Source organism: Chiroxiphia lanceolata, chromosome 6 (assembly GCF_009829145.1).
Source record: "Chiroxiphia lanceolata isolate bChiLan1 chromosome 6, bChiLan1.pri, whole genome shotgun sequence".
In the NCBI taxonomy this organism is placed as follows: Eukaryota; Metazoa; Chordata; class Aves; order Passeriformes; family Pipridae; genus Chiroxiphia; species Chiroxiphia lanceolata.
In genome coordinates this window covers 7,062,149-7,206,327 of record NC_045642.1, presented here as the reverse complement: position 1 = coordinate 7,206,327, position 144,179 = coordinate 7,062,149, and the positions used below count along the sequence as shown (strand labels likewise).

Genomic DNA, 144,179 nt, shown 5'->3' with positions numbered 1-144,179 from the left:
TTTTAGGAATGCATTACAGAATCTGACTCCCCCTGATGGGAAAATAATCCCTTATGCTGCTTGGGAAGGGAGAGGGCAGCAAAGCATTTTAACAGAATATTTTGGCAAAGCAGCAACCTTATTTCTTCAGAAATTTTTTTTTTTTGCTGCAGTCTTGCAGTGGCAGTTTCACTTCACGGCACCTTGGTGCTAATGTGAGATATGACATTAAATGCAAAATAGGTAGGAAGACTTGCAATTGCCTGTGGGTGGGATATGTCTCCATGTGTAGTCACACTAAGTCAGTATTACCAGGGTAATTCCAGCATTTTAGACCCTTTGCTGGTTTGACTTTTTTTTTTTCTCTTTGCAAGGTGATTTCTACTCTGTAATTGCACTTACATGTACTGTGTTCAAGCAGACAGCTGCTACTGATGGTCAGGATTGAGTCTATTTTTCACTGCAGTGCAAAGGGAATGATTTTACACTGGGGTAAAATGATTAAAAAAATCTTATTCATTGCCTATGAATAAGGTTTAAAGCTGACTGGATCTTTAAGTCCAGAGCTGTGTTCTTTCTGTGCTGCTTAATTTCATTTTTGGGCAACTAAGTAGTTTTTCATTTCTCTCTGCAGTTTCAAAGAGTTGTTTTTAAAACTGTTCCTCTTCTTAGCTGCAGTAAATCTGAGCAGGGGATGAAATCATATCTGTATGATTTTGAAAGTGTATATAGTAATGAATAGAGATTTAATTACACTCAATTATTTTATTTTAATTACTTGTTGAATGTTACCTTAATTTTTGTCAGCTAGCTTTTGTGATATCTGTTTGGGTCAGGCAGAAATACAGAGGTGTCAGAACAGAACAAAGCAGGAAGCTGGCTGTGTCTCTTCCCATCCTTTTCTTGTGTGTAGGTTTTGTTCACAAGGGTGAACACCTGTCACATGGCAGAACTGTAAATACTGCAGAATTTTGTCTCTTAAAGCTGGGTGGCTTCAAATACACTATTTTGTTTGAGACCTTCAGTGATAAGAAGACTATGTCCTTCCTAATGAGACTTCCTTTTAACACCTTTTGCTCATCTCCAGAAACACTAGTCCCAAAGTATCAGACTTTTCTTTTCTTAATCCAGAGATATAAAGGCTTTCTGAAAGGCATGCAGCCTGCAATTAACTTTTTTCTTTACTTTTATACTTTTGTGGAAGAATCAAACTTTCTAACACACTCTTGACAGCCTGAGTCATTTGATGGGGTCCTTCAAGGTAAAAGGGTCACGAAGCATCACAGAAAAAGAGACTTCTTCAAAAACCCCAGATCTTAACCTTTGCTAGAACTACACTTCTTTTACTTCCTAAGAAGAAACATGTGCTTCAAAATGAAATATTTCTGTCATATAGTAATAAAGTAGTGTCAAGTAGGGACTGGGTATAAAATTCCTCATAATTTCTGTTCCTTTTTAAAGTCTGCATTGGGGAATATGATTAGTATAAGGTCCATAACAAAAATGCTTTGATTTTTTTTTTTGGTACCCTCTTCTTTGGTCTGTTTTCTTCTTCCCAAATCTCTTTCACGAGACACTACTTGGGACTTTTGTTTAAGTAATACCCATAACCTCGAGAGAATTTGCAAAGGGGGGCTTAATGGCACAGTTATTAAGGTCCACCAGATGCCAACTAAACTCATAATAATGTGTCTGATTCCAAGCATCAAACCTTGCAGTCGGTCTAATGCTCCACTGTACCTCCAGTAGGAATGAAACGTCGATCCCATCGAGTAGGGATTGGCTGCATTGCTGTCACTGCTCAGACTCTGAGCTGATCATTATCAGCCATACTGTCTGCTGGCTTTTCAAGCAGGAGAGTGACAATTATAGAAGTTCTTTTATTGAAAGGGAAATGATAGAAAGAAAATCTCTATGACAACTATGGCAGCTTACCTGAGTGTGTTAATATACATATAAAGAACTATTGATAATTGTGTGAAATAATTTTACCCTTTAAATGGAAACTAAGGAGATGAAAAGTGTACTAATCTATCATTAAAAGAAAATGAAACTTCGGGAGAATATGTGACAGTTCCCCTAGCTCACTGTAGCCTTGTGGCACTTGTTAGGAACATTAATCAGGAGAGGCATAAGGATGTTGGTAACAATAGTCAGGTATGTGATAAGGTAATTGAGAGAACTGTCTAATGTGATTAGAAAACTGGCAGGTGACATGATGTTTATGGGCTAAGCAATGCCAAGGACCTCCACAGTAAGGTGAATAGACACACCCAGCACGAACTGGCCACCAGCCTATAGTCTATAGTCAGGGTGGGTGAGTGGTGGGGTCTGAAACGTGGCTGTCAAAGGGTGTGCTTCATTTAAAAAATACAGAAATTAAGGTGATAGGTGACTTTCTGTGCTAAGCAATCTGTAAAGGAATACAAAATGACTGAAACAAGGGGTTTGGAACTAAAATACTTCACTGTTAGTTCAACAGTGACCTAATGGAAAAGGATCAGCAGTGAGCTGTGTCCTACCAGGCTGAGTTCTGATTGTGAGGAGAAAACCTTGTTACACAGTTTGACAGAGCACCACGAGAATTGTGTCGGGGTGAAGAGATTTAATGTTTCACATTCCACATTCCATAACACTCACCCACAAAAATGGGTGAAAAACTGAGAAACTGGTGGTAAGACACAACTTCAATTCAGTATGACAATGACAATTTTCCTTATCAAGTTGTTACAGAAGAAATAAAAGGCTCTGGTAAGAAGTGAGTACATAATAAGAAGCTGTTCACAAAGAAAACCCTTGCTTGGTTCATCCTTTGATTAATTTCAAATTAAATAGAAATATATCTCAGACTGTTTTTGAAGAAATTATTCAAAGACATCAAAGTAAAGAGCTATTCATTGGAGTCACTTGGACTGTGGAACTCAGAACCTGGAATTGCTCTCTACTTTTGGTTTAAAAATGTGTGAAATTTGCATCTTAAGCAAGAGGGTATAAATTTGTAAGGAAGGTTTTGAAGTCCAGTCTTGTGATGTTAGGATGGATAACCATCTGGAGGATTATGAAGAATAAAACTAGAACTTAGGAAAGAAGCCCATGGATGGAGGAAGAGATCTCATGTGGGCAGGAAAACTGTCTGGTGAGTGTGACATGACAAGTGCCAAAGTCAAGATGTTTTAGACTTGAGAAAGAAATTCAGTGTCAATCAATGGTAAATAGTTCCTTTTCTATATTTTTAAAGAGGAGAAGTTGGTGAGTGAAAGTGAGACTTGCATTTAATGTAAATGATACCCAGACTGAGGATAATCTAGTTTTGGCCAAACCAGTTGCGAGTTGGGTGGTGGTGAGGTTGTCGAGGAAGCAACACAGTTCTTAATGAGAATAGAAAGTATGAAAATACAATCTTAGTGAAGCTAAAATAAAATGAAAACTTGGAAAGCATAATATACAAAGTTGGCAGGAACAAAAGAAGGAGAGAAAAAACCCTGAATATCTCTTAGAAAGGCTGTGAAACTATGGTTCCTGTAGTTCCTTTTTGTTTTTAAAAGATCAGTAAAATTGTATATGGTGCCAAAAGCCAGCAGAATAAAAGTTTTAAGAAGTGTATGCATGGAGGTGAGGATAGACTTAGGTAACTGTCTGTTGTTCAAGCTTTAGTAGAATTCAGAACTGTAGAGAAGAAGTTAAATGAAGATATTTAAGATAAACAAAAAGTTTTGGAGGTTGATTTAAAATGGGATGGCACACACATTGAATTTACCAAAGATAAATTATACTACATCTCTCTGGAAAATTAAATTCTTCATATAAAGGATTTTTTTTTTATTTAAGCCTGGCTTCAATAAAAGAAGGAATAGAAGTAAATAAGAGAAAGCCTGTAAGATAACTGAAGGATTCAAGAGAAATCTGCAAGTTCTAAAGTAGAAACTTTTGACTGGAAGTAGATTGGTTGGAGTTTTCTTTAAAGGCCATGTTTTAATCATTGTCATATAATAACACTGGAATAAAAAGCAGGTACAGCATAATTAAATTATTTCAAAGCCACCAATTATGAAGTCATTGTTTTTAAGATATTAGCTTCATAAAGAACAATTTGGTGACTGTGGATACTGGAAATGGGAAGTCATTTAATGGTACAAAGCACGACGCTATGCTTTTAAAAACTAGTCATAAGGATTTCTTTTGGAAGATCTGACCTAATCAATTGGAAGTGACAACAAAAAGAATACATTAGCAGATCACAGGATGAGGGTGAAATACCACTGTGATGTGGATTGTTGAAAAAAGCAATAGTTTGATGCCCCTGGAGAAGTATTCCCAAAAGGGACAGCAAACTGCTAAGGTCATGTATGTGACAGTGCTACATGTCATCTAAATTATTGCATGCTGTTCTTGCCCCTGCTTCAGCAATGTGGTTCCCAATGAAAGAGATGTAGGAAAAGGCTGCAAGGATTATTGATGGGATGGAGAACCTCTCTGCTGAAAGGAGACTCAGGCAACTTGGTGTGTTTAGCCTAGCAAAGGGAAGCTGTAAGAGAGCTCACTTGCTCTTTACAAGTTAAAGAAGTGAACACCAGACAAAACAGCTGCTTAAAAGAAGAAAAAATACTGGCACAAGGACAAATTGTGTATCACCTGGCCTGAGATGCATACATGTGGGCTGGAAATGAGGAGATCTCCAAGGGCTGGAGAAGGGAGATGCCAGAAATGCTGTCTGGTGATAGAAGCAGGAGAGAGATGCCAAGGTACTGTTAAGATGAAGTATGATTAATTTATAAACCAGATTGTATGATGATGTGGCTTGTGATAGCAGGCAATTAATTTTGATTTAGGAGGTTCCTTCCCACCCTGTGTTTGGGATTCATTAAATGGTCTTTCCACCTGTCTCAGACTGCGTGTGGAACGTGCTGGCATGGCACTGAGAGAGCACCAGCAATGTAATTTTCAACTGTCATAAAATCAGGGGATACACAAGTTGACATTGTTCAAGATCCTATGACTGTTTCCTTGAGTTCTTTCTTACTTCAAAGCTTGTGGCTTTGCTAGCCTGCTGGTTTTATATCTACCTTCTGGCTCTTGCAGTTTTGCTGTGCCAATACAGGTCTAAGTATTTGGCCCATCCTGGCCTTCCTCACAGGGCACTGGGGAGCAGGTCTGGAATCCCTCACTCTGTTCAGGCTATGGGGTTGTATCATACAACTTTCCCAATGGCTCTGGCACTGCAGGAGTGGATGTGGGAGTCAGAGGGAAAGGAATAAAGGGCTCTCGAGCTTCACCAGTCAGTGCAAGGTGGGGCATCCCTTTTGGGAACCATGGGCAGGCAGTTCTGTGGCTCCTTCTGAGGCGTGCTTAGACTCAAGTCTGGCATGAAAAGTGGTCCCAGAATGTGTTGCTGATTCATTTTTGCAGCTTTCTTCTGGTAAGCTTTCGTTTTTTCTGCAGCTGCAGCATGATAGGAACCTGGGTAAGCATTAATTCACCCTGCTGCTGTGCATTAGTAAGCAGGGGCTGCATCCCCATTCTGAAATATATATGCTTTAATGAATGAAGTTACATTTATACATAAACTGAAAAAAGTATAAGTGAGTATATCTTACACAAATGACAACTAACTTTTGGTAAATTAAAAATGTGTGTGCTGCTGGTAGGGTATTAACACAGATGCTCCAGCCTCAAAGGGGAAAAAAAAACCCACCAAAAAACCCCAAAACATGCAGAAATGAGTATGAAGGATAATCTGGGGTGTTTTTGGGTTTTTTTTAGAAGGTTGAATATTTATCATGAGAATTGTATCTATAGTGGGATTTGTATGGTAGAGTTAGATACTGCCTGCAAAAACCCATGCAGCTGGATTGTTTGTCGATGTATCTTTGTAAGAAATCTTTAAAATAAGGAACCTATCTACCAGAAAGTCTTTTCATGTTTCTTTGTATGGAATTGTCATGAAGCTTTGACTCTAGATAAGGGAATTATAATGAAATAAAGGAAACATTGTTTAGTTGTCAAAACGAATTTGAAGTGTGACATGTGTGGGAAGAAAGAAACCACAGAAAATTGGATATTGGCTCCTTGAAATTTACGTATGTAATGTGATGATTGTGAATTGTCTAAAAGAATCTAACCCTTTATGGTTGGTGGAATCAACTCTTTTATTGACCTTTCCGTTTTTAAGTTTTAAAGACTATTAATATTAATGACACATAAACAAATACTGCAGAAAAAAAAAGCTTAAGAGGCATTTCTTTGTAATTAACTTGATATTCTGCTTTTGTCAAGGTTTATTATCGTTCTTGCTCAAATTTACTAGTAAGTGAAACCATCTTTTTCATTCTAAACAAAATATTGGGTTTACTTAGATGACTAAGATTCCCTTTTATACAAACAAGAACCAGTCACACACCCTGTCTGTGAATGAGCAATCAAGTATTTTGGTGTGACAATATCTAATGACATTCTGCTAATTACTAATCAATAACCTTCATAAGTATGTAATGTTCAAGTATAAAGGAACATACAGAAATATATTCTCTGTCGCTTAGACACAGATTTATATATAAAAAGAGTCAAATGATGAATGAGCGTGATTTAAAATACAGGTACAAATTTAAGGCATCGTGCTTATCTTCTAATAGCCAAGAATTTGCATAATCAGGATCATATCAGCTTCACAAGAAATTAATTAGAATGGTATCAACTTCAGAGGAAATGTATGGAATCCTGATGTCAGCTTTGACAGCTGTAGAAGGGGGAACCACCTCAGTCTTTTGGTTTTGATGTGCCTTTACAGAGAATACGAGAGTATGCAATAATGACGGTGAAAATGAGCTTCTGCAAGACAACTTGTTCTCTCAGTAATCTTGTTCAGTTCTGTATAAGACATCAGTAAATTTTTAAGTTTCTTTTGAATTCTCTAAGGCCTTTATAAAATGGTTCAGGAATATGCACATATGTTTATGTTGACAAGGCTGAGAATCTGAAGTGAGGTGGATGAAGGTCTGTGCGGTGATAGACATAGCACTGTATGGCCAAAGCAAATATAATTTGATGATTCTTTTGCTGTTTTATGCTCAAAAATTACACTTGAAAACTAGGATCAGCATTATGTTCCTTCACAGATGGTAGTCTGTGATAGTAAAATTTTCCTTTTCCAAATGGGTTCACAGGGAAAATTTACTAATGATCACTATGTGGGGGGGGAGGCCTGACTAGTTGGCAGTAGGCAACGTGTCACCAGTCAGGTGCTGCTGGAAGCTGGTGGTGACTGAAGTAGTCATTCTCTGAGAGCTGACAGTCGTGTAAACCAAGTTCATGCTTCGTTCAACTCTTACTTGACAAATGCCTCGAATTCCAGACTCTGCTGTGGTGGTTGTCACCGGCCGAAATGCCTCTCTCAGTAATCTTGTGCTGAAATTCAAGACTGAGCGAATTACAGGGACTTAAATGTTCCTTTGCTGCTATACTTGTGGTGTCCCTCCTCTCTACAACTGAAAGCACCCATATGGATTTATAAAGACTCGTGGAATTCGAGCTTTAGTTCTACTACACTTGTGATAGAGTCTCTCCCTTTATGCTTCTCTGTGTAATTTTCTTTCTTGTGCTTTCTTAATGTAGGCTTACTGGAGATGTTCATGAGACTCCACGGGTTTGCAGGAGCAGGACTCCAAGTGAGCTGTGGGCCAGGCTGACAGAAGGATCTGCCTCCAGGCATGGTCTGAGGGAAAAAGGTCTTTCCCTCTGCTGTGCTTGCTCATGAGGGGAAATAATCTGCTGCCTCCTTAGTGATTACAGAACCCACCACACACACAGACACCCCTTCTTCCTATACTAGGAGGTGACTGAAATGTTAAAGAAAAGCTTAAATTCATTTCTTTCAGCCAGCCCTATGCCTTATCTGCATGAGGAAATGTGAAACAGCAGCTATAATCCCCTCTCTCCAGGTGTGCATTCACATGAAATGAAATGATGCCATGCAAGTGCATGGCCTCTGTGGGGCTACAGGGAAATCCAGGGGATGGGCCAGAAAAAAACCCCAGGGCCCTTGCAGAAATAACGAAGAACTTACCTTAATACTGTGGGAAATGTTTCATCAGCAGCAATGATTGTATTTAAACAGCAGTTTACAAAGTCAGTTCGAAGCCTAGCCATGAGACAAAGTCAGTTCAGCAAATCAAAACTCTAGTGAAAGGAAGGGTTTAGTAAACATTCCTTTTTTTGTCGGATGTCTGATACTTTGAGATAATTAAAAATAATTTGGAAGAGAATGTGTTACCAGTGAGCGAAGCCTGTTCAGGAAGACCTACGGTCGGCAGTGAGTCTGAGGGTGTGATTCCTAAAAAGCCCTTTCACACCCCCCAGCTCTTTCCCCCTTCCTCTCCCTGTGCCTGGATGCAGCAGTGATTGCAGCACAGCCGAGGCAGGCAGGGCCCCGCTTCTGCTCTCTGTAAAAGCTAAAGTAGTTCCACGTACTTTAATTATGTCAATCCTGATTTACGGTGTCACAACTGAGCTTGTAATCTGGCTCTGAAATAATAAATTGATGCAGACTTGAGTGAAAAAAGGTCTTGTGTAAAATCGGGAAAACGCTTTTGTTAAAGGAGAACGGCGAGATTTTTGGTTTTCATTTCGCTTTGGTTTTTTTGATCTCTGATAAGAAATTGGGTTTTTTTGTTAGATCTATTTGTCACATCAGAGTCAAATGAGAAGAATATACAGTAAATAATATTTTGGGCTTTGTGGAACCAAGTGTGCTGTTTGTACCAGTGAAATGCTTGCCTTTTTCAACATGTCAGGCCACTTCTGATCCACTTGTGTTGGCATCATTATACTGGGGTAGGAAGTAGTCATTTATTTATTCCCTTTTGGCATCCATAGGATTTAGAGATGAGCCATTGCCCTTCTGGATACATAATCCAATTCTGATGCCTTTGTTTTTTCCAGTAAAACATCAATAATTTGATATGCTTCTATTGTCTAAAGCGGTTTTGTCTTGATGAAAGACATTTTAAGTGGGCAGTGTTTCAGAACAAAATTTCTCTTATGTATCTTGTCATTACGTGTATAATACGTAGGTAAATCTTATCTGTTAAATTAATGAGAATGTGGGGAGAAGGAAATATTTTTGATCAGCGGTAACCAAACTCTGAGAACAGGGAGGAAAAAAGATGTGCAAAGAGCTTCAAAATACAGCACGGCATTGTTTGCAAAAAGCCTGCTGTTTCCTTTATGTCTGACTGATCCGTGCCAGAAGCCCTCTTGAATTTCTACAAGAATAGAGCTTCAGATCATCTGCATTCAGTGCCAGAGTCATGGCCCTGGAACCGATAATTGCCTCTGACAGGATTTAATTACCTTCTCCAGGACCTTTTCTCTGTTTGATTGGAGACCACCCCCTGCCTCCGATCAAATCAGACAGTAATAACACGCCGTGGCGCCGGAGCCAATCCCGCGCGCGGCCGGCGCGGTGACCTTGCCGATCCGGCGGCGATTGGCGGCGTTGGGCCTTGGCGGTGGCCGTGGGCAGCCGTCACCGGCCACCGGAGAGCGGGGAGCGGCGTCAGTGCTAATGGAGTCTGTCAGCGTGCAAGGCCCCGGCTGTGCTCGGAGCGTGGTGGAGCAGCCGGGAGCCAGGGCTGCGGAGCTGCCACAAGGCCCCGAGGATGCCCAGGCCCGAGGCCCTCGCGGTGGCCGGTGGCCACTTGGCACCGGCCGACCAGGCCTTACCTGGGCGATTTCAGAAGAGGTCTTCCCGCGCTCTCCCTCGGAAGTAAGCGGGCTGAATTTCCCGTGCTGAAGCCCACCAGTGTCTTGTTAGGTGGATGGAGAGTGTTGCTGCTTGGTATGCATCGCACTGCCCCTCTTCATAATATTAATTTGATACGTGCAATTACTATATCCTCATATATCCTCAGCATACCCTCATTTTTTTAAGAAAGCAAACTGCATTCCTGTGGCAGTGGGCTTTTGGAGACCTAATGCTTTTGAGGTGAAATAGCAGCAGGACTTAAAGAGTGTTGTAGTTTTAAGCAAATTATTTTTTCATTCACAGCAATTAAGCAAAATCTTCTGCCTGCACCTCATTTACCAGCTGGATGACTCGGTGGCGTTACTGCTCTTAGAGTTTAACTGGCCGGGGCTCAACCATAATGTGTGTGGAGCAGCCAGGAGTCTGTAACAGATAGTCTTTGTTTTGAACAAAACAGGTTGTTTTGGTTCGAAGTTATACGGTCTTGGTGCAGGTAAAGGGCTTGTCCCTGCTCCAGTAAAGCCAATGGCCACACTCCACGTGGAGCAGGGATAGGTCCAAGCTTATTTAGCGCTGTAACTCTTGCTTTATCTATTTTCACCTCGAAGGGAGATGCAAATGCCAGGTAGCGAAGCGGAGGGTGGGGGTGATTTGATGTCATGGTAACTTCTCCGACTCTCTGTACAGCTGTACACACAGCCCAGCGCTGCTGCAGGCAGTGCCTCTCCCTCCCAGCACCTCCGGCCGCAGCGGGGGTGCCGACGCCGTTCTTTCCACTGAGACGAGCAGCAGGTACCCTGGTGAGTGCCTTGTCACAGTGTTGCCCATTCCAGCTTGAAAGGCCTACCAGGACAAACAGGAAAAAAAGCTCACAAGCAGTGCTGCAGGAGCAGTGGTACTCAGAGAAGCAGAAGCACAGGAGTATGGGGGAGCTTGTTCACTTCTGTATTCCATGATCTACCCCTCTGTGCAAACGCCCTGTCTTCATTTTGCCAGTTACCCCGTTGTACCCCTTTCCTAAACTGCCATATAACTGAGCATCCAAGATGTTTCCATATGCTCTAAGCAGGAATAACTGAGATGTAAGGCTCTCCTATCTGGAGGCTAATAACCTTCAATAGGATAGCACTGTTCGGTGAAAATCAGTAAATAAGTTGTGTTTCTACAAGGCAGCAGATAACGATGTGTGTGTGACCGGTCTAACCAAAGGCCAGGTTAGTTGAGAGTTATTTCAGCCTTCTGTGGATGGTGTAGCAACACAGCAGTCTCTGAGGTGAAAGACATTAGAAAGAAAAAGGTGGATGTGTGATTTTTTTTCAAATTTTCTTTCAAACCTCTGCTAGCATCCAGCAAAGCATGCAGACTGCTTCTATAGCCTGAGACACTGCACAAATGCTCCTAACTGTGGTGCCAAAGCTCTTCCCTCTTCTCCAAGCAAAGTACTGAAAGGATCAAATACACAGTGAACTGTTCTGAGCTCAGGTCCCCACAGAAACATGAAGGGAAAATCCACTAACCCTGACTCTGTAAAAGTTTTAATTTCCAGAATGGACAAAAACACTCAATTTTTTCTTATTTCTACTGGTAACTGGATAAAACAGAGTGAGAGTGTGTGTGGGTGTTGGGGGAGGGCGGCTGGAATCTGAGGCAAGTAGCATTTTATTTTTTTTCATTTGCCCAGACAGATTCCACTGTGAACATGTAATGGTTTTCACTGAGGCACTGTGTTATTTTAAGGTAAATCTGCTGACTTCAGAATGCATAATCAGCTTCATGATCGTAATAAATTATATCACAGTCATCTCTGGTGGGAAAATGGAAGGAAACGCACAAAGCAAAGAGTGCCAGGACAGCTTGCTGGTTAGGATGCTAGCCTAGAAACCATTTCTTTCTTGCTTTTTTTTAAGGTAATAATTTCAAAAGCATCTAGGTCAATTAAAAGCTCGTTCTGAAAGCATTGTAGGCACTCAGAATTTAAGTCTCTCCGAAAGATATTTTTGAAAACGTTGCTGCAGTTCGGTTCCACAGCTGTAAATTGGGAATTGCGGCACTTCTTGCAAAGGTGATGTGTGAATAAAATATATTCGAAAGAAACTGGAACAAAATAGAAGCTCTCTAAGGAACCTAGGCTAGGCAGACAGCCTGCACAGGCTGTGGTATTGAGAACATTTATTCACTAGCAGTCATGGCTCAGGCAGCTCGGGCATCTATTCCCCCCTCCTGGCGGGTTGTTCCCAGCCCCTGCATTTGCTGCCACAACTGTTTGCACAGCAGTACAGTGAACTTGATCAAGGAACAGATCCAGCTGGTAAAAGATAAAATATATGCTGACTACATGGCAACACAAGTGACTGTGCCAGCCAAAACACTGGTTGGCACGTGGGGCAGAAAGAAGCCTGGGAGAACGGAGGATGGGAGCTACTTAAGCAACCTGCTACCAAATGCAAAATCCCAGTCTATTTTTATTTATTCAGATACCTTAAATGTTAATCTAGAACAGTGAAGCTTTTGCTCCAGTGTGCAAAAAGGGTTGACCGTGGTCTGGTGTGACAACTTGAAGATTTTTGTCATTGGTTTCTATACAATCAAAACTGGGTCTCTGATTTATATATTAAAAAACAGAAGTAAAATGAAACCAAATTTGTAGCCTTGAAATAGATGATTTAGGAGTCATACTGTCAAGTGTATATTTTATTTTTCTGAAGACTATAATAGAAAACATACAAATGGAATGCTGCCTTTAAAAAAAGAAGACGGCTATAATTTTTTATAACTTTTCCTAGAAGCTTGTATTCTGTGTCTTTTCTAGCGTTATTTTTTAATGATCACTGCCTAATTCTGAGATAAATCATTGTTGCATTACTTTTTTATATTTGAGATAAAGATACTCATACTTTAGGTTTGTCTTTCCAGGCTTCAGTGGCAGTATACTAAAGATGAATTTCATCTATTCCATGTGACACAGGTTGTTTAACAGGAAAATGTTTTTATTAGAAGAACTGGGTTAAGGGTCCATCTGGAACCAATTGAATTCTCTAATGGCCTAACCCTCTATTTCTAGAGGGAGAGAGGAGAAAAAAGCAGAGAGGAAATTCAGGCTAACAGTGTACTTCTACAGTGTGAATTTAAGAACTTTCCCCTCTGCTTCCCCCAGCCTCGTGTTCCTGTTCTCTTGCTGTAATTTGCCACGTCTTCAGCTTTGTACATACAGCTATTTCCATGACTTGCTGTAAATTATACTGTTCAAATAACTGCTGTTAAAAGTCATCATCAAAAAAGGATGGGGGAGCACTTAAATAGGGCAAATGAGGGAAGAGTAAATTGTGCTCTGAGAAAGGAAATGAATGTGGGTCTGAGGGAAGCCCAGGGCCTCCTCAAGCCATTGTCACTCGAGGCAGTCATCACTTGAGCCCATATGCCATATAATTACAGGCTCAGTCATAGACTTCGGTGATCACAGCCCTCTTTAGACTACCCAAAGTATCACTGCACCTCCCAGGACTGCATGCAAAGGCTTTATCAATATATGGAGTGCTATAAAAATGGAATACTGCAGCCTGATTCAAAGTCCAGTGATGATCCCAGATATCTTTCTGTTATTCCAAGTGGCTTTTGCTGAGCTGAAAAAGAAAAGAAAACAAAACAAAATAACAGAAACCAAAACATTTGCAATAACATATCTTTAGAAAGGACTTCATGTCAAAAAGCCATTGAGGCAGCAATTTTCCTGATGTTGTGTTGTTTATAAACCCAGAATTTAGCCTATTCTCATGTTCAGGCACAATGTTAAGCAATTTCTTTCTCAAATGCAGACAGCCTGTAAAACAGCAAATGCTTGCTACTTGTCCAGAACAAAAAGGGCTACAGTACATACATTAATATATGCCCTGGGATTCTCGATTTTTTTGGTTGCTCTGCTTCTTATCACTGTTTTTATCTCTGCTGTTTTAGCAGCATAAAATGTCATTGTCCAAACCGCCTTAAAATTTTGTTAGTAAGTGATACAGAAAAAAAGTCTCCCAAAAGAAAATACTTCTCCTCTTTCAAGTTGACCATGGCAAACATTTTATTTCTAAGTCACGTTGCATTATTAACTCATATCAGGGGGGACTGATAGCAAAATACAGTAAAAGAACATAATGTTGTTAATAGAAATAAACAACTGTGAAGTCTGAAGCTGTGAATTTTTTGTAGCTTGTGCTTCTTATCACCACATCTCTGGCAGAAACAGTATATATAGGGTATAGCACAGTTAGAGGGAATGAACATAAAAAGTGTTGACTGTAAAATATTGGTGAATGTATTCATGTATGTGTATGGGGAGGAGATAACTGTGCAGTTCACTCCTAACCCCATCTGCCTAAGTGTGCTGCACAGTTATTTGAAAAACCTTACAAAAAAGATAAAATCCTAAGTGCAAGGAGCCTAAAAATGCATCCATATTGAGAAACTGTAGCCAATTGATTATTCAACTGGCAAAATGGAAATTTCAAGTTGCATAGACAGCTAATTGTGGCCTGCCTATGGAATGACAGGTCTATAATTTTTAGTTTTGTGCACATTCAAAGCCAGTCACCTTGACACTTAACAGTCCATTATCTGCCGGCCACCGACCATATGATGATATTCAAAGAGTGACAGGTCTTTTCCATTACAGAAAGATGAAATGCACTATGCTTTATTTGGATAAAGCTGTCTTCACAGACAGCACAAACCAAGTGCTTATCTGATCCTTGCACACAAAAATGACACTGGGACACCTTTTACTCTACAGGTTAACCTGGGTGTTTTTTCTGTCATTGTTCTTTAGGGATAAAGGTGAGTGAAATGAGTGAAATTGGTATCCCCAGTATTGTTTTCTAAAACGACAGACAAGCTGGCATTCATATCTATGATTTCTTTCAGTATTAAATAAGACAGATTGCAGGAAGCATTGGGACACAGGTCATGCAACTACATGATTCATAATCTAGGGAGAAATGTTTGGTTTTTTATAGAAGAGATTGTTGTGTTTTCAGCATGAATACAGAGCGAGGTCAAGAAACATGTCCCAGGATACTTTCTATCAAATAACAAAAAAACAACAAGCCACCACAAATCAGACTGAGACTGGCATTTGATTCAAACTCAGACAAGGAGCTGGATGTAGCCAGGGACTCTGCTGCACCTTCCCTGGACGTGGTAAATGTGTCTGTGGCTCTGTCCCTGGCCTGCAGAAAGAGGCTGAGACTTGGGGACTGTTTCTCTCCACAGGAAAAACACAGCTTGAGGAGCAGACAGTGCTTGGAGGCTGTTCTTCTGGTTAGGGTGTTTCCAGCCCCAGAATCTCTTCCCTGTATAATCCAGGGAGGGCAGGGAAGCGGTGCTTCTGAACAAAACCTCCAGCCACAGTGGACAGAGGGAGTCTCTTCCTTCTCCCTTGCTGTGCAGGGAAAGCCATACCTTCAACCACTACAAATAATTTAAGTACAGGAGCTTGTAGTTTTCTGGAACCTAATGGGAGATGAGCCCCCTTGAAAGTCATGAACTCTGTTCTGGCCTCAGCACCAGTTTCTGTGCCAAACCGTTCCCAGTGAATTTTATTTCTTTATTTCTAAATGTCAGTTTTTTACTTAGGAATTTTGAATGTGCCTTTTGAATAACTATTTTTAAACTATTCTTGAAGTTTTAACAAGAGTCAGTGTTGTTTGTCTTTGCCAGCAGGGCCTGTTCCAGCTGCCAGGGACATTAGTGGAAAGATGCTCACTGATTCCTTGTGTGCTGGAGAAAGGGCTGTAGGAGTAACCAGGCAGGGATAAGTTTTTGCAACACATCAACAGTCAATTCTGAAGCGATCTTAAAATGATAAAAATCCTGTGAATCTCAAGTTTGCAAAGCAATTTTCTTGAGGACCTAAAGTGAGCAACAGCGACTTCTAACACCAGAAAAAATGATTTGTGGATTTTCCAAATGATACAAAGCTACCATTTCGGTGTTAAGTGCTATTCTTTTAGGTCCTTGCTCACTCAGTAATGAGTGATGATAAAACTACAAATTTTTGGGGCTTTTTTTTTTTGCCTATAAGAAATGTACTTTGTACACAAACCTTCTATCTTCTCGTATGTACAGTATACTACAAGTATTTATAGGTCTGTAGAAAAGGCTAATGAACAGAGCATACTCTGAAGAGAACAGTCATGAGACTTCATTTGTTCCCTACATGCTGCAATAATACTAATACACCTTTTACTCCACAGAATGGCTTGTACTTGGGGAATTGTGTTTCATCCAATTTTCTTGCAAATAATGAACAAGTTCCCCCAGGTTTATTGGCACTGTCTTGTGCACACTTTTTTGGTGTAAATTATTTATTCTACTAATTTAACAGCAAACAGTCCTGGGTAGTGAGCTTAGTGAGGCAATTTCATACATATTGGTTGTAGGTTAATTATTTAGGGATTGAGATATCTCTGGTAATGCCAAATAAGTACAGACCTAATCAGAGAAAGCAATTGAATGTGTCTAGGTTTTCCAAATCTCAGATCATGCAACCACTACTTGATGGTCATTCAGTTTGGTGTTTTGTTGCAAAAAAACCACAAATGTGTTTTGAGATAACACACAAGTTAACCCTTAGAGTTCCCACCATTTCCCAGGAGATGGACTCTTTGGTCCCTATGAGCCACGTAATCAGAATGTTCAGATCCACATATTCTTGTTATTCTGGAAATGGAGATGGTTAAGGATGTTTTTGGATATGTGGCTTGTGGGATAGCTTAAATATTTGGAGGCTGTAGAAATGTGAATGCTGAAGAATCAACAGATAAACTATATTTAGTTTATAATACCTCTTCTGCTGATTTTTTTTTTTATAAAGGTGGCGTGCAGACACACAACGGAGATAGCTTAACTGCTCTAAATGTCCCTGCTTTATTTTTATAGAGAGGTTTTGATGCTAATCATTTGAAAAACATGAAACATCTCAAGTCCTGTCTAGCATCACTATCCAGTGTCAGTTTAATGGGTACTGTGTAATTTTTTTTAAATCAATGAGGAAAACATTTTATCAATGTGAGGGTTTTTTTTCAGCTGACATGCAGTAAATTGGGTGATTCATTCAAGTGAAGCATAAGCTCTGAGTAGAGCCTGGGAAGACAAAGTATGAAAAGCAGAGTGAAGAGAAATCTGTGAGCAGTTCTTGGTGTGGATAACATGTTGATGCAGAGTTGTTTCCATTCTACCATCTTTATTTCTACAGTAAAATTACTGCTCCAAGCTCTGCTGTGCCTGACTCCTTAAACAGCACTCAAAGCAGCCCTGTGAAAGGGCAAGAAACTCTTTATCTTATGACCATGTTCTAGCACCTCTTCAGTAGCAGTTTGGAGGTGTTTTATTTTTTAAGATCCCCAATGGAATCTTCAAATGCTATGCAGGCCTTTTGTTTTGATAGGCTTTGTTTTTATTTTCGCTTTGTGTTTGTTTGGGGGTGTTTTGGTTTTGTTTGTGTTTAATCCACATGTGGGTTCTTTTTTAATGTTAAATTTAAAACAAGCTGCAGATGGTGGGGAAGATCTGAGATGATCTCTTTTTTTTTTTTCTTTTCCCGAGGCAGTTAATTTCTCAGTTTTAGGTCAGCCTTCGTAGAAGTGCTTGTTCCCTTACAGATGAGCTCTACCTCCTGTTTTGCTGGAGGAATAAGTAGTTCAGTGCAAAGCTTTAGGATTCCTAGGTTTTCCAGTGTAGAGAGGAGAGGATATGATGGTAAAAGCATGCTTGTTTGCATTGGTGAAGGGATGTACTGAAGTGCTCTGCACTAATTGCATTTTCTTCAGCACGAAAGCCTTTGTGCCAGATGTGTTGCACTGGTAAGAGAGGTGAGTGACTGAAGCCAGATCATTAACAAAAGCTGGATAGGATGGAGTCACTTAACAGCAGAATGAGGGAAGCCCCATCCATTGCCATCCTGCTTGCCAGAATTTCAAGAGTGCAACTAAACATGTTTCCCAATTCACGTTCAGTCCATCTGAGATGCATCCCAACAATGTATTATTATCTCTATTTCACTATGCAAAAATAAATGTAGTCTTCAAGGGGGAATGAAAAGCTGAGGTGCATCAGCTCCTCTCTGGCAGGAAGACATGCTAATTCCTAAACTGTCCAGGTGCTGTGGGATTTTCGTGTTCATAAGGGGAGAGCTAACATAATTCAGGATTAGTGGAAGAATATAAGAGAACCTTGGATGGTGTTTTAATGATGGAATGTGTCAGGAAAGCAAGGAGGAGACCTGGGGCTAGACTCTAATGGACTGCTTTTGAAAAGATACTCAAAAAGGTGGGTGTTCAGGTCCATCCAAAGTTCTAGGGAGCTGTGGGGTGGAATAAGGAGATACTTCCAGCCATCAGCTTAGAGATCATACAGCGACTTCTATTTGGTGGAACCATGGAAACTAAAAATCAAAAACATGAAAGGAAGACTGCAACAGTTGGAACAGTACATGAGAAATCTTGGCAAAACTATGAAATAAAGCATATACAGCTGTGTTAAGAAAAATATTTAACTCAATTTTAAATGCCATGAGTCATTAGGATGTGTTAAGAGGCAAAATACAGCATAGTATGTTTTTCCAGCAAAAATGAAGAGGGAAAGTTGAATCTCATTTTATTGTAAAAAGTTTTAATTACAGGAGTATGCTGCACTTTTTCTTAGGTGCTGCCCCTCTGCTCTTAAGTCCATCAGCTTAGAATTCTGCGATTACATATGGAAATTCAGATAACCAAAGGCTTCAGAATAGGGTGAATATGGGAAGGGCTGGAAGGGTTAAGTGGAGGATTTGGAGCAATTGGCCATGTGCTAGTTCTTATCTTAGAACCTTATTTTGTTAAGGTGCCCGTGACAAGTATGAAAAATTACTTTTTCCATGGTTCCAGAATTATATGACCTGGTAGTCTGGAAGAAAAGAAAGAATCTCATAATATTTGGCTTCTGTGGACTATTCATGCAGTGAAGCTATTTTTTTTCCTGAAGAGTTGAGAATGTGTAGGAAGCTGAGCCATGCAGTGTAGTTAGAACTGAGGAACAGTGCATCTAGTTTTGTGATAGCAGTCTGGCCAGTGAGTGACCACAACAAAAGAAAGACTCAACTTTGTAAAATGAATGATTCTCTGACTGTGACAAACCACTTGCACATTCAGCACGAGGAAGAAAAATAGATATGGTCTTAGAGAGCAGTGATTGATTGGTCTTTAAAAGAGTGCTAGTTTTGGGGGAAAAAAATAAATATTTCTTTTACTAACTTAGATGGGGACACTTTAGCTAGTCCAGTGTTTAAGGTTGTACCTGTAACACACATCTTAGAGCTCTGTAAAGAGCTACCTGAAACAGAGGTAAACAAGCAATCCAGGTACTGAAGACAATCAGGTTTCTAATAGCAAGGAACTTATTTATCCTGTTTAAGAAAACAGTGGGTTTGAATTCCTTGGCTTTTCTTTCCCACTTATACATTTTAAATCGTCCGTGCAGCCTGCAGTGAAATTAATGGATTACAGAGGTGTCATTTTGTTGGTTGTGATGCTGCTTCTGGGTAAGTATTGAGTAAGAAAATCCCAGATCCCTCTCTGCCAGGTTCCTTGCTTTTGCTTTGCTGATCTGAGCTGAGATGCACTTGCTGTAATATGACATGAGATCCAGCACTGTATTTCTGCCGACAGACTTCAAGTTCTCCCTTCTCTTACTGGCATTGACTTGAATTTCTGCAGAGAGAATACTGTGGACAGCACAGCAGTAAGGATTTCATTCCTTTTCATTATAAAACTCAACGAAAATCTTCAGAAACTCAACATACCTCGTCTGCCAGGCTTTGTGTGCAGTAATTGCTTTTGTATTTCTGCCGAGACACAGTTCTTCAACAGAGTGCAAACCAGGAGGAATGACTGTAGAGGAAGTGTGATGCTTTTCATTGTAGTTCCAAGCTGTTTCCCAGTTTACTTCCTGGCATATCTAATGGCGTGGAGACAAAGCTCACAGCCCATCTCCATGAAAAGGAGGTTACAGGGCTGATTTGGATGCACTCAAACTGATCAGGGAAACTTGAAATAAGGGCACCTGACAGATTCAGGGGGTTCTGGGTAGAACAAAACCTTTAGAAGTCTCAAGAGAATAACACCTGCTCTTTCAGTGACATGTCTTTCAATGAGTTCTCTCATTTTCACATTGTTCTTTAGTATGAAATGGTTAACAGAGATTCCACCTGCCTGTTCCACAAGTAGGTCAGCATTTGATAACTGCATTAAAATTGGCCTTTCCTAAATCCTCTCTCTCACTGTAATCCTTCCTGTCCCTCTCAATTTCCCCATGTTCTAATGCCCCATTATGGAGAAAATATTGAGTCTTTTTTCAGATTGTTTCCAAATTCTCACTCACAATGGAGTTGTTTTGTTTGGATCACATTTCTTCCCCAAAAGCTCTTGAAGATAGACATCACAGATATGATGTCATATGAGAAAGAAGGTTTTGTTATGCTCATGCAAAATGCCATGTCTTTTTCTATTGCTCTGAAAAAAAAAAAAACAAACCAAACCAAAACCAAAAAAGCCCAAAGTGTTTTGGGCTTGTGAAAATATCTCACAGAATATATTCAGAATATTTAAATATCTTTAGTAATTTAACTCTCAAGCCTAACATTCAGCTCATTTTCATTGTGGCCTATCACTTCTGGTGTGACATTACTGAAAACCTTCTGATTAAAGCCAGCTCTCTTATGCATACTTTACCTCTGTGACCTATGAGTAGCTTGAAACCATTTGAACTCTGTCTAAATTGGATCCCCCTGGTTGTAAGTGTTACTGCATGTCAGTTCTATGTCAGTTGGATGGAAATCTTGCTGCAGAGGATGAAAGTTCACAGCTCAGTATTAATCTACTGGGCAAACTACATCTAATGCCTTCAGTTTTCTTGAAATACAGCTTCTGATGACCTCTGACAGGCAAAATACAATATAGGATTTTCTAATATTCATTTTTAGTGTAACTATTTAAAATCTAGCGTGTATCATCCTTCTGTACCAAATAAATGCTGTGAGAGACAAAATTAAGAATAGTGACAAGCGGATTATTGGACATGGAGACTTTTGTTAATCAAATATGTCTGGGTCCATTACTTCACAATTGTCTTGAAACAGAAAATGCAAATCCAGGCTTCAGTAAAGGAGGCTGTGTACAGATGAACTGCTGCCTGGGATTCCCTTGATATCTGTGGGATGAGACTTTCAAACTGCTGTGTGAGGTCAACAAAAAAAAATCCTGAAGCCACATGGCTTCTGGAGCAGACAGCATAAATCACTGAGTGCTGGTGGAGTCTACCTTTAACTCACAAATAAGAACTTTGAATTTAGCACCAGCTACTGTTTAAAAGAGAATCTGTATAGATTTGTGCAGCTTAAATGACACCATTATCAACATCCTGTGTTACACAGTGACACCTTTGCTCTTGTCAGTTTTAGGGAGTCCTGCAAGTACATTACATTGCTTTTGAAGTGACTTTTTTTGGACATAAAATCCAAGCCTAAAAAGGAAAAATGTCCGATAGGTATAGGTTTGTAAGTCTGCAACTTATCTCACTTCTGTTTAAACTAACAGCAGAACTCATACCTCTTTCAGAGGAGCAAGATTGACTTTTAAATATTTAGTTAGAATCTGAAAGGAAATGGATCCTGCATTCCTTGCAAATCCTAAATTGTCTGTGAAAACAGTGGGATTTGGTAGGAGGAAAGAAATCTAAGGTTAAGCTCTGTTTTGCAGTGGGATGATGCTAGTTCTGGGAGGGTTGATTTTTAGGCACAAGACATGAATTAAATTCATCTTTCTCAAAGCCCTAGTTCAGTCCTACTGAGGAGAACTGGCAAAGTGTTCTTGTGCTAGGCCTGAACGAAGCCCTTGGTTCTTCAAGAAGCCTGTGCTTCAGCCCTGTGTTTAAAAGAGAACTTTTAGCCTGCAGAGGGTGTACCTAATCAACAGTGGGCTTTTGAGCCCTTCCAGCTCCTCTTATTCTGTAGCTACAGTTTGTCATTACATTGCCATTTGATAAGACAGACAAAGTGTCTCATCCGATGACTCTCATCCTGTCATTCCTCTTAGGGAAATACAAAACAATAGTAATAAATCAGTACCGGTATGGCCAGAAGTATTTTAAGACAGTGGCAATTGGATCAGTTCTTGGATGGTTTAGGAGCATATTTTCCTGTTGTTTCCATTTTTAAACCCAGACTTCTAAAATCCTGACAGCCTGACTCTTTTTTCCTGTGAGTCACACAAAGGAATAAATTTTTGATTACAAGATGTGCAGAGCCCAGGGTTCGAAACCTTGGAGTCCTCTTCTGTCAGAGGTTCTAAAACCTGCTATGGAAAGACCCATCTCAGACATTGGAGTAGCTCCCTGTGGTTTCAGTGTTTGGGTCACACTCATCTCTGGGAGACCAGAGCTCACTCAGCAGTAGCACCACAGAAGTTTCCTGTAAGTACATCTGCTGTACATACACACATTCTGATATAAATATGGAATCACAGCATAGGGACTCTTACAACAATGCAGCGAGGACAAAGTATTAAAAAAAAAAATCTCTTCCTTCACTGCTCGTTGGCTCACCCTATGCACTTTGATGGAGACCCTCAGATATGGAGAAGTAACTTACCCATTGTACAGCTCCCATATCTGGTACATTTTCTTTTGAAGCTTGCAGAGTGCTTTATGACAGGCTAAACTTGAAAGAATAGAAAGAAACCAACAACAGTGGATGAAATAGTATGATTTAATAGTTTTTGCCTATGAAATAGCTGGCTAAAAGATCACGTATACTTAAATAAGAGGGTTTTTATATCAACAGCTAATGTCTAATCTCAAAAATTAGGGTCTGATCTCAAGGCAAAGCAGAATGTCTACTTTTTTCAATTATATCCATTTAACTAGAAGTAAAGCCATGGATTTTAGTGGGATGAAGGTGATTCTGTATCTTTTGCTCTCTGATCCAAAAACATGTAGTATAGTCTCTAGTCTGAAGTTTGGGCAGAACCTTAAAGATGTATTTGTCCAGGTTTATTCTAGATTTTGACCTTCTTAAGGTTAATGGTTTGTTTTAGATTGGAAAAAATCATTGTCAGACTATTAGTTTATCTTGCACGTGGGTAGAGACAGAGGCTAATCTGGGAAAGTTTTGTGTCTGGATTTGTTTTAGAGGATTTTGTAGACTTGGCCCCATACTGGCTACACCACTGGGCTTGTGGAAAGTTGGAACTGAACCCCTACTTTTTCCTTTGTCTCTTGCATTGCCATTTTTGTATTTTTTAATTTCTTCCCTTTTGGCTTCTCCTTTCCGGAGGTGAGACACCTCAGTGGATGGGTCACTGTGACAATGAGGTTGCTACAAACAGACACTGTGACTCTGCTTCTCTCAGCGACCGTCAAATCTGTGTGCAAATCTGAATGCACAACAGGAATCCACAGGAACCCCGGGGGCACAGAAAGGTACCCTGCTTAAATTCTAACTGAGACTTATAATTGATTTTATAAACTGGTTTTCTTTTAGAAGGCTCTTTTTACAACAAGATCACAGTTTGGAATGTGCAGTAATAACATCACAAAAGATGGAATTGTGATCAATAGGTCTGGGGGAGGCGGGGGGAAACACTGATAGAAGGCTCCTCAAGTGCATGGTTTGGGTTAACAGTAACCGGCAGAGAAAATGGCTTTTTAACACATAGGATTTGAGACCACCTCATGGGAAGAGATGATATCAAACCCCATGGAACTCACACCTAGATTAGTTTAGAGACTTGGATGTGTTACCAGAAAGTCCTCTTAAGATTCTATTTACCCTTTTTCTACGAAGCCTCCTATCTGTATATTCCCTAACAGAAAGGAGTCTTCTAGATATCTGTTTGCACAACTTTCTAGCTAGGCTTGTTGATAATTAATCTGGATAAATCCATGTGCAGAAACTTCTCATTATCCTTCTTTCAAAGCGTGATATAGGACCTTCAAGAGATGTTTGTTTATAGATATTTTCCATTTCGTGGTTTCTGCCATGTGTATGTCATGACGAGATTGAAGGTATAGTTTAGCTAAACTTTCAAATTTTAAAAACTAGTGCTTGGCATTCCACTGCTTCATCTTGAAAATTGTCTTTTGTACATAAAAACGTTGATGCGAAATGTAATAAATGTCCTGAAATAAATACTTTAATTGATAGTAGCACAGTTTCCATAATTTCTTTGTCTTGTTTTATTGTTTGTTCATGTGGTTTTTGTTTGCCTTTTTTTCTCTTATTCCCAGTCCTTGTTCAGCTCTACAAGCACACTGCAAAGTGTCAGGAGGAATAACATATAGCTTGCAGTCCATCATCTGCATTCCCTTTGCATTAGGTGTAACACTGGCATGAAAATCGGAGCCCCTGCTCCAATTTTTCCAGCTGTCTCTGTCTCCCTGTGATCTTTTTGTACAAATTTTCTGGCAAGTCTACAAATATGCATGCTTATATCCCTTTCTTGGGCATGCATATGCATTTTGCTATCTCAAAACATGGGTACAACTGAATGGAATCATTAGAGGGTTTTTCTCAGCAATTTGAGTGTGTTTGCTGGTGTAGGCAAACATCAGTAAACAGAACATACACACAGTATCAAAAAATACAATATCTTCTTCCTTTGTCCTCTTGCTCTCAGATTTCTATGTAAGTTTGTTTTGTTTTCATTCAAAATGTATGAATAAAGCAATATCAGGATCTTTTCACTGCCATCTTCAGGTCTTATTTATAGAGTGCTTTCACAGCTTCAAGAATTGTTAACTTTTTAGGCAATAAATGTCATCTTGCTTCTGAGGTTACGTTTGTTTTATTTTCCTTAGTAATATTATTGCTTTAAAACTGTAATATGTTTTCTATTTTGGTATTTTTCTGTTGCCCCAAGGGACTTGAGCTGTAACAAGGATTTGCATTGGCTACAGTGCTGTTCTTATTCTGCACATGGTTATGGGTAGACAGGAGAGAGTGCCAGGGCTGAACATGATATTCTATTGGAACAGCTTGTGCCAAGATTTGGGCTTGAACAATTTGGAGGAGACATGATGTCACTGTCTCCGTAAAGTGAATTTGAACAGGACAGTTGTACTGTATTTTGGGCATGTGTTTCAAAAATAACAATTAAAATAATATCTTGTGCATTTCCTTATTTTTTTTTTGTCTTTGCTCTCTGGTTTCACAGCCTTTACACTGCATTTCTCGTGTCCTGGTGGTATTTCTGTTTCATTATTTTTCAAGCGGAGTTTGATGACACTGATTTAGCAGTTTCTCACAGTTCACTGCTCCAGTTTTCATCAAATTATACTTGTAGTTATACTAGACACTTTCATCATCAATTTCCATATGCCTCAAAGACATGCAGGGACCAGTTTGCCAGCACTGAACTCAAATGCCAGACAATAACTGGAATACAGGATTTCTTTTCCTAGGGTGTCTGAGACAAAGAGCATAGAATCCTTCAGTTTTTAGCAAGTGTTTTCAGCCTGAACGCATTAAAAATGTAGACAATAACTGCTATGAAATATTGGTTTTGAAATGTCAAATCAAGGGATAAAAATTAACATTGGTTAAACTGTAAGACCTTAGCCATTTCTTTCCAGAAACCCACCTTACATTAGAGAGCACTGCTTTTAAATTTAAGGTTCTCTCTTTCCCCACAGAATCAGAGGATTCATAAGCAACCTGAACTATATTTTCTGTACAGCTAAGTTTGATAATTATGATAATTAACACACAATAAACATTTCACCTTCAGGCTCTAGGTTTACCTGTACCTTTAGATCAGCAACGTTACTGGGGACATTTAAAGTGACAAGACTCCTGGGAATGACTGTGAAAATCTTCTCCTTCATTTAGGGGGTCTTGGTTGCTCAGATTTGAAAGATGTCCATGTTGGAACCCCTGACACCTTTAAAGGTTTTCTGTTACATTCATCCTCCAATTTTCTGCCGAGGGACCACAGTTCCGACACAAAAGATAATCAGGATTCTGTAAACTGGAACTAGATGTAGATGTGCTGGAGACCATGGTTCTTAATGTCTGTCAAAAGCATAAAGTTAATTATGCAAGGCATGAAGTGAAGCTCTATTTGTTTAGATGTAAAGAGGTTACCTCTGAGTAACTGTTGACAATAGTCATCATCATCAGATGAATTTGCCATTAAATCTGTAGTCCTCAAAATATGTCTTCAAGATAGCACAGGAGTAATCTTCTCACTTTTGCACTACCATGTAAATTGCTTTACTTGCACTGAGAGCCAAATCTATCTCAGTTTTGGAGTGTGCTTTCCACATGGAATTTTGACCGATGTTGAGAATTTTGCACATAACTTTCAGTGCAATAGGGACCTTCTCTCAGGATTAGAGAGAAGAATTTTTCTCTGTCTGCAGGAATTTCAGTTTGTGGAGTCTGCCATTTGTAGAAAGCACCCAGTGTGACAGAAAACCACTTCACTAGATCTCCTCTCTGAAGTCAGAAGGACACGGGTAGAGTGAGAGTGTGACTTCTCAAAAGTCGTGAGGACACAGTTTGTATTACATCCAGGAACAGAAACATAGTGTGGCCAGGGCCTGCCACAGGGGGAGATAATCTATGTGATGAAGAGGGAAGGGAGTTGTTGAACAAGTTAAAGGTCAAGGAGAGGAGAAATTTGTAATACACTCTACTGTAATACTAATGCCTGTTTCCTGACACACCACCAAGTTTTGGAATTATTTGGTACAGTGGGCTCTGAGTGCCTGAACTGCAGGCAAATTAAACTGAGGGTTTTCTCATGCTTTGGCTTTGACCCAATGCGTTATAGACCAATTAAATCATAAAATGATCATTTGTGGAAAAAGGCATCCACCTTCTTCTAAACAGGTAAATTGTTATGCATTACACAGAATGTTTAAACACCTCACATTACTCCCACAGTTGTGTATTGCCTGTCACAGCTCATTTACCAGAAGGTGACCCCCAAAAACCTTTACTTGTAGTGTGCCCTGAGCCTTCAGTGTTTGGGAGTTCCTGTAGTAATGTCTTTGCAGTAACTGCTCTCCATCAAACAACACTTGGATCTTTATGTACATACAAAACTGAAGTCACTGCCTGCTCTATTATGAAGGAATAAATCACCCATATATCCGTCTCAGTTTTGAAAAAAGAATGTTCAGTGGAATGTTCCAGAAAAAAAAATAAAAGGAGTGGTTTCTTCTCTAGGTAACTTGACTGTCATTTACACTGGGATTTTTTAGAAGGGCGAATGACTCACCTACAACCTTTTTTTGCATAATTTTTTATTTCTAGAGAGGACGAATAGGAAAGCTCCAATCAAATATTTAATTTATTTTAAAGGGGCAAGGCAGCAGACAAAGTTCTGGTCCATCAAATATAAAAAGACTGCCCAGAGAGCAACTAGTGATATCTCCTTCATTAGTCTTCCCTGATGCTCTTTCAGCATTACAATGCCGTGCTCCTCTGTGTCTGCAGGTTCTGACAGAAGGTGCAAATTTCACTTCCTTTGGAGAATGATCATTTCCCTCCAAAAGCTGGTGGGCTTCTCTGGAGGGGTCATGGAGTCTTCTTGAAGATGTAGTGTTTGCTGGGGTGTTGAACAGGTTAGTGTATGGGCCCTTGTTTGTGAGAGAAAAAGTGGGATAAAAATTCATAATGGGACAGAATACAAAAACCAAAAGCCGAGAGACAATATTTTTTATTTTTTATTTTTTTTTAATTCAGCTTCTAGGATTCAATTAACTCCCAGTTCCAGTCTGTGATTTTGTTCAGGAGCTCTAAGAGCTAAAAAACTCCAATTTGTATCTTCAAAATTGGAATCCTGGAGGGGTTTCTTTTTCTATTTGTTTGTTCTTCATAGATTATACTATGATCTTCCATTGTTTTCATGTTGTTGTCCAGCATGCATGCCAAATGCTCTGTGACTTATGGACTACAAGCAAAGAGGGAGAGCAGTAGAGAACTTCAAATCTATCCAACTATATCCAGCAAATTTGGAATGTTGTGGGACTCAGTGGGGCATTAAGCCTAAACTAATGCAGTTTTCTCCTGTTGTCTTCTGTTCCACAGTTAGTGAAGAATTTCTGCTGTAATGAGGGGAATGAGCCTGTTAAGTTACAGGTTTTGGCAGAACTGAAGTGATCTGTATTAACATGGTGAGTCCAGTGACTTTTGGTGTAAACTGCTACCAGTGCCTGTCCACTGGATCAAACTCTACTTTCTTAAAATGTTACCCAACCAAAATACACATTGTTTGGTACTCCACCCTCATACCCCACTCTCTGCAGGCCAAAAGTGAACTCTGTCTGCAATGCAAATGAGAGCCCTTGATGCTCTGGTCTTAAAATGGCTAAAAAGTCCATGTACTGAAACAAACCAATGGAACTCCTCTGACACTGTGTCCAAAAGAAAAGATAGTGTGAAACACTGGCCTAACTTCTTGTGAAACTGTAGCACACCCTGTGCTGGTGTTGGTCTCACACTGCAGACAGGGGCAGTCTCCCATGTGCCAGTGTAGGCATTCCAGGGACTGTGCTGTGGACTAGACTGGGGAACTGACCTGCCTTGAAACCCTTTTTGGAAGGAGGCTTTTTTGAAAAAATTAATTTGTTCCTCTTGTGTGGTTTGCAAGTGTTTGAAAATCGGGGAGTTGTTTGGTTGTTTGGTTGAAAATTGTTTGGTTGGTTTTGTTTTGTGGTTTTCGTTTGTTTGTTTGTTGTTTTGTTTTTAACTCCTTTCTGTGTAAAAGATCACTCAAAAAATTCTGTTATTTAAGGAATGAGTTCTCAGAGGTGGACTTTAAATTATTCTTTTTTCTATTGCTTCACAGATACTTAGGGAAGCTTTTTCCTGAACAGCAAAATGAGATGGGTGTCTGTGGTTCACTCCGGATTACCCTGTGTGTGTCTCAAAAGCTCTGTCTTGTGCTTGGCAGAAACTGGAGACAGTGGTTCCTATGAACTGTATTAGAGATGACATAATAGATTTTGAAGAATGGGTATGCTTTTTGGGATAGTATAGTGTTTTATAATATTTAACATGCATCTCTTGCAACTGTACATTTGATGACACTCTGGATTCATAGAAGTGAAAAAATAAAATCCAGTGCAAACTCTGAATATGGCTAAGGTTTCATGTGTAACATACACCTTTAATATTACAAATAGGAAGTACTAAAGTAAACAAAAGCTGTTTGTTCACTGTTTTGAATTTCACCCAGCTAGAAAAATCAGTCCTATGAAACTCACAATAAACAGCTCACTTGCTTTTTCGCTTTCTGAATTTATCTCTGAGATCCTCTTGTCAAGTGTGTATCAATAAGTACACATTTCAGCCAAAACATAGATGTTTTATTTTTCTGTATTTGCATTTTGATGCTGCTCCTGTGAATTAGAGAAAGCAACTCCTTTCCTCAGAAAATCCTTTAATCAATTTAAATAAAATATTTTTTTCCTTCTTTTAGCAACTCCAGGGCCAGCACATTTCTAAAGTGGGTGCATCTTCAGAAAGCATACTGTTCTTGGGGAAACAGAAAACAAGTAGTTTGAAAAAAGGGAAAAAGTTTCGTTGTATGCTCTTAACAGAAAATGTTCCAGAGTTTGTCAAGTCATATATTAAAAATAGTGCTCCTGGTGACTGTGTTGCAGCTTGGTGGTGGTGAGGAACACTCAGTATTGTGATAGAAATGTCAACCTAGAGTCAGGTCCCACTCTGGATTCACACAAGTACCCACGTACCTCTAACTTTCAGGTCCCAGAGCTTGCTTTGTATAAGGACCAGTGGATCAGGTAAGTGCTCACTTTAGTACCAGGACACTGAAACACTGGGGTAATGTCCAGTCTGTCTCTTGCCACACAGAGCATCAGAGAGAAGGTCTTTGAGCTTTCTAACTCCCAGTTCAGCCACCTACCCAGGCGTCCACCTTGTTTCTCCCTCTGTGCTAGAAGCTCCTTTTTGTAGTGCTGGAGGCTCCAGATGTATAAGGACACAACTACAGGAAAAGTCCTTCTGCTGCAGCTGAGGAGAAGGGATGCAGCAGGTTCAGGGTCAAGCTCGCTGCTTGTCCTCACCTCACCCCCCCTGCCCCTCCATGTTCCTATGCTGAAGTTGGCAGTGGTACCAATGAAGCTGTCCTGCTCTCTCTCTGTCCTCAGTTGCTCATCTCACTCCCTGTCTTGTTCCAGAAGTGTTTGTGCAGTTGTGAAGTGGATTGAGTGAGGATACGGACTCACACCGAACCAGAATGTTTTTCCCTGGTGCTGAATGGATCAGTGTCCCAGGTGGGGTTCCCAGCTCTCACAGGAGGGTGAGTGCAGGGACAGAAGTGGGGGGAGTGGGCTGAATGCTGGACTGCTTTTTTTACAGCTGCGTCAGAGTAAGTCAGCTAAAAATTCTTGTGAAACTATGGCTTCAGACTTCATTCCAGGCAAAGTTTCCCTGGAAATGTTACTTTGATTTGATTAGGAGGACGACTCATCTGTGGGCCATTTTGTCTGAAACAGGAATTTTCCTTTGGTGGTTCACAGTGTTTGCTTCTGTTAAAAGGGATAAAGACAAGAGTAAAAAAAAAAAGAGGGACTGAAAGGGCAAATTTGGAAAAAACCTTTCGCCATTTAGTCTTTTTTTAGGTTGATTTTTTCTTAGTTTGCCATTATTCTAAACAGAACAATCCGTCCCAGTGGATTTCTGCCTGGCAATACAAGGGACCCTTCTCACGGTTTTCAGTAACAAAGAAAAACCTGCCTGCTTGCCATCTATATCTGAAGGTTGGCCAGAGTAAAAATTACTTATTTAAGATATATAGGACACTATTTACTCTTAGAGACCTGTTATCAATTTTCTATCTGCTCGACTATTCAAAATTGTTTGGATTTTTTCTTTTTCTTTTCTTCCTTATTTCTTTTTTTGCCTCTCCATTGTAAGTGTACCTTTGTGGAAGTCTCCCCTTCCATTTGCTGTCTTGAAAGTAACAGAGCAAACACCTATAATCTTTACTTTGTTACTGTTGTGGCTGTTGACACAATTGCTGTGGATGGGGAGAGGGGGGAGGAAGACAAAAAAAAGAAAAAAGACAACAGCAACCTCCGTGATTCCCTGATTCTATCTTTCCATAGAAAAGCCCCAGTCACCCTAAGACAATGTTCGGCCTCAAAGGCGAACCCTGCAGTGGTGTTTCTGTGTGGTTTTTCTGGCCGCTGAGGTGAGCTTACCTACAAAGGAGCAGAGCACCGCATTAACACCCAGTGACGAAAGGTGCGGCGGAAGATGCGAAAACCCGTTCCGAGGATTTTTTTTTTTAATTGTTGCTGTTGTTACTTATTTATTTTGCTATTCGCGTGGGCAGGGACAGAGCCGATCGGCGGTGCGCGGAGCGGGGCCGGCCGTGTCCGGGGGTGCGAGGCGGGCGCTGCCCCTCGCTGGCGGGGAAGGGGGTCCCGGTGGGCTCCGGCGCTGCCCTCCCCGCTCCCCCGGGGCAGCCCTGCGTGACCCCAATGGGCGGCACAGCCACCGCTCCAGCCGGCCCGGCGAGGGGAAAGCCGTGCCGCACTTGGGAAATGCAGCAGCGACTGCTCCCTCCCTCCCTCTCTGCCCGGGGGGGTGAAGTGCGAGGCAGCGGGAGGAGCTGTGCGTGTGTGTGTGTGTGTGTGTCTCTGTGTGTGTGCGAGCAGCGCGCCGTGGCCGCCGTGTTTCCTGGTGCCTGCTCCCTGACCCCAGTGGCAGTCCCGATCACTGCACCGCGCCCGCCCCCGCCGCCGCCCCGCTCCCGCAGCCGGACCCGGACCCGGACGCGGAGCCAGGGCCCCGCCGGGCACCGCCGCGGGGTCGGGCGCAGGCTCTGCCCCGGCCGCGCCCCCGCAGCCCCATGGAGCGGCCCCGCTGAAGGCATCCCCGACCCGCCCGCAGCGGCAGCCGGCGGAGGGAAGGTGAGCGGCCCCGGGCCGGTGTCGGTGCAGGGCGGGCACGGCGGGGGCAGCGCCGCACAAAGCGGCGGGTTAGAGGTGCCGTGTCATGGGCGAGAGAGCGGGAGGGGGGGGGCGGGCAGGAGCTCCAGCGGCGGCGGCGGCGGGTCCAGCCTCCCGCGAACAATAATGAGGATAAACCCGGCCGCCCGCGCTCCTGCCGCCCCCCGGCGTGACCGCCCGAGCCCGCCGGGTCGGGTCGGGTCGGTGGGGTCGGTGCGGCGGCGGCAGCAGCGGCGGCGGCGGCGGCGCTTCCCCGCAGCCGCGGCGCGTTCCCGGCGGCGCTGAGCGCGGCTGCCCTGCCCCGCTGCCCAGGCCGTGCCCCCGCTGCCCTCGGCCGCCGCCGCGCCCCCCGCCCGGGCCGGGGGGCGGCGAGGGGTCGGCGGCGCTGGAAGCGACGCGGGGGCGGCAGGGGGTGTGTGCGGGGCTGCCGGCGCGGGGTCGGGGCGGGGGGCGGCGCGGCGGGGCCGGGAGGGTAGGCCGGGGAGCATTGTGCTGGCTGGGGCCAGCGGGCGGGCGGGCGGGCGGCAGCGCCGAGCGGCCGGCGGGGACGGGGCTGCCGGCGCGGAGGGACCCGGGGATGGGGTGTGCGTGTGTGCGTGTGTGTAGGGGGGGAACACGCCGCAAAAGTAAAGGAGGGAAAGGCGGGTTGGTTCGCCGTTCCCCGGCGGAGTTGCCCCTCGCCCTTTCGCCGGCGTAGAACCCGCTCTGAAACGCTGATCCCGGAGGCCTCAGACACTTGGAAGCTTTCAAGGGGTTGGGGGCGAGGTGCGGGGGACGGCGCGCTTGGCACCGCCGGGATAAAAAGCAGCGGGCATCCCGCCCCCGCCCCCCCTCCCACCCCCCCCGGCCCCGCCGCGCTCGCCCGCGGCTGCCGTGGAGTTCATCGCATCCCTCCCCCGAGCATCCTCCCCCCGCGGATCATCCCGGCCCGTGGCAGCCGGGGGACACGGGGGCGACGCGAACTTTGTGCGGCGCGGCACGTACGGCGCAGACAGGGCAGCGATGCCCCCCGGAGCCGCGGGGCGGGGGCAGGGCAGGGCAGGGGGCGCGGGGCGGGGGCTGCGGCACACGCCGGGACGGGGCCGCGCCGGAGCCATTGGCCACCCGGAGCCATCAATCACCGGGGGGCGAGCCCGGCGCCCCGCGGGGCCGCGGCCGGGGCGGCCCGGGAGCGGCGGCGGGCGGCGGTGGGGAGCGGCCGGGAGCGCAGGTACCGGGGGTCGGTGGGGTGGGGGGGGAAGCGGGGCGGGGAAGTGTCGGGGTCCGGCCCCCCCTGCGCCTCCGCCGGACTCGATGGGCTGTCTGGAGCCCGGAGTTGTCCGCAAACTGCAGCGCAGCATCTCGGGGGTTGCGGGGCCGCTGCCAAACCCCCGCGGGTTGAGGGGCAGCGCAGCGTGAGTGCGGGGGGATGCGGGGGCGGCGGGGCCGGTGCCCGCGCCCCGGGCGGGCGGAACGTGTGGTGTCGGTGTAACAGCGCCGGGATAGTGGATGTATCAACAGAAGGTGTTGACACGGGATTAACCCTTCCCGTCTCCTGCCTTTCAGCATTTTCTCTTACGGCCCGAGCTCAGCCAGAGGCGAATGTTTGAAATTCAGATGAGGAAGGCGTAAATATTTTATTTGGGGAAATGGGTTTTTCGCGTGCCTGTGTGTGTGCGTGTACATACGCAGGGCTCGTGTGTGTAGCTCTCCGTGAAATGTAATGTTACATTTCAAATGATTTACCTGTGCTTATTTCGTGGTAGTTTTTGTGACAGGGCAGCAGTGTACAGATTTACAATTAGCTGAGCCTAAGTTTGGGCCAGCCCTGCTCTGAAAAAGTGCCGGATTTTACCTGTAACACTGAGCAGATGTGTACAATGGCACATCTCCTGTCTCACTGCCGGTACAAATACACGCTGGAAAAGGATAACTGCCTGTATTTGGGAAAAGTAACACGCCAAAAAAATCATTATTTAGGTTTTTAATGCGGTCATTCTTACTTAAAACTGCCTCATAAGGCGTGGAAGATATTACACATTGTTATACTTGATAGATGGGAAAATAATGCAACTTTTATTCTTTTGTACTCATCTCCTGCATGTAACCTTCAAACAGTGCTCACAGTTAGAGAAAGAAGAACAGGAGCGATTCAAAGTAGTCTTTTTAATTTATTCTGTTTTAATCTTGGGCCTAAAATAATTTTTTTTAAAAGTTTTGAAGGGTTCAGCTTCTTTTTCTATTTTCTTCAGAGACATTCACAGTAAGGAAGGTAATAATTAGATACTTCTGATAGGTGAGCTGTAGTACTCTATGGAATACTAAATGGAAATTAAGAGAATTGACACGGAAGCCAGCTTCAAATTTTACTTTTTTTTTTAACCCCCAGTCTGGCATTTGTTGTGAATTTCAGCTTAAAAGGATATTTTGTTCAGCTTTGTCTTAATTTAAGTCTAGAGATTTATTTTCAAGATTGAAGATTAGAACAATGGGAAGGAATTGCAGCTTATATACTTGTAATCTTACTGAGAGTCAACTTAAAAGTATTTAATACAGCTATTCAAGTATCCTCTTGTCATTTGTTTTATGCCAGTTAGTTGTAATTTCTTTCTGTAACATGGATTGTTATAAACCTTGAAAAAATGCTTATTATCTGTATGTATAATTCACTCTCATGAACAAATTAGATTTTTCTTCCATGAGTGAACTATAATATGAAATTTAATGTTCTGACCTTTCTTATGCTGGATTACTGAAAACAGTGTCATTTAGCTTTTCTGAAAGCCCAAGCATATTTTTGTTGTTGGTTTAATGTGTTGTTTTATATTGTTTTTAATTGTGGAAAAAAGTAACATTACACATGTAATTTTCACATCACTTCTTAATATATGGAGACGCTGAAGTTCTTGCTGTGTAAAAGAAAAAGTCTAGTTGTTGGGTTTTTTCCTGGGAGCTCTGATGGCCAGCATTCTTGCTAATGACAGTCATTTCTCTGGCAGGAAGATGTTTTCATTTGTATTTACTTTTCAGTACAGGGCAATTATGCTGCTCTGTGTTGTGCACTCTTCGCAGCTCCTATCTCAAAAGAATTACAGTACTTGGAACAGGACTGCGGTTTGAAGCAGGTGTTGTGTTTTACTGTTATGCAAAATAACACTGAAATATAATGGTAAAGGAAATTAAGGAAACAGCTGCAAACTTGGTGTGGTAACCGCTACATTAAGATTTGTGAGCAGTTGTTGCAGCATCTTACATCACATCCAAGGCAGCAAAGATTTATTTCAGTAAAGCTCACCTTGCTCCTGAAACTAGTGCACTTGTTCTTGCTAAGGGGATTAGTGTGGAGGCCAGACCATAATCTGAGTTACAAAGATGTACCATCTCACTAGTGACAGTTTGTTAAGCTGGGACTTTGTGCTTTAGTTTCATCTTCTTTTATATTTTTTTCCCTCCATCTAAAGAAGACGTAGGATAGAACCGAGTTACTGGAATGAAGGTTGCAGAATGTCTTAACCCAACTAACATATGGAAGCCTACATAGGCCTGAGGTGGTAAAATAGTAAAATAAATGGCCTATAGCAGGCCATCTGCCATTTGCAGGGCATTTTCATCATGCTTCATGCCAAACTGGAAATTAGTCTTTGTATTAAAAATATATTTTGAATACAAATCAAAGATTTCAAGTATTTCATGTTACACATGGCAAACACATTTCTGTTTGGGAGCTAGAGAGGTCCAGGAAAATCACACTGAAAGAAACAGTGTTGATGCTCAGGGCTCAAATCATTCTCTTCTCTTTCCCATCTCTTTGTTCCTCCCAGTAAGCACTGATTTACTTTTGTAAATTGCACACCAGACATGGAAAAAACACTATTGCGAGGGGCAGCTAAAGGGAGGGATATCAGCTGATGCCAGGTGTCATGATTTCATGTAAGTCCTTGCTGGGATAGTGTGTCCCAGCTGAGCATCTGCCTGGTGAGCAGGGCTCTTAAAGAGTTGCTCATCTTGAAAGTATTCTTCGAACATCAGCTGATCAATTTTCACAGAGTCCCTCTGAAAGGAAGGCAGCTGAGGGATCCTCAGTTTATTGGCGGCAGAAATCGAAGCTCAGATTTTGTGCAAGAAGCTCAGCAGAGCAGGTTTGGGAGGTTTCTGGCTATTTGGGTTTTGCTTATATTACAGTGCACACCCAGTCTCGACACAAAATGTGTTTAAGAGCACTTTGGAGAAGTGAAAGATAGGGATGCATACAGAGGGAAGAGCCTGTTTCTTTCATCTTATTCAGAAATATTTGTGCATAAAATCGCACTTAAGTCTGTCAGATAAATCATTACTGTCTGGTGGTGAATCCAAACCAGTTTCATTGCTAGTGCACTATAACATGGATATTTTGCTAACGTTGTCTGGATAATCGCCTTTCTCTGGACAAATAAATGCTTTGATTTAAGGGCATTTGGGTGTAACTTTAGCTATGCAATTTTAAAATGTTCTTTACATCAGTTTCTTATAAGTCTCTAGATTGTCATTCATGTGGTAAAGCTGCAATAGGGCCTAGAAAACAAGTGTGTATGTTTGTGGAAAGTCGTTTTTATCTTTCAGCAAACTGGGTCCACTTGTTAGTTTTCGTGGTCGCAGTTAGCACAAGATATTATTTCAAATGAATATGAAATGTGGGGTATTTAACAGAAGCTTTAAACTCATATGATTTATTCCCCCCACCCCAAGGTAAACAAACAAACAAAAAAGTGAATAGTAATGCTTAGAGAGTGGGGTGATGGGTACATAAAAAATATAGAAAAAGGTGTTCGAATAGAAATCAGGAGAGGATAATCTGTCTGTGTATGTTTACATCTCCTCATAGCTTATAGCAGTGTGTGCTGTCTTTCTCTCCTGGCAGAGGTCACGGAGTTGATGAGGAGCTGCTGGGAATCGGGAGTTGCCTGGACCACAATGCCCTACCCTGCTCCTGGCCTTGGGAAGTTGTGAGCTGCTCATGTCCATAAGGAGGAAGGATGGCTCATGGAATTCCTTCACAAGGCAAAGTTACCATAACAGTGGATGAATACAGCTCCAACCCAACGCAGGCGTTTACACACTACAACATCAACCAGAGCAGGTTCCAGCCTCCACACGTGCATATGTGAGTATTCCCGGCCTTCCTGCCCGAGTGTCTGTGCGTGTGTCTGCCTGTGCCTGAGACGGAGAACTGCTGCTGAAGGAGTGGGTTGAAAACTGGGAAATTTGGTTAGTCACATGAGCTGAGAGGCAAAACGGTTGTCAGATTTCTTACCTGGCGTGTCTGAGGTTTGAGAAGCCCTGCTCCATCCTCTCCTGGAGGTGACTGCCCGAGGCTCGCTGCCATCGCCTCTGTGGAACTCCCCTGTGCCGACTGGTGGGGCGCATGTTCTCAAGCTTGTCACTCTACTGATCTTTCTTTTAACTCGCCTGAGGGACCCATTGCTTTAAAAATTAAGCTCCCTTCCCCCAGCCCTTACACTCAGCTGCGAAATAGGCCTAATTGGGACTAATTGTCCCCCCTGATCAGTGAATCCTTTGTCCTCCTGGTTGCGAGTGGAACGTGTGCCGCATGACGCATTCCATTCCACCCGCAACCTGCCGCACAAAGGAGTCGGGGTCTGCCCAGTAGTTCCTCCCAAGAAATACAAATACTCTCTTAAAACAACAGCTCTGGCCCGAACCAACAAGAGCACGGGAAGTGGAGAGCTGAAGGCTCCTTCCCTCACCTTGTTATTCCTGGGTATTGTGTGACCCAGGATCCTTGTGCCGCCCAGCACCTTTGGCACAATGGGCTGCTTGCTTAGCAAAGAGCTAAGTACCAGTTTTAACTCTGAATTTCCTTCCCATTGTTTAGTTGGGTTTGATCTTTATCGGTTATTTCTGTGAAGGTTCTTTTTCTTTTAGCATTAATAGACTGAAAAGCACGTGAAACTAAAACAAAGCCGACATCTCTTGACCTCCTGCGAGCCATTGTTAGGCAGGATTTTGAACGATGTCACACTATTGAATTTGATAAGGATTTAGCATAATAAGGGGGGGAAAGTTGTATGGTACTTCATTGCATTTTTGTTATGTAGAAGGCTGCCGGAAGAGTCACAATGTAGGAGTTCAGCACCTTCTAATAGGATTTCATGTGGTTACAATGTTCCTAAAGGCAACTTTGGGAAGGATGCTGAAGAGTGTCTGTCGTGCATGTGGCTGACTTTTGAAGGTGAAAAAAGTTTTCATTAATTACATTTGATTGAAAGCGTTTAGACAGCCATACCTCTAATAGATAGTGTATCTTTTAAATGATATTGATTCGATGAATATCTTAAAAGGGACTTTTCTTGTCTGGAAAAACTGTAATTGAAATAAATACTGAAACTACAAAGTTCAGTACAGTGACAGTATTTTAAGTGACAGTATTTTAAATGATTTTTAACTTTAATACTGCAACTTTCTTAAAATCAGTAATGTGATTTCAAGGGAGGGTGTGGCAAACTAAAGGGAGATCAAAATTGAGAAAAATTGGAAATGTTTCACAGTGAAAGCAGAGAGAGCAATGTCATAGTGCAGGAGGCGAGTCTGGATTCAGGTGTGGGTCTGGATAACAAATGATGGATTTTAGAAAACCTATTGAGGGGGAAAAAAAAAGACAGGATCCTACCAGGAGGGTAGAGGAAAACATGGAAGTGAAGATGACTATGGCTGAGGGTTTGTGTGATGGTAACAACAGCTGAATTATTTCTGGGGAGGAGAACCTGGGTTCTGTGGTAGCTTCAGACAGGGTCTTTATTTGTCTTCTCAGCGTTTTGTAGTGGAAACACTGTGTGTATTTTTGAAAGAGGATGTCATCAAGTGAGAAACCTGAACAGAAAATTGGTAAAAGCAGTATTAACAAAGAAACCATGATCTGTTTACCCTGTTGTATCTCTGTTAGTGCCACGTTGCTGCAGCCACTGGGGTTGATTTGATTTGGTTTTACAGTCTGCTTTTTTTTATTGTTGCTGTCTTTAAAGTAATGCATGCGTTTGGTTGGTTTTTTTTTCTTTTCTAAGAGGGAGTTTGAGGAAGCTTTATTCTCTAGTGAAAAATTTATTTTAAAAATCATGGGATGATGAGAAATGAGTAAAGCAACATGGGAACTGAGTGTTGTGACAGGTATGTGAATAGCAGGGCAATATATTGCTGCAGGGCCCTGCTGCATACCATAAATCAGGAGCTGGGTGCAGCTTAAGGACAGTGTTCTTTGCTAAGGGAATTTTTTTTTAGAAGTAATTCCTTTATGGATATGCATCTCCATGTGCAAAGGTGAGAACTGGGTTCATGGCACATCCTGAGCCATTTCTGGTTCTGGTATCCTTTGGGCTCAGCTCTCGTTTTACACAGAGTAGAGGGGAGTCCATGGAGTATCACCAGCTCAAACCTGGTGGGTGAGGCACTCCAGGCATCAGTCTGCCTGTTCATGGGACACATCCTGTGTTTTTTCTCCCACTTTCAGTTTGTGCCTTTCATGTGACTGTGTCAGCTGGGATACAGTTCTCTTATCTTTGTGTATTTCCACCAGCACTTCTTGGTGAATCTGTTTGAATGTACAGCCAGGTAAACTACAGGGGATTTGTTACAGCTCCCTTTGCTTGGGCTGGCTGGGACAGCAGTTTTGTCACTTACTTAAGCTCTGGTGGTATAGCTTTTGAATCAGTTTGTCCATTCTTTTTATTTCATTTCTCTACCAATTAACATTTTAACAGGTATTCTAAAGGCAAATTTTACAATTATTTTGCATAAAGGGATGTAATTTGAAATATTATTTTGTCATCTTAAGCAATGCTCCCACCTACAGGTTTCACTTATTTTCTGAAGATGTCATAAAGTGTTTGTGTTTGAATGTTTTGTACAAGTCATGTTTACTTTCTGTTAGTTTTAATTAAATGCATCACCTTAGTTCCCTGCTTTCAAGGGCAGCTGCAAAATAATAAATAACAATTGTAATATGCTTCCCTTTGCTTCATATTGATGATTATTCTTCTGAAAGTTTTCATACTTTGTATTTTTTTGCCAAGAGTTGTGACTTAGAGGCAAGTGCTTCTTGCTCCTCTGGTGTGGTGCTGCCACATATAAGAAGTTTTTGTTTGTTTTGGGTTTTGTTTGTTTTTACATTTAGTTTGGGGTTTTTGGGGGTGTTTTGTTTTGTTTTTTAACGGGTTTTAAACCATTTAGACTTTTGAGGTGTTCTGTATGAGGCTGGGATCAGTGGTACCAATACCAGTGAGCAGCAGTAGAATGCAGCCAGGGGACAAATCCAAATGTAAAACTGCTTACTTAGGCTTTAACCATAGAGAAAACCCTCCCGATTTAGGTATAACACCCCATTTACTTGCGGGGGGGGGGGGGGGGGAAGGAAGAGTGAAATAAACTTTGTGTATCTGTTTGGACAGGCCCATCTGGTGAGGATGGGGGAGTTTTGTGAAGATAAAAATAGCTGTAGCCCAAGCTGCTGCAGGCTGAGCCTTTTAGAGGAGTTCATTATCTTCTGGTCTCACCAGCATGGCTTGGTGGCTTGTTTTTGGGAGTATGTACATGTTAAAACTCCTGTGGTTTAAATTCAGTAGTAGGGGAGTAAGAAAGATAGAGGTTTCTGTGCCAGAGCACAAGTCTTCTAAATAAGTTTATTCATACCGAGAGATACCTTGAACAATCTGTAACCATATAATTTTATTGCCTTTTCTGTACTGGAGTAAACCCCCAGGTGAATATTCTCATTTTAAAACAAAGAGCATAAGCAGAGTTTTATATTAGTAGAAATATATATATATATATATATATATATATATATATATATGGTTGAATAAAGTATTTAAAGGTGTATATATATATGGTTGAATAAAATATTTAAAGGTATGAGTGTGTGTAAATGTGTATATATAATAATAATAGTAAAACAAAAACAGAGCTGTGTGATCATAGAAGAAAAACTTTCAACTGTGACAAAGCCTTACATTGTTTTAAAACCCAGAGATCTTATTAGACTACTAACCTGGAGAAATAGGATCTTGCCTTTTTTTTTTTTTTTCTTCTTTGGGAAACGGTCCTGCTTTTAATGTGCTTTATAAACGCCCCCTGAGATTAGTGGGAAATCGTGCATTTGATTTGTAGTAGTCTCAACTTTTGTTTTATATAGGGTGTGTGATATTTAGGGGGAGAGGAAAGAGTTGGCATTAATAAAATATGAACTCATTTGACATTTAGAGAATAGTGGAGTTGGTACATGTAATATTATTGGTTGAGAGAATACAGAGATTCAGTCTTAAACTAGTCAACTGTATTTAGTGTGACTGGGCAGGCTGTTTCAGCTGATAGTGATGTGACAGAGGTTTTGGTGGAAATTGTTGCTCTGGCCTTTAATAAGACTTTTTACAAAACCATACGCAGCTCATGACCACCCAAGTTCCTTTTCACAACTTATTTTTCGAAATAAATAAATAAAAACCCCAGTGCCCTCTGAAACAATCAAGTTACATTTAAATTCTGGTAGTGAAAACATTGAATGAGTGCACTTATATACAAGCTGAGCCTTGCTTTTGGATGTGGGGATTGTTTTCTGGGATCAAGGCTCACAACCATCTTACCTTTGTGGAGGTTTAGACTCCTTTTATCTTGCTGGTCCCTCACTGACCTGGGTGCTGCTGAAATGCAGCAGGCTCACAGCCCGGTGTGTTAAGGAAAACAAACCTGTTTTTCTTTAGCCAAGAGCAGTAGCCTTTCAGCAGCTGCCCTGGAGCAGCTGAGCTCTCCCTGCAGTGGCCTGGTGGGGATTCCAGCAGAATACAGGGAGGACAGCTGGAGGTAAGAACCCTTACAACTGTCCCCAAATAAACAGTGCTGCACTCAAGAAGAGGGCCATTAGCTGATTGTGTTTTCTGGTTCTCCTGCCATAGAGCAGTGGAAGCTGAGTGGCAAAGATGCTAATTTTAATCATGGTTATGAAAACTCTTTTACTGGTGCCTGTGCATGTGTCTATATGTCTGTGTGAGTGAAGATCTCTACGATCTTCCTGATTTTTTCGTTATTTGAAATTACTTGTGCAAAAATCTAAGCATCACATAAGTTTTAAACTTAAATTTTACGTGTAAGATGACAATAAATACTTTTTAGAGCCTTTTGAGGTACTGGAGTGGAACGTGATGAAAGTTAACGCAGTGGTGATATAAGGATCAGGAATTGCAGTTTTGTAAATGAAACTGAAATTTAGGCGCCTTGTACTGTGTTTATACAGTGCAGTTATGATATGCTAAACACTCTTGAAACACTGATTAAGTTTCTGACCTTTCTTTTTGTCATTGTAAAAAGGAATATTACCAACCTACCTTTAAAAAAAATGGCCTGACATCCCTGGAAGGCTGATGCTGTAAAAGTGCCAATATTATTACTATAAATGTAGGACAGGTTTAAAATAATTTTTTGTCACCACTGCCCTATTATTACTCTCTTTCCACATTGCCCTGTCCTAAGACAGAAGCCGGGTCTGGTTTAAATTGTCGATAAACCCTTTACCTCTGGTACTTTGTGGGGACAGGCTGCCAGAGCAGCCTCTGTGCCCATCAAAATCAATCCGTCAGTCCCTCAGTGTGAGGTATCAGCCCTTCTGCAGCTCCCACGTGTTGGCTGAGTGAGAAAAGCTGTGCCTGGAGGTTCCTTGCAGGGCTGGAAGCCGGGAAGATCCCTGAAATACAGGGCTGGAAGCCGGGAAGATCCCTGAAATGCAGGGCTTCAGCACCGACCCTGCCCAGCTGCTCCTTCCTGCCCCTTCGCCACACGCTCTGCCCCCTCCCCTGGAGTGTTGGCAGAGCCTTTTTGGGGCTGTTGTAGAGACTGAGACACTGAAAGGGTCTAAGTTAAAAATGTCATTTTAGTGGGGTGGGGGTTTTGGTGGTTTGTTTGGGGTTTTTGTTTGTTTTGTTTTCCAATGAGCTATTTTCAGTGATCTCTCTCCTGGTGTAGCCTCACCAGTAGTGGGTTACGGGGGTGGCCAGCACAGGTGAGAGGGAGGTGTGCTTATGGATCAGCTGGTGGGCAAGGATAGAAGGAGAGGGATATTTGTTCATGTTACCTGAAGAAGTAAGATTGATGAAGATTTTCATTGGTGAAACTGTTCTGTCAACCCCTTGTAGAGCCAGTCTGACCACTGTCGGTAAAACCCGAAAGGGAGGAAGAAAAATAGATTTTTATGTCCATATGTGTTCATGTTCTTTTATGCTTTATTAATCATGTAAAGAAGCCTTCAGATAGCAAGCACTTTAATTGTAAGGCCCTCTTTCAGTAGCTGAGCACTATAAAAATGGAAATTTTCATTGCATGATCTGATTCTATGCTATGGTGTTACCCGTGTAGTTCATTTAGTGGTCAGTCATACTGAGAGACAGTTGACTTACAGTTTCATGTCTGTGTACAACACACAGTGTGTCCTTACCTTTTGGGAGATATGTGATGGGATTTGACCCAGGAACACTTTTTGCAGCAGTGGTTCCTATCACAGTACCCTGTGCTGGAGGGAGACTGCTCGCCAGGGCAGTTCTTTGCAGTGAAGTAATTGGACAGAAAAAGTGAATATATGTTGCAATCAGGGTGTTGTACTGTCACTGGAAGCTTGTAATTTCTTTTGTTAACATACTGGGGCAGTAGGGATGTTGTTGTGGAAGCAGCACATTCTTGCTTTTATTTAATGCTTGAAGGGTGAGAACGCAATCTGTCCTGTGAAACAACATCTAGAGCATGGGTTTCCAAACAGAGAGTTAGTACCTAACTAAAATTTGCAGGCCCCACACTGCACATCCCATTGTAGAATTTTTGGCTCATGGTTTTCTCCTACTGGCAGAATGAGGCTTCCCTGACAGCAGTGATGAGGGAGTGTGTTCCCTGTGACACATGGCTATTCCAAGCCCAAGGAAAGTGCTGCACCTTCCTATCACACATCTCGTTCTTTTCTTTTGCAAACCCTTGCTTGAATATTTTGTGGGACAAATAAGCCAGAGGAAAGCCCTGTAAATAATGTGGTTTTAGATGTCTGTTGTATGTTAAATTACTATATGCAGCTTGCTTATGATTGATGCAAGACTGTTTCAGAAGTGATCAAGTGTTGGTCATGGACATTGGGTTTTGTACTGAACGTTGGCATGGTAATTTTTTGAGTTTGCATTTCTGATCTTGAGCTACCAGAGGTGGCTTGATTTCAGAGTCAGTTGCCTAACACTGGTATCCATGGAAAAATTCAGGAATGGGAATTCCTGAATTCAGGAATGTGTCTCCCTTCCTAAAGGAAATCTTGAAGAGTTTGGATTGGAATTCTCTAAAATGCCACGGCATAACTTGAGAAAATAAATGCTCTTAGGCATGGCAGAGGTACAGTGAGGCAGGGAGATGTCTTTAAAACATGCATCTCTTAACAGTGAGGTTGTGAAGTTACTGCTTTGAAGACACAGTCAAGTTTGGTTTTGGGGTTACCTGCACTGCCTCAAGTGATATGTGCTGGCAGGGAGAGGGGAGTGCCAGTGCTGGGTAGGAAGTCCCCTCAGTTTTGCATGGGAAAATCATTCACCTCTTAATTCACACCAGGTTTTTCCAAGTCCCTACAGAGGATTCCGGCAAGTTGTGAGTTTTGGTCCTTGAAGCAATGACTCCTTGTTTCCAGTGGTTTGAATCATACTTGGCACATGCAGTTGTAGTTTTATGGAGTTCATTGTGATTGTTTCTGCTTGCAGAAGGCCTGATATTGGCTTTCAGGTCCTTTCTGTAGTGTGCACATGCAGAGCAGTGCAAAATAGAGCAAGGAGGTAAGGCTATGTGCATATATACGTGCACATATTTAGTAGAAGATATTTCAGAAGATAGAAAGAGGTCTGTGGGATTTGGAAATTCAGATCTTATCCATTCACTTTCAGTTTTGATGTGGGCCATTAAGATTGCAATGTTGAGATTATGTATTGTAGAGAGCAAGTTTTCTGTTAGAGTGTGGTTGGTTTTAATTATGAGGAAGCTGTGGCTGAATTATGGATTTGTTTAGGTTGGATTATCAACTCCAACCATTAACCTAGCGTTGCCAAGTCTGCCACAGTATAATTCAATATATTAACTGCTAAAGATGTTTGAAAAAAAAAATCTGCAAATTAAGATCACATAAAATGAAACAGCAAACGTGTGCATTTAAAACACTGAAGTCCAACCAATTCTGTCCTGTAGTAAATGTGACTAGGCTTTATTTAATGGTTTTTATTTTGCTACCTGTTTCAAACAAAATGTTAGGGTGTGATAATCTTGTACACAGTAACATTCTTGGAGCAGGACCAAGTGGTTAGAGCAGAAAACTTCCAAGTCTGGATTTCAAACAATAAAATTTAGGTACCTGGCGTTGCAGTCGTTTTATTCCTTCTGAAGAGTTGACCATAAAGCTTGGTCATAACCTCCATAAACCTGGAGATTTCTTCCAGCACATCAGCTGGATATATCCTGCAGGATCTATGGTTGTAACAAAATGCTGGTGGGATGAGCTCTGGTGTTGCTGCTGCTGAAGCTTTTGGAGTGGGGGCAGAGGATGGTTAAGAGAGCTAGTGGACTCATAATCCCCAAATACAGTTGTCCTCTTCATAACTGATGGATCAGACCCATTTTATTTCTGGTGTCAAGAGAGTTCACCTGTGTACTCTCCCCTGACAGGGAAATGCCCACCCCTATTTTGAGATGCACTGTTTTATAATGGGCATATTTTCTAAATGTAAATCATTGTCTTGAGGGAAAAGACAAATAAGAAAATCCCAACTGTCTCCTGGTTTTACCAAAAGATCATTTAAATTATTGTGCCATGTAGGGTCTTCAAAGATTTGTTTTTGTCACAGGTTGTGAATTTGGTATTCCCAGACCCTCTCTTCCTTGCGTGCTGCTTCACATTTGGGGCTACAGAGATTCCACTGGATGTTAGCAGGGGAAAAACAGCACCAGAAGCTTCCTTGCAGCACGGTCCCCACTTACTGTACTGGGCATTAACTTATATCCAGCACATTAGACTTAAAAGCACACAGCCATTAAGTGTAGCACTCCCTTCCCAGGAGGGCAGCAGATGGAGAGAGAATGGGGGAGGGAAGGAGAGAGGAGTGTGATAGAAGGGCCTTGATGTGATGTATTTGTAAGCCAGGAAACTTGCTATTTACCACGTTTACAATTTCTCTGGTATAAGGAATTGAGCGTAGTGACTGTGAGCATCAGGGTCAGCACATTACTCCTAAATGTTTAGCTATTGTTGTATCTGTTTATGGGAAGGAAAAGGTGCTAGTCCAGTATATCTTCCCTCCTGTTCCTTTTATATAGGGAGCACAAAGAAAAAAGTCATTACTTTTTAATTACTCTGGGCTTCTTTGTTTCTTAAAACGCATTCACTTTTGGCCAGCAGCGAGCATTAACAATGGCTTATTTTCTTTCCTGTGAATGGTGAAGTAGTAGTTTTGGGGAAAATAATGTTCAGAATTAAAATTTCATGTGGTCCAGCATATTTAATAAATAGGAGTCTTGTCCTATACTTGTTTAATGCAGTGATTAGTGACATCATTATTGCTTCCAGTGGGACAGGACCCATCACTGAGAAATGCCACATTAAGTGACTCCCTCAATTTTTAGCAATGATTCTTTCAGGGACTTCTGTTCTCTGGCTGTTAACAATCTGCATATAAAATTATGATAATAGACACATATTAAGGAAGAGGGAAGTTTCATCCTTATTGTTTGTTTATTTTGTAAAGTTAAAGTCAACCAGGCATTCACTTTTTCTCTTGGTGGAAAGAAGCGAATAAATTAAAACTGAATAAATACACAATTATATATTAAAAAAATTATATATAACCTGAGTGTAATCTTTGAAATGACTTGAAAGTTTTTTATATAATTGTTTAATTTTGATTATATCTCTCTTGGCATTAGTTTGATGTGTTTCATAATTTTTTCTTTGTTAAACAGTGATGTTTGCAGCCTTGACAGGAAGGCAAGTTTGTAGGAAGAATTAATTTTGTTCTGCTCTTGTTACTATTCTATACCTTGGAAGTTTCCACTTAGGTACCCTCTTTGTGTTACTGAGGGAGAATTATGATTAATATTGCAACCTGTTAGATGGTTTGGAGGTTATTTCAGTTGTTTGTACAAAGTTCTTAAGACAGTTTTTCTTCTAGAAATGTTGTCAGTGTAATGAGACTGCACAGAACAAATACTGTAATGCGAGTTTCAAACACCCTCTGAGAATTAAAATGCTGATGGTAATCTTAGGGGTGGTCTATGATTTTTTTCCCCCCTTTTTTCCTTCTCCACTGTGACCTTTGGTGGTGTTCTGCTCAGCTACTCTGCATGGCTGCTCTCTGAGAGTGCTGCTGTGTTAATGGAAGGATCACACACACTGCTCCTCTCAGAACCTGATACATCATCTTGGCAACAAAATGGAGACCTTTAACTCATGGAGTTTTCATCATTTGTTGTTAGTTATCTATTGCCATGAGTTCTATGCCTTCAAGAAGACTGGTTGGTTTAAAAATGTATGTATGTAGAGCAGAGATTTCATTTTATCTGAGTGAGAATAGAAAAAAAAAAATCCCTGGTATTGGTTTCAAGGAATTTAAATGGTCTGTGTTTAGGGGGATTTTGTTTTGTGTTCAGGCTCATTCATTTTAGATATCATTATTACAGAACTTAGTGTCCTGAAATGAACCCTTGCATTCAGTCTAAATTGAGAAAAAAAAGAGAAATATTAATTTTAAGTTGAAAATTAATTTTGGGTCACCAGGCTTCCTTGATAGTCAGTTCATACCATCATTTTATACTGTGATGTACCAGAGTCACTATTTTCAGTTTTGCTTAGAAGGTTTTTAAGATGTCATTCTACAGAATAAGAAAGACCTTTTGTGAATTATTTTATTCAGTGCAGAGTTAAAAGGTATAATCTGAAACACGTAGAGCCAGGAAGTTGGTAGAGGGTTTTATTTATTAATTAGTTCAAATTAAATGGGGGATCTGTAGAAGATCTGGAACAAGACAGGCAGTTTTCTGTATATATATTCATAAAGAGGCAACACCATTTCTTTAGGGTCCAGACACACAAAAAAACGCAGGAGAAATGTGCTGGAGGTGGCTGATACGGAATAAATGGAAGATGAGAAATGGATAAACGATCCTGAGTATCCAGAAATAACCAGAGATAAGATGCTGGCCTGATGTATAGCTCCTAGCACACCTGCAGCCGTATTTAATGTGTTACAATGTCACTGCCTGCATATGTGTCTAAAGGGTTCTCACTCTGGCGTGAAGCACAGCGCTGTGATATACGGCACAGCACTGCTGCACTGGTAGTTTTGGAACCTGGCCTTTCATGTTTGTGTTTTATTATTTTCCTAGCCAAAAAAAAAGGGTTTTTTTTTAGATTTTTGAACTTCCAGACTCGTGCCTTGTAGTCGTTCTCCCGGGAGCGTGGCCACGCTGACCGTGGTCATCGGAACCTTCCAGTGCCGTGCCCAGAACCGAGCAAGGCTTTAAAGGCACGCGGGTTTTTGGTTGTTTTTTTTTTTTTTTTTATTCTTTACAGTTTTTTCTTCTGTCGGGCTTAGTGTACCTTAGTGTGAGCAGTGTCAGGCAGTGAGCTGGGAACAAATTCTCTGTCTCCACGGAGAGAGCTATTGTAGTTCCTGTTAGAACTTCCCTCGTAAGTTCCCCGCAAATGACTCTCGCCTCTTACCTGTCGGGAGCGCTCGTGGAACCAGGAGAACGAATTAGTCTCTGCCTCCATTCAAACCAGAGTTTCTTCAGAGAGCAGCAGTCGCTGTGGTGGTCTTAGTTATGTGAATAACTTTATAGGAAATCAAGCACGATCCTTTGTGGACCTTTTTCTTTTTTTTTAAGGCACCAAACAGCTGTCAGTGGGGTAGAATTTCTGTTTGTTTAGAGTTAGGTTAGACAGTGAGCTCTAAATGAAAAATCAGTCATCCTGCTATCTATCCCCTAAGTCATTTAATCTTAACCAATATGCACTGCATTTGTAGGGTATGGACAGTGCTGACAGATATGTTCAAAGAATTTATGGATTGCCCCCCCTCCCATTGTCCAAACAGAAAAAGACAGAGACCTAAGAGTTAAAATGTTGATTCCCTGATGGTATAACTTAAATATATTATGTATCAGCTGCACAGGGAGCTGCTGGAGTTGCCATCTTTCTGATTTTAGCACCCTCCCAAAGGCTGTTACGATGCAGAAGGAACAGTTGAATGGAGCATGAAAAAGTTTCTTGAACTACTTTAGTTTGCATTTAGTTTACTTGAATACTTTGACCTGAAACAGCAATAAGCAAGAACCATGACACTTGGGTGGAGAAGTATGGAAGAGAAAGTAAAATCTAGGTGTCCTTATTTAATTTGTTGCCAGCCATGGGTCAGTACCCTGGCTCAGAGTGGGCAAATGCCCTTGTTAGCAGCACTGTTCCAAAGGTACCAAAGGTACTACGTCAGGCAACATTTAAACAAATGTTTTCAATTGTCTATCCAACTTTTGCAGTCATTTTTGGTCAAGTGGTAGAGAAGGGTTGTGTTACTACAGATGTGATGATATTAATGTGTGTTCTCTGTGAACATTATGTGTTTCACCCACTGGCTCAATGGGTTCTTAACTGAAAGGGTTTTTAAAAACAGGTGGGTGTAGTATTAAAGCAATGACCACACAGGGCATAGCAAAACCCATTTTCTATTTGCCTTACTTATGCTGTTGCCTGGGCTTTAGAAATAGTCCATTGCACAGCTACACTTGTGTTTTCTCTGAGGAGCCCTGTGACTGTGGTTTGGATGTGTCCTCTGCAATGTGTGATACAGCTGCTGGTGACCTGGCAGCTTAAATCGAGTTAGGAGTTCAACTGTACAAAGAAAAAAAGAGACTATACTCATTAACCCCTGTGTATCTTTTGGTAATTAGTAAAGGTGGTATGGGTAATTACAGAAAAGACTTGAAGCTAAATTGAGTAGGTATTTTAGTTGGTATTTCCCCCACTGTGAGAATCTGACTTTGCAATGGCACAGGGGGGGACACACGAGTCCACATGTGCAATTTAAATAGGTCTGGATTCTGCATCATAAATATGCACCGGATGCAGGGGAGAAAACCAGCACATTCTCTCAGGATGCTGTTAGGGCCAAGCAGAATCTCATTAGGGACAACTTCAAAGATCAGTTCCTCATGTCCATAAAAATAAGTGTAAATTATCTTCTGTGAGCCTGCTGTTAGCAGTTGCACTGTTACATTATGCATGTAGACTAGACTGCACATGGTATGAACAAACTGCACTATGTTTCATTAGTGTTTCATTTTTATGCTAAGCATGGCAACTTTGCTATTTATTGTTGTACTTTCGGCTAATATAATATTTGACTTAAAATTTCCTGTTATATTAGCTCTTAGTAGAGACACAATGTCTGAAAAGGACTTTTAAGGTTCTGCAGTGCTTGTGTTTTTATAGAGGAGTAGCATATAGACAATTCCCTGCACTGACAGCTTTACTTGCTTTCTTCTGCTTCCTGCACTTAGCGAGAAGGTGTCTGATCTTGACTCTCTTGGAATGAATCTTGAAGGAGCTTTCTGTCATGCTGCTCTGCAGCACTTGACCTAAATGTTTATGAAAATAGTAAAGAGTGTAGAACTTCCATAATGTGTGTTTTCACTGGGCCACATGCCCCATCATATACATTTGAAAGGCCAGTTCGTAGTTGTTGCTGGGGAGATGTTTTGGAATGGTGAAGTGCAACCTCTGTGCGTGGAAGTTTTGCCACAGGTTTCTGTGGGATCAAGATTTTTAAGATTGCCTTCATTGTCCTTGTAGAAATAGTAAGATGCTGTGGAATATTTTCCTGAACTGACTCATATTGCTAAAAAGGGAGAAATATATTTTAATCTTTTTTGCCTTTTGTCATGGATTAATCATTGATGAAGGAAAGCATTCACTTGCACACCTAGTCAAGGCTTGCCACTGCCTTCAGATTTGATATTAAACTCTTGAATGGGTCAGCAATCTGATTTGCACTGTGGTTTCACAAAGACCTGCAACCTGGGGCTCCTTTAAGCTGCTCGAACTTACATCCTTTGTAACATCCGCTGTGGTTTGAGAGCTGGTTCAAGCCACTGCCTGTTAAATCCGTGATGCCAAGGAGCGTGTGAAGCAATGGTTTTACGAGAGCTATTTTGCCCTGCTTTTTTGAGGGTGGTGCTTCTGCTACCTGGAGTGGCCCTCACTCCCTCCCAGCGCCGCTCTGTTCTCCCACGTCTGTGTTGCGCGTGTAACGTGACTGGGAATTCACGATAACCCCTGGAGCGAGTGCGTTGCCCGGTTCAGTTCTCCGGTCGTGTTCACCATCTGTCCCTGTACAGTTGTACTGGCACCACAGGGACGCTGCTGAAGCAGGAACCAGCCACAGGGAGAGGGCCCTGGGAGCTGCAGAGGTTGGCAGTGCTGCCGGAAGGCGAGGTTATCGATCCGTATCCCTGCTCGGATTAGTGATGGGCCTGTGTTTAATGTATGGCCGACTGCAGTTCACTTACAGAGGGACTTCACGAGACACAGCTATGAAATTGTTGGTTTATGTGTCTTGTGGTGCCAGATGGTTCAGAGTTCGCTGTGCAGGTGAATTGCAAAGCTGGAGTGAACCCACATGAGACCTTTGGGTAATTTCCAAAGAAGATGTAAAGAATCTCCCAATGTTGTTCAAGGTTACAAGAATAATCTGAGATAATTCCTGCATCCTGAAGAGCCTGAGTGCATCTATGGAGATCAGTGGGAGTTTGACTTTCTGCAGGGCCAGAGTAGTGATTTAAAGTGTGGAGAATGCTGAGCTGCCAGCTCACCAGTATGGTGATGATGCAAAGCACTGGTTGGTGCAAGGATGTGAAAGTACCACCCTGTTTTGAACTGTAGAGTAGTGCCTGTAGGAGCCCAGAAGGGGCTAATGTGTATGTGTCAAACACCCAGAGCTGGATGGCTGTGGAGTCAACCAGGGATTAGTGATAAAAACAGTTAAGGGTTGTTGGTAATAGCACACTGTGAGGAAGAGCAGGATGTGGCTGGAGAAGGGGGCCCTACAGAGGCAGGGCATCACTTTTCTGGGACAAACGTTCCTGGAGGTAAGCACAACACAGTGCAAGGGCAGGAATGAGATTGAGAAGCGGGCATGGACTGCAGGGGGGAACCAAGACCACCAAAGACCCCCAAAACCTCCAACCCATTTCTAGAAAGGTCTGGAAGAACAGACTGCTTATGATAACTGATTTGCATAGAAAGTGAGAAACCTGTCTTCAGGATGGAGAAAACTTGTCTATAAAAAGGAACCCCCACAAAGGTGGGCACTCGCTCTGCATGTGCACCCCAGGACCCTGGACACCACAGCTGGATTGACAGTGGAGCCAGGACTGGTGATTTCCTCCCTTCCTCCCTCTTTCTCTTCCCCTCTTTAACTCATCCTCACTCTCTCTCTTCCCCTCCCACCCCTTCAGCCTACCCCTTTCTTCAAAACCCAGTGCCATGTGCTTATATGGGAGGTCAGGGACTAACATACCAATTCCCATGCCAAATGTGTGTAATTTCCTCATAAACATTTCTATGTCTTTTGTCGTTCCTTTCAACCACAGGCATCTACAAATCTTCTCCTTAAGGGTGGGACACTGCAGTGTCTCTGGACCTCCCGTGGCACTGAGGCCTTGGGGGAGCTGTGGGCAGTCGGCACGATCCCACTGTGCAGGTGCAATGAATGAAGAATGGTCTTTGTTGTGTGGGGACTTGGACAGGACAGAATCTCTTCCATCCTTGAAAACTGTAAATCCTCATTTAGGGCTTCTGCCTGTGGCCCCCCTGGTAGAAAGGGCAGTTAACCTGAACAGAGGCCAAATGTGCACGTTAGTGCAGTTTGCTAGTACACTCCTAATGTTAATCAGGTTAACAGACCACCTAAGGAGGGCACGGGTAATGATGGTAAAAAAGCTTTTATTCTTGACAGGAAGTAGCCTGATGGAGGAAAAAGTATGGAAGTCTTGCTACTTCCAGGTTTTTTGTTTTGTTTCATATATATATGTATATGCCAGATTTTTTCACTGTTATGAAAACATTGCAAAACTAATTTTCTTTAACTGGCATCACTTTCTAGTGCAGAGTTGTCTGAATTTTCATGGGATTAAAAAACGTTGAGTTCTTTGCTCTGGAAAACTCTCTGCCACTTTAGCTGTGTTTTAAAATCTAATGAGCCAAAAAGCCTCCTTTCATTTTTTGTTTTATTTTTTTTTTCTGTTCACCAGGTGTAACAGAAAAGAATTTGACCGAGCTTTTTTTTTCCCCCCTGTGATTACAAAACAAAGCAATCAAAAAAACTCCCACACAGTGTATATTTGTTTCTACATGTGTGTATGTATGTACATATAGCTGGTGGGTTTCCTGATGTCCGGGGAGGAATGTTTGCACGCAGTGATAGCCTTGCTGTTTTCTGGAGGCCTGCTTCCTATTTACAGTCTCTTGACCTGGATTTCAAAGCCCCGTAAAACCCCCTCGACTTGGTTTGTTGTCTTGCTTGAGGAGCTATCGTTTTCATTAGAAGTTCAAGACTGTTGGGAGGAAGTCTTCATTTAACATCATTGTTTAGGTCTGGCTCGTTGTCTGCCCACAGCAGACAGCGTTTGAAGGGGCGATAAGATAAGAAGTGGCAGCGATAGCCACGCTGCAGGGTTACTGGGAGGGCACCAAACAGCGTCTGGCCATTGGAATTTAGAAGTCTGATTCTTAGTTATAATGGGTGATTGAAATGTTCTTCTCGTAGAGTTGGCAGTTAATGTGGCATTCGTGTCAGCGTGTCCCTCAGGAAAAAAAATGAAGTGGTTGTAGGAAAACAAAATGAAAAAAAAAAGGCGAAGTCTGTAAAACTGGGCAGAGCATAGCTCAGTTTTTCATATACATGGTCACTTGCTGCTTTTAATACTTAAATATATACATGAGGCCCTGTAAGGATACAGTTTTATTCAAGGAAAATATAAAAAAAGTGGAATAGCGAAAAAGCATGGATGGTTAGGACTGAGATGCTGGGAACGAAAGGTATGAAGATTGTAAAATACAGCCCCTTAGCACAATAAAGGAACTGCAGCCAGGGTGCTTATTATCTCACTATATTAAAGATATTTCCTTTTCTTTTTTTCTTTCTTCATTTATTTTGTTTGTTTGCTTTTACTTTGTCTGTTTTGGAAGTCTGTTTCCCATCCAAACCTAATACCATCTCTAACAGAAGGAGTCATCTGGAAGTCAAACGGGGAGTGAAAGATCAAACTGGGTCTGCAAATAGAGAAAACTCTCATTAGACCAAGGAGGTTCTTATTTTTGCCTTATGAGGAAAAAATCCCATCCCACTTAACACTTTGGAAAAGGGCTGTGTTGATCCAACATGTAACTTCTGCAGAAAGGAGCAGCCCACTACCTGCCTTCCTGCCGTACCCCAGTGCTCCTGTTGCTTCATTTGTGCTCACCTGCCCATCTGGTGAGCTGATTCCACTCACAGAGGGGCTGCACAGCTTCCAGGACTAGTCCAGCTCAGCAGTCATGCCATGAGATGGCAAGTTGAACATGGGAGAACAGACAGACCTAGGCCTGGATCTGGGGGGCTGTCGTGTCAATACTCCTTTCTAGGCTGTGATGCCTGAAGTCTTGACTTGCAATACTGGCTCCAGACAGTTGTTAGAGCAGGTGCTCTGTGGATGGGACTGGGAGATTTGACTGGCCACATACCTGGTAATGAGGAGTGGTTGAGAGGATGTGAGCAGCCACCTGTCTATAGGCTCCTGATACAGATTCTGGGTTAGTGGGAAAGGAAGAAGACCTTTTTCCCTTTTACCTGGCAAGTGTCCATGAAATGTTCATGGCTCACCTTTTTACACTGTGACTTTTAAGGGCTGCCAAGTCTGTATTTGTGTATTTTACACTCCAAGCCTTCACATAGTGGCCTTTACCAGATCTGTGAATGGGATGGATGGTAAAGGCAGTCACCTTGATAAGCTTCCTGATACAAGTTGTTATTTCCCATGAGTGAGAGCTTGGTGGGACACTTGTGAAAGAGAGAATCACAGGCTGGGAATCATCAGGGAAAATCCAGGGCACAACAGGTCTTCATGGTTAACACTTTCGTCTGTTTTGCTTAGCGGTGTGAAAAATGACAGCGTAGTTTATGCTGTCAGCAGCACTTCCCGTGCTTACTTCAAACTGTAAAAGTGGCTGTGCATTGTATTAACCTCAGTGTGCAGCCCTGACATCTGTTAAACTGGTGGCAGGCCATATGTGACGTCCCAGGGCTGAATTCCCTCTGTACCATACTGCAGTTGTCCCTCCACATATAAGCGTGTTCCCATCACGCTTGGACTGGAATTGCATTTTTGCCATCAGGCTGGGAGCTGAAAAGTGAGTGGCACATGCCAGAGTCAGAGACCTTGTTAAATTCCTGTGAGGTTAGATTCCCTTTGGAGAGCTGGCTTGCCTGTGTTGAGCACAGCCAGGCAAACCCCTGCTTACTGACGTCTTGGGGCTGGTGGTGCATACACCTGGCAGGTCGCCTCATACTGAGAAATAGTTCAATGGCAAGTCTGTAATTCAGGCAATTCCCTGAGCATGGGTTTTTAGCAAAGGTCAAGGGCAGAGTGACTTACTGGATCATGTTCCGTGGGGGTGTGCGTGTGTGCACAGAGGGAGCTTGGCTTATAAGGACAGGTATTGTGGCACAGGGGATGTCAGTGATCTACACGAAGTGATTTTGCTGTTTTGCAAGAAATATACACCTGTGCTTGTTAAACTAAGCTGTATTTGCTGCTGTCTTGGTGACACGCTCCAAAGGGTATGCAGGTATCAAGTCACAGTAACAGCAAAGTATTATGTTGGTGAGAAATGGTCTTTGGGGAGGTTGTGATGTTTCAGATGAGAAAATGTCATTTGTGTGGGCGAGATGAGCACAGCTCTTTGGAACTTCGTGATGTTCTCTTCATCAGTGAAAAATGATAATTTTTTTAAAAAAATCTATCATGTTATTTGACAAGGAGAGAAATAGATGTGGTCCTTGTTACTGTAGGTAATACCAATAGGGGAAAAAAGTGCTAGAGATGCTTTCTTATGCAAAAGTAGTCTCTACTGGAAAGACCGTGTGCACTGTTACCATTTGGTTTCTGCAGCAGCCTGCAGACAAAGCCATTGTTGAGAAAAGGTTTAGAGCAGTTGATTTTCCAGAAGGCAGATAGGCCAGAGCCTTTTAATTCTAGAAAGGGATGGGTTTGCCCTTTTGGAGTATAGTTAGCCTTCACAGTCTGCAGAAGATGAAGGAGCCCAAGATTTTATAGGCTAGAGTAAAACACTAGAGTAGAACTAGATGGAATAATGAATTGCAGAAGGGATTTCTGGAACAGACTTGAGTATCTTGCCAGTTTTGCCCTTAAGGGCTGTATTCGTTATGAAACAGTCTGTAAGTCTGTTCCTGATTGCCAAAACGTTTGGAGGGAGGAAGGAGGAGAAAGGTTGCAGGAAATTAGTCACTCCAGTCAAAGAACTAAGAATCTTAACTGCTGATTTTTTGTTTAGTGTAGGTGACTGTAACAGTACTGATGTGAATGAAGTAGTCTCTCTTAGCTCACGTTCCTGTGCTGTTGTGGTCACTGTGAACTTTGACTTTACTGACTTCAGTAAGCACGAGCACAAGCCCTCATGCCGTGCAACTGGAAATCTCAGTGGCACTGCCAGAATGAAGAAATGTAAAGAAAAAATAAAAGCCCAATGGATCCAGATGTAAAGGAAGAAATGATTAAGGCAGCTGTTCCCAGGTTTTAACAGTTGCATGTTTTTTGCAGTGTTTTTTTTTTTTTTCCATCTCCTTAAGCAACAGCTTGTTTCCTTACTTATAAACTACCCTAATAGTTGTAAGCCTGTCAAAGGTGCTCTAATATCTTTTACAGAATGTTTAGTAATGATTTTTTTTGCTGAAAACTCATGGAAATGGTTTTTTTTTAAACTGCACTTCCCCATAGCCTTGCAAAGCTGTTGTGGAATTCTGTTCTAGTCTGTCCCTGGAATGTATCTTTTCCTGCTCCATAATGGGTAAAGGGAAAAGAACTGGCATTTCATTTACGTGCTGAGGAATATTACGGAGGATGGGTAGGTGGGTGCAGTTTTACATGTATTCTTAGTCAAAGCAAAAATGGTTTTGATGGTTTAACAAAAAGCAACCCACCCAAGTTACTGTAACTGACAATGAGTGCCCTGATATTCCCTCTATTTATTTTTTTTGATAATAAAACTTTCAGTTTTATTTCTAATTTTCAAGTAGCTGAAGCTTTTCTGAAGTTATTGTTATCAGAATACCTATTAAAAAGATTTTATTTTCCTTTCTAGTACTAAGAGGAGTATGAAGATGAAAATCAAGACTGTGTATCCATACAGGGAAACTGATTCTAGAGAGTTCCTACAGAAAAAGGCTGTTCTGCAGCTGTTATTCAGAAATTCCTCTTGGTGTGGACATTCATATTCTCTAGGAAAAGTGCTTAAGTTAGATCAGAAAACAGGACTGTGCCTAATAAATAGACTCCCTGGGGATCCATATAGAATAAGCAATGGTACTCCTAATTCACACAGCTTGACTTGCTTCAGAGTAACCTCCTATTCTCAAATTTCAAGAAACCAGAGGATAAATAAAAGCTGAAACAGATTCTTTTGCATAAAAAAGGTGTTCAGTTTTGATTTTGGTGGAGTTTTTTTTGTTTGTTAGTTTAGTTTTGTTGTTGTTTGGGGGTCTTTTACCTCCTGGCGTGGGGGATCTGAGGTGTCTTCTAGCTCATTTATGACAAGTTTGGTGGAATTAATCTCTGTGCATGAGGCCTTATGTACCACTGACTGCATGAGCTTAAATGCTGCAAGACTCAGTTTATGCCTTACCAGCACCCACCACAACAGAATGAATTTCACCCACCTTGGTTATTCCCATCCGAATGTGAAATGACGGTTTCTATTTGTTCTGCTGCAGATAGGATGTTTTGATTTTTGCATGTCTAATTGCTCTGGCTGAGGTAATGAAATTCCCTCTTTTGTTTTGGAGGGTAATCAGCGAGATTGCATTTGCATTGCTTATAAAATGAATCACGTCAGTGGAAATTACATTGCCCGCGTCTCGTTTGCTATCGTAAAATGTTATGTGGTGCAGCTCGTTTTCCTCCTTCCTGGGGCTTCTTGTTGCGATGTTCTTTCTCTAAATTTCCAACTACAAGTGTTTGCTTTTTGAATCTGCCATAGAAATTACTTTCTGCAGTGCGCTTCTGCATCTGTCACATGAACCAAAATTTTGATGGCGCACAACGCAAGGGTTTGGAAGCAGCAAGTTTTCAAAGTCTTGTATTCTGTTGCATATTAAGTATTATTAAGCAGGTTTGTACAATTAGCAGCAACCTCTGAGTTGTATGTGATAATACCTGCCTACTTTTCAGGGATAGAAGCTGTATATTGAGGGGTTTCAGCTCATTTGGCTTTGGAATTGACTTGTAGATGACATTGAAAGCAAAATGATTCTGTTGTTCTTCCCTCTTTCCTCCTGCCTTTGTTACCGGCACAGAGGCAGAAGTAAATGTGTTTTTAAATTGAGTTTTCTAAAAGTATCCCCGAGGTAAATTTCTATCTTGACTATAATTCATTTTTGGATTTATTTGATTTTTGGGGATACATCTTTGGAAATAATCGGTTTAATGCAGTAAGAATAATTGCCTACTGCAGAAGCCAGTAACAGTTCTGATAAATATGAATGTCCTAGATACTCCCACTGAGGACTTTTAAGTCATTAATTTTTATGATAGAAGTATAAGCAAAACAGAAATGTTCTTAGATAACCTGTAACACTGTGGCTGCCCACAAACCCTCTGCCTATTAACTACATTATTGATAAAACCTCCTGATTGTATATGCAGCACTGCTTCTCATAATACTGTCTAAATGTGATGTGTGTCAAATAAATGCCACAGACAAGTTAAAGGGATGATGCAACAAAAAAAGTCAGTGCTGGTTTCTATCCATAAGATATTTTTTATTTTCTATATGAAGACGTTGGTCCCGAGTTCAGCAGCCTCTGTCACACAATACTTGTGGTTTAGGAGAAAGTGAATAAGAACACCAAATAATGAGTGAGATTTGAAAAAGAAAATGGAAAGGGGAAGAAAGTAAGTCAGACTGAATTGTGCATTTCTGGGGAGTATCTCCAGCTGGAGTTACCTTTGTGCAGCTTTCTGCTGGTGCAGACATGGGATTTTTTTTTTTCTCCCCCACCTGCTATAGCTTTATCTACCAAGCCTTTTCTCACTCGAACGAGTGTTTGTGTCTTGAAATATCATGGAATGTGTACTATTTGACCTGTGGTTTCCTTGTCATGAGTTATTTAATGCTGGAGAGAGAGAAAAGAGGGATAGAGCTATGTGGTAGAATACCTCTTTAGCTGGGACTGTATTTGGCACAGTGTTTTACAAACACAGAACCTGCTTTCAGTATCTGCAGCACTACAGCCCTCTCCAGCCCAGTCACCAAGGAATTGCAGCAGTTTGCTGATTGAATCCAGTTCTGTCTGTGACTGGATTTTATGTTAGCTGCGTGTGTCAGGGAGACCCTGTTAGCTGCAATGAAGACAATTGCACTAGAAAGATAAAGGATAGAACGATTAAAGTGCTAAATTCTCTCCAGGAGAGTTTTATGCCCAAAGTTGTCTTTTATGTTTCTGTGTCTCCAGCAAAGTTTCTGTGAAAGGTTGAGAGCATATCTAAGGGCAGAAATTGGTTTTTGGTTGTTGAGGTTTTTTTACTGATTTTATTTTGTTGGTTTGCTTTTTTTGTTTGTTTGTTTTCCCCTCTTACAACAAAGAAAATTTTATGAGGTAACTGTTTATTTTTTCTATACACGCTGAGACTGATTCCGAACTCTCACCAGTCTAGATCTAGAGCTGAGCTTAAGGTAACTACTGTCAAAATTTGGGGCAATGGAATTTCTAGGAGTACAGAGATATTAAGCCAGCCGTGTAACTATATAACATGAGAGTTTACCTAATTCCAATTAACCATTTTAATATAGAACTGAACCTTTTGGTAACCTGGATGCTGAGCAGGAACCTGTATTTTTGTGTTGGTAGAAGTTAGTTTAATAATCTCTTCTCTATTCCTATTAAAAACTAGGACTTAACTTTAGAAGGAGAGCTAAATTGCTGTCTGTGTATTATCCTCTTCCCTGCAGAAAGCTTCTTAAACCTTAGGAGGTAGACAAATGAAAAGAAACCTTTGACAAGGACTGAAATAGTTCATATACATGAGACTTAGTGGCAGAAGGCCTTTTAAGACAGCATGGCTATTATGAAGAGTTTCATTTAGTAGTAAAGCAGTGTTAGATGCTCGGATTTTGATGGGGAAGCATTTTGTGACTAATATCTTCAAGAAGTTTGTTAGAGCTCAGATGCAGGAGAGAATGTACCTCCTAACAGCGACAGATTTTTGTACTGGTTCAGATACACAGATTCATTTTGCAGATGACATATGATGTCTGCCAATTTACTTTCTTAAAATAGTGTATCATGCTGCATGAATACCAGCAAATCTCTTTTCCGAGTTGCGTGTTCCAGTCTGTTTTTTTCCCCGATCTCCTACTAACACCAGTCACAACTTCACAGGCGTGCTGATGGATGGCACTCAATGCCTCTAGTAACTTAAAAATGGGAACTGGGAGTGTTCACCTAGCATGAATTGTCTTTCCTTTGAACAGGTTGGTTTTTTTTTTGACTCAGTTCCATCACCCCTGTGGAAGTCAAATCATAAGGCAGAGCAGGGGAGAGACTGTTTAGGAGAGGGCCAACACTTTGCTTGTGTGGAGATTGAATTGCATCTCATCCCTGGAGAGGGTGATACCTTCAGGTCACAAAGGAAAATGATTGAGAAGACTAAGGGCAGAACTTCTTACTTGCACTGTGTACTTAACTTGTGGCTTAAAGAAGAGCACTTGTGTTTCTAGAGCTGAAATTTCAAGTAGTTGCTATAATTTAGACCAAATATCTATTGGGGTAAAAAAAATCAGAACCAACCTCAAGTGATTCTCTGCAAACACTCTGTGCTTAATCCTGTGGGTATCTAAACACTGCATATTTGTGTCTGAAACATGACAAGATTTTAGATTTGATAGCAAATTCAGTTCTCAAAATTTCATCTTCAGATCCAGTTTCCCAGTTTCCCTATTACTTAATAATACTCAATAACTTAAGAGTTATTGTCTACTTGCTGAATTTGTCATCTCCAAGAAAAAGTAATGAATTATGCTTATGAATTCTGTACATTTTAGGACATTCCAGATTTGATTCTTAATTTAAATGAGCATAAAAAATGGAATACATACTGCAAAACACGCTTATACAATTCTTTTTTGACAGAACCTTGTGACCTTTGGTCCCTCTGACCAGAATTGTCCTAATTTCTGACAAAGATGGCATGTCGAACAAAAACAATGAAATTTATTGTGTCCTGGAGATCTACTTCTGTTTGTTTAGGGATGAATTTGCATGACATTTTGGGAAAAGCTGTTTTACTGTTGAAGCAAGGGCTAAAGCCTTCTCTGTGGTTTCCATCCTAGAAATAAATCCACCCTATTTTATGATTCCTGCAGTTGAAATGATTGGAGGGATACCACACGTTAATTGAGCCTCACTCTTCCCAAGATATCAAAATGTGTATTTTTCAAACCTCGTTGTCCTTAAATTAAAACTAGATCTAAATTTGGGATGACAGATTGTACTTTTTGAGTATATTTAATGAGTTGGTGTTTGTAGAGCTTATAGTAGGGAAATAAGTCTGCTTTCAGTGTAGAGAGCTTATTGACTTCCCTTCCTAGTAGGTGTAGTTTTATCAGCAAATGAGTTCTGTCAGGGTGGGGGGAAGATATAATTTATAGCAGTTCCCCAACAACAACAACAAAAGAATGTGAGAAAAGTGCTTATTAATGAATTTAAATTGAAACCATGCCAGCATAAAAATGGCAGTTTACTATTTTATTTAAAGGAAACTTTTGTCTGTGCCTTAGGGTGATGCTGATACTGGTATTGATACTTTTTCCAGTTCTGTTTGCCTTCTCTCACCTTTGGAAAGCCACTGATACGCAAATTTTAGAAGATATTTCGCTGACTAAAAAGAAATTTTGTCTGCAAAGGGATGATTAACAGGATTTTCAAAAGCACTCAAGCAATTCAGTTTCTGAATTCCCATTAATATCAAAGGAGGAGGTTAGGTACTTCAGAAAATACCAGCTGACTATTTGCCCCCAAAGAATGCCATAGAAAATCTGGATTTTAGCTCTTTTGGGTTTTATTACTGACCAGAATCTGGGATTAACAGAGTTTGGACTCCTAATTAGTTGAGGTTTAAATCGGGCTGAGAAGATGTATTATTATAAATTCCTTATAAAAGCGAATTTTCTTAAGTTTGCTCAGATGATGACGGTGGATAATGTAGGTCTTTGCTGTTTAATCTCATAAATCTCACTGGAAGTAAAACAGCTCCAGAACCTGTAATAAAAAGATCCATCATTTCCCTGCAGCTGTAATTGTTGGAAGTGTTAGCAGTAAGCTGCTGAGCAGTGCATTGAATCCTCCTGTGGGTTTGTAAATGTAATTTATTTTTTTTTTTTCTCCCCACATTGCACCGAGACACAATTAATGCCATTTCTGAAATAAATATCAGGCCTCTGTTTTACAGTTTCCAGAACCCTCTAAGGTTTTGGTGGGTGACACATGCACATGGAGGTTTCCAGAAGAGGTGTGGCTTTCTAGCGAATTTGGGGTAGTCTATTCTTAGATACCAGTACTTGTACATATAAAGCCTACCAGTGAGAGTGTTGAAAGGTATTTGCATCACTTTGTTTTCAGTCAGAGACAAAAACAGATGTTATCTTGATGTTTGGCCATACTGGAAGATGGAGTCAAGTTAACAAAAGCGTTAATATGTATGATTTAAACAATTAAAGGCTGACAGTGGCCAGCTAAAGCAATGCTATATTTTGGCATTCATTGTGTTTACCGAGAGGAAATTAGTGTTTGGCTTTGTGTCTTCAGCATGTGCTTTGTCAAAAAATCAGCTCTGTGTATGGGCATGTATATGTTTTTCTGACGGGGTATCTCTGTGGTGCACAAGGATTTGCAGACTGTCCACCTTTCATCGGAGGGTACAAGGTTCATATGATTGGGCCCTCATCATGTAGGGCCTCATTTAGGACTGCATTTACCCTGCAGCTGAGATACACAGGGGAGCTGAAGTGTTGGGTGTTGAGATGGGTGCTGTCATGGTGATAACTGTAAGGAATAAGAGTGCTTCAGTAGAAGAAAAATGTCTGGGTCTTTCAAAATGCCTTCCAGATTTAGGGAACTGTGTCCAGAGCAGCTGGGATGTGCAATGCTGAGCACACAGGCACAGGAAACTTGCTCTTTGGGACACGGAAGCAGCTCAAATGATTTTGAGGAAGTTCTAAAGAAGAACAGGGCACTCTTTTCTGCCCCACACATGGTGCTGGAGTTGCAGTTTTTAATCTGCTGCTGTATGAAGTCTTCAGTAATGTGTCCCATTATTCTGCTCTAATAAACCTAAATGACACTACATTTTAAATGACAGTACATTTATGTTAATGTTTGGAAGATTTTTAAATTAAGATTTTAAATTTTTGCTTCAAAATGTTGACACATTTATAGCTTAGTTTCAATACAGTCCTTCTAGTTTGTGGCATTAAAAACTGGTTCTAAAGTTATGAGGTTGGCCTAATAGTCCTGAGTTTTATTTGTTTTTAAATAGGAACATTACGCATCTTTTACTTTCATTCCATTTCTTGGATGCTGCAGGGCATACAGGTGCATTTCAGGCATTTGTCTTCAACTGAGAGACTTATTGACATATTTTGACAAAAATAATTAAGCCACAGGTTTCACATGATCACCCTATTCCAGGACTTGGGACTGGCTCTTAAGAGCAGTAACAAATATCACAATTTAACAAAGCTGTGAGATTTGCATACAGGAAAAATACTGTAAGTACTGTAGCAAGGGGTTTTCACAGAAATTCCCATTCTTTTCTCATGAACTTTCCATGCCAGAGGGAGCATGTGTAGAGACAGAGGTATGAATTAAAAAAAAAAAAAGAAAATAACCTGAAGATGTAGAAAATATATTGCTTTTGGTTTCTGGTTGCAAAACAATTGTCTTTCATTCCCTTAGCTGAGGAAGGGGAACTACAGCTGCATTTAGAAACAAGCTTTTAAAAGTGTTTTTGCAGAAAATGTTTACATTTTAATCCTAAAATAAATATACCAAGCTCTAACTGGCTCTTTGAAGAAGTATTGGGTTTACAAATTTTGAAAATAGAAGTAGCAAGAAGATTATGAAATTTTACAAGAGGAAGCTAGACTGTAAATAAATACCATGATGACTGCTCATAGCAAGTATGAGTAGGTGTGTTTTTAAAAGCTAGTTATATAGATATGTTTTAAATATGGAGTAGTTCCTAGATAATGTCTGCAAGTGACTCCCAAGACAGAGGAAGTGCAACAACACACACGGACTTTATGTGGCACAGAGACTTGAAGTCTGTGCATAAATGGATGTATAATGAATGCTAATTTAGATGTCATAAAAAACAAACCCACAAATTCAGTCACAGATATACCCAGTGGAGTAATTATTGAGCTGAAAAGGCCCAGCATATGATGTGACACAGTCTAGGAGGGACATGGGCTTGTATGTCACAGGACTATTCATGCATCTGGTGAGCCTGGGAAAGGGTAAAATGACGTGGTTTTCTGTGCTGCCTGCTGACTTGTTCACCTGAAGCAATGCCAGCAGAGCCAGCCTGAAGTGTGGTGGATTGTAAGCAGGGACAAGGCTTATGTGAATTGTAGGAGGTGGGGACAGAGGAGGGATTTTCAGCATCTGTAAATGTTTTATCCAGCATAGGTACTGCGTTCATCGGAGTGATTTATCAGTGTTAGGTACTGGAAATTTTTCCTGGCTTAATGTTTAAGATTTTTATTCCATCTTCATGGATGAATTGGTTTCTTGGGAATTACACTCTAAGAGGGGATTTGGAGTCTGCATATCTCAAAACCCGAGAGAGCAGGGAAGCAAACAGGCTCTGGGCTTGGCTCTCCAAGCACAGGCGTTCCCAGGGACCGGCTAATGCAACCCGAGACCCTTATTTTCAGCATTTAAACTCACCCATGCAGAATTATCATTTGCAATCAGTCTTTATTTCTTTCAGAAAAATGGTGCTTGTGTCCTTTCTTAATTTTTTTGAGACAGGGTCCCAGTGTAGTTGGGCCTGCAGCTGTGTCTGTAGGAGGGCTGCACTGCCCTCTCTGTCTCAGAGGTGCCTTCCAACGCTGCTGATTTATATCGTTATGAGTAACCAGTGTAAGCTTGGGCTGAAAGACACAGCTGACATGTCTGTCCCACAGCATGACATCCTAAATCAAGTCCTTTGCCTCTGTGCATGTGAGAGGCCCAGTGTGTTCCTCTTCTGTGAGTTTCTGAACTTAGCCCCCACTACCTTGCTGTTAAAACCCCCTTGGTAACGTGTGTCGCTCATTCTTGCTTATTTCATCTCCGCTTTTAAAGCATAAAACCATGATGAAACTTGCTGTTTGATGGATGAGGAAAGTGTACAACAACCCCAAGCCCGTGCAGTCCCCAGGAGCAGTGCCTTGGGCTTGTCCCAGTGTGTGGGCTGCTGTGTCACAGCTGGCAGGGCAGGGCAGGGTGGCACTCACCTGCATGGCCCTGCTGTGGTGGAAGTGCCAGGACAACTGTGGGCTTGGAGGGAGGTGCTGAGGGGTGGTATCCCAGCAAGCCAAATCAGAGCCTGGCCTGTGCTGTCATTTGGTCCAGCTGCAGCAACGTGTGAGGAACTGCAAATCTGAGGTTTGTAACCTGAGGGACTCCTGCTCCAAATGAGAACAACTGGTGGTGAGGAGAGTTTAGTAAAGCCAAGTATTTATCTGATAAACAAGGTTCTTATAGAAGTGTATGAAGGTTACATTGTCCCTTCTGCTTCCTGAACCCTTGTCATAAATGCATTAAATGTGACAGATCTTACATTACTGTCACGATCTTGGAAAGCAGTCATTGCTCAACTGCCTTATGGGATTTCTTTCTGGGTCTTACATAAACTTTTCTAAAAACAGCCAAGCGTCCAATTTTCTAAGGTGTAACATATCTTAGGACTGATAAATATCTATTAATAGCTGTTTGTAAAGGAAGTTGGATGCTCAAAGTAATTTACTAGCTTAAAGCAAAAAAAAAAAAGTCCTCATTCATTCTGACAGTTGGCTATTTTAGGTTGTTTTCTATTTTCTGATTACTGTATTAATCCTAATGTATGAACATGTCTCCATGAGTGTGCTTTTCCAAATACAGTCATCAAATAATCTGTAAAGCGTTTCAGTCTGTCACACCAAGAAGACTGAAAAAATAAAGTGTTGGTGGTGATGGAGAGTGTCAAAGTTAGCTGTATAGACTGTGTTTGGAGCAAAGGTAAAGAATGAAGTTGAGTTTCTTAGGTATGTGCTCTGATTGAGCAGAGTGGTGGTGGGCAGTGCTGAAATAATTGTCTTATCTGCTGTTGAACTGCAGTGAGGGTCAGGTGCACAACTATGACAGAGCTTTTAGAAATGCCAGTCTGTAACCTCCAACTGCTGGGCTGTGAGGTGATCAGAAGTTCACAGCCCAGGTAGTGAGCAGGGTGTCACCAAAAGCTGAACAGGCAGTGCTGTGCCTTCAGAGGCCAACCCCCTCGTGATGCAGCAGAAAAGAAGACTCTGGTATTACTGTTTGCCATGCTGTAGCTGTGAATGAAAAGAAAACTTAAGCCTTTAGGATTGGCAATAACACCACTTTTATTAAGTTTCTATTGAAGGACTATTTTGAGTAGGATAAATTGATGGGACTGAACACAATAACCCTCAGTATCTCACTCTCAAATACTTAGTAGGCAAGCGCTACCGAATAAGAGAAGAAAGCTAAGATAGGAAAAAAGGTTACTTGGCAACATCACAGTGTTTGTAAAGGAGAGAAAGAAGGGTCAGGAACTTAATGAATTTTGATTATAGAATTTTCTGTAAGTGAGTCATTGCATGAATAGAAAAATCCGAAACCAGATTTTGGTGTCATACTCTAATAGGGATTGCCTCAAGCAAAACAGGGCTGGCTTGGAAGCAAACTGCAGAGGATAGCAAAAGCATAGCTGCTGTGTACAAACAAAATTGGACTCCCCAGGGGCAGGCAGTGCTGGTCATAGCTCAAGCAGAGATTTCTCTGAACAAGGTGTGTATGTGGTGGTGATGAAAGCTGGTGTTTATATTTTTGTGTTGCCTGGAATAAACACACTTGGAAGTGGGTAAATGTTGATTTGGAGACCCTCCTGTTTACTGTGTGACATAAGATTGAAAAAGTTGGGGCTTAACTTCAGTATTTGGAAGGAAGGCACCAAATACAAAAGCACTATGGCCTATAATTACAGTTCTGCTCACCTTGGCAGGGCAATTTCATTGGGTAAATGAATTTTTCTCTGTAATAATAACCTTATTAATTTCAGACCCTTGCAGAGAAGAAAAAAACCATTGGTTGTTTCTGCAGTGGTAACCAGCTGCAAGGCTCAGATAATTGTACCTGGCGCCTTGGGTGGAATAGGAGGTACAATACCAAGCCCAAAAAAGCCACTTGTCTACCGAAATACCTCTTCCCATCCAGTCCAACCAGCAGCAGAATCTCTTTTTAAAGTAAACTTCATCAAAACCTGAATTCTGGCAATTAATTCAGTGGCCCACAGCAAGCAGATGTAGTATTTTTATGGTAAATACAGATTGATTAGAAATTAATTATTTACTGAATAATTAATATATAATTATTTACAAATACTAACTGTGGTACCTAGGAAAATGCAACGTAACAAATAATATCTCCCCTATAGCCCTTCCCCCACTAATACTTTAGCTGTTAATATTCTGACAAATATAATTTTTTAGAATAAATTCTAACAAAATCAAGTTAGATTCTAACTTGGTAAAATCTTGCTAATAGGTGCATTCATGGGGGCATTTTTCCATCGGAGACCAGGACATACCCACATGGAGTTTGATTTCTGGAACCACTCTAAATCTCCCCAGTGCAGGGAACTGAATTGCACACTGGAATATACTTCTGGTTTTTCTCACCTATGTAGGGAGCTGAAGTTGCAAACACAGGTAGAAGTTTTCACACAGTTCAGTTTATAGTAAATACTAAATACTAATTTAGTTTACAGGTCAGTAAACTAGAATAATACTTCAAAAGCCTGTATTTTTCTTAGGGTTTTTGCTTTATTTTTCTGTTGCTGATCATACATCTCAATACAACTGTGGGGATTTAAGACAGAGATTCACAGTGACGTGTGATAATTGTTTTTCTTTTCAGTGTGGAGAGCAAAACTAATAAAACCTGTTTAATTTTCTTTTTACTTTCAGTCACTGATTTTTTAATGTCTGTTGTCCCAGTAAGTCTTAGAACAGCACCATTTGGATGCTTTAAAGTGCTTAGAGCTTGGTTTCACTGCTCTGATAGCTTGAGATGTAAGTGGACTATTATTCTGACATAACTCCTAAATACCTCAAAATTTCTAGTTGAAGCTAAGCTCTAACCATGATCAAAGTGGCACATCAATTGGAATGAGTTGAAGCTTTGTGGAATTGGGATGGCGTTTTCTGTGGCACTAATCCAGATGTTGTGCTATTCAAGTGTTGAGCAAATCAAATTACGGTAACTCTGCAGAGAAATAATTGCTAGTCTGAAGTAGGCAGTGGGTTGCCTTCTGTATTTAAGTTATTCTGCTACAAATTAGAACTTCTAACCACCAAGTATGCATAAAGCATTTCTCGTGCCTATTATTTTTTTCTGTTCTGCCTCAATAAAATAAAAAAAGACGAAACTTCTAGGCTCACATGTAGTTGATAAGATCAAATTACCAAATGCAGCTTGCAAATAACCAGCTGAATTAAATTTTTAACATCGTTGGCTATAGAAAAAAATGGTTTTTCTGTGGTTGCTTAGTGGTTGCACGTCAGTTCCTGACTTTATAGATTCTGGGAAGATGAGCTCAGGATTTTCTGTGAGTTTAAGAAGTTATCATTAGACTCAGTTCTGCAGTTTCCAGGCTTCATCAAAGCACTCCTGGATGTACCTGATTGTGTGTAAACAAATATTCGTGCTGGAATCTGTGGGAGTGCCTGTGCCCTTGAACAAAATCAGCTGCTAAGCTGCCCAGCTCGATTGAGAGCCTGTTCTCGGCCCACCTGTGAGACCTGTTATTTGATGGCATAAGGCAGATGATGGAAAACATATATCTGAATTCAAAGTCTCTTTAAATCCATTTTTTCCAATGTTTAAACTAACTTTAGTGTCAGAAACTGGCCATACCTTGTGTATATTTTACTATTCCTTCCTTCCTTCCCAGGTGAGTATTTAAGAAGCACTGTGGTCCCTGCTGGACTTTTGGGCAGTGCTGTGTTGCAGAGTCCTTCCTTGCAGCACGGTGTGTGTAAATGTGTGTGTGTGTGTCTCTGTGTGTGTGTGTGTGTGTTCTCACTTTTGCAGAGAGAGATCTGTGCTGATACCTGAAATAATAGATGTGAGGGGTTTTAACCTTGTAACTGTTACGAGATCTTTATGTGTCTGCTTTAGGGTCGACCCTATCCCATATGACACTCCAAAACCAGCGGGCCACACGCGATTTGTCTGCGTCTCAGACACGCACTCCAGAACAGATGGCATCCAGATGCCTTATGGGGACATCCTTCTCCACACGGGCGATTTCACCGAACTGGGACTGCCCTCAGAGGTTAAGAAGTTTAATGACTGGTTAGGTAAGGAATTACTGCGTTTTGGTGACCCCAATTAACCTCTCCTGTCCAAGTGTCAGTCACTGCCTCCTAATTGAATTAGAGCACTTGAAAATCTCCCCCCCACCACCCCCTTACTGCACTTGTCCTCATGTGATGTGCTGTTTCTAGCCTTGGTCTAATTCCTGTTAATTAAGACAAATTTAGATGCTTTGCTGTATTTTTGCATTATTTTGGGGGAAAAGATTCAAGAACTGTGTAGCCCTATGAGCATGCCAAGGAGGTGGTGGCGCCTCATATGAATGCATACAGTGTCCCATTAGTTGATGCTGGGGGGTTTTATAACCACAGCCAAAACTGTTGCTCACTGTATTTTTGGGTTTACCATAACTTAAAGCAGCGCTGGAAGCTACAACATAATTGGAAACGATGAAAGTCCTTCTTCCCAGGATATAGTATGACAGAATCAATAATACTGTTTGGAAGAGGAGAGTTTTTTTGGAGTGGTATTCAGGTGCTTGCCCCTTTGAGTTAGAATACTGGCATTTTAAGTTGGACCACGGGCAGTCAGCCTCCCTTTGATAGAATACCTTTCATACTCTGCGGTATTTGACAGCAGTGCCTCGATACTGCTGGAGTTGAGGGCAATTAAATTGCAACAGCAGAAAACCAAAATGAAGGAGGGGAGCTTGTGCAGGATGCTCCTGTTATAAATGCCACTGGTAGCTGGCTGTGTACTGCCGTGCCACCTCTTGCACTAGAAGCACTCAGAGTTGAAGGTGACTCAAGCAGCTGATCTTCAAGAAACATTAGAATGAATTTACAGCATTATATAAAAATCTTTCAAAGCGTAGCTTTGTGACCAGGCTTTACCTCCGTCACTGCACTCCCTTGCCTGCTGTGTGATGGCTGCATCTCCACAGGCCTTTAATAGCATCATTTCATTCTATTAGAGTTCCTTGGCTGACCCTTCAAGAGATATGTAAAGAACTTTTGGATTTACAAAAGGAAATAGAAGAACTTCCCACTGTCCGTCTTTTCATCCTGCTTTGCATTTCCTCCACACTGTTCTTTTTACCTGACCTCCTCTGATTTCCACAGCCCAGTTTTAAAAGAGTGTTTTTCCTTCCTTTTATTGCTGTGCATGTGGGGCTGGGGCCTCTTGATACTGCCATATCACCACAACTTAATTTTATTGTTCTTACTTCTAGAAAGCGGTACTAGATTTGACAGGCTCAAAACTATCCTTTTTCTGGGAATGGGAAGTCAGAAGCAGTAGGAGAAGCAGGTAGATATATCATAGGATGAGGGAAGAGACAGTAGGAATCATCTTCCTCAGCTTTTGAGTGTTCTTTGTGATAATGTCTAAGTGTTAGTGTTGCGAAGGAGGAGGAGCAAGCAGGTAAGGAATAAGCAAGGGAAAGGCAGTGGGAGGCTGCACAGCTTCCCTGGGATTGGGATCCTGCCCAGCTCCAGTCCTCTAGAGGGGCTGGGCAGCCCTGCTGTTCAACAAGGTTCTGTTATTATGCACACCAAGCAGCTCCAGAAAAGGAATTGCCTTCTGGAGACTCCAAAGGCTGCCCTGAGTGCACTGCTGACAGCAGTGTCTGGCCACCAGAATTCCTCTTTGGACTCCGAGTAATTTCACAAATGTTGTTTTGACACAGCCAGAGCCTGTGCCCAGTGCTTGGCATTTGAAAGCACTGACTTAGTGCTGCAGAAAAGCCAAATCAAATAATCTGCTGGGGGGGGTTCACCCTTTGGTGGGGAATCTTACAGTATGGGCAGCCACTTGGAATTCCTTGTGTTTGACAGGTGTTTCAAGGTGATGTTATTTTATCACACAGGTCCTTGGCTTAACATTTGCAGCAGAAGAATTATAACCCTTTGGATGAGTTGTGTTCCAGCCTCAATAATTTACCATGGGACTTTCTTAGCATATATGTATAGTTGTTGTAGAAGTCAGTATAGGATTTATCTGAGGAAGCAGATTTTGCATGCTTTGGCAGTCAGATTCATTGAACTGGAAGCTTTGACTGTGGGAGGACCTACTGGCTTTGGGCTCAGGCTTTCATATTTCAGGTACAGAGAAAACCTTTTGTTTTACGTGCACAGAGCCCACTTGCATTTTCCTCTATATGACAATACCAGTTTTCTGGCATAAGGTGAGACAGCAAATTGATTCCCATGTGGAATCTTGTCACGTTGGTGAATACTTGCTTCAGTGCTGTCCCCTCCTCACCTGGAATCAAAACACTGAAGTCAGGCACATCCTTTTACTACTTTATTTCAGGCTCCTACCTACAAAATGGGTAATTGTGTTTTACCATTTACTATTTACTGTGTGTATTGTGAGGATTTAATCCCTTCAGTGTTGTGACGTGATGACATGCAATAGTTGAAAAAATACATTCCAGTGGCAGGCAGGAACAAAGTGGGATTCCTTTTTCTTCTGCTGTATGGTGGGAGGCATGTTTTTTTCACCACACTTGGTAGGAACCTTATTCCAAAGCAACATACTGAGAACTGCCATCAAATACGATGTTGTCCTTATAGAAAAGTGTTTTCCTGTCTTTCATGGGCATGGTTTTCTCCACTGGCAATTGTGTTGTGAAGCTGTGATGAAGACAATGCATCTGTATCATTTGTGCCGTGAGGGAGAGAAGTGAGATCAAAGCTGGGATTCATTCTACAGCTTATCTTACCTACTCTGTGGTTAAAAAACAGGGGCTCATCTCCACTAGGACTGTATAATGGAATAACTAAGACACAAAGACAAAGCCCATGGTTTTTCTGGCAGTAAAACCAAGGGAAAAGTTGAGATTAATTCTGAACTCCTGCTTTGCTTGTACTTTACTGGGCATTACATATGCCAAAGCTATACAGGGCTGAGAGCACTCCTGTCAGCCCTGCAGTTTTATGTTTTGTGAGACTTGCATCCCTTTGCAACAATTTGGGTCTCTCACCTGGGAAAAGCGTTCAGCATCTCGTTTGTCCATTCCATTAACACTCATCGTTCTTCCTTGTCTCCACAGCCTAATCACAGAACGTGCTTTCCACGCTCTCTTTCCCACTCTTCCTAGTTCTCAGTCCTTCCTGCAACTTTTGCTAGTTTGTGTGCTTTCTCCCTTTGGCTGTTACATTTTCATTATTGGTTTTGCATGGAAGTCATCTGGGCTTATACATTGAATAACCTCTGTGGTCACTTACTGATTACATACACTGGCTGAAGTAATTTATTCACTTTGTTTTGGTGTGAACATGTCCCTTGGGTCTTGTAACTGCTGTAATCACTTGACCTTAGGGACTGTTAAATGCTTTAAGCACAGTTATTTTAAATTTATAATTGTTTTCATTAAAAATCTCTTATAGTAACTGATTTTGCAGTAAACACAGCATTATTACTGAGGAAGAGTTGAGATGTTGTTCTGTGCCCAGTGAATTTCTTACTAAATGTTTCAACTTACTATTATTATCTCTGTTCATATTTTCCCCATCCATTCTCGTTCAGTCATACATGTGAAATGAAATACAGAAATATCCAATTATAGCTCTTGTCTTCATAGTGCAATATTTCCTTTCCTGGGTGATGGGAAGTGATTGAATAACCCATAAGAACTGGAGAGAAAGCCAAGATAAATTCTGGCAGATAGATCTTTAATGAGTGTCGATATGTTTATTGTGCTCAATTAGTATGGGCCTGATTGTGGATATCCTTACTTGTGTGAATAATTTGCATCCAGTTTAGTAATTTTTCTCAAACAGCCAGGTTTGTACTTTTTTGTTTAGAGGTTATATCTTAATGTGTTAATTTTTGGGTTCTGCAGGACTTCTATTACAAGGCATATTACTGCACAAACTAGAGAAAATCCTGCAGTTGTACACACAAATAAATTCAGGAGGTGAAATTACTGCTGGTTACTTTCTGTGCAGTGTTGAATTTAGCTAGGTTTTTCCTGAGTTGTTCTGGGATTTAGCAACTTAACTGTTTCATGTTTTTTTTCTTTTAATGTCTATATCTTTTAATTTCTGTGGGATAATGACTCCACAAACTTTGTGAATGGTTTAGTGGCCAAATACGTATGGGTTTGTACTGGAACAATATTTCTTTGCCTGTAATATATGCTTGTCTTTAGTGTAAACATTGTTGACAGAGCTAAAAAAAAATTCAGCTTTTTTTTCCTGCACTGTAGTTCCTCGATCATGTTGCTTAAAGTGAGAAGAAAAGAATGATTATAGAATTTTAATGTGGAGGTTTTCTTATTACACACTGCATATATAGATGTGGTCCTCAGAAAACTATTGTCAATTATTTTAAAGTTCATTTTTGTGTGAGTGTTAGTTATGGAAAATAGCAGCATCAACTTGGACTTACTGATTGTTTCATGGAATAGATGACCAAGTGGAAATGAGGTGTTGCTCTCAGAAGTATGGACAGACACTTAGTTCCAGTCTACACTTGAATTTATGCATTAGTGCCATAGAAATTTGAAATTTACTCACAACTGTTAAGCCAGACACCTGCCAGAATAGTGTTTGATCTTGAAGGTAGTGTAATTTAATTTGAGGAAAAAAAAATGAGCTGTACAAAATTAGTACAATAGTAAGATCAAGCTTTTTTCTTATCACTGTTTAAAAATGCAGGGTCACATTCCGCTTTTATCCTTTCTCCATCTCTCTGGTCTGGCTTAGTTATTCCCTCATTTTATCTGGCTTCATCTCCTCTCCAGGCATGTTTCATTTAGGGTTTTGTCTAAGTGTGTTCCTTTTGCTAATGTACACTGAGAACAGTTTGAGTGTGATGAAGTATTTGTTCTTGAGGCCTTTTGCTCCTTAAAAATATATTTTTGATGTGAATTATTTTGGCATCTGACTTTACACTTGTTTTTTATTAAAGAAACAAACTACTAAGCTCTAAATTTCTCCAGATTCAGAGGGGTATTAGCTCAAAGTATTCTGGACTAATTTAGAACCAGAAGCAAGGTTATGAATATTTTAAAGTAAAATTATGGCAATAAAAACAAATCTCTTCCATTTTTATAAATTGATTTATTTCTGATTTGTGTTTTTGCCATCTGGAGCATATTTTGAACTCTACATTGCTCTACTTGTTATAGCTAGGACGAATAATTGACTAAACATAAAATACCATTTTGATGAACAAAACTCTGAGCACTTGAAAAAAAAAATTGCATTCATTGCAAGTGAAAGAAAACGCTGAGGTAGCTTTAATCCTGTGAGCATGTACGAGTTTTGCACAGCTGTTCTGGGAGAGAGGGAGGCAACTCCTCGAAAAATCTATTAGTCTAATTTTGAAAACAACTGTGACTTGTGTGATGGCTCTGGGGAGGAGCTTCCTTGGGCTTTAGACACCGGAATGGGATGCAGATGTTTGAATAAGAGGTTGAGCTGAGCTGGGTGTGCTGAAGGCAGTTGGTGGAGTTGGCATTGTCCTATCCTTGTGATACCATGTGATTTGCAAGATCCAGACCAAGTTGGCCACTTGCTTATTATTTCTAGATGCTGAATACTGTGAATTTGGAATGTGTTGATGCAGTTTCATTCAAAACCCCCTCAGATTTATGAGATGAAACCTGGAATCTTCAGAGTGTTTTGGTTCTGTGGGTTTTTTACTTACTTACTTCTCTATTTTACTATCTCATTCTGTCTTTACCATAAAGTCTTTAAAAACTTCTTCCTGCTTTATTTAGGTTTTATTGCAGTATTTTATTTAAGAATATTTGCCTTGCTTTTGTTCTAACGTGACCTGTGTTTAATGTCATGGTTAAATTCCCATTTGTACTTAGTTTTAAATTCCCACATGGCTTCATTGAATTAATCATCAGTGCTCAGCTTTTATTTGCATATACCTTTTTAAATATGTTATTACTAATTTTATTTTTTCTTCTCAGAGGAATATAAAAATAATTTGAATGTTACATTTTATTATATTTATAAAATAGTGGGAAAACACAACCATGTTGATTTTTGGTAATAGGCTGAATAGTTTTTCTTGATTTAGCAATCTACAGTGAAATATGACAAAAGTGGGAAAAAAGTGCAAAATTCTCCTTTTGTGCTGTGGTTACTATAGCTGCTTCTTCATATTTATCCTCTGCTCTGGATCAGATACTAAATGCTTTGTGGAAAACAGAATGCTATAACTTAAAAGGTAGAATAGAAGCAATTGGATAAAATGAGTGTCAAGGTAGTAAAATTTCCACTGACTAAAGTGGAATTTATGCCTGAGGAGCAGTGTAAATTCATTCATATCTGATCAGTGTTTTCTTGTTTTGCTCTTATTATTCCTGGCAATGTTTCATGAAGAGATTTCACAAAAATCTATTTTTGCTGTCTCTTAATGGCATATAGAGAAACAGATTTTTTTAAACTGTGTTCACTCCTAGAGATAAAGTGTAAAATTCTCTTTACGAACTGCCATGGTCAGTCAAACCCAATATAAAGGTGTTATTTGACAGCCATTAGAAAACTTGGCTCAGGTGAAATGTGCTTTCCAAGAGAATAATGTTCTGGATTGAGTGGCTCTTCATATGTTTAAAGCTAATATATTCATTTGGTAATTTTCAATGAAAGAAAGGAGCCAGTGAGCACTGGAAATTGTTGCACAATTCTTGAATGGATTTTCAGTCACAGTAATTGCTTGGTCACTTCTTGGATCTGCCTCCCTGGGCTGCTGATGTTGTCTTAGAAGGGGGAGGGGATGACTAGGTTTTTAATAACAAATCATAACCAAACCAAATTTATAAAATAACTAAAATAGTCCTTCCTTTCAATTCCCCCTTTCCTTCAAATCCAGTTTAAAACAGAAAAGAGGTTTATGGTTGTTGTATTGACCAGGCATGAAACAGCTAATGCCACTCAAACAGAAAGTTTTATAGACATTGTCATCAGATTCTTCCTCCAGTATTGCTGCCACAGCCACGGATCACAGTGAGAATGATTTCAGCAGAAAGCAGTCAAAGGATGGACTCTTCGTACACCATCAATTTATTTTGTCACTTACAAATTTAATGTTGCATCAAAAATACCAAGTGCAAAAATACTTCTCTCCTAAATTTTCACACCACTTGCACCCTATTAACAATATCTGATTAAAATAAGTCTTCCTGCTAGAGGAGCATCACATTCCTGCCTAGAAAGAACAATGGCCGTGGCGTGGAGAAGTTGCTTTGAGCTGAGAGAAAGCTTTGGGGCTGGGGAGAAAGCACTGCAGATTTTAGTATAATGTGTAGTGTTCGAAGAAATTTTATTTCATCATAAAGATTAGCAGGCTGTGTAATTCAATTTAAAGCTGGTTGGCAGTGTTCTGTCTATTACAAAGCCTTTTTCTTTTTTTTTTTTTCTTTTTTTTTTTTTTTAATAGTCGCTATTTTTTTTATGTTGTATGTGACTACAAAATCTGGTAGACAGCAGGAATGATCTTTGGGTTTTGTACCTCCCACCCCCTATCTCTTTTTCGCTTCTGCATGTTAGAAAATATGTGAGATTACCTTAAATTGAGCTACAAAACAGTATATCAGTGAAATAGCATCCTGCATTTTTTTGGCTTGTATAAAATGGTTATTTTTTTTGTGGCCAAACAGCCACTGAGAGTGAAGATCTGCTAAAAATGTTTGATCAAGGGGGTTGAATCAAGCTTAAAACTCAAATGTTAGCATTTATTCACACTGCTGTGGACATTACTGTGCTGTAGAAAAGCAACATGCAGCAATTTATAGTAATGCAAGACTGGCAGACCTTTATCTTACAGTAATTGCCTATACTAGGGGGTTAATAAATGTTCCAAGAATTACTGACTTCTTTTTTTTTTTTTGTTAAAGAAAAATAAATGGCTGCTTATTGCTGGCTGTAACCAGCCTGCATAGCGTGTTAATTAACCCTCTGGTTGCAGTGGGCTGAGGCTGAGTATTTGAGCTTGGGCAAATTCTTTATCAGAACGGTGTGTCTGGGCACAAAAGGGCTGTGAAAGAAAGACCTGTGCAAATCCACCTCTCCCATCCACCCTCGTTGTGCCTGTTATAGGAGAGCTTGGAATCTTTACTGACTGTGTTTAGGGAGTGTATTGATTTTGGAGGATGGGCGTTGTATTTGTGGGCACTCTGGTACCACTGGCGGGGCGGAGAAGGAGAAGAGAAGCCCTTCTCCCAGAGCTAAAGGAACTTTGGGTTTCTTTGTCCTGCTTTGTCATCTGAGGCTGCCCACTCTGCTGCCTTGTCCTGTGACACCAGGCTGGTCTCAGCATTTGGCTGAGGGCTGGTTTGTGGTGGCCCTTCCACAGCTTTGGGAACGGAGTTTCTCAGGACTTGAGATGGCTTTGAGGCTCAGGTCACTTCAATGCCTCACTTCACTGAGCTGTTCTGGTCTCTTTTCTCATCCTGCACCCCAGCTGTGAGGTGACAGTCACCAAACCCTCACTGGCTATTGATGGTATGTTTAGTAGAGAAGGAACAAAGCAACACACCAGGGGACAGCAGTGCAAGGAGAGAGGCAAAAGGATGGAAAGCCAACACACAGGAGAACAAAATAACATCAAACTGGGGGTGGGATGGAGACTACAAAGGAAAGGAAGACAAATGAGAGCTCAGGGATGTAAAGTGGTGGAGATTCACCTGCTTTTTCCAGAGTTTCACTTCTTCTCAAGTTAATAATATTAAGGAATGAGAGCTCAGGAACACTCTGTACTTTGAATTTCCTGTAATTGTTGGTAAGTGAACCATAAAGACCTCAGAATTATGTACCTCTTTTCTAATGAACCAGAAGCTTTCATATTACAGGCCGGGCCGGGTATCAGAGTGCAATAGCTCCTTCTCTCTTGAATGTTGCCATTAAAATGTTTTTTTGGTGTAAGCAGCCAACGCAGAGTTTTAGTTTAAAACAGAGCTGCAAATGATAAAAGATTACCTGCACGTCCTCACCTTTCCCTGAGCTGCTCTCCCCCATCCGTTACTCTGAAGGCTCCGTGCTCCCTAAGCAGCATTTGGCATTTGCCTTCACTGCTGAGAGATGAGCAGAAAAGCTGCAAGGCAGACATGAAGTTTGCTGCAGTTTTGTGCTGGAGATGTCTCCTGTGCGTGGCGGGGAAGGAATTCATTCCTTCTGTTCTCCTCTGTCCCTCCTGCAGGTTCCAGTGGCCTCTGGGAATAAAATAATGCAGCTGTAGCCATACTTGTGGTCCTGAGAGTAAAGGTGCTGGACTGACATCCCCTCATAAAACCCCTGTGAGAAGTAATTCACAGACCAGCACTGCAGGGAAAGCCACTCACCATTTGCTGTCTTGTTGTAAATTATATTCCTGTGCCATTAGCTGGAGTGGGACTCCAGCCTGAGTGAGACTGGCTGATCTGGGCTGCACTGGGACAGGGAGAAGGAAGAGCCACCACTCTGGTGACTGACAGCTCTGGTTATCCATGCTAAAACGGGTCTGGCATTTGAGTGAGTTACTAGACTGTGTACAGTTATAGCAGTTATAGTGGAAGCAATACAGCCATTCATAAACAACTGCTTCCGTGAAGCCAGCTGTAAAAACAATGATGCTTGCCTGGGAGGTGAGAGGGCAAAACCTTAGCAGAAAGGAGTATAAATAAGGAATAAATTGTTACCTTTGTCTAAGTGACTGAAATAGCTGTTCTCTGAAGGCTTTGTCTTAATGACCAGCTCTGATTAACTGGAGTTGTCACTTTATTCAGCGAAACTTAAAGTCTGCATATCATGCCTTTTTACAGCAGGTTTCTCATTCCATTTTTAAAACGTTTTAAAGTCTAGAAATGATGCCTAAAATGGGTAAGTCAACAAGAGACCCCACTCTGCAGAAACCACACTAGATTCTTCCTCCAGCAATTAATGATAGCATTTAATTACAGACAAATTAGGAGGTATTTCAGCACATATTTTTCTCCACTGAAATTCAAAGATTTGGATTTTTAAAAAGCCTCAGTCTGAACTTGAACTGTCTGTTGTGAAGTCCTGGGGTGCTGTAACATAAATAATTTGGTAATTGAAATTCTGCAAAGCCAGTAGAAGAGAGGAGGTGGCAAGAACCAGTAGGAGGGGTGAGATGGAACTCAGAAATCACTGGCACCAGTGTCCATAGTTATCACTCTAAACCTTGATCAGGCTTTAAGCTTCCTCCTCTCTCTCCTTTTTAATATTTGGGGTTACTACATGTGCTTAAAACTCACAAGGAAGGTATCTGAGGCTGTGTGCCCTTCTGCTCAGGCAATTCTAGATGGCCAGGAGAAAACCCTGCACAAGAGGAATTCAGTTCCTTGTAATAACATGATGCAGCTGGAGTGATTTGGTTGTCTCTTTTAGTAGCTAAGAAACCTCTCTGTGAGCTGAGTTATTAAAAGGAATTTCCTTACAGGGCTCAGGAGATTCTTGGTATCCAAGTTCATCTTGAAAGACTATAATGGAATGTTTAGTTTTATTTAGAACAGTAAATTTAAACATGGGATTCAGAAAATAATACTGGAGGTTCTGAAAGACCTGCCTGAATATTTTAGTAGACTGTAATCTCTGTTTGCATCCTCTGTGCACTTTCTCTTTGTGTTTTATCCTCCATAAACATTTCAGAAGAGAACCATGGAGGTGGTTCTGAAACACATCATGTAGTACTGTCAAATGGATATTGGACTCTGGAAGTGGAGTTTGGTTCAGGTTTTAGATTTCTCTTCTTCCAGCTTAGAAAAGGAAGAAACAATTCCCAACAAACATCAGCATTGCCACCTGAAAATATGTTTAAAAACACCTTTGAATATCAAACTTGCTTCTTATACTTTAATGTTTACAAGTAAAAGCACAAACCATGATCACAAGGTAAAATTTCAAAAGCAGCTAATTGCTTTAGCACGCTGGAGAATGTTACATTCTCAAAGTTCTTAAAAAGCTGTAGTCCTGCTTTTAGGCAGCAGTTCATGCTTTTGAAACCTTTGGGATATTTAAAAAGCATTTTATCTTATTTCTCTTTTTCCTTTCAGTTTCTTTTCCTTGTGATTATTCTTGCTCTCTCTGCTTATTTTCCCTCTTGTTATGGAAATTTATCCATGTTACATTAGTATTGATAGTTGGTTAATTATGAGCCTCAGTAGGGTTTGTAGTTTACCAACAGTGTACTCAAAAGTCATAGTTTTAAAAGGTTTTCAGTTAGATGTATAAAATCAAGCATTTATGTAAAATATAATGTATCATAGAAGGAAAATAGTTTTTGTAAGTTTCTCGTTTAGGTATTTTGAGATTTTTTTTTTTTTTTGTTCATCAGAAATGCTCTGAATTGCTTCCTGAGATACAGAAAAAAGGAGACATTTGGACAGATATTTTTTTTTTAGAAATGCTGACTGGGCTCTGCTGGGTTGTGAGACAGAGGAAGATGTGTGCCTACTGCTTTGTGCATTTGTAAGCCTCAGAGACTTTCATTTAAAAATGAGAAAACAAATAATGGGAACAAGTTCAAAGATGAGAGAAACAGGAAAATGTGTTGGTGATTATTATATGTCTTTCCTGGCTGGTGTATTTATTTGTTCATATTAAGATAGGTGGATAGATGTGGGAAGAATCCTGATAGAGGTGTGTTTGTCAGTCCTGTGGACAGAAGAGGAAGGTCTGCTGCTCATATAAAGGTCTCTGTTAATAAGGTAGAAGAATTTGGGGCAGAATCTAGATCTGGGTCCTTCATTAATACTTCTTATTTCCTTCAGTAAGTAGTGAAGAATTCATATCAAGATTTTTTTCTCGTAAATAAAGATTTTGCTTTGCCTGAAACATCTTGTCCTTAGCAGTCCCTGGCCTTTTGCTGTGTGAAAATACATGAAAATACCAAGACATTGTCTGTGATAATTATGATTAGCTTAATTACTTTCTGTATAATTGTTTCTCAAGATGACCTCCTTTTTGATGGCTTTTATTCATTTATTTTAGGGGGGAAAAAAAGACTTAATTGGAATTGTAAATTACAGAGACAAAGGCTATGTTATGGGAAGTAGGTCCAGATCTGTCTGTGTCAGGCAGTGGCTGTTGGTTTTTATATTCCTAAGATTCATGGAGAAAAATAATTTAAACTGATACAGTATGTGTGTGCCCAAGGTAATATCAACAACCAATATATTATTTCAAAATCTGGTGAATTCCTTTATGGAGGATTAGTTTATATAGTGTGGGGGACTCTGAAAAGAAAATAGAATTGTGTATTGATGCCTTTAGAAATATTATTTGAGGGCAATAAAATGTTCCCTGAAATTCCCTCCTGAGTGAAGGAAATGGAGTTTGTTTGCAGTAATTGCATTTTCCAGCATTTGCTTTCGCGCTTTCCAATATGAGTTAAGCCAATTGGAACCTGTGATTTTGTTTTGCTTATTGGCAAAAGTACCATGTAAATTGATCTGTGATGCATTTATAGAGAATGCTTTGAAAATTCTGAAATGGAGATGGCTTTCTCTTATTAGATTTAGATAGTATTAGGGTTCATTTTTATATTTTAGCCTAATGTAATAGTAACCAAAAATGTTCCTTTTCAATTTAGTCTAAATTAAGTTCAAGGAGAACATTTCGACTTAGCCCCACTGGCACTGTGGAGGCAGAGTTTATGTTCTTGGCCTTGGTATCTGAAGTTCAAGATTGGGAGCCATTTGAAACCACACAGTGTGCTGAAATTGGTGGAAAACTTTTCAGCCCTGGCACATTAAAATCTTGATTGCAAGAGAAAAGATAAAGTTCTGTTAGGTAAAATAGAACATATTTCTCTATATTTACAGTATACGTGCACTACAGATTCTAAACTACAGGGGGTTAGATACAAATGTCTCTATAAATGTAAATATGGGGTTTAGAGGAACACCCTTCAGCTCTGCCAGACAAAAGATGTTCTTGCCTGAAAATCTCATATTTTTTTTTAAAGTGAACACCAGTTCCCTTAAAGGATCTCTTTGAAAGGGCTCACAGCACCAGCACAGCCATGGTAGTCCTGTAGGTATGGCTTTGCTGTGGGAGAGAGGAGAGTAGCAGGAGCTACCATTAGTGCAAGATGCACTTGTAAAAATGAAGGGGACAAACAAGGCTATTGCAAATTCCAGGGAGGGTGGGGTTCTCAGAATTTGCTGAATTTAAAGGGAAACTTCACAGCTGTCAGCTCTTTTGATTTTAGGTTAGGTGATTTCTTTTTTTTTTCCTCTTGAAAGCTTCATCTTTTAGGTTTCGTAATTAAAAGCCTGAAAAGAAAGCCTTTCCAGGGACTAGCAAGCAATCTGTGCTGCTTGTCTTTCAGATTTCATAATTTTAAAGTCAATTTGGGGGACTTTTTACACCTAAAGTTGGCAGTGCTGTGAGCTGCAAAATCTGGAGGCTTTTTTTTTGGTTTGTTTTTGAGGTTAGACTAAACGAAACCTTCAGATTCTGTTTCAAAACAAAGAAATCTCGTGTATTAATTGTTAAAACTTCAGTGAAACTTTCCACGTTTCAAGAAAAAAAAATGTTTCAATAACAGTAGCCCGGTGAAATTCAAAAAACAACCTGGAGATCAAAACCCAGCACAAGTTACGTCAGAATAATCCTTAAGGAAGCCGTGGAACACCGAAGCAAAACAAAAGCTTGTCACTTATGTCATGCTGCATTTTCCCTTTTAGCAGACAGGAGAAGGATATTAATCACAAACAGTTACATTAGAATAATGTTATGGTTGAGACATAAATACATAAAAGCAAGGAATTGTTACCCATGTTCAGTCAGACCCGTAGCCGAGTGGTTCGTGCTGCACGTGGTGATGTTTTGGGCCAGCGTTGTGCAAAATTTACTACATTTACCTACAGAAGAGAGAACGAGTGGAAACCCTTGGTGTTGGGTACCACTGATGCTGCAGCATCAGACTTCTCTGAAGTGCCCAGTGCAGGTGAAGCAGCACCTGTGCCCAAGCTCCCTGGGAGAGGAGCCCGTTCCCTGCAGCACCGAGGCGGCGTTCACTCAGTCCTTCCTTGCTTTCATGGGTTTATGGCTCGACCTTGGCGTTATTGTAACGTAGTTTTTTGTGTTTAATGTTTCTCAGACTTGGTTTTCCATTGCCAGCATGGAAGAAATCCTAATGCATGAGTTTCAGAGGAGAAGGTAGCAGACTCTGAACCTGCTGTGTGGCTCGATCCGCAAGTGTGAGTATTAACGCTGGAGCTGTCAGGCCTTGTGAAAATTAATGAAGCCTGACGGTTACAGAGGGAAAGGTCAGAGGCAGAGCTTGCACTCACCTAACATTTCTGTTTTGTTGCGTCTAACAGCGTTTTCAACAAAGGGGAGCTTTAATGTACAAGCTTCAGATTTATCACAGGAATTTAAGGGTCTCAGCCTTTGCTTCTCCCTGTGCTGTGGTCTGATGTTTTCTTTGCATAAAGGCAAAACAGTTACATTTTCTTCTCCTCTTGCTGTGTTGCTCACGTGTGTTTTGCCTTTATTTCTACTTCTCCAAAATTTCATTTTGGAGGGGGGATAAAAGAAAAAAGGCATTTGAACTGATGGTGGAGTACTTTCCACCTGGAAGATTTTGAGTGATCTTGTACTTCAGCCCTTCGTACTATTTTAGAAACATATTCTGGTTTTGTGCATGTTCTGTCTTTTATTTGCCTGCTTTTTTTTGTTTCTAATTGTTTCATTGTGTAGGTTTCTACAGACACAGCGAGCTAAAATGCTTAGAAATTCATGGGTTGCATTTTCAGCCAGTGTGTTGGTTGACATCAGTTTTAGCTGTTCCATCGAGGACTTTTTGTGAGGGCTGATTTAATTAAAACAGCCAGCATATTTTCACAGTTGTTGGTCAGTCTCATCCTAGAAAAGATGTCAGGTTTTTTCCTACCTAGTTTTAGATCTTGGTACTTAGATTGGATTGTTGGTGAGATAAGTCCAGCCTATTATGTGAAAGCTTGACTCTATGCAACTGTACTTACACAGTCTTAAGTCATTTGCTGCTGCCATGGGAGAAATCAGAGCTTTGAGATATTCTGCCTTCTTTTTGAAAAGGAGCTTTGGTGTGTTGTGACTGTGCTATAAATGCTGGGAAGAGGGAGTAACCATGACCCTGAGATGCTATGGGCTTTCCATGAGAACTCCCTGTGTGAAGAAGAGTTACAGAGCTGCTGACCAGCATCGGGCTGTGCCCATCAGTAGGCAGCTGGGCTGGACAACTGCTGCCAGCCTGTGCTCCTGTGAGGACTGGAATTCCATGGGAACAATGCCAAATCTGCTCCTTCAAGTGTTTATCCCTGGGCATGTATGGTGTTGATTATAGGGTGAATGCTCCACGACCAGTTGTGCACTGTTGAAGCATATATGATTCACCATAAACTTGAGATGATTCACCCACACACACACATCTTTTACACAGATTTCCCTCTTTTTGAAGGGACTAGGATTTGTACTTCAAGCTTTCTCAGCCTGTTTCTCAGCATATGGCCAAAGGGTTTATGAGGCTATGAAATGGGCATGAAAAAGGCTTCGTGTTTCATGGAAGCGTTGTGTGGTTTGAATAGTTAATGCATGCGTATGCATATTCAGAGCTTCACATCAAAAGCACTTGCATATCATTTGTGTGTAAATACAGGTTTCTACCGCTATATAGACAGCTAGTATCACATTATTTCATATTCCCCTACTTCCCTGTGGGGTTTGCAGGTAACAGTAGTCAAAAAATAATGTGATTTTCTATTTTTATAGGGACTCAGCAGTTAACGTTCGCTGCCAGTCAGACTCCTTTTCATGTCTGGCAGCTCCACAGAACTTGGGTTGTGTGACTAAATTGTACTCATATGAAGCATGCCTTTAAAATGGGAATGGCTGTTCAACAGATTAAGGACTCCTAGGATCCAAGTACTTAAGGTGAACTTAAAAAAAACCCCCACTGAATCACCTACTTATATAGGTTAAAAAAACCCCACAGCCCCCCAAGCTTCCCCCCTCATCCCATGTAATAGATATATTTAAAGTCAGTCTGTTGTTCAGCTGACACTTTGAGTAGTGTAAGTGGCTGCAACCAGCAATAGAACTCCTGCCTTACCAGCATTCACAGACACCTTTTCCTTTTTTGCTACGTGGGTTTTCATCTGGATCAGTTTTCTGATCCACTCTGTTCTGTGGGCACCAAATCCTTGTGTTGACAAGGAGTAAAGGTGAACACTTGGGGGCAAAGGTACTTAGTACTGTAGCTTGAGGGTTGACTCGTTAGACAAGAAGTCACAGAAATTTTCTGAGACTCCCAGATTAATATATTTACTGTAAACAATTCCTTTTTTACTGTTCACAGTTAACTATCTTTGCCTTTATTTGAGCAGGAGCAATATTGACCTTTTTGGCTTCCAGAAGAGAACAACTTGGCTAATTGCAGTATTTTCTTGATCAGTGGTTGCATTGTGCCCTTGCTTGTGCTGTTGAGGGCAGATGTTGGGTAAGATGTTGCTCATCTTACCCAAAATTATAGATATATTTTGAAGAAACACACATACACACCCTGTGTATATACACATAAATATATTGGGGTTCAAATACTTCACAAACTTAGTACCCTGATCATTTTTAGTAGTTGTAATTTTAGCCTTTTGATCTCACCTGTTAAGCATTTAAGTATTTTAAATAAACTCAGTTATTATGCTGGGAGTTGATAATTGGGTTTTCTGAAGTGCTTGTCCCAGCAAACAAATAAAACTTTTTATAGTTTGGAAAAGGAGTCTTTGCAGTAAAAATTAGAATTAATTATATTACTGGTGCATGATGGAAGATTTGATAGTTAGGAAATTAGACTAATAAAACCCAAATGTAGCTAACAAAGATTTAGTGAAGGAAAATGAGGAAATGCCCTTCAACCTGTGTGTTGTTCAGTACAGGCAACACTGATGTAGATATGCAGAGATTAATCTGGTCAAAATGAAACTAAATTACCATGGAGTAGGAGATTTTTGAATATGACTCTTTATGCTTTCATATTAAACACAAGGTCAACAGATTATAGACAAAGGGCAGGTCTGCCAAAAGAAAACACACCGAAATATTTCATAAATAGTATTAGAGAGAATGGATGTTGTGCACTGTCACAACACGTCTCAAGAAGGAAAAACCTGAATGTGATGAATAATTGAGCTAATCTTATTGCAGGTAATTTGTTACTGTGATTAGTGCTATATAGTCTTTCCTCGGGGTAGAGGGAAGAAATGGATGAGATTTCCTCTTGCTGCTGCCCTTCCTTTGCATGGGCCTGGCTTTTGGTGTGTTTGCCTTTTGGTGAGTGGTGTTGCTCATTGATAGCTCCTGAGCCAGCACCAGAAAGCCAGAGCAAAGAAATACTGTTTGGTTTCCCTACTGATTTCAGGTGCTTAAATAACATCTAGAGTGTTACACTTACCCGTTTTAATAATTACTGATGCCACCGTTAGTTTGTCTTTGTGTGCCCTGTGTGTCTTCAAAGTAAGCCCTTATTTTTAAAATGTCAAGAGAAAAAAAAAACGTTGACTTCAAGCAAAAATGTTCCAGGCTTAATTGGACATAATATCAGCAAAATGTGCTGGTTTTCAAGTCTATCAAAATAAATGAGAGAAAGTGTAAAGCTCGGACATGCATCCAGTAAGATGAAAAGTTTTCTCTGCTAAAACAGGCAAATGTTGATAACTTGGCAGAAACCTGAACTTAACTGCTCCATCCTACTTCTCCAATAATATTATCACATCTAGTTTGTTTGGGGGGATTGATAGTTATGACAAGTGTATCAAATTTCATGCTGGTGGTATCTTTTATGTTTCCTGGGAGAGAAGAAAATAGCAATTCTATCTTGTGCCCGGGAGTCACAGAGAGCAGGAATTGTAGGTACCTGCCACATCGAGTTTTTAAATAGAAATGAATTGCAGAGCTGCACGTAGCACAGATGGGGAAGAGGAGGGAAGAGGGAAAAGAGTGAGGCAAAACCTGTAGAGGAGCATTTATTGCATCTCCCCAGATTTTATTCTAAAGCAGCACTGCAGAGAGTTAAGTGTATGTACAATCTGTATTTTGTTCAGACGTAAGGTGTCTGTGAAAAAGTCTGTGTGGTTCTTTCAGGGGATTTGTATCTTTTTGGTTTTCTATCCAGAATTAACTAATTTTGCTAAAATGATATTTGTATACATACCTTGTGTAATTCCTGTTTCTGTGCTGTAAATATTGAAAAGCAGAGGGTTTTGGCTGGTTGCCCGTGAGTCTTATTTATGGGAAGGTTAATCTTGTTATGTATACTTGCAGCTTTACTTTGAAACTTACTTTAAAAAAACCCAAAGAGTTTTAAAAGTTAAAAGGCAAGTTTTAAACTAGCAAAGCCACTTCTGTTCAATAGAACTGTATTCACAAGAAATGCATGACATCTGATTTAGTCTTCCTCGAGACAGATGTTGTGAGTCCCCAAGGTGGAAGATGGACCCATAGATTTCCACATATATTTTGCTGCCTTTATGGAAAAAAAAACCAAGACAAACCCCTCAAAAAACCAGCACAACAAACCCAGCCTTTTCTAAATGATTATTAGGAGTAAACACCAAAATCAATGATTTGGTATGAGACTGGGAAATCAAGCTTATGGTGAAGGCAGTAGAAGTTAGCTTTGATGCAAACTTAGGTGCGATTTTTGGCAAGTCACAGTGGGACAGATTTTGTAAAAGAACCTAACTTCTGTGAAGACATCACAGTATGGGACTATATTTTTAAGGGAGCTCAGCAGCCAGTATGTTTATTTGGAAAACCTGGCAGTGATTACTGGTACCAAGTGCTTGAAAATCTGTTTCTGAACTCCAACAATCTGGCTCTGTGGGCATGAGCCTCCTTCCAAACAGTGGTATCAGTTGCCCTGCACTGAGGTGAGCAAACCTGCATTCTTTACCTCTGACTCTCATGGTGAATGAATTAACCACATTTCCTTTTTCCTGCTGTGTTGTATTTGGCTGAGTTTTATGGTTTCTTCTACTCGTGTACGTCTTACAGAAACGAGATGCTGCTTTAACATAATAACAATAATGATAATATGAAAGTACATTGCAAATGAACTGATGCTTTGGAGGACAGACTAGGTGCGGAATAAATGCCACTGGAACAAAAATTAATCCAAATAACAGCATACTCTAAAAAAACAACAGCACCAGCAGTCTAATTCAGTACCTTCAGGCCATACTGGTGAGGCATCCTGCGGGCTCTGGTCGCCTACCCACTGGGACAGCCACCTATCTCACTGCAGGGCACTCCTGGGGACAGGGACTGGGAGCTGCTGACCCTGACCCGGTCCCACGTCAGATTTTAGGCGAATCTTCATTCAGCAGTGGTGGTTTATGCCACCGTTGGAGCTGGTTTGTTTCCTACCAGCTTGTTTTGTTTAACTCTGCAGCGCAGGCCCTTTATTATGGCATTGCTTTGTGTGACGTTCCTTTACATTTTAACACAGTTCCATTCAGTGGAGGAGAAGCAGCTTTAATGCCTTGTGCTCAACATGGAGGTGCACACAGATCTCGGGTGTTTGGTTCTGTCACTGCTGGCTGTCTACTTATTGTGCCGGCATTGCTGGTGTGGGAGGAAAATGTGCTAATTAAGTCCTCTTTTTTGTTATTTCAGGAAACCTACCATATGAATATAAAATAGTGATTGCTGGGAATCATGAACTGACATTTGATAAGGAATTCATGGCAGACCTTGTTAAACAAGATTACTACCGCTTTCCCTCTGTGTCCAAATTGAAACCAGAGGACTTTGACAATGTTCAGTCACTCCTGACAAATAGTATTTACTTACAAGATTCAGAGGTAACAGTTAAAGGATTCCGAATATATGGTGCCCCGTGGTAAGTCTCAATTTAAACTTTCTTTGCTGTTTATTACTTGAACCACAGCAGGAATTGTTCCTGTTGAACATGCATGAAGCTGCTTTGTTGCATTGCCCTGCAGAACAGTGTCAGACTTGGCTGTAAACCACCCTGAAATAGTTTCTTTTTTTTTTCCTCCTTTTTTTTTGTGTGTGTGTGTGTGTGTATAAATAATCTCTATTCAGCCATGTGTGTGAAATAAGACAAAAGGAACTGTGACTATTCCTACCTGCTGAATGGACTCAATGCCCACCCTCTGCTCATGGATTAACTGCAGTGGCATCTGAGTATATATTAGGGAAGCTCCATTATATTCTGTGCTGTTGGGGTATTTATGTCTGCTATGCTAATAGATTAGTGTGGTAGAATTTAACACCCACACAGCACAAGGTACAAGGCAGCAGGTGCTTTTAAGCCCTATTTTTTGATCAGTTCCAGGCATTGTTTTCTTCTCCTTGTAAAGTTGTGATAGCAAAATTTCAAGCCAGTTTTGGTGTCATTCCATCCATGTGTCAAGCACGTCATGCAGGAAAAAATTGCTGTCCCATTTTGTACTAAGGAGATTCTTCCTTGGTTTTTCTGCATGCCATTTAACTGTGATGCCTGACATCTTTCTGTGTAGTCTTGGGTAGCACTTGTTTAAAATTCTCGTGCTAACAACAGCCACAGTCCTTTAAGGCTTTACCAGAAACCTGAACTTGAGTGATGGTGATAATCATTCTGCTGCTTGGCATTCTCAATTGTCAGCTGAAGTACTGAGATGCTAATTTATGCACACCTATAAGAAGGGTTTATTATAAGCTTATAACTTATTTTTGATGTCAGCCTTGCTTTAAAGGTGAAAGCAGGAGAGGAAGGAGGGATGACAGGAGTTGAACCAAGAAATGGGGCAAACCTATACATATATTAGAAATTTTCCCCTTCATCTCATCTCTGTTGTCTTGGCCTGCAGATTCATGTAACACCACACACATTGATGCTTCTGACAGTGCTTTTTTCTGGTCATATTGTGTGCATTAGTGCTGGCTAGAAAACTGATCTAGCTCTGTGTCTCACATTTTTGACTTGAGCTACTAATTTTTTAATTTAAGTCGTAGCCTTTAGCTAGTAGTTTAAATCAGCCTGACACTGGTTAGCTAAAAAAAAAAGTAATGCTCTAAATCCTGCATTATCAGCAAATTGGGAAAGATGATCTTAATTCAGGTTAAGAATCATCTCCTCAAGACATTTTGAAGTAATTTTTTTTTTTTTTTGGTAATATCAGCACAGAAGGCAGGGCACGTAAGGCCTTGGGTAGAGTGAGGTGGATTTGAGGCTTGCTGCAAGGTAAGGAGCTGAGGAGGGTTAGGTGCTAAGATTAAGAGTGTTCAGCTTCTTGTGTATGTATGTCTCAGACTCAGAGGGCTTCTGCAGCCATCCAGTGATTAGGAAGTGTAGGCATCTTTTAAAATTTATTTGGGTCAGATTTACCTGAACTCAGCTTGCTTACAGCACTGCTGGAGAGATCTGGAGAATGCAGAATCCCCGTCTGGGGAAGAGAGAGTTTGATATTCTGAAATGGAGAACTGTGTGACATGCCTTTACATTTACATTTATATGCACTGGCAATATGTAGTGTTCTTTTTTGTCCTCTTTTGCTTCCCAAATCTATAGTGGAAATCTGTTACCCTTTTGCCTCCAGCTGCATTTAGAAGTTCTTTCAATTTGCAGGTGTACACATGGATTTAGAATGTTTGTTCTGAAATATTAAGGGACATCACATCAAGGTATGGAGTTGTTTTAGCCGTAAAAAGTGAATGGCATATGCATTCTGACCTAGTCATGGAAGGCAAACCTGAATTATCCTTTCCTATAATCCATTGATAACTGGATTTTTCCGATTAGTGATGCATGACAAATGCAGCTAGATTGCTGGAAATGCACACTGAGCTCCAACCAAGTGCGGATTTCCCTCTCGAAGGATGTTTCGTTTGTGTTCAGCTGTGAAAAACTGTTGTCAAAGCATGTTTTGAGCAACTGTTGGTGTGGAATTGAGGCTACTGTTTTCATCAGAGCTGTTTAGATCAATCAGCCAGTTTGTGTTCAGAGCATAAAGATGTAGTATTGTCTATATCTCTCTCCTTTTTTTCTTTTTTTTTTTTTTTTTAAAATAATGACGGTTCCTAGAAAATGTGAAAATTCAACCAGATTTTTGCATTTTAGCTGCTGTTTGAGAGGAAGGAAAAGTCACATCAGATATTAGAAAAACCTGCTCTGATTCTGTTCTGTGCCTGGAAACTTGAGACAGAATGATCAGACAAGCCTGTTAGCACTTCTTAAATTTTTTTTCCCTTTCCCCTCCAATCACATCTCTCTCTACTTTTGTAAATCTTCAGACTACCCCAAAGGAAGAGAATTTGTGGGGTTTTGTGTGTATTTATGGGCTCCTTACCTCAATTAGTTCTGTCACAGAAATGGAACACTGGTCATTAACCCAGAAGATGTGCCAACCTTAAAACGAGATAAGTTGGCGTGTTCAATTTATGTGCAGTTTTGTAAGTATTTCCAGAGGGGGGAAAAAAAAATTCTCATTTGCTGATAAAGCTACTGGTTTTAATTTAAAAAAGAGGGATCAAACCAAGAATAACAGATGTGATTCTGGAGGTTTCAGCCTGTCAGGGGTTTCTAAGAAGTAATTGCCAGAGTACTGGGAAGGCTGGCTATAAGTAATCTATCTAGAAAATGTAAATTGCCAACTCAGTGTAACTACAGAAAAGAATGATCAGTCCATATTCATTACATGTTATTACTCGTGGTACATCTGAAAGCTTTCTAAAGACCTCAGAGAATTCAAGTAGTGCCTCCTAACTTACAATTTAGCAGAATTTGTGTGTAAAAAATAACTTACAATACACGGGAGCATTCATGTGTATTTGCAATTGGAATGTGCAGTGGTGCATAACAACAGCCTCTAAGGAGCAGAAAATTTGAATTTAGCCCTATGGTTCTGAGAGTATTTAATGGCATTAGCTGGAAGGAAGTTGAAAAGAAGAGTATCAGCCCCTAAAAGAGAAAAGTGCCAGGGTGGGACATAAATCGCATTCAGAGCTCTGTTCATTTTCAGAGGTGAAGAATGTAACTGACATTTTCACACCTTAAATAGGAGATTCTTTGAAGTACCTTGAAGGAGCAAAATGGCTGAAGATTTTCCATTTGGTCTATAGATAACAATCCACAAAAACAGTCCCCTCCTTTCTCTTCCTTCTGACTTTGTGCTATGAACCTGCCTTATTTGGTGGGGAAATAATTGATAGTTTATGCAGTCAAAACTCTTAAAGATTCCAACGCAAATATTTTCTTCTTGGGAAATTTGAGATTGAGGCTACTTATTAAACAGGACAAAAAAATACAAACAGTGATGATATATAAAAATTTAAATTTTAAAATTACCTTTGTGAAGTAAATGTGAACACAAGTCATACTGATGTATCTGTGAAAGAGTAAGGAGAGACAGTCTGTTTTTACTGCAGCTTCGAGTGCTGAATATGCATAAGTGAATAAGTTTTATTTAAATTCAAATGTTATTTTAAAATATGTCTGGTTTTTTTAGATCATATTTGAAATTGTTCATCCATGCTAAGCACTGAATTCACTATAGTATGCTGTAGACATTTGGATACAAATATTCTCACAATGTCTGTTTTCTAATGAAGCTTTAAAAGCATTCAAACCACCAGAGAACTGCAGTTAACTGGAGCCAGAATTTGTTTAAACCACATTTTGACAGAAACAATTGTTCAGGGAGAATATTTTTCGCTGTTTTATTTTGTTCTGCTGATCAGCTCTACAGGTAGCTTTTTTTTTTTTCCTTGTTTGAAAGAGAAAAATAGTTAAAAAGTATTCCGATGAAGTTTATTTTGTGTGCAGAGAAAGTTATAGCAGTTAATTTTATGAATAATGAGGCAATAGGCTTACTTGTGGATTTTAAATTCTGTTCTACATAAAAATGTCAAAAAATTGTCAAAAGCTGTAAGCATAAAATAATCTCTCTAATAAAGCAATACTTTACGTAATTTTTAGCTACGAAAATATATAAGCAAATGTCACCCATATCTAGCAGAAAGAAAAGTAAAGCTTAATATCTGTGACTTTCAGGCTATATATTTGTTTAGATAGCTGTAGCTAGATGTATCTTTTTGAGGGAAAAATGTGTAGTATAAAAGCTAATTCAATATAAATCAATGCGTGTTAATGGTTAACGGAATCAACTTTATGGGAATAACTGAAAAGCACCACAAAGGTAAGAGATGACAATCGATTATTTAAATAATGACTGAAATCTGTGATTTGCATCATTGTGATGAAAATCAATTCATCCTGAATGGAGCTGGGGAAAAAAGCTCTTCCCTCCTGACAGGAACAGCAGCATTGTTCAGCAATATCCTGCGCGTTTGTCAAGTTGTAGCTTGTTCAGGTCTCAAGAACAGAAGCACAAAGCTGGCCTCCCAGTTGCTTTTAATGAATACTAGTGGGTTTTTCCTATGTCCAAGAATTTGATCTGTAGGGTGATCCAGAGGTCAAGAACAAACGGCTCACTATCACTCACCTCTGCGAAGCCAAGGCTTTCATTTGCTTTTTTTAGTAACTCTAGAGGAAGTGCCTTAACTCTTTTTCAGAAGCAAAATTTTAATTGGCATAGATAATGCAACCTTAAGAAAGTCGAGACAGCTTCAGCCATCTCCTTGAAAAACAATGTTTTGTGCAGTCTTTTCCTTTTCTTTTTAGACCTGTGTTAAGTTTGGGGGTCTCATCAAATGGTTTTACATCAGTTTGAAATTATTTTTCTTACTCTGTTTCTTTCTCTGCTTCATTTGCAGTCATATTTTAGTAGCTCTAAGTTAGTACCTCTGCCTTGTTCTGATCAGTGTTTTCAGACCCTCAGTTTATCCTGTCAGAAAAGTGTCAGGGGTGGTTTTTTTTTTTCTTTCCAATTATAAGTTTTGTAATGCATCATGGATTTTGCTGACAGTCTTCAAGTGCTTGAAATAGCAAGCAAATTAACAACAGATATTGAGCGTGAGGACTGGAAAACCAATTGGCAACTCACATGATGGGATTCAGATACACCGATGGGTTGGAATGGATCTCATTTCTTTTATTTTCATAGTCTTAGTTGGCAATTAGCTCGTGCCTAAAAAAAGAAGGGATAGAAATCGGACTACTCAGCAATAAAGTTCTTCTTTGCTGTTTAGTAGAGAGGAAACCAGGGGAGACTGGACAGGGCTGTCGGTGTTGTACCAGTTTTTCAGGAATTCTGGCATTCATGCACTGGAAGTCAGCAACTGAGAAAATTATTGGCAAAGACCGAAGTCTCCTGTCTGTATGTTAAACAAACACACCACCACTGCAGTGTGGTTGTGTTTAAAGGTGCAGGCTTCTGTTTCATTTTTCTTGGCATTTGTCCTCCAGGTCTCTCCATTTAGGATGGAAGAATGAATTCCCCCCTGGTCTAGAATTGCAGTGATTTGTTTACATTTTTTGCCTTGATAGGAATGTCACTGATTTTAATTTGGTCTCCTTGATATCAGATTCACTTCCAAGTAAAAAGTTGTCCTGTTTACCTTCTTTTTTACTTCTTCTTCTTCTTCTTTTTTTTTTTTTTTTAAATAAATAGTGGAATGTTTGTAATTTTAAATATATTAACTTATAAGTAATTTTTAATACTGTGATGCAAGCCTCTCCTAGCTAATTCTTTGAAAAGCTCTGTATCCTGCACAGATCATGAAGTCTTAACCTTTTCTTCAGGCTTGACTTCAGAAGAAATAAGAACTTTAGAGTATTCATTACTAGTGTAACACACAAGCTGTGCCTGTTAGTTGGTGGAATTCTAGCCAGTTAAAACACAAAATGGTGGCTCTCCTAACTCTTTCTAATCTTTCCTAGGGTGGAAAGAGGGATTTGAATTCCTTCAGAGCAGTACCGAACAAATGATTGTGGGAACCTGCTCTGGCTCTCTAACTCCCGCTCCGTTTTCCTGGAGTTCAGTAGGTGCTGGGCAAAAAAGCAGAGGCAGGATGAGCGTGAACTGTGGTGTTTTGGGGCTGATTATTTATGGGGGTCTCCTGCTCGTAGGTTGAAGTGTGATTTGCTCAGCAACAAGGTCATTTCGATGCCCAAGTTGTGCATACAAAGCTCAGAAGTTGGGCTTATACTTGTAGTTTTGCTTTGGTTTTGTGTGGTTTTGCTTGCCAGCTCTTCAGGAAGAAGGAGTTTTTGCTTTCCTTCTGCTGAACACTGGAATAACACAGTGATCGCTGTGGCATTTGTGCGCGTGGAGCAGACTGAAAGCATTCACACCCAACCTGGAGTTAGGAATGGTTGGGATTAGCTAGAATACTACAAAACTCCTGAAATTTTCAAATTAACCCAAATGTGGAGATAGGCTGTTCTGTACAGGGTTGGACTCAGTGCTGTGTGTTGATGCTCGCTTGAATAAATTATTCTGTGCAGCTTCTGCACTTCAGGGCTGCTATTTTTCCATTTCCTTCCACCTGCATGTGCACCATACCTCTTTGTGGTGGCCTAGTACAGAAGGGAAGAAAGACAAAGCTGAAAATACCATGCTGTTAAGGTTAACTGAAAAATTACTTCACTCTTGGACAATCACCTTCCCCATAGAAGAGTGGAGAAGTAAGAGAGGGGCTTCAGCTTTGACTAGCTGACGACAGAATGAATTTTGCATTGGATGGTGCTCTTCAGGCCTCATTACTTTCTTTGCTTCATTTCCCCTATACCCGAAGCAAGAAGAATTAGGGAGCAGGTGGATGCTTTGAGTGCCAGGCAAAGAACCTGTTGGAGGATGGGTGGGTGGTTGCAAGCCAGGGCCTGGCTGCTGGAGCACAGAGCAGGAGGAGCTGGTGAGCCAGAGCAACCAGGACTCCAGTGAGGAACTAAGTAGCACACCAAGACTTTGCTGTGTGGGTAGGGAGGTTATCTGAGGGCTGTGTCTCTGGAAGGGTGAGGACCATCCAGTGTGTGTTGGGTCTGGCTGAGATGCAGTTCATTTTCCACACAGCAGCCCTCACAGTGCTGTGCTCTGCACTGGTAGCTGGAAAGGTGTTGATAACACACCACAGTGTTTTGGCTCCTGCTGAGCAGAGCTGGCACAGCATCAGTGCTGTTTTCTCCAACATTTTAGCCCCAGTCAGTAGGCTGGGTGTGGGTAAGATCCTGGGAAGGGACACAGCTAAGCCAGCTGACCCAGACTGACCAGAGGGATGTTCCATACCATATGTGGTCAGCTCAGATACAAAAGCTAAGAAAAGGAGGAAGGGGAGGGGGGGCATTTGTTATTTACAACATTTGCCCTGCTTCCTGGGAGGTGGCTGAACATCACTTGCTGGTGGGAAGTAGAGAGTTATTTTTCCTCCTCTATGCTTATGGTGTGTGCACATGCTTTTGCTTTAGTAAGCTGCCTTATCTCAACTTACAAGTAATTTTCCATCTTTTTCTGTCCCCTGTCCAGCTGAGAAGGGGGAACTGATAGAGCAGCTTGGTGGGCACCTGGTGCATGAATGTGTGTGTGTGTGTTTCCAGCAGGATACTGAGATCAAACAACACATCAGTGCATTTGTTGGGGAGTTAGCAGCAGTGCTGCCAGTTTAAAATGCATGGATCATTTCTAAGTCAGGAGCTGACCCTGAATAAGAAGAGAGTACACAGGCTGATACCTTCACAGGGCGCGTGTCAAGCCACACTGGGAAAATGTTGTGAAACTGCCCCACTTCAGCACCTCAGGGTGCCAACTTTGGGACCTGGGTGGTTTCACTGGCTCTATGAGATTGATAATAAGCTTGGATTAAATTATATAATTATCAGTTGCATACAGATCTACATATTTTCAGCTTTGCTGGGTTAATTGGAAAAATAAGGATACTTCCAAGTGCCTTTAGAAGGTGCGGTGAAATGACTGAGATTGGGGTGGAGGGGTGGCAGGGAAGAAGGTGGTTGTGCTTGTCCTGGGTACTGTCAGGTATGGGAAACAGATGTAGTCTACAGGTGCTTTGCTTCACAGTTCATCTATTCAGGACAAACAGGAAAAAAAGGTGGAAGAACTTACATCAGTTCAGGTAGGGTTAACAATAAAGCTCACGTGATGTGATGGTGATAAAATGCAATAGAAAGGGAGAAGCAATTATATTTGAAAAGCTGGATTTTGTTTTAATCCAAAAGTAAGTAAAATAGTAAGTGACTAGATTTTGTTAGCTCCCAGTGAAGGGAAGGATTTCTCACGACTGACTTCAAGATGATTTGGGTGGTATTTATCTAATACTTATTGATCAGAATGCTAACTTTACCCTGATATGTGTATAAAATGCTTAAAGTAATTCACAGAGGCTATGAAATAAAGCAAAAATTGCACATGCACTTCAAATAAGAGACCGCTGATCATGAATCTGAGCATAAACATAAAGGTCAAGAGTGACAACTGCATTCATCAGATTTTCATGAGAATCTGTTCAGTAGAATAGATCTGGCACCTCATTTCAGAGGTGGTCAACACTCACGGATTCAGCTGAAAATCACTGAGACTTTTGGGTATTTATAACCACCACTGAAATGCTCAGATTGTGGTCTATATTATGGTTTGTGCACACCTAAAATGCGAGAGTTGCTGACATTTCTAACTCTGCTAGCAAAATAGAAAAATCTCAGTGTTGCTGAGAGCCCTGTTTGTGTGTGTGCACGCAGAGAAGGCTTTAGCGGTGGTTTACAAGCAGGAAGATGCCAACAGCTTATCATTGTGCCTTCACAGCTGTGCCAGAGTTGCACACACCCTCGAGCAAGCACAGAAGGCCTCACAAGCCACAATGCCCTCCTGCCTCCTCTGTTAATTTTGCACAGACAAGGACATCATTTTACGGTCTGTGTGCACAGTGTACATGGGAGAAAGTATTGGGAGTTACTCCATTCTGTGTTCTTCAGCACGTTAAACTAAACACAGTACTCCTTAATAGATGTGCAACTTAGCTGTTTGTCTTACATCCTGACATGTAAGACATGTATTGTGCTTGGAAACCCCGTGCCTATGGCTGCTTTGACAAAGGAAATCAGGCTGCCTCGAAAATGATCTTGCGATGATTTGAAATCATCTGACAACTGTGCCATCGTAATTCATTTTGCAAGTAATGTGAGAACTTGAGTATTGTATCTGCAGATCTGCCAGCCAGTCTGTCCTCTGCTTCTAGAGAGCTCTCACCTTCAGTTTTGCTGCTTTGGTGGCAGCATTTGCCGGATGGGTAGAGCTGACAAGAAGGTTGTGTGGTCTGGTTCTTCAAAAAACCAGTTTCTTTCTGTGCATACGTGAATTGGTGTGTTTTACTGAAAAAAGCTGATATTTGCAGCTGCTAAGTGTATTGCTCTCTTGAGTCAAGTTTATGGGTTTGTACCTTGGGAATATATTTACAGATTGTGTCTCGCCTCAAACTTTATATAAGGAAGCTTTATGTAAGAAAGAAGGCTGTCTTTCAGTCTCCTTTTCCTGGCACAGATTTTAATGCATCTTGTTTTCAAAACTGGGAATGTAATAAACTTCAAGAAAGGTGTTCTCTTTAACACCTCTCTGGGTGTTCCATCTGGGCTGCTTGGGACTCTTCCATGGCCAGCACTGCAAGGAAAAGGGGGAGCAAGGCAAACTGAGTGCTAGTCTGAAAGCTGTAGTCCTAAAGTGTTCCTAATTTTAATATGCACTGCCCTGATACACTGTAACTTCCAGGGTTATGGGTGCCTGAATTTGGTTTTTCGGTTCTTAGTAGATTTGTCTCCCTCTTCTGTTTATGAATATAACAAAAGTTTTGTATTTCTTGATAAACCTGTAAAGAGCCATTTTAAGGAAGATTGTCTTCCATTGCCTAGCCTGCAGATATTTTTTTATAAATTCCTAGATTTATACGGTTCAAGAGCTTATGTTCTTGTATGTATAGTATTGGCAGAGGTGGAAATTTTGGAAAAGCTAGGAATTGTGAGAGCATTTTTAGATATAAATATGTATATATAAAAATACATACATTTAATATATAAACAAAGTAGAAATCACTCTGCAAATGTTTAATCTGTTTGTAGATAAAGAGATACTCTCTCTCATAAAATAAGAAATCCATCCTTCCTGAAGTCAGAAGGACTTCAGTTCATTCAGGATTTTGGAGAGCAGATTGCACGTGTTTAATGAAGAACTGGCTATGGGTGATACCTGCAGTTGTTCTTGAACTTTGAAGCAGGTACAGACACAGCATTTTGTGTTGCCATTATCTTGCCTACATTCTGTTATGGCCCATCAAAATGAATACTTTCAAAAGCAGAGAAGGAATTTTCCTCAGAGGCATGAAAAGGTTCCATCATTTTCCACATGGAACTTGTGCAGACACTGCACGTAGTTCAGGCACAACTTTAAATCGTTGCTCAACAATTAGGTAATGAAAAAGTGTACGTTATTTTGTATTTCATTTCAAAGGGATTTATTTGTAGGCCTTATCTCTGGCTGAGTACCTTTTTCTCAAGCAGTGGAATCCTGCTCAGGACCAGCAAAATCTGCTGGCTGGGATGGTGCAGCAGGAGCAGCAGCACATCTCCTGGCAGAGTCAGATGGGGTATGTGGGATTTCTCCTGGGTTGTAGCATCCACTACCATATTGCAGTGTTTTAAGTAACAGTCATTCATTATGTTCCAATGTTGTATTTGCTGATCCACATAGGTGTAACTGAAAAGGATGGTTCCTGCAAACTTTAACGTCATCTAATACCAACAGAAACTTAAGTGGTACTGAAAGAGTGATATGAAAGTGTGATTTGTTTCAGAGAGGGGTTTTGCTGTTGTTGTTTTGTGAATTTTGGAGATAAAATATTTAGAGATACAGAGACCTATTGTCTGTCTGGAAATGAGCTCCTTTAACCCAGAAGAGCGAGACCTCACTGTAAGGATGTGTCTTTAGCTGATAATTACTAGCAGTCAATCTACCTGGAATGCACACCTTTTCTTATTTATATTCCAGTCCTGTAACCTTCCCTATTCTCTTGTGCCTTTGTTCTATTAATCTACAAAACAGGGCTCGACTTGTGATTAGTCCTCAGAGGTTGTTTCTATTAATCAGGCTGCAAAACAGGTCTACTTGGATGTTCTGTTGCAAGTGCTTAATGTGCTTTCCTCATCAGCCCACAGCACAGGGCTGCTGGGGTTGTCTTAAATGGCAGTGAAATCAGTGAGGTGTCTGCTGCACTTTCTTTGTGTTTACATCTTGATTGTGTTGCTGTGGGGTGGGGAAAATACAGAGAGGAAAATAATTGCAGTCCTGTAGAAAATGGCTGAAGTAAGTGACATTTGTGGCTTCGTGTTGGTAGAGAGCGAATGTGCAGCTGCAGGACGGGTCCTGTTGCAGCAGAACTGCTGGTTACCTGCATTTTGAATATGAAGAACCTCCCCATCTTTGAGTATCAGGACTAAAATTCAAGCTCTGCTCATAGATGGGGCTAAGTTTAAACTCTTCTTAGAATTTTGAAGGTAAGTCTATCCCCATAATGTTCAGAGGGTCACTTAAGATAGTGCATATTTTTCTGCAGTAAATAGAAAGCCAGGCGTATTTCTGCTGATGGGAATATAACAAAAGAATAATCTAAGAGTTGGTTTAGTAGAAACAAAAAAACCCCCACAAACTGAACTGTTCTGTAACACTTCAATTATTAGAACTTATAATAAAATTTGAACAATAAACAGCATGTGTAGTGAGAAAATAATGTAGTTTCACTAAAGAAGAAATTGCTAACTATAAAAGTGTAATGATTTATGCTTCTAATTAAATACAGTATTTCTTCCCTGTAGGAGGAAAGCATGTATTTTAAAATGCATCGAAAGAAACAAACCAGACCCCCAGTTATTTTTTTCTGTATTGTTCCTTTGGTTTTAGTTTTATTTTTTAAAAAGTTTTTGTGATGTTGATGGTGTATCTCTTTGCCAGCTCAATGAAGTCTGTCACTGAACTAAAGAACTCAGGCTGCTGACTGGAAAAAAACGCTGGCCCCAAGGCAGCAGGGTTTGTCTCTGCTGCTCTGCTCGCCTCTCACTGTGGTCATGTCCATTTTTCCTGTACTCCCCATAGCACAGGCACTAATTTCTCTAGTGCACAAGCTGAAATGACCAACCTTTACAAAACTGGCCCAGTCTGGATGTCCAGCAGCATCTTCATCTGAATTCTTGTTGGCTTTGCTCGGAGCTGGTCCCGTACAGTTTCAAGCCATCGTCTGGCTGCCGGTTTGAAAGGCTCTGTGCTGCCTCCCCCCCCAGCTACAAACTGCTTGGTTAGGCTGTGGTTTGTCCAGTCTGACCTTTTGTGGCCTAAAGAGCAGATTTAAGTGCCGGTGTGACGCCTCCCTCCCTCGGCCACAGAGTGGTTGTGCTGGATCGCTGACAGGATCCACGGCTCGTGCACACCCAAGGAAGCTTGTTCCACAGCAGTTCAGGAGAAGGGGTTCCCAAACGTGTTGTGCCTTGTGAATTCACCATGCCCATCCTTTACTGTGTGTGGGGAGCTGGGATTTTGGTGTAGCACCACCTTCTGCCTGCAGCAAACCCGAGGTGTTGCAGAGGGCTGACCACCAGAAGGTGTCATGCAGTTAAAGCCACTGTCCAGAGACTTCCAGCACAGTAATAACAGTCACTTAAACAAATTAGTAATAGCCTGTACAGTCCAAGATGTTCTTTTTTTTCCAATTCTAGCCATAGTTGGATAACACTGTTTCAAAGCCCCCACTGTGAAATTTTACATATATTGTTCTTAATAGGAGTACAAGAGAAATAGGTGCTCTAGCATGGTTTTCTCTAGTCTGCTTTGGGTAATTTCATTTTCACCAGCTATTTCTACTGTTCAATTTTTTTTTCTTTCTTCTTCTCGTCCCTCCTTACCATTTCCCCAATTATCAGAAATATCAGTCTCCCTGCATTGATTCATTTCGACCAGAGTCTGGAAGGCACAGGGAATCAAATTAACTAATATTTTACTTTTGCATGTGATTAATGCTAATGCTTACAAAGAAGAAAATACTTTACTGTGATTTAATTTTCATTCTCTGGTTGATTTCCAGTGATTTAATTTTGCAGAGGGTTGTCTCTCTGCTTATTGTCTCTTACGGAACCATTGGAGTTAGAGATGAAAAAGACCCATTAAATCATTCTGCTATTGCAGGATTGTGTCCTACACTGTATTTTTTAATATTATGCCCAGTTTTAATGAATGAAGAAAAAACAGTTTCAGTTAATTCTTCCTGAGATTGTTCCTCGGTGTAGTGTAGGTGTTGCTAATGGGACCTAGTATTCTGCTTATATGCTTTCTATGTTTATTTAAGTAAAAAAAATATATGCAAATTGTGCCATGTTTGCTGACATGAACCTAAAGATTTCTTGTACCTTCATGGTGTTTTGTTTTGTACTTTTCCAGCCCTGTGTCAGCTACTTTATACACTCAGTCTTTTGTAATCCTTTCAGGTTTTTCTCTTTCCCTCTTCGCTGTTTCTGATGAGGTGGTTTATATTCCTGGGTGTTGGGTTTTGGTTGGTTGGTTTTCTGGCTTGGCTTTTTATTTTTTTTTTTTTAAATTTTCACAGAGGCTTAGGACCAAACTGCAGAATTCTGCAGTATGTTGAGGGGAGATACTTGGCTGGTTGGAACACTGATGGTGACTGCATGTTCCACTGCCTCTGCAGGAACTCCAGGCTTGCATCACGCTACAATGTTGTGATCCATCCACGTGTGCAGCCCAGATAATTTTATTCTTTTCCTCATTCATATTGCAAGTTCATACACAAATCACTGACAGCTGCTGCCCCTGGGTCTCTTGTTTTTGCTTCACAGGTTTTGGGTTTCTTCCTCTCACTGCTTATTTATGTTTTTTAATTCTCCTCAGATGTATTAGCCTGCATTTTTTTTCAGAAGGAATCCCCTTTTCTTACTTATCTCGGTGTTTCTAATCTCATTTTGCATAATTTCTTTCCCCACTGTCATGTTTATAACACTTCTCACTATCTTGAAATCTGTGAATTTAATTAATGCACTGTTTACCCGTTCTTCCAGATCATTAATAAAGATGTTAAATAAAACTGATCCTAATACCAATCCCTGTGGCAATCTGCTAGCACCTCCCTTGTGCTGCTGCAATCTATTTATTTATAGCCCTTTAGCCACTATTCAGGTGTGTGATAGTCCTCCCAAGCAAGCCAATTTTAGGATTTTTAAAAGGAATTGTGTCACATTTTGCCGAAGTCTGGGTTGATACAATCTACTATATTATTTTAATCTACTGCCTTGGCTGGATTTAATATATGTACAAAAATTAAATGTGATGAAATAGAGCTGTGGTTTTGGAGCACTTTGAGATCTTGGCAGCTGAGTAGCTATAATTCTCCTTTCTTAGAGCAATTACACCTCCTCCACCCCCACCCACCCCCCACCCCAATTACACCATAATTTTATTCTGTGCTGAATTTAGACTTACTAGGAGATGATTCTCAGTGTTGCTTCGTAATTCACAGTGTGCTGATCAGTGCCACGTTCCTCACTGCTTCTCCAGGTTTTCATTTTAAATACAAAACTACTGCAGATGGAATTCTTCTGTTAATATTTCAACCTTTGGACTGTCTGTTGCTTATTTGTCTGCAGTTGTGATGGGCAGAGCTTTGTTATTTTGTAATGTTTTATATGGATATATAAATATATATTCTATATTCGTATCTAGAACATATATGTGTATATATATGTGTATTTGAAATTTCATTCACCTGTTTGCAAAAGCAATAGCAAACTCTTGCCTTAATTTTAAGTGCACACTTTCATCCTTGTGAATTTGTAAGATGTATCTGTTTGCTTAAGTTCAATGTGGGTTTAAGTGCTTTCTTGCTGTGCAGCTTGAGGGTATGTATCATTTGGTTAGTAGTGCACTGAATTTATTTTTCATTCCAATTCAAAGATATTTTAAATTGTAATAGGAAAAATCTTTTGCTTCATGACCTTTTTCATTTACATCGTGTGCGTGTGTCTGTATAGACTTGAATAACAAGTTGTGTCATCAGCAGCTGAACGAAACCAAGCTTGATTTCACTTTCTCATTTGTATGTTTGGCTTGATTTTACAAGCTCTGTGCAAAACCCCATTTTTATGTTATAAATTGTAGCGTGGAGAGTTTATTTGTCCTGCTTTGGTTGGAGTGGCGTGCTGTTCAAAACACCACCAAATCATCACATCTGGGAGAAGAAAAGGTATTACAATATGGGTCACAGCCCTGGCTTTGGACTGTGCCAATCCAGAGCTATAGGAACATAAAACCAGAGCACTTGGTTGGTTAGGGCTGGGCAGCTCTGCAGTCTGAACAAACAAGGTATGCTCAGTGCTCAGGCATCACTGACCACTTGGAGCCAGGATTTCTTGCTTCTCCCTAAGCAGTGAGATGCTGTGTTAAATGACTTTAAACACTGTGATTTTGATGTCACCCTGCAAGCATTTAAATGCCACTGAAACTGGGAAGGGAGGCTGGAGCACAGCTTAATCCCAGTTCCACAGTCAGTCGTACTGGGTCTGAGCTCTGCCATGTGACCCCTTAACACAAGCTTCCTCCAAGTCAGCCAGGTTTCTGTTTCATTCCCCAGGGTATAAAATATGAAGTGTGTGCTCCAGATTTTGAGCTGATCAAGTTTATACTGGGTAAATGCTTTGCATCTTCTTGCTGCAGTGCTTTCGTTCGGGGTTCAGGGATTTGGTAGAGTTCTGCTCTAGGGCCAGATACAGTAAAATGGTATTTACTGTCTTGTTAAATGATGAGTTCAGAACAGAACTAATACTTCGGTAAGATCTGCTAATAATGAAAAGTGAGTGATGGAGTTTGGTGTTTAGTCAAACACTGGCACAGCTTGCCCAGAGAGGTGGTAGGTGCCCCATCCCTGGAAAGAATCAAAGCCAGGTTAGATGGGGCCCTGAGCAACCTGACCTAGTTGAAGGTGTCCCTGCTCACTGCAGGGGGGTTGGACTAATTTTAGTATTTGATCTGTATTAATTGCTGCAGACTGTAGGAGTAGGTGGAACTGAATTTTTGAAGTTTGTTTGCAGGCTGCTGGACAGCTGCTGGATATGCTGACTGTGCCTTCAGTTAAGAGAAACACATGGGTGCCAGAAGGATGGAGCATGTGGATGAGGGAACAGGAAAGGGAGTCCCAGCTCTGATGCTGCCTCAGTGTACGAGGGGCAGGAAATAACTAAGTGGTTTCTTTGCCTTAATTCCTCCATCTACAAAATAAGGCCAGTAACAGTTACCTGATTGCCATTTCAACAGTAGTTTCTGCACATGAAACACTTTGGAAGTGCCAAGTATTGCTGTTAACTTATTTTTAGCAAGATGATCCAGCGAGGTACTGAGCAGATGCAGATTTACTCCCTTGAATGATTTCAAAGGAGCCAGAGGGAGTGTTTGCCTGCTTGAAGTTTGTGTACTTGCTGGAGCACTTGGCTGGATCACTGCACTGGAAAGCTAAGTAGGTGTCTATTTTTTGCAGGATAAGAAGGGGCGTATTTGATATACTGTTGAAGTGGAGTAGATAGCTGTGTTACTTGAAGTGGGAGCTGATAACGTGTGATTTCAGGACACTTGAAGCCCTCTTCTCCAAAAAGAGGAAGGTTAACAAAAACAGTGCTCTGAGTTTACTTCCTGAAATTTCTGGTTTGGGTGGTAAATGCAGCACTCATTAAGAATTAATTGATTAAGAAAGATTAGAAGAATTAAAAGGCTTCAGTCTGTACTGCAGTGAACAGAGTCAGGGAAAACCATCTGACATGGTTTGCTAGGAATACTGTGCTCTCCTGTTGCTATCCAACTCCAGCCATGGGTGGGCTCGTGCTTTTCCTAGAGAAACTGTTCCCCAGAGTAGGCCTGTGCCTGAATGACTGTTGAAAACTTTTTCTCCCAAGGCAGAGATGAGTTGACAAAGACCTGGACAATCCCAACCTTCCTCTCCCCACCCCAAACTCCAAGTCCAGCCCGTTTGTTTTTCACAGAGCTGTTATGATGCTGCCTTATTTTTTCAATATGCTCACCTTGGCACTGATTATCTGTGGGGAAGTTATTGAGACTTCAAAAGAATTCAGACTTTCATTTGAACTTGGGGGTGGGCCACACGTAAGCACCTGTGGGAAGAAATGCATCTTTGTACCTCACAAAATAATACTAATATTCATTCCTACCTACTAATAATGCACCTCCCGCTCTCTATTTAAAATCAGACCAAGAGTAGAAGATTCAATCTTCAATGAAAGGCACTTCCCAGGTATTTGAGAAAAGAGTCCTGCAGTCCAGGCGGTGAAAACCGACACTGCTTCTTACCTTTTATCAAAAGCGGTGTTGAAATGTAGGGCCTGTTATTGTATATTTATTCAGGCATCAATCACAATCAAGCCTCCTGCTAGTTCATCTGTAAGGGCATTGTAATCCTATTTTTATCAGTTCCTTCCTGTACAACAGACAGTTAAAATAGCATGAGTAGGGGTCACAAATATCTTAATGGGTTCGGTTCCCAGAGATATCGGTGACCAGAGGAAGAGTTTTGCCGAAATTTCTTCCTGAGCTGATAAGGTGGATAAACAGGGCTGAGGTGCAGAGCCAGGGCACCCTGTGGGAAGTGCAGCGTTGGATGGCACCGTAAAAGAGCTGCAGAAAGATTATTTAGACAGTGTTACTTACAGAAAGCCTCAGGAGCGGATGAAAAATAAATGTTACCGTTTGCCAAGTTGCCCGTTTGTAAAAGAGTTTATTTTTGCCACGGGGTGGGCTGGTTTAAGACTAAGTGATTTTTTTAATTAACTTTATTCTTGCTTTTGTTATTTTGCTTCATAAAAATCTACAAGCAATTATTTATCTGAAGAAAGTTGATTGTCACTAATTGGCAGCATTTCATTTTTTTTTTAGCTTGGGACGATATGCTACAGACTCTTATTTAAATAACAGTGTAACTTATTATGCAGTAACATTTTTACACTTAATGTTTTTTGTATATACACTTAAAATTTTTCTGATTATAAAGTCATGAATTATGCTTTTTAATCTCGTCTTTTTTTCGTGAATTCAAGATGTCTTTTGATGCAAATTGTTAGAATTAATTTATAAATGAACACAGAGAATGGTTTAAAATGCATTCTCTTAACAGAATAAAACTACCTTAGAACTTCTAAATGCATGAAGAAAAAGTTCATTACAGCAAATTTTATCTTATAAGACAAAGTGTTGCCTTTGTCTCAGTTTTTAAACTGATCTATTGTTCCTGGTCAAGCCAGTCTTTCAAGATTGCAGAGATAATGGACATAGTGTTTTATACTTAATTTTTATTCACAAATTGTAGGTGGTACTTTTGCTTTTCTGATTCCCATTTTTTTGGTGATTTTTCTTTTTCATTTTAATCCAACATTAATACGAACTGCTTGTGTGGACTGAAATAAAAAATACATTATCTTCTAGAAAAGCAGAAATGAATCCTGTAAAAATCTTTTCCCAGCAAATCATGATTCTAAAATCTTATTTGAGGACTTCTATCAGTTAAGTGGCTTGACTTTTAACTTTAGGACCAATTAAATATTGCTTATTTTTTAGGATATTAATGATTTTAATATATTACTGTAAGTGTACACTTCATGTGGGTAGTTACACCTTCAGGGTAAATGTTAAAAATAATTAACTGTCTCCAACACAGCAATCACGTACTTAATACAAACTAGAATTTATTATGTAAAGACTCACAAAAATCCACGTTAATTAAGTCAAAAATGGAAGTTTTTATCCCCACCACCGTTTGTTTTTCAGATCTTAATTTCTGCTGCAAGTCTGTGAGGAGAAGCCACGTGTCAAGGTGCTCTTCTACTTAGTGCAGAGCCTTTTCTCCCCCCCTGTTGTACTTGGGGTTGCAGCTGCTTGTGACACCCGGGTTTATGTTTGGTTCCACAAACGTGAGGAGGTCGCGCTAACAACGTGCTGCAGATTTTGAAGGGCCTTCCACCGTGTGGCTTTATTTTAATTTTAGGCGTTAATTATTCCGATTGTGCATTCCAAAATACCCTTTCCCATGGAAACTTATTTAAAACAAATTGCGCAGGAAAGCGACCAATCAGTGTAAGTCTCAAATATTTTTGGGGGCTGAATGCCTTTTGCAAGCGATAAAAGAGTGAAGGCGTCAGCATTCTTCCACCGTGAATAGTGAAAACTAGCAACAAATAATAAGGAGCCCTCCCACTCACTGCAAACAAAACCTGCTAAACTTCAATATTTCTCTGCTTCCGGAGCCGTGTGGTTCCTTCTAGAACACAGCTAATGCAGACTGAGGTTAATTTGGTGAGTTTTGTGTCCAGCTGCAGCTCCTGGAAAGCTGTGGTGCTCCTGACAGAGTCTGAAGGAGCTCGTGGGAGCGGGTGGTGCTTGTGCTGATGGATTCAATCCATCGGGGCTGATGGCAAGCAAGCACTGCAGTTGAGTCTTCCCCAGGGATCCCTCACAGGTTTTCTTGTTTGCCTCTTATTTCTGCAACAGAAGGTCCTTGTGTTTTCCAGCCTACCTGTCACGGGCACTGGCATTTCACACAGAAGCATCATGCTGAACTGTGCATTAAAAACCTTAGGTAATGATAAATTTTTAGCAGATGACCTTACAACGTGAGCAATTCTTTCTGTTTGGAGTTGGTTTGAGAAGAAATTCTGCCCAGTTACAGTAATCTAGGTTTTACTTTTTTTGCTGTTCTTAACTATCCTTTCAAAAAGTATTAATCATTTCTGGAGGCGTGGTATGTAAGTTAATTTAAAAGTTGGTCTGTCTTTTTTTTTTCCCCTCTTTAAATGACAAGGAGGTGAATACTGGTGTGAGCAAAGATGTTATTGTACTTGGAATAAATAGTGGGGGCGGAGGGGGTTGTGACTTTCATATCACAGCTTTCATGTAATACTTTGGTCCTAATAATATTGCACTTTCCTTTCACCTCACCCTGATGGTTATAGTTCAGGTGAATTCATTTTACTTCAGCAATAGCTGACAAGAAAGGGCAAACGTTGCAAAGGAACAGAAACCGCTTATTCTTGATATTCTGTCCCCAGAAACCAGATTTTTTTTCATTAGCTTGGTAATTCCTTAAAACAGCTGCCCCCAGGGTAGCCCAGCAGCACAGGGAGCTCCTTGGGCTCAGAGCAGATCATTTCATGCTGCTGCTCTGTGGTTCCTGGTGGGATGCACGTGGGGAATCGTGTAGGATTGAAGGGCTGATGTTAAAACTTGAATTAAAGTTTGCAGACTACGCTTTATTTCTCAAATATGTGTGAGGTTGCTGAAAGTAAGGAGAGGAATCCACCCTGCAAATTTTGGTGTGAAAAGTTTCATTCATTACTAGCAGCTTCCCTGAATGAGTGTCAGTAATTGTGTGTGTTTGTGGAAAAATGATCTTGGGTCTCTTCCCACTTCCTCACTGTGTTTTCGCCATTCGTATTTACTCTTTTATATTTTATTCTGTGGAGATTTTATGTAAATAATTGGTAACATGCCTCTAATCCTTTGTGTGAAATTTTACTAGCTCTAAAGAAGATAGTGCTTTGTAAGCAAAGTAAGATCCAGAGCTTGCTTCCATCTTTGCATTGACTTCAGTGAACGTCGGTCTTTCCGATTCTACCTTCATGGATTTCCAATGTTTTAGTATCATTATCATTAATGAAATGAGTTTTGCAATAACTCTGCAGTAAATGTGCTGCCAATATTCATCTCAGTTAAATCTTGATACCCTTTAAATCGTTGGGTAGACCTCTCCTCCTTTCAGTGGGAGATGAAGTTTCAGTCTCTATAAACGACTGTCAGATCTGGGATGAGAAGACAGGAGGTCGTTGTTCCCCCCCAGGATAAACAGGGGCTCACCCTGTTTTGATATATTTTGCAGTCAAGCAGAAGTTACTGTATAAACCTTGTGTTGTATGCCTGGTATTCTCCAGCTAAGAAAGACATTGTGCTCCTAGAGGCTTTGGTAAACACACGTTTAAAGGTTAAATGGTAGACTATAAAACATAGAGAATGGCAAATAATATTTACCCCTGTGCAGAGCACACACAGCTCTTGTGAGACAGCAGAGTGACCAGGAGGCTTTGGACAAGGAACCTGATTGCACTGGCTGTGCAATATTGATACAACAAAGAGGAGCAGGTCTGGGTTGGAACGAGACTGGATTAACAGGTTGCAGTGATTTTCCATCTGCTAGTGCCAAAGGAGACTTCTTTGACCATGAAGCAGTGTCTGATTTTGGTGTCAGGGTATAAAACATGGCACTTATTATAAATAAATGTACTGTAGTCATCATAATGAACTATCAAATAATTATCTCTGATAGTTACCCTGTGTGAACTGGTTTTCATAATTTAATATCTTTAAATGTGTTAAAAACTATATCTGTTCCCATGAATAGTGCGAGCAGAAGGCTCTGATAATTAAGTCATTTTCTCTTTGGGAAGAATAGAATTACCATCTGAAATATTTATAGGAAATATCTCAATGACCGTATCAAGTCCAGTTTGAAATCACCATTTCCTGTAGCTTGAGTTCAACAGCAGTTAAAATGTCTTTGCATAACACGAGTAGAAGTTAAAAGTGTTATTGGTCTCTATTTTATCATGAAGTTCTATTGTCAAGGATAAAATTCCCAAATGTACCAAACAGAGAAGAGAAGAGAAGAGGACACAACAGATTTTCAAATAAAGAAAATGCTAGTATAGTTTGGGATTGGAATGTAGAAAAGTTGAGAGGAAAACTGAGATATCTAGGAGTTTTGATGCTGAGCTTAGAGCTCACTAGATGCATTTTTCAGCCCTAGATAACTGACTGTTGTCCTCTGAGTCTCATCCAAAGCTCGCTGAAGCCAACAGGATTTTCCCACTGATCTCAGTAGGCTTTAAATCATGTGTTTGATCCTGAAGTTCTTCGGCAACAGATGAGAAAAATTTAAATACTGTACTTGGAATTCTGCCCGATTCAGGACTGCAGATTTACATTAAGAAATACAACATGCAGGCTCAAGCATGGCTCCATCTTGATGACAGCTTGGGCACCTAAATAGGTTAGAAAAACACATTGAAGTCTCTAGGCCTGTAAGAATTTGAAAATGGCTTTTGCTTTGTGCCTGCAAAGGGTCCTTCATTGCAGGTATAGTCTGAAAAGTTACGTGAATGCTGTGTTTTCCACAGCATAGATGTTTTCCAGTATTCCAGTGTGTTATTTTAAGAAGTTCCTTACACTGAGCAGGTTATTGTTTCGTTATTCAGATAAAAATAAAAGATTAGGGATGACAGTCAGCTCCCTCTGAAATCAGTAGCACTGTCTCCTCAGTTCTGTAAAGCCAGGACGTATTTTCAAAAGTTAGTTTAGAAGACAAATTCTTCCCAATAAAGGCATGACCAATAAAGTTTTGTACTAGAGGACTAAATAAATGCAGGACCCTTTTAATTCCAACTGCTTTACAGCTGCACAGTTAATTGTTGGAGATGTAAACATAACGATTTGAAACAGTATGTGAAATTGTTCCAAATTTCTTAAAACCAATTACAGCTTTAATTAATTTTAATTCTAAAAGGAAATTTTTTTTATTTTTTCCTTGAGTTTGTGATGCAGCCCAATACAATCACACTTGAGGAAGGCAGATGGGAAGGGTAAGGGAAAGCATCTAATCCACACGCCACCTTTATAATAAACCTATTTACGATGTGGGCTGAAGAAGGGAGAGCTTTTTAAGTTAAATTGTGTGGACTTGAAAGCATCAATGCTGAATATTTTATGTGAAGCTTGTCAAGGGCCCTTACTAAAATAGCTTAAAAGCAGTATCACAGTTGCCTTCTTAGAAGCATTGCACACTTTCAAAGAAGAAACATGCTGAAGGGTTTTCAATATTGCCAGCAGTTGATATATATATTTTTTAGGTGTCAAATTTTGTATGCTGTATATATACATGCATGCTCATGTGAACAAACACCTATCTCATCACATTTTTACAGAAGTTTTATTTTATATAACGTATGATGTCCCTTAAGGTACAGTAAATTTTTGGTTTTGGGGTTGGAGGTTTGATGGCTTTTTTGGGGGGAGTGTTAAATTTACGAGTTGAAGCTGAGCAAGAGCTCCTCAGCTCCCTTTTTTTTCATTAAAGGGGACAGAAAGCAGCACCTGCAATCCATGCCAGTTGCTTTAAACATTAGCCTGTGGACTAGTTGTACCCTTTAAAAAAGGACTTGTCTCTCTCTGTGGCCCATAAGGGAGCCAGGGAAAATAACTTGTAACAAACATTTTACTCCTGAACACCTAAATTTAGCTGAGAAGGGCTCTTGTATTAGTAGACTTGCATGCACTGTAGCTGTTAAAAACAGGTCATATTTGTTCCTGATGCATTGTAAGAAATCAAGCTACCTTTGCAAGGATGTCGTGGCAGTGGTTTAATCACTGAAAAGTGTTGAGCACTGTGGAAAACTCATTCCTGATGACAGGCAGCCTTAGCCTGTGCTGTAAACACTTTGCTAATTCATCTAGCCAAATACGAGTGGCAATTAAGCAACTAGGCAGAAACAGAAAATTAAATACTGCTCTTCCCTTCATAAATTCATATTTACAGGCAGAAGTTGAACTACTCTAACATTTGATGAAGGAAATTTGATAAGGACTTGTATGTTTTGATATGTTAAATTACTCGAACGTGCCAAATCATGCTCATTTTTTTAATGCAGCTTTTTTTCTTGATTATAATTGAGTAGCATATAATGTAGCCTCTTGTTTATAAAAGTATGTAAGTATATATGAAAAAACACGTGGAGTAGGTTACATATATGTGCATGTCTGCATGAGTGCATAGAGTTACTGGCCCTGTATGTAGGAGGCATTGAGGCTAATCCTCTAGTTTTTTGTTTAGTTTTTAAAGAGTATTTAGTTCATGCCTCCTGAATGAGAACTTTCCGAGGAAGTTTTTTTTAACCACTGGAGTATTGTATAAACTGAAGTCACCATCCCCACAGTCTTCTGCTTCCCTTTTCCCTTCTTTCTCCCAGCTGTAGCAAAGGAATAGTAAGCTGAGGAAATGGCTCCGGCCGTGGGTCTCCTGGGGGCAGGTGTCACCTCCTGCATCCCTGGAAGAGGAAGGTTTCAGATGGATCTCACTATTGAGCTCTGAAAATATACCCCCAAAATATGGTATAACTTGCTTTTATCGTCTCAGTCATGGAAGATTCTGGCCATATGGGACCTCAGTTTTATACTTTGAAAGAAAATATTTGTATAGATTTACATCTTCAGGGGAACCTAGCCCAAATGTGGCACAGAACTCGATTTTTATCCCACCTTTTACTAAAAAGTTTGTTTCCTAATGCTTATAAGAGAGGCCGTGGTGACCTCTGGGTTTTACTGTGCTGGTCAAAATGGATTTCTTCTGATAATAAAGGCTGAGTAACAGCTTGTATCAGAGAGTGGATGGCAGCAGGGCCTTATAAAGAGGGTGGCACGTGAAGTTTTGAAGTGGATGTCGCTGATAGAAATGAACCTTTTTGTATCTTCTGCGCTCTCAGAGGCAAAGCAATATCAAAGAGCGGAACAGCAAGAGATGACTTATTGAAAAATAAATCATGGGTGAAATTTGGCACTTTGACTGCAACGAGAGCAGCATTTCACACCCCCTGGTACCAGTGCTGGGTGTTCCCAGGTGCAGGTTGCTGCATACAAATGCTCATGGCCCCGTTTTAGCATCGCTCAGGAGTCACTGCTGGGAGCAGCAGCTCTGAAGGGAGCTGGACAGGAGTGTTACTCAGAGTGAGCAGTTACTCAGATTGAGAGGGAGTAAGCAATATTTAGGAGTTAATTGATAATATAACCCCATCTATTTTTTTTTCCACTTGCCAGCTCTGTGACATGAGCAAGCCTAGGTCAAGGAGTGGCCTTTTAGAGGCAGAAGATTATTATTTCACCACAGCAAGAGAAAGAGACTTAGAGAAGAGAAACCCTATAGCTTACAGTTTGGTCTTGAGGTTGTTGTTAGAACAATTCATTGTAGTAAATAGAAATGCATAAGATAGGGCAATGAGAAATGTTACTGTAGTCTCCCCACTGCAACTGAGAGGAAGTATGCAGGTTCTGAAATCCCAGTGAGCAGGAGGCATCATCTCTTAAGCATGTGTTTTCTGAAGGATGTTTTCTTTATTTTTTTACCAATACCATCTTAGCCTCAGTCTGTTAATCCACACAAAATATGTATTATGGACACATGGCTCAATCTTCTGTATCTCAGGGTGTTTATTGCTGTCAGGATGTTATAACCTGTGGTAGTAAAGTAAAAAATATTCGCAAGATTTGACCCTTAGTGGTGTTTTTTAACAGTGTATGTATATACATGCATAGAAAGTTTTTTTAACTCATGCTTTGTATTTCAGCCTGCATTGCAGAGCTTACCCCTGTGTTACCATCAATACCTGGGAGTGGGCCAGGAGCCAGGGGCACAAGTGAATTTTCACATTTGCCAGGCATGGTTCATTGGAGAAAGCAGCTCTTGTTGCTTTCTTGTGCCTTTGCTCATCTGTCATTGTGGCAATACATAGTGACATTTCGAACTGCTAGCATGGAAATAAGATAAAAAGTGTTTGGGACAACTGGGAAATTTCATTTAGACAGAATGTCAGAGCCTAGTCTCCGGTGAAAATACTGTAGGTTTACCATGTCCAGCTTTGTGATTCCACTTGATGTGAAATTAAATCAGAGGCTAACCATGAACAGGAAGGCATTTGAGCCTGTTCAGTTTTAGTTTGTTGTACGATTCTGGCACTCCTGATCTCTGTACCTTGCAAAAGAAAAAGTTACAGTGGCTAACCATTTATAAAGGTGTTTTGAGAGAATGATTCCTGTAGAAATGTCTCTTAATCCCTTTCATTACCTTGAAGTTTGAAAAATTTGTTTAATCTCCAAAAACCTTATTCTGGCCCTCATTGTTCTCATGGGTTGAGTTTATGCTGGCTCGGTTGTGTTGCTTTGCACAGTAACCTAACACTGATATTTCAGGACAAATAGGCACCAGCGTGGCTCCTGAATGGGTGAGTTACATGTATTCATAAGCCCTTCCATTCATTTCTCTGACATGGAAAAAAAAGGGTAGGGCTGCTTTCATCCAGCTGCCAACCCTTTTATCTCTAAAGAATCAAATTTCAGGAAACCCTTCTGCCTAGGTCAAAATTTCAAAGGGTCCTGTAATATTTTAAAAGTTTAACATCTTAATTCTCATAATTTTAGGGGGAGCGTTTGTTTTCCCGCTGAGAAGGCAAAACAAAGCAACCCCCCCCAAAACAAAAGAGAAACCAATGAAAAAACCTAAAGCAAAACACAGGTTTTGGAGACGTGGGGGTTAGTAAAAATGTGTTTAGTGTTACTTCACTTCCTACTATTCAGGACAGCGCATTGTTAGGACTGATGCAGTGTTTATACACATTGTGGTTATGGCTATAGTCGGGGCTATTGTTGAAGGATGTTATACAGACATTTATCATGGTATGTCAGTAAACCCATTGTAAAAATGTCCTGGTAGTTAAATGAGGCTTAGATTTAATGAGGCTGTAAGAAAGGACCATTTTTTAATCATACTGTAAATAAGGTTCCTGTAGCAATGTCATTGAGATTAACGTGCAGATTTTCTTCTGTTTCAAAATAAGAGCGATATCTCCATGAAGTGAGGCAGGCAGTTTAAGGAACACAATCTTACAAAGCCTTTGAAGCAATAGTTGTGTGGTCATACTCTGACTACACAATGACTGCAAATGAAGGTGTGACATTACAAAAAATTCACACCTCCCCTCCAATAAGCTAATAGTACAATATAGGTACTAAAATCCTATCATTAATAAAATGCTATGAGGATGGCTAAGTAATGCAGTGTCAATGACAGAAAACCCTCTTCAATACTCTTTTAAAAGATACTCAACGTAGTTCCAAATTTTTGTGCTACTTAATTTGCTAATGGTGAACTGACTTTAATGATTTAAACACCAGTGCCACTGAGAAATGTAACAGTGAGTCTCATAACCATTAAAATTTTACCCATCAACTTTTATTTTTCTTGTAGCTGTGAAAACAGCCACCTAAAGTTCCAAAAGGTAGTTATTTGAACCACATTTTAGCTTTCTGCACTTATTTTCAGTCTAATGTATTTTCTGTGAAGTATAGTAGGTGTGCCTTATGTTTAAATTAGAAATTATGAAAATGTAAGGGAAAATAAATATCATTTTAACCATTCAAAAGGGCATTGTCAGCAGCAGAAGATTAGGACGGGAAGAGTGTCTTTATTATTCTTCTTCCTACATTTCTTTTATGGTAGGAGTGCATTTTTCTCTTTAAAGCTGTAATTTGATGGTAAAGCTTTAAGTGAGTTTTGCCATCAGAGAAGCAGTTCCTGCCCTGAGTAACCAGTCCTCAGCCCAGTGCTACCATTCTCCAGTCCCATATTTGGGCTGCTTGAAGGCTTGAATCCTGTAAAACCAAATAACCAAAAAGATCTTCCAATCTTTTCAAACGTGGATGTTGTCAGAGACTTCATCCCGGGCTCATGAGTCCCACTAGAAAAAAGCAGTGCCTGTGGCAGGGAGGACCAGGGAAGGCTCAGGAGAGAGGCAGGAGGTTTTCTAAGTGGTTTTGCTAACAAAGAAAAATGCCTTACTGCAAGCATGTCTCTCTAGCCTTTGTAGGTGGAATTGTGCTGGTCCTCTTGCAAGGGACAGCTGTTCCCAGGGCAGAAGGCAGGACTGTCCCGGGCTCCTGCCTTTCCCACAGCCCTCTGAGAGCTCCGGGATGGAGCAGCAGCCCAGGAGGCTGACTCACCCCAGTGAGAGGCACACAGCTTGGTTTTGCATCATTTAATTCCAATTTTAGTATTGCTGGCTTTAAGAGGAAGATCCAGACAATGGAGTGTTCTCGGGCAAGAAAAGAAAAAGATAATTCAGGATGAGGATATTTGGATCCATGGCAGCAGCCATAAACACAATAGCTTTCCTCTTCCACCAGGAAGAATTTTGACTTCGCCAGGGACTTGCATGCCCTGTCAGTGTCCAAGGTTTCCTTTTGGCAGCACATTTCCTTTCAGCTGCTTAAACCTTTCCGAGGGCACTGCTCGGGGCGTGATTCCAAGGGCTTTATCCTACAAGAGTAGATCCCTGTAGCTCTCTATTTAGAAGGCTATTTAATGTTAGCTCTCTATTCATTTGGAAATAATGGTGTTGAGGGGGAAAAAAATTAATTAAAATGGCTTCAGAAAGTAGTTAATTATAAAGCCTACCATGGCCTGAAGTATAAAATGCACTGCAGACTGAGAAATCATGTAGGGCTGCATTACTAAAATAATTAATTTAAAATTTTGCATATATCACCCACACAGCAAAAGCTATGGCTGCTGCTAAAATGAGTCCAGTGCCCTTCAAAAACTGTGAGCATCTCTTGTATCTCCCACTCACTCCCTTTTAGATATGCTTGTTTTCTTCTTTACTATGGGCATGCACTTTGTGTTAGGAACATCAATTTTGGAGAAAGGCTTTGGGCAAGAAATTAAATCTTCACTGTGTTTATTTTAGCATTATCACTGTGTTTTGTGGGGACAGGGTTGAACTCACTGAGTGCCTGATCTAGCACAGACAAGAGGGGCACAGACCCAACTTCTGCCTGTGCTGTGTTTGCTTCATCTGGTGCAACTCCTGCATCGATCTGAATCAGTTAGTCTCAGCTTTTGTGCTAGTCTTAGACCATTTACAATCCTGACAACTCTCTCAGAGGGTATCAGAGTTGTCAGGCTGGTGTGCTGGCCTTACACCACCACGAGCTCCCGTCAAGGCAATCCTTCAAGTTGAGCACTCTTGTACTAATTTTAGGGGTTTTTCTATGCTGGTGCTGCTGTGCTTGGCTATTAGGTGAAACAAATGGGAGCTAAACATTGCAAAGGCTCACCTTTAGGTGCAGGAAAATAGCTGGTGGGTTTTGGTATTTGAGGGGCGAGGGGTAGTTTGGTTTGGGGTTTTGGGTTTTTTTTGTTTGGGTTTTTTTGGTGTTTGTTGGTTTTGTTTTGTTTTTTGTTTTTTTTTTTGTTTGGTTGGTTGATTTGGTTTGGGGTTTTTTGTTTGTTTTGTTTTTCTTTTTTTTTGTGGTTGTTTGTGGGTTTTTTTGGTTTTGGTTTTTTTTTTACTTTTGAAGAAACAAGTGTGTCCTGTGCAGGTTCAGGTTCTGTGATCACATCCCAGCCGTACCTGCTCTCAGTAGCCCTCGATAAGCGGCGATTCCTGCCTCCTGTCAGTCTCATTTCTGGTTGGTGCAGGTTCTTGACATCCAGTGCTTTATCAAACATAGGCTGCTTGGCACCTATTACCACTGATCTCAGCATTGCTAATAAACAGCAACATCAAGGCCATATTTTCTGGTTCCTGTCAGACCACTGCTTTCCTGGGTGAAATAAAAGTCCCATTAACATGCTCCTCCTCATCGGCTCTGACAGTTTGATTAATTAGGCCCCCTCTTTAGATGACCTCTGCACTGACACGACAAGGAGGTGAATATAAAATGAATAGTTTGCCCACATAATGGCCTACTGTAAGTTTCAGATTTTTATCAGATCAGACTGAAGTCCGGGGCCCATATTAAAACCTCCAGTGTACAGCAATATATGGCTGTGGGTTATGAACCACAGGCTTTACAACATGCTTAAAGAATTAAAACCAAACCAATCCTGGCCATCCTGATATATTGACTTCTCCTCTAATAATTAATCTTTCCCTTACTCTCTTGGCCATACAATACAAATCTAATTCATTTACATTATCAAATAAAATGACCTTTTGTTTTCAAAGGATTTTTTATTGCCAGAAAATACAGTATGTTAACTCTGTGGTTATTCAGGCTCCCATAAAATACTAATGTAAAACCATTATTCTAGTGCCACTCTATTTAAATGTCAGTCTGCCTTTCTATTATAAACCACCAGTTCATAGGCTGGTAACTCATCAGTAAAAAATTTACTTCGAGTGAGAACTTGTAATATGACCTCACAACTTTTCTTTGAATGTGTATTCTTTTTAAATATGAGTTGTATATGATCCCAAGGGGCGAATATGTAATTGGGAAACTACAGCATGGCTGGAGCACCTCTCCTGTGCAGACAGTCTGAGAGAGCTGGGATTGTTCAGCCTGGAGAAGAGAAGGCTCCGGGGTGACCTTCCAGCCGCCTTCCAGTGCCTGAAGGGGCTACTGGAGAGTTGGAGAGGGAGTTCTTGCAAGAGCATGCAGGGGTAGGACAAGGGGGAATGGCTTCAAATGGACAGAGGGCAGGTTTACATTAGATATAAGGAAGAAGTTCTTCGCTGTGAGGGTGATGAGACACTGGAACAGGTTGCCCAGAGAAGCTGTGGGTGCCCCATCCCTGGAATTCTTCAAGGCCAGGCTGGATGGGGCTCTGAGCAACCTGATCTTGTGGAAGGTGTCCCTGCACATGTCAGGGGGTTGGAACTGGATGATCCTTAAGGTCCCTTCCAACCCAAAGCATTCAATGATTCTGTGTTTTGTAGCACCAGAAATGCTGGTTGTTGCCCACTGGATGGTGCTTCTGACTGAGCTGCTTTGTGGTTCCAGCAGAAGCAGTTTTGTCAGCGGGCTGTGGGGAGGCTTTGGAACTACTTTGCAATCCACTGAGAGGCAACTCGGGCTTTTCATAAAACCTGGATTTTAATTGGTGGTCACTGAGAAAGACACCTTCCCTACCTCTCTTTCCTCTGATGTTTGCTTCCATTTAATTTTATTCTATTAACACTCTCTTGAGAGGAATTAGGTGTTGCATGTGGCTTCAGAGAAATGTGGGGATCAAATCCTCTCTCCCTCGAAGTGAGAACTGTAAAGAGTAGGAATGGCATTTTGTTGATCAGATGTACAAATTCTTTTACATTGGTTTCTAATTACTCTATTATTAGAAATATTGTTCTATTACTATTAGGGTTTTTTTCACCAGAAGGGTCGAATTAACTCTCATTCAGTCTGTGGTAATCTGCACCTCCCACAAACCTCATTGAAAGGACAGCGCGAACGCGGGAGGGCCTAAAATTGTGTTGTGTAAATGACCCACATGTAATCTGAGTTCCTTGTTTTATAACTCTGAAGGCAACAAAAGTGAGTGACCCATTGCTTAAACAGATCCTTTCCCATTAAAACAATGCTCTGTTTACCTCTGTGATACCAAATGCTCTCTTTTCAGCAGCTTCTGCTTTTTTTCATGACCCTCATGTTTTTCCCTCAGTCTCTTCTGTCATTTTTTCCCCTTTGTGTTCATCTGTTGATCAAGTAACTGCATTACTTTAATTGATTTGCTAAATTGGCTCATACATAAGACAGCTCCTCCAGATAATAACCTGAAAATGTTTGCTTACATGGCTGGGGCCCTGCTCGAGTGCTGCAGCAGTTGGAGTTCTCATTGTTTTGGGAGTGCATTGTGCCATTTCTGCAAGTTATTTGTAAGATTCCTTGATACAAGCAGAGCAACAGGAGATAGATGTATATTTATACACATATATATATACACACACGTGTGCACACATTGTATGCATGGAATATCAGGTATAGGATTTTTTGTATGTGTGAACTTTGCTTGCACACATGTCTGTCTCCTGAGGCTTCCTGAGCTGAGAAGGAGGCGTGATAGGCGTTTTGGGATCCATAATCATCTCATTCTCTCTTGGTTGAAAGAATTTGACAAATGAAGTATCCGTGTTTTTTGGTGAAGACTGAACAGGAGTTGCTAACTTTCTCTTCCTTCAGACTCCAAAGTAGGATCGTGCTTTTCAGTAAAGGTGAAATTTTGAGTGTGCCAGATGTTAAATTTCTGCACAAAGCAAGGGCTGTAATAAATGAAGAAAATTAACAAAATCTGCATAGCTTTTAAATAAATGACATTTCCTAAAATTTATAATTAAATAGTAAACCAGTATTATGGCTTAAGGTCCAGCCTTGATATTTTATACTGTACCTAAATGCCAACTAAGCATGTGTTGTGACACTGGAAACTCTTAGTTTTCATATGGTTAGTGAGGGTAAGCAACTTTGCATCCACCTTCAAGAATAAGCTGGAAGGGAAGGTAGCACGGACTTCAAACAAACAAGAAATGCTGGGAGTATCCTGTGACCTAATTATAACTAACTGTTTCCATTCTTTTCTGTAAATATGCAGAAGATTATGTTACAAGTTCCTTCAATTAAATATTGTGGGCTATGTGTGCGTGGAAGACTTAATACATGTGAGCCTTGTTTGGTTTTCCTACCAGGCATTCTGTAAAGTTTTGGTTTCTTCTTGAGGCGCGCTAGGCAGTGTTTTGAGAAAAACATAAATAAAATGATGGTGTTTATAGAGAAACAGCACCATCTGACTTTATGCAGTCTGATTTTAAGTCAGAGTAGATAAGAATAATTGACTTATTAGTGAAGACTAATAATGAAAATCATGGAGGGCAGCATCCTGTGTCTACCATCTGATTCACCTTAAGCAAGTGCCTTAGGCATATATTCTGGCAAATTTATTCTTGGTGTGGCAACCACATCCTACACAATACCTCTTTAAACAATGCTCTATGTAGACTGTTCTGAGCCTGAATTATTTATTACTTGTAAAGCACTTGAAAGAGTTTTTGAAAGCCTTGAAGTTCCTGTGATTGTGATGTAGGTTGTGCTTAGCGAGGGTTTTTTGTTTGGTTGTTTGTTTTTGGTTTTTGTTGTTTGGGTTTTTTTACTTTTCAGAAACAAAAAATCTGTTTGTTACTTCTGGAAGTTAGATCAGGAAAAGCAGGGGCAACTAAGACATCCACATCATACAGGCACAACAACCAAAACCTTTTTTTTCTTGATGCTATGTGCTAGAGCATGGAAGTGTGTTACATGGAAAGCTTTAAAGCAATGCAAGAACAAGAGCAAAATTTGGCTCTGCTTTAAGCCCACTCTTTGAGAGACTTTATAACTCGGAGTCTTTTTTAGGTGTGTACTAACCACAGCTTTACTGTGAGAGCTCAGAGTAGTGGTGATGTGTTGCCCTCTTAAGGTGGCTCTAAACAGAGGTGATATCTAGTAGGTATTCCTGAAGGATAAAACAGCAACTCTCTTATTTTCAGAGGATTATCTTTAAAGAAGAGCAGAATGAGAAAAGTGACTTCCTTTCAGGTAGCCCAGCTACTGTTTTTATTCCATCATGTGAGGTTGGGGTTTGTGCCACTGCTTACAGAGGCAGTGGCATCACCTAGTGTTCTCCCTGATTTGTTAGTCGGGATTTAAATGGATAGGGCCTATAAGAGCTGGAGCAGGTGTGTGGACCATTGTAGGAAGTTTAGCAAGGCCAAGGGCTGGGTTCTGTACCTGAGATGGGGCAACCCTGGTAGTACGGACAGACTGGGGAATGAGGTGCTGGAAAGCAGTGCCAGGAAAGGGACCTGGGGGTCCTGGTCCATGGCAAGTTGAATATGAGTCAGCAGTGCCCTGGCAACCAGGAGGGGAAACCCTGCCCTGGGGGGCATCAGGCAAAGCATCACCAGCGGGACGAGGGAGGGGATTGTCCTGCTCTACTCTGACCTGGTGTGGCCTCACCTTGAATAGTGTGTGTGTATTAAGCTATTGGAGAGCATCCAAAAAGGGTAACAAAGATGGTGAAGGGCCTTGAGGGGAAGCCATGTGAGGAGCAGCTGAGGGCACTTGGTCTGTTCAGCCTGGAGGAGACTGAGGGGAGACCTCACTGCAGTTACAACTTCCTCGTGAGGGGAAGAGAAGGGTGGGCACTGATCTCTTCTCTGTCGTGACCAGTGACAGGACTTGAGGGAATGGCCTGAAGTTGTGTCAGGGGATGTGTAGGTTGGATATTAGAAAGAGGTTTTTCACCCAGAGGGTGGGTGGCCACTGGAACAGGCTCCCCAGGGCAGTGGTCACAACACCAAGCCTGAAAGAGTTCAAGAAGCGTTTGGGCACATGGTGTGACTCTTGGGGATGGTCCTGTGCAGGGCCAGGTGTTGGACTTTGAGGATCCTTGTCGGTGCCTTCCAGCTCAGAATATTGTGTGATTCTGTGACTGATGACAGTGCATGAGGGGCTGTGGCCTCTGGGCAGCAGTGAACTGGGACAGTGGTTCAGCAGCTCCTAGGGAGTCCCCAGCCAGAATTCATCCTCTGGGGAACACACACCTTTCCTCTTGGTCTCATTAAATGTTATGCAGTACAGGCTGCAGATGTAAACATACCTAAAGGTGCTGAAACACTACATAAAAATATGTATCTGGGAAGCCTCTGGTTTGTGGCATTAATTCATGAACAAGCAATTGTGTTCACTGACCAGCGTAACCTTTTGAAGGAACTACAGGCACTCTGTTGATGCTAAAGTATTCTGTTTTAAGGAGCATTCTAAATAATTAAATATCTAGAGGCTGTTTCCTAAGACCAAGAACCAAATTCACTAATAGGGCAGGCAGGCATAACTACTTTGGAGTATTTTATTTGTTATACTAACTTAAATCTGGCAACATTTGTTTCATAATTCACTGAAATGTAGCTTACTTGTTTTAAAGGCAGACATCTTTCTGTTAATATTTTCCTAATGCTGCTTTTATAAATGTATAACATATTCAACAGAAGCTACTGGTTGCAATTACACCTGTACAGATTTGGCTCTTTAACATGTCAAACACACAGACTTCCCCAGTGGATTGAAACTATGCAACATAGTATGTTGGGGGAGAGGTCTTTACTTCTTTACCTTTTTTTTTTTTGTGTGTCTACTTTAATTTGTGTTGTCATCACAGAAGCAGGGCTGTTAGTAAAAGCCTCTTCCAGATTGACCTGAGGTAGAAGCTTTGTCAGTTTACATTTCCTGCATGGATAATGAGAGGAATGTAGAAAATTAAGATGCAATACAAGTAGCATATTATGATCACTTTTACTATAAGGAAACAAGAATCCAAGCATCATTCTTTGACATACACAGTTCTTGAGCAAAATTAAATCAAAATTTCAGCTGGTTTTTCCTTTTTTTTTTTTCCTCTTTCCCCCGGTGTATCCCTCAGAATGGACATTCAGTTTATATTATGGTGAGCTTCAGGACCAGAGAACTCCTTCCTTTAGGTAGATATTCCAGGATTGTTTGTGTTTCTACCAAGACCACAAAATTCTACGATAAGAATTTGAGGCATTTAAGCTCTTTTCAGTACTGCAGCATCCTTTGACTCTTTGAAGGTGCATGTACATTCCCATGTAGTATGGGAATGAAGGGGACACTGTGCCCACTCTGGAATGAACAGCAGTTTTACAAGTCAATCCAGGATGGTACTCCATAGATGTGGGCTGCTGCAACAATGCTTCCACTGCCATATAGGGAAACAAAGTGTACTTAATGTGTGGATCCATTTAAAGCTGGTCTTGTCTTACACCAGGTCTATCCTTCAAGCCATCCTCAACTTTATGCAGCACAGAAATATGCAAGGTTCAATACTTGCTTCTATTAGTAGGCCTTTGTAATTCTGTTCCTTTTAAAAGTAGAATGAAATTAGCCCTTGAGTCAAGTTTGAATTATTTTCATATTTTTGGGATATTAAAATATCTCCCAGATCTCATTAAGTAAAGCCCTAAATAAAATAATTGCAGTACAGTTAGGGATTGGAAAGCCCCAGAAGGTTTGGAGGAAATTTCCTCTTTGATGAGCAATTCAGATGCTTAAGCCAAGGTAGTATGGATCATAAACTTGAGAAATTCATCTACTCCTTTCCTGTCCTTTCCGGTACCCACTGGATTCTTGGTGGAGTCCACTCCTCTGCTCCTCTGTGTGCTCCTTACTCCTGTCCTCTGGGAGCCCTGTGCTCTGCCTCCTGCTGTCCTCAGTGTCTTGTGATCCTCTGTGACATTACTGGCATTTCAACCTCCTGCCTGTCTGCTCCTTTGCTCTCATGTGTCTTAAACCCTGGTGTATTTATTCTGTGTTTCTTTACTCAACTTCTTTCAATTTTATTTTTGTTAAAACGCATCTTCCCCACAGATGAGTTTTCTTAAATATTATCTGTGCTGCTCTGGTATTGTTAACACAAAACATGTGAACAGAATGGACAATCCTCTGCCAAAAAGGATCACTAACCAGTCAAGACACAGGATAGAAGTGGTTAGTGCAAAATTACTGAAAGGTATCCACAGAGGTAGCAGTGGTAGCAGTAAAGGTCCTGGATTTTTCTTTCCTTTCATAGCTCTCCCAGATTCAAGCATGGATCTCTGTCTGGCAGGAGTTTAAGCTGAAACTTTCGTGAACCAGTTTCCACAGTCTGAATTAGAAACTGGGAGAGGCCTGGTGCAGGGAATGTGCCATGTCATGCTGGCTGGTGGTGATGAGGTGGTTGCTGCTGCTTCTCATTGTGGAATACTGCTTCCCAGAGGAAAGGTGCTGTGTGGGCTCTTGCCCTCCAAACAGGGTGGATGACAAGGGGTTGTGCTTCTCAAATGCTTTGTCATTTGGATAACCAGCATTTAGAGATTATAGACTGTAAGTGAAAGAGAGAAAGAGGAAAAACTACAAAACAAAACAAATTACCAGCAGCTGTTGAGGTCTCAGGTTTTTCTAGCTTTGTAAAAATAGCAGGACTGTGTTTTAAGAGTCTTCCAGACTTGCGTGCAGGTTGGTAATAAGGAGGTAACATACAGTAACATGGCTAACATAATGGCAGTACTGATAATCCACTTCTGTGAGAGCTTCAGCTGTTTAAAGATGCAGGGTAAGCAAAATCCCAAGGAACCAGACCTCATGGTGACTCTTTTGGTTGTGTATTATTGTCCTCACTCTCTAAACAGAACACTGAGGCACAGAGGTGCTCAGTGGGAATGACATGCAGCTTGAGCCCCCAGGCTGGGCCTCTTACTGATATAGCAACATTACACAGGATGAGCACATTTAGGAAATAATTTAGCCTTTATCATTTCCTGATAGTTGTTACATTGTGCAAAAAGCATTTGAACCTTCACCATAAGAAGGAGCTTAACCAAAAAAAAAAAAAAAGTACTTTTGTGGCACCGAAGGCAAGTTTCGGAGCTTTTACAGAAGGTCTTGTAAAAATGTGCTTCCTCAATACACTGTGCACTTGCCCTGCTCAGCCTTTTGTCTCCATGATTACACAGGCTCTCTCCTCCTTCCCCTTCTCCCTGGCAGTCGCTGTTTGTGTATTCCCAGTAGGCACGCTCTGTCCATTGACTGAACACGGCACCCGGCGCGTGGGGGCTGCCCGGCCCTGGCAAACACTTGTGCGGGGCAGAGGGAGGGGATTGAAAGGCTTTTTTTTCTTCTCTGTGCACAAAGGTCACTGTTCCCCCCCCCCCCATCCCTTTGTGGTTTGCTCTCTGCTGCTCCACGGGCACGGCTGCCCAGCACCGGCGTAGACGCTTTGGGGACGTGTCTGTAGGACAGTCCTGCAACTGAGCAAGTCTAGCAGTGCGTGTCCATGCCCTGTCCCACCACTTTTGTTCTGCTGCTGGAACTGTCTGTCTCCCTCCTGAGCCAGGTCTGTGCGTTCATTTGGAATGCTGAAAAAAATAAAGACCATTTCATTACTGTTATTGGTCGTGTGGAAGTGCTTTCCTGCTGTGATGCCTTTTAGACACTCCCTTGGCTGTTATCCTGTGGAAGGAGATAGAATGAGATTTTTGCCTCCTGCGCACTTTACTCATTGGATTAAGGGTAAAATTGAAGCTTTCCTAAAAGACTGGGTAGCCTTAAAAATGAATGGATACATGGGATTAAAGAACCATGAGATAATTTATTTTTTCTAATCCTGTTTAGAAGTAACTATTGAAATAAACGGATTTACTGGTGGAGTTAAGAGGAGAATCTGAATCTAGAAGGTCTCACTGTACATTTACCTTTTGAGTTGTTGAACTCTGAGGATCAGGTAATTAAATTCATGAGCCAGAGAAGAGATGAAAGTAGGTTGTAGGAGATACCAACCTTTAAAAACATTAGAGTTCCAGAAGGATTTGAAATTCCTGTATCACTCGAATGAACTTGGCTGCGACCTTGTGTCTCCTGTTTCCTCACGTCATAGTGTTGCTTCTGAGGAGCACACCAAAGAGCAGTTGTGATTTTTTTGGTCATGAAATAATGCTCCGTGACTGTGCTTTTATTGTGGGTTGGCTTTGGTTCATTTGGGTTTTGATAAAACCATACGGTGTTTACTTGGGAGAAGGGAGATCCGATCACCTGCTGAAGAGGCAGCTCTCTGCTGTAAAAAGCAGATGGATTTGTGTGTCTTGTCCAGGGGTTCTCCCAGTGCACCTGTAAAAGGAGGGTGAGTCTTGCTGTGAGGTTTAAGATTCCCTCCTTCCTGGCATCACGTCAAGTAACGTCTGCGTCTCTTGCAGCACAAGGTGTGAAGATAATTTGCAGCCTCCTGCATAAGCACTCAGTTTTAATTGCAGAAAATGTAGCTTCCAGAATGCCAGGTGGAGGGGGGCCTGTGAGGATTCCTGCGTAGAAATGAAGAACTGAGGAGAGTAGGGACGGGCCAGGTGTCTGCCTTTCACGAGGATATTCCCTGTGTCACACCTGGTGCCAGCAGAGCTGCTATCCCTAAACCACAAGGAAGCTTTGCAGTCAGGCGAGGGCTGAGCTGTCAGGTGAGCCGGGGACCGGGAATTATCGTGAGGGTTTGATGGCACGTGAAGGAGGCTGTGGAGTGTGGCGTGGTTCTGACGAGCAGAGGCTCAATTAGGTTCCCCTGCACACGCCGGGCATGGGGGTGTGAGGAAGTGTTCTGGTCCATCAAACGTAAAATGACAAAATCATTTGTAATCTCTCATTACCAGTCCCGGTGGGTTTTCCGTCTACGCCTCCCTCGTGGCATTATTCAACAGCTGATATCTTTCTGCTCTTGCCAGCTGTACTTAAAAATGAAGTATACGATGAACGGTTTTAGGAGTTAACTGAAATTACTTTTACTTAGAGCTCCTTAGGAAAGAAAAAACCAGGTCGTATCTGAAATATGGCTGCTAAGGATCAAGCAGCCTTTACTAATTATTTGCACCTGATTAGGGGTTACCACAGGTGGGTGTATGTGCTTTTACTCATCCAGTTTTCTTTCCCATCCCATGGGGAGGAGGGAGTGGCTGCGTGGTGCTTGGTTGCCAGCTGGGCTTAAACCCCGACAGTGCAGCCAAAGTTCATTATAGGCATTTCTTCCTAGATAGGAAGTGGTTTCTCACAGCGAGTAATCAGCTTGAAAATATGTTGCAGAAGGCACCTAACATCATGCACAGTTTTTCTTCTAAATTATTTGGAAGTTGAGAGTGACTCTAACTCATGTATTCAAAAAAAGGCACTAATGGGAGTAAAATACCCCTATCCAATACCCCTTGTTAGTATACTACAGTGTACTACCTACCTACAGTGCAGGGGTTGTCTTTCCTGCACGCCTTTAAAGTTTGCTGGGGGTAAAAGGCCGTTCAGTGTGCACTCCCGGGATTGTGACACAGGATGTGCTGTGGGATTCACAGCACATCAACTCCATTTCGTCTGCACTGCAACACAGCCGAGTGCAAACATCGGGTGACCTTCCCTGTGATCTCATCTAAACCTGAGCCTGTGCCAGAAAGCTGTTTCTCTTCTTGGTGGTGTTCTGAACGCATCCTCTTGGCTTTCTGGAAATGCCTGAACCCCCCGAAAGGCAGGGACCCTCAGTCTGCCTGGTCTGTGCAGTGCTGTCACTGAATATGCAAGGGTTTGTGTTTTAAATGCCTGAAGCCTAAATCTACAATCCAGGTGTTCTTCCAGTCATGCCTGCTCTTCTCCTTGATTTGTTCATTTTGTATGAAAATCTTTATTATATTAAGTAAGCACTTGACCATCTTTTTTTGTGCACATGCTGCATAATCAGGAAGGTTTCTTGAAAGTTTTCTTGCAAGTGGATTCCCATGTGGGGCCTGTTAGTCACAGCTAATTACAGAGGTTGGTGAATGAGGAATATATTTGAGCTCAGGTTCCCCTCCTCCTTCCACAGTGCTTCAGAAGAAAATAAAATAAAATAAAAAACCTGCAGACAAATCCAGCTTTTTCTGTGGTTGTAGTCTCCAAAGAGCTCCAGAGAAATCACAGATGGGGTTTCATGTTTCAGGTTTAACTATGGTGTAATAACTACAATCTTATCTTCAGGAGAAATGCAAGTGGGGAAAGAATCATTAATTGACAGTGAAAAGTTTGACCAGTGCTCTGTGTGTTTGTTTTTTTCAAGCAGCTGAATGTTTAGCCAAACCATATTTAAACTTCTAACTTCAGCCTTGAAGGTTACAATAATTTTGATATATTAAGACCTAGGAGCTCTGTAGGACAGGAAATTTAGATACGTGTTTCAGGAAGGTCAATCCTAGAAGAGCAAAAATTCTTGTGATTTGGTTAAAGCTAAGACACACCCTTCAGTTTTAATTCAGCTGCATACAAACCTTCTGTGAGTAGACTGACCTTGCTTTGCAACACAGGAATGTTTTTGGGGCATTTCCGTGGGTGCAGAGCGGGGCAGCTGTGAGAGGTGAAGCTTCGTGGCTGTGCACATGAGGAACCCATAGCTCACAAAAAATGTTTGACAAAACGTCTCATTTCCCTATCTTTTGTTAGTGTTCATTCAGGAAGTCTGCTGGCTTGAATGAGTTCCTGTGTGTGTGGAGTAGAAGTATTAGTTCAGTAGGACTACATGGGATATGTCTATTATTTGTTACTAAGGCACCAGTGACCTTCCTGCCCCTATATTAGCAGCGCCTGCTGTTTTTCCATACTGCCGATTGTCAGGAATGCAGATCATCCCTATAACTGGCTATAATCTTCGTTGGTCAAATCATTGTGTCGGGAAAACAAAGCGCTTTAATTACAAAAAATAAAAATTAGAGATGTAAGCTCAGCAGGACACTCCTGCTTTAATGCATATTTGAGGCTGAGAAATATGAATAATTTAGAGGGTAGAGAAGGCAGGTTACATAATGAAATTACATAGGGCTCTAATGATCTCTCTCTCTTTAAAAGGTACAGTTTTCTTTGGTTTGTGGTTGTTTTTCCACCTCAGTTTTTGTTTTCTCTTTTCAGAACTGCAGCACACAGAAGATGTCAGGAGTAGCTTGAACTCTCAGAAAGATACCCCCAAATGACTAGGGCTAGGATAGGAGTTTCCTCCCTAGAAAATGAAGTCTAAATCTCTTGCCTGAGCTCTAGGAAATGCACACATGGCTGAAATCCCTTAAAATTAGTACAGTACAAACAGCTCTATAAGAAGTTGTTGGTAACAAATACTGTAAACATTACAACATCCCTTCAGAACAATTGCTTTGTGTACCTATCTGATAAGGGAAGGCTTTATTATGATATACCTGCATGAAAATTATTCATTTTTGCTGTTATACTTTGAAAAAGTACTCCTAAGAGGTTCACTTGTCATTGCTACAGGCTTGGATTGGTGGTTAAACCAGTGTCTCAGGGCAATGCTATGCTATGGTGGAGAAGACTGAGAATATGAGTTTTCCTTAAGAAATAGTAGATGAATTTTAAATTATAAGATCTCTTTAAAAAGCCATCGTGAGGCTAAACATTGTGTGATGGAGATCTTTAGGAGGCTCAGGAGTTCAAAACCAAGACAGGTGACAGTAACCCGGTATTAAAAGTGCTGAAAGGAGCAAGTTTGAGTTTGGTGAAACACCATAGCACAGATGGTGCTTTTAAGTGCTGTTGAACTGTTACTTACTGCTGCCCTGTGCTGTGAGATATTGATATTTGCCTCCAAAAAGCTTTGGAAATTTTTTGCTTGTTTTGGTAATTAGCATGAGCAAGGAGTTCTTACCTTCCAACATCCCCAAACTTTGAAAAAAAAAAGCTTTATATTTAGACTGTGTTATTCTAACATTTTTCCCTTTCCCTCTAGTGAGTAAATGTCCCCAGGGCTGAATACTCTTCAAGTACAAAAATAGCATCAGATATTAATCTAAATTCAAACATATACATTAATGTGTATATGTATTTGAATCAGTGTGTTTTAGAGGCATCCTCTTCAAAAAGGCTGTCTGCAAGTAATCTCTGAAGCACAGAAATTGGTTTAATTTAGAAAAAAAATGGAGAAGGAAAGAGATTTTTATTTTACACTGATGCAGTTTGTCTTATTTTCCCCCAAAGGACACCGTGGTTTAATGGATGGGGCTTTAATCTACCCAGAGGTCAGTCTTTGCTAGACAAGTGGAACCTTATTCCTGAGGGAATTGATATACTAATGACACATGGACCTCCCCTTGGTAAGTGAAACAAAAGCTCTTGTGTGATTTTTTTTTGCATGAGAATTTTACTTTCAAAATAAGCAAAACTAATAATGCTCTAACCTATACTCTAATTGCACCTGAACTCAAAGCTATGGATTAAAAACCTTCTTGGAAGAAATGGAAAATGATGATTAGGCTTAGCTGATCTGTTGAATTTCAATAAAAAACTTAATTTTTTTGTTAAATTCAAACTAGGGGAGATCAAATATCTGACTCAATAACCGTTACAGTTTGACATTTTATTTAAGAACAGTATTCATCTGACAAGCAGTTTCCAATCCCATATGATTTTTTAGAGATTGACTAAAACTTTTAAAAACTTTTCTCACCACAATGACATGTTACTTTAAGGTTTGAGAGTAAGCAGTCAGGAGTTTAGGAGTATGTAATCACATATTCTCCTTGATAAAGTCCTGATAAACTTAGAATATGTAACAGTAGTTTTAAAGGTATTAATTGGCTTATAAAAACTTTGTGAAGGAATAAAATTACATTCTCAGATAATTGTTCCTTACTTAAACTAATGATGGGTGAGCACCAGTCTATGAATGCATAATTTGTTTTCTCATTAGGTAGCTAAGAGTTTCTCATTTAGTTGAATTTTGCTTGCCTTGTCAACGTGAGTAATTCACTGGTCTCCATTTTAGCTCATAAGGTCTAAACTGAGTTCTGATGGTCTCAAAAAGACACTGGGATACTCATTTAGCAGAGACAGGAGTGCTCAGTTTTGGCATACCTGAAGTCATTAAAGCCCACACTAAAACCACTTGAAAAGCCCCACTATTTTTCCTCTACCCTGTACCCCAGAAGACAGTATCACATATTATTTACTGCTTTTCTATAAGACACATGTGGCAAGCAGTCTAGGACTGTATTTTAAGTATTTCAGCAGGGTTTACAACTGAGCATCTGTCTTTTATAAATATGGCTTACCAGGATAAGGAAGTGTGGCAGTCTTTTCATTGCCCTTGCTGTGATTTTGTCAGGGTTTTAGTAAGTGCTTGCAATCCAAGGGGTCAGATCATCACACGAAGTCACTGACTTTTGAGATGGTTGTGAATATAGTAAAAACTTCTAAGAATTGCGTGGTGCCATCATAAAGCAGCATTTTAGATGCTTCCAGGCTGGCTCAGTGATCTCACAGAGCTTCTTGGTGACAGTGGAGTCAGGAAATAATGCATGCTTATGCTTTCTACCACAATTAAGAGTCAGCAATCTAAGCAAAGCTAAGGGAAAAAAAAATTCCAGAAAGTTTTTGACCAATGTAATTACTGCTCCTTTTGTATTCTGGTTCCATTTTTTTGGTACAACTTAGAGAACACTGTAAGGTGATCTGCAAATTCTCTTTAACCTTACTGGAACTCCCATCTTACTGCTGTGTTAAAGCAGGGATACAGCATCCACTGGCTTTGGAGCCACCGGATATTGCAAACCAGTGCTTTGAACAGCACTCTCTTAATCAGTTTATTTTCCCAAAGAAGCAAAAAAACCCTTGCAAGCATGTTTATAATGTTTCATGGGTGCTGTTTTAAATGGGTTGTTAATCCATCTGCTCTGAATTGGGATCGTACAGAAGTACTGTGATGCTGCAGACACTAAGGAGTGCTTTAATTGAATAAGCATACTTAAATTTTGTGTTTGATGGAGATAATAAAGTTCAATTTCAAAAGGTTGGCACTGTATCTTAACTACAGACACAGATTAGTTGTTAGTACTGTGCCTAAAATGAGGGGCTTTAGGTCTCAGCCTGTATGGTAATATTGACAAAATACTGCTTTTAGAATAAATATTTATTGTTTACTTATTTACTCAGTAAGTAAATATTAAGGGAGGTAGAGCTGTAACTGGACTCTTTGTTCATCCTAAAATTTAGCCAAGTTCACGTCACAAACACGTTTTTACTACCTGGGATAAACCTGGCACAGGGTGTAATCACACTAAAGTCAGGAGAATGGTGCTGCAGTTGGACCTGGCTCCCAATTTCCCTTTCACTCCCCCTCGTTCATCTTGCCCTACTGATGTTTGTCAGTGCTAGTCCAGGCAGCAAACTTCTGTAAGGACTGATGTCAAATTTTGTACATTTTCCCATATTATCTGTAGGACCAACTGGCAATGTAGTCAGTTAGCACTGGCTTGTTGAAAGCTGTTTTGCTGCATTACTTGAGGTTGGTGGTGTGGGCTCAGAAGTTACCTGATGCTTGCAGACCATGGTCCTCTGGAAGTTGTGGGAGACTGTATTTTAAACCTTTGGGGTGACAGCTGTATCGAGATCAGCTGATCTTCCTGAGCTGTTTTCGTTTCTGGAATAACCACACAGCTGGCTTGGGAAGCTGACTGCTCTGAGAACCAGGGGAAAGGGAAGAAAAATCTGCAACAGTGCCAGGAATAAATGTCCCAGGGTTTCAAGGTGGAAGATGAGTTTAAACCTGTAGTTTAAAAAAACAAATCACATCCAGAAAAATATTAATGCAGTTGAAGGGAGGAAATCTTAAGGAAGACAAAGTGGCAGCGAAACATTCCTTAAAAGCCACTGTGTGCTTTAATGGAGAGGTTATGACTAGAGATAATGTAATAAACCTTCTGTGAATTATGACTTCCTGAAAGACTACGTGAAACCTTACCTGAATAAGAGAAAATTAACAATATTGATTGCATTTTGCCTTCAGGTTTTCGAGACTGGGTTCCAAAGGAGCTGCAGAGAGTGGGTTGCGTGGAGCTGCTGAACACAGTGCAGAGGCGAGTAAGGCCCAAACTCCATGTCTTTGGTGGGATTCATGAAGGTAAGGAGCAGCACTACTCCCCACTTCGATCTCAGACAGATTTCAAGGAGCACATTTTGATGGTGTGGACTAAAGTGGGGAAGGAGCTGAGGGAAGTGGTTTCATGTACAGCACGTTGTAAATTTATGCCGGAATTAAAACAGGCTGTTTCAGGAATGTGTGCTACATTTAGCCACCTACATCTCTCACTGTGCAAAGGTTGTTCTATGCGGGTTATTTGAAAGCAATTCAAGTCTTGACAAACTTGGTTAGAGAAACAGATGAGATTCCCCACACTTGCAAGCCAAAATGAAAATTATCCCCATTACTCTAAATACAGGAGCTAAGAAAGGTGCCAGAGGGAAAAGAAAATCAAAGACAACTTACTGTCTCAGCTCACCTCCCTCAGTGCACAAGGAGAAGCAGAAAGGAGGGCATCTTGAGTCAGGCATCAGGAGGCATTGCCAGAACTCACTGTGCATACATTTCTAAAAGCACCCTGTAATACAGTCTGTACTGCGTGTGTTACCCTCCAGGAGTCTCATGTTTTAGAAGAGATATTTCCCCACTGTCAGTGCCAGGACAGGCAGAGTGTGAAGCTTCAGAAACAATGAGCTCAGTTTGTGGCAGTGGAAGTGACTGAGAGATTAAATACATGCTGGAGATACTTAAATATTTAATACAATTTCATAGCTTTCATGTGGCTGAGAGACAAACACTAGGAGTTCTGCCTGAGAGAGAGTGTAAGACTTTGTGACCCTGGAACTCAAAATTACACATTAAATGCTTTATATTCTCCCCCTGGAGGTTTCTCCATTGTCTATAACTAGGTTCTCCATAAGCTTAAAGATCTGGAGGACTTCATAAAAAGAAAATAAAAAAAGGACAGCTTTCTCAACAAGTGGTGTTGGTTTTTCTGAAGCCCTTGTGACTCCATACGACAAATTTCATGCCTGGCATCTGCAAATAAAGAGTCTATACCGGGAATGCTGACATGACCTTAAGTATAGAGGCATAAATAAGTCTTTTAATGCACTCAGGAAAAGATTGGATATTTTGTATAAATATTAGTCCTTGCATATTAAGAATAAGTGAATATAGCAAGACTTCCAGCTAAAACGTGTAAACTGTCTACAGCCTTTGTAGGCACATTAGGTGGTGAAACTTTAATAGCATTAAATAGTGGGAGAGGAAGATATTTTAATGTACATGTGCATTTTAATTATTGTAAAGTACATGTACATTTTAATTATTATGAGAAAGCACCAAGGAACCATGTGCACCACCCTACATTTATGTCTCACAAGAAAGGTGGCAGCACATATTAAAAGCGAATGTTCAAATAAATTCTTACAAGAATAACAAAAAAAAGTTAAAATCCCATTTAGTACTTACACAGAAGACATAAGAACAGCTTGTTTCAGTATGGGAAGAAATAGCAAAGTGTTAAAAGCATTATCTTACAGTTCAATTAATTCCAATCCAACTCCAGCTGAGATGAAGATGCACCACATTCCCTTAAGTCAACGGAGGCTGTACACACATTTTGGTGATGCAGGTTTTTTCCCTGGTTGATAAGCAAGAACAACCACAAACAGGGTTTTTCCCACCATGAGACGGTCTAAATCAAAATTGCCATTCTAAATAAATAAAGTAATACAGGTGGACAGTGCAGCAATTCTGAAGTGATTATTCTTTCTGATAGGCACTGTGGGTAGCTGTATTTATCTTAGCTTTCAGACAGCAGTGATCTGTACTGTATCATAATGGTTTAAAAGAAAAACATCTTTCCTCTGTGGGTTTGCGATGGGAAACTCTCTTCCTCCATGAAACTCTGGGGGTTTTCAAAATTATTTTTTCAAGTACATTTGGTGCCAGATACATTTTCAAGACCTTTTCCAAATTCTTTGTTTAGCTTTTTGTGGATGTCAGCTGAAAACACACACATTTTTACAAAAATAGTTTAAAAATATATATGTGTGTATATATATCTATATGCATATATGTGTGTGTGTGTGTGTGTGTGTGTGTGTGTGTGTGTATGTATATATACATATATATAGTATATCATGGAGTCATAAAATGGTTTGGATTGGGAGGGACCTTAAAGATCATCTCATTCCAAATCCCCTACCAGGGGCAAGGACACCTTCCAATAGACCAGCTTGCTCCAAGCCCCATCCAACCTGGCCTTGGACACTTCCAGGGATGGAGCTTCTCTGGACAACCTGGATATGTGTATGTGTATACTTTTAACCTGCTGAGGAGTTTCTGGGGTATCAGGAGCTGGCATGAACACCAGCTTGGCAGTCCTGTGATGAGGAACTGGATAATAAGGACTAGGAGAGGGAGACCTTACAAGGGTTTGGGTCATTTCCCAGAGAGAGGGTGTTGTAGATTAAACCAAAGTTACTTCCGAATCCTGAATGGTCTTTTTCTTCTGACTGTAGCTCACTAATAATGTAATTAGAAAAAGAACATGTGTGGCATTGTCTCTGTTTCTGCTGCATCCAGTTGCAACAGAGGGCTATCCAGGGGGGAAAAAAGGTTTGTACATAAAACAAAAGCATCCATTCTTATTTCAAACATGGCACACTGGGTATTTTTTTTTTTTTTAAATCAAGCAGCTTTCAAGAGCTTTGTATCGTTTTGAAGGGATTAATTTAATTTTACTCCAAAGCATTGATCCCACAAACAAGCCTTCAGCACTGTTTGTTTGTGGTGCAGTGAGTGTGACACGTTGTCCCCACAGGTTATGGCATCATGACAGACGGTTACACGACGTACATCAATGCTTCAACGTGTACAGTCAGCTTCCAGCCAACCAACCCTCCAATTATATTCGACCTTCCGACCCCTCAAGGATCCTGAAGCACTACTGCACATTTGGAACTGGGGAAGGTCTATAAACTGCCATTTTCTAATTATAAAACTTACATTCAGTTACATGTTTATTTCAAAAGAGGGGCTGGGGGAGGGCGGGGTGGGATTTTGGGGGAACCGTGGGGGTTTTTGTTTTGGGGTGGGCTTTGGGGTTTGGTTTTTTTCTTTTTTTTTTTTTTTTTTTTTTTTTTTTTGTAAATTGCTGGTGCAAAACAAACAAGGAGAAAAGTTAGAGGTTGTGCTTTTTGGAAATGCAGCATTCATTTTAAATTGATAAAGCATTGTGAATTTGTAAAATGAATTTTGTTTTTCAATAAATTTGCCATTGTAAATTGTTATAGTGTTCTCAAAAGGACAGCCAAGCTTTCTTTTAATAAGTGAGAGACCTTATTTTAATATTATATTATAAGCTAAAAAATAGGCAGCATTTAAAAACACCCAAATTTGCACAACTTATGTTATTGTCGAGGTTTTTTTAAGTGTCTTCTTTTTCCCTAGGTCTAAATGTTAGCTTTTTATCTCCATTTATATCAATTTTTTTTAGTAGCACAAACAATATTTTGGGGTCCATTTGCCTCTTGATATGTGTGCATGTACTTAAACTTGTTTCTGTTCATGGTAGAATGCAGCAAGGGAAGAATAGACTTCTCAGTTGTTTGTCTCTACCTGCTTTATAAAGACTGATCTAGATAGCCACAGCCTGTATGTGATATCTACCTTCTGTTGTTTCTTTTTTAAATTATTTTAGCTTTAAAAGACTGGGGGTGAAAGCTGCAAAGAGCAGGTATTTCATGCAGTAAAAAAAAAAAAAAATGTAAATGCGGACTCCTTTTAAATATGAATTTATATATATATGTATTTTTTGTGCATTATAACTAAGCTAGGATTTAATATTGCCAGTATAGCATCTGCAAAATTATGCTGTACAGCACATCTAAATTATGAAGGATGTGACACATTTTTCCAAGTGCTCAAGGCCTTCAAGAGCCCGAGTTAAATCTTTGTTGTAGTTCAGGCATGTATAGAGTCAAATGGATACAATCAAGCCTAAATAAAATAAGGCTTAGTTGTCCTTTATATTTAAATATTCTTCTTGTCTTTTTTATTTCCTTTTTCTTATTTTGCACTGTGTGTAAATGCAATCTCGCTAGCACAAAATATTGTTGCAGATAGTTATTTCTGTTCCACCACTGTAAATGCTATTGAGCTTTGTTCTGTTTTATGTTACCTTGTTAATGGAATTTAGAAAAGCGGTTGTTTCTTTAAATTTATTGTGATATTATATCTAGCGGCCTTTATATGCAAATAAAATTGCAAGATTTTTAAATAGTTGGCCTAAGGGAATTTTTGTGGTTTTCTGTGGCATGAACCATTGCGAGGAGTGATGACAGGGGTAAGTAAGAAGTTTTCTATTTCCCAATACATTTTTGTTTGTACCGTTCACAGGATGTCAGTTGGGTCGATAAGGCACTCAGACTTTTCCTTCTGTTTCTCTGCCATCCATCCATCTCTCCATTCCTTTTAGACAGAGGGGATTTTGTCTTTGGATGTCGTAGTTCAGCAAGTTTGTGCCTGAAGCCTTGTAGGACACTATTCCAAACGACACGAGGAAGGATTGATTAGGCAGTAACGTTTCTGCTTCCTCACTTGGTCATTAGTACCAACCTGCAGGTGTCTTATGCTCATCCACTCTGGGTTAAGAAATGAATAGTCAATAGGTGAAATATATCACTTTTTATCTGGATCTCTTGTCATTTTTGTGGCTGCAGCGGGATCCGCCACCGGCAGGAGAATCGCTGGGGAGTGGGATTCAGTGTGTGCCCATGGAATGACAAACACAGCAGGACCTGCTGCTGGTATTGCTGCACAGAGTTACAGACATAACAGCAGAACCCTGTTCCAAAGTAGAATTATGGCTGTGAAAATCCAGTTTCAAGCATGAGAAGATAAGGCACAGTGTTCATGATTCTGCATCTGAAATAACATCAAGACCTGGAGAGACACAGTGTGTTCACATTTGTCTTAGCAGGTTGACATCATTTTCATACAAAGGTTATAGAAAACCAAATTCCAGGCTCTTACACCAGAGTACAGCCTAGAGTGCTGCTCTGTGTTTTGATGCAACGTGCATTCCACATAGCTGTGGAGCTGGCTGAAATTTTCAGATTTATAGGGCTGCTATACCAAAGTCTTTTCTGGGAAAGAAGCTGTTGTACCTCTTAAATCTAGTTCATGTTTTGCATGTGGAATTTCTTGTCAGGTTTCCTTATGAAATATATAGGTACCTTCACTCTTTAATGATATCTGCCTTGCTTTGCTTGCAGTGCTGGTTATTTTATCAGTGGAGGCAACAGAAAAAAGGTCCTATTTTATATATATATATATCAGTCCTTACTTTTGGATGTAGATGCAGGATATGTCTTATGCACTTTTTTCAGCTAGCAGTAGGAAAATTGTGGAATTGGTTTTGGCAACCAGCTGTTTACTGGCAAAGAGCATGGCTGTCCATTCGAGATGGCTGTCCTTCCTTGGAAAAAGCATTTTCTTGGAGTACACAGAAATTATATATGTAGCACACCTTAGATTACTCTGTTTTGCTGATCGGTTGCTTGTTGCCACTGCCCAAGAAGGAAATATCCATAGCCTAGGGTGTTTTATAGTGCCATTAACTTTCAGAGGAGCAGAGAAGAGTCACTGCACCTGTACTGCTCTCCAGCCTTCTGAAGGACCTGACACCTCTTCACCAGTGACAGCAGGTATAGCCCATGGCACCAGTCTGTCGTGTGTCTGCCTCTAATGAAAACTGGGTTATTCCAAAAGCAAAAGTTTCCAGCCAGCAGCTTTTTTTCCAGGATTTGAGCAGCCTGAAGCCTTCTGGCGCCGGGCACAAGGAAATGGTAGCACAAGTTCAGCCTGGAGTCTGCCTTGGGTGAGACTGGTAGTGAGAAAATACCAGAAGCAGTGCTGTGGAGAAGCAGGTCTGTACCAATAAACCATGAGCTGGTACCTGTAGCCATAAATGTCCTAAAGGTGTGTGTCTTTTGGTTTCAGCTCTTTGCCATACAGCTTTTCAGCTGTGTGGTGCAGCAGGTGTGTTACCAAGTGGTTCTGCACTGGGATAAAAGAACCTGGATTTGTAACAAAAGGCTTAAGACTTCCTACTTCCATTTAGAGCACATCAAGAGCAGTCACTGCTTTGTCATCAGCTGATGTTGGTGCTGAATACAGCTGTTAATTTACAGAAGTAAATCTTCAGGGGTATTTTCTAACTGTGTGTTCTCTCTTGGTGCTTTTTTTCTCTCGGGTTCTGTCAGCCTCACCTTGCATACCACTGCTGATTCAGGACTGAGCTTTTCTTTTCCATGCCAGGATCTTTTAAATCTTATTCCCTCAGTTTTCCTTTGTCCTTTCAGAAATTGATCTAGCTTTTCCTCCTCTGAGAAAGCTATCATTTTGGCTAGCAGCAATTACAAAAAGGCCAGGAAAACATTAGCAGCTTGGCATTTTTCTTTTTGTACTCCTTAGAGATTTTGAAATGTCTATCTGTGCTGTCACAGGCAGGTAATTTTCCTTTGCTGGATGTCAGCCATATCTGACAATCAGGGTAAATGGGATACAGTATGATTTGAAGAAGTTTGATTTCACAGGGAGGCAGAAGTGTGTGATGAATCTGCTTCTTTTCAAGGATCTTTCACTGCTAAAAGTAGCTCGATACATGTATGCAGAATAAACCTGGGATGATAAGTCTTTCTTTGGGGTCTGGTCCAAGCCCACTGAACTCACCAGGAGTCTTTCTATTCGCTTCAGCTGGCTCTGGATCAGACACCTGGCATCTATCGGGACTGTGTTTCTGCCTGTTACTCATCCTTCAAACTGGAGGAGATGGTCCCTGGTTAACATGCAAGAACCTCTTGGCAGGAAGAGGGACCTACCTATTGTAAGTGCTGAATCTTTCCAAGTGATTGATTAACAGCAGTGTAGTCGATTAACCTTTCTTCTTCTGAGAGCAGCTTTCATCTAGTCATCTCGATAAGGCTGAAAGCAGTCAAGGCCTTTATCGGGGGAGGGCTGCGGAACAGGATGTTCCCCAGAGGTGATTGGTTCCCAATTCTCTCTGCATAGTGAATTTAGTGAATTCAGCAGACCTTGAGGTCAAGCATTTATTAGGCTAAGAGACTGTCAAATCAATCTGGTCTACTCCAGGCAAGTTCTACCAGGAGAATGGGTTTTGCCAAGACTCTGTCTAAGAAACAGATTGATGACTGACTCCTGGTTGAAGCTGCCTTTCTCTTTTCCATTTTCCGTGAATCAGAGTTTTTCCCCTCACTGACACCAGTATTTTCTCCCTAGACAAATTTTATTAAGGAAACTCCTGGAAACCATCTGTAATTTAAGTCACAGGGAGGCTTCCAAACTCTGTAGTGCTTCCATTCTGTGTTACATTGACCCTAGAGCTTTCTTTGAGGCCTTGCTTTTTGACCACGTGCGTTTGAATTACGTTTCTGGAATTTTCTTTTCACCCTTTCTCTCCCTGCCCCCACCCCCCTCTTCCTTTTTTAAACTTGATATTCTCTAGCAGTTATAGACAGGCAGGGTTCCTGATTTTCTCTGCCTAAACATGGTAGCTTCTGATTGTGAGGAGAAATGCATTGTAAAAGCGGTGTGTTTTCTTTCCTCTGTTTTGATACTGATCCTAACTTCCTTGCAGATTCCTCATTTGCAGCAAGCAGTCTGCTGTGCACTATCATCAGCTAATTTACATTAGCTCCTCAGATAAAATCATGTTATGATCAGGCTTGGACAGCTATGTCGGCTGCCAGAGGACACCCTCTGCACTTCTGCAGGCAGGGCCCGGCCGCTGGAGCACTGCCTGACCTGCAGAGGCACAAAGAAAGGAGCTCTAACAAATGAGTGCAGCCTAAGTGCAACACGGGAGACTAAAGTCGGGTTTTAACATTTTCATCTTCAGTTCCTGTCAGCCTAATCAAGAGAAAATGCAAGAGAAGTCTGAGTGAGCTTAGTGCTCTAAATCGGTTTTCAGCCATCCCTATTGATTTATTTCTTCCCCATCTAGTTATCCCTTTCCGTACCTCCACCTCTGTCAGGAGCCAGCCAGTTTTGTAATGATTCCATTAGGATGTGGCTATAAGGATACATCTCATTTTGTTTTACCTCTTGTTTTCCTCAGGCTTAATTTGCTTTTTGTCGATTATAGAATAGAATCAGAGGAGTCCTTCATTTCTTCTAGGGCAGCATTTCTCTGCAGTTCTTAGTACACAGTTTAGTTGCTTTTTTCTAACTAAGGTTTACATTCATGAAAGGGAGTGTGACAAAAACCTCTACCTGAGTTTAGGATAACGGAATGAATGGCCTACATTAATCTCTTCCTCAAACAGTGAGGAGTACTTCTCTAGGTAGAGGGCTCAGAGGTACAATAGGACTTGTCAGCTTTATGAGCTGAGGAGTTAGGAGTGCAAAAATCCTTGGAGTTTAGATAAATAACAATATATTGAAAAGTAGGCTAGAAAGCATAGACTTAAAAGTATAAAATAAGACTTAGTCTTCCTCAAAATCCATTAAAATGTATTTTTGTATTGCTGTTATTATTGCTGTGGCTCTAAAGTGTCAGTCTGTTGCCGAGGGCTCTCAGTTACAAAAGGAACAGCAAGGTTTTTGCATGCTGTGTACAAACATTTTCAACATTCACTGTTGTGTGAGTACTTCAAAATATTTTCTCTTTTCTGCCTGAGAGTTACTGCAATTGGAGGAGGAATATGACTTTTCTTTTTTTATGTTCCTTATTGTAGACTCTTTAAAAGGTCTGAAGCAGCTACAAAATCTTTGCATCATTGTGAGATACCAACTGCAGCTCTCTCAGCAACACCACATTATTATTGGCTTTGTGTTATAAGGTATCAGGAGAATTTTGGAGACGATGTGTTTGAGCATCGTATTGACACTACAAGGCATCTGGCTCGAGCCCAGCTCTGGCTGGCACAGGGGCAGTTCCTAAGAGAAGCTAAATTGTATTGATTAAGGTCTCCTAATCAACAGAACAGCTTGTACAAAGTGCTATTGAATTTTCTGTAGACTTAAAACTACAAAATACGTAGGCTTATTCATAATCAATTATACTAGATATAAAACTTTGAAATCCAAGAGCTTTATCAGCCTGAAATGAAATTCAAGGGATTTATTTTCATTTGTGATTTGGGCTTCTATTATCAAACTGAGGCCAGTTTTTCAGATATGTTTATGTCGCCAGGAACATTTGAAAAATCCTATTGGGCACTCTATCACTTATTGTATCTGGAAGTATGTAAAAAAAAGATATCCAGTTTTGTGGTTTTTTGTCTTATACAAAAAAATGTTACCTGTTGTTCCAAGATTTCTCTGGAGTTACTGCAGTTACCAGTTAGACTTAAGCACAGTGGATAGTCACAAATAAAATTTACTGTTCTTAGTTTAATGCCCTACAGCAAACTATTGGCTGTGTGAGTAAAAGCTGGGGCTCAGTTGCGTTCCAGGTGAGGCAAAGACCTTCCTGACTTGGTGTTCCATGGCCAGCATGGTCACAGAGTCCCTTTACTGTGAAGCCCAAGTTAAGAAAGAATCAGGGAAAGCAAAAAGCCAGTAACTATG

At 40.8% G+C, this 144,179-nt stretch overlaps 1 protein-coding gene across 4 annotated transcripts; it reads left to right on the top strand.

Moving 5' to 3' along the window:
• The first annotated feature begins 23,068 nt into the window (after positions 1-23,068).
• On the top strand, positions 23,069-137,586 carry MPPED2 (metallophosphoesterase domain containing 2). 4 transcript variants are annotated; one of them, XM_032691163.1, is made up of 11 exons: positions 23,069-23,212; positions 27,234-27,361; positions 27,828-27,913; positions 29,628-29,630; positions 29,942-30,063; positions 36,597-36,839; positions 69,508-69,689; positions 89,268-89,493; positions 131,756-131,871; positions 134,562-134,675; positions 137,407-137,586. In XM_032691163.1, exons 6-11 carry the CDS (start codon positions 36,712-36,714, stop codon positions 137,523-137,525), a joined length of 885 nt encoding a protein of 294 aa, XP_032547054.1. In that variant the 5' UTR covers positions 23,069-23,212; positions 27,234-27,361; positions 27,828-27,913; positions 29,628-29,630; positions 29,942-30,063; positions 36,597-36,711; the 3' UTR covers positions 137,526-137,586. The 4 variants fall into 4 exon arrangements, with proteins under 4 accessions (XP_032547054.1, XP_032547053.1, XP_032547055.1 ...); XM_032691162.1 differs by lacking the exon at positions 23,069-23,212 and having other exon boundaries at positions 27,249-27,361; positions 29,942-30,037; XM_032691164.1 differs by lacking the exons at positions 23,069-23,212; positions 27,234-27,361; positions 27,828-27,913; positions 29,628-29,630; positions 29,942-30,063 and adding an exon at positions 31,544-31,681.
• Positions 137,587-144,179: the final 6,593 nt, after the last annotated feature.

Coding starts and splice junctions, on each gene's coding strand:
- MPPED2 (XM_032691163.1), top strand. CDS start 36,712: ATGGCTCATGGAATTCCTTCACAAGGCAAAGTTACCATAACAGTGGAT. Junction 131,872..134,561: donor GACACATGGACCTCCCCTTG/GTAAGTGAAACA, acceptor TTTTGCCTTCAG/GTTTTCGAGACTGGGTTCCA. Junction 134,676..137,406: donor CTTTGGTGGGATTCATGAAG/GTAAGGAGCAGC, acceptor TTGTCCCCACAG/GTTATGGCATCATGACAGAC.